This window comes from Microcaecilia unicolor, chromosome 14, assembly GCF_901765095.1.
Source record: "Microcaecilia unicolor chromosome 14, aMicUni1.1, whole genome shotgun sequence".
Taxonomy (NCBI): Eukaryota; Metazoa; Chordata; class Amphibia; order Gymnophiona; family Siphonopidae; genus Microcaecilia; species Microcaecilia unicolor.
Genome location: NC_044044.1, coordinates 22049831 through 22168124, shown reverse-complemented (window position 1 = coordinate 22168124; position 118294 = coordinate 22049831). Strand labels below are relative to the sequence as shown.

The following is a 118294-nucleotide window of genomic DNA, read 5'->3' as shown; positions in this document are numbered from 1 at the left end:
AAAGCTCAACTCCCATAGTCAGTCACTCCACAGAGAGCACCACTCAAAGCTCAACTCCCACAGTCAGTCACACTACAGAGAGCACCAGTCACAGCTCTACTCCCTCAGTCAGTCACACTACAGAGAGCACCAGTCACAGCTCTACTCCCCTAGTCAGTCACGCTACAGCGAGCACCAGTCAAAGCTCAACTCCCATAGTCAGTCACTCCACAGAGAGCACCACTCAAAGCTCAACTCCCACAGTCAGTCACACTACAGAGAGCACCAGTCACAGCTCTACTCCCTCAGTCAGTCACACTAGAGAGAGCACCAGTCACAGCTCCACTCCCTTAGTCAGTCACAATACTGAGACCACCAGTAACAGCTCCATTCCCCTAATCAGTCACAGTACAGAGAGCACGAGTCACAGCTCTACTCCCATAGTCAGTCACTCCACAGAGAGCACCAATCAAAGCTCAACTCCCTTAGTCAGTCACACTACAGAGAGCACCAGTCACAGCTCCACTCCCCTAATCAGTCACACTACAGCGAGCACTAGTCAAAGCTCAACACCCATAGTCAGTCACTCCACAGAGAGCACCAATCAAAGCTCAACTCCCTTAGTCAGTCACACTACAGAGAGCACCAGTCACAGCTCCACTCCCCTAATCAGTCACACTACAGCGAGCACTAGTCAAAGCTCAACTCCCATAGTCAGTCACTCCACAGAGAGCACCACTCAAAGCTCAACTCCCACAGTCAGTCACACTACAGAGAGCACCAGTCACAGCTCCACTCCCTTAGTCAGTCACACTACAGAGAGCACCAGTCACAGCTCCATTTCCCTAATCAGTCACAGTACAGAGAGCACCAGTCACAGCTCTACTCCCATAGTCAGTCACTCCACAGAGATCACCACTCAAAGCTCAACTCCAATAGTCAGTCACACTACAGAGAGCACCAGTCACAGCTCCACTCCCCTAATCAGTCACAGTACAGAGAGCACGAGTCACAGCTCTACTCCCATAGTCAGTCACTCCACAGAGAGCACCAATCAAAGCTCAACTCCCTTAGTCAGTCACACTACAGAGAGCACCAGTCACAGCTCCACTCCCTTAGTCAGTCACACTACAGCGAGCACCAGTCAAAGCTCAACTCCCTTAGTCAGTCACACTACAGAGAGCACCAGTCACAGCTCCACTCCCTTAGTCAGTCACAGTACGGAGAGCACCAGTAACAGCTCCACTCCCCTAATCAGTCACACTGCAGCGAGCACTAGTCACAGCTCAACTCCCATAGTCAGTCACTCCACAGAGAGCACCACTCAAAGCTCAACTCCCCACAGTCAGTCACACTACAGAGAGCACCAGTCACAGCTCTACTCCCTCAGTCAATCACACTACAGAGAGCACCAGTCACAGCTCCACTCCCTCATTCAGTCACACTACAGAGAGCACCAGTCACAGCTCCACTCCCTTAGTCAGTCACAATACTGAGACCACCAGTCACAGCTCCATTCCCCTAATCAGTCACAATACAGAGAGCACGAGTCACAGCTCTACTCCCATAGTCAGTCACTCCACAGAGAGCACCAATCAAAGCTCAACTCCCTTAGTCAGTCACACTACAGAGAGCACCAGTCACAGCTCCACTCCCCTAATCAGTCACACTACAGCGAGCACTAGTCAAAGCTCAACTCTCATAGTCAGTCACTCCACAGAGAGCACCAATCAAAGCTCAACTCCCTTAGTCAGTCACACTACAGAGAGCACCAGTCACAGCTCCACTCCCCTAATCAGTCACACTACAGCGAGCACTAGTCAAAGCTCAACTCCCGTAGTCAGTCACTCCACAGAGAGCACCACTCAAAGCTCAACTCCCACAGTCAGTCACACTACAGAGAGCACCAGTCACAGCTCCACTCCCTTAGTCAGTCACACTACAGAGAGCACCAGTCACAGCTCCATTTCCCTAATCAGTCACAGTACAGAGAGCACCAGTCACAGCTCTACTCCCATAGTCAGTCACTCCACAGAGAGCACCACTCAAAGCTCAACTCCAATAGTCAGTCACACTACAGAGAGCACCAGTCACAGCTCCACTCCCCTAATCTGTCACAGTACAGAGAGCACCAGTCACAGCTCCACTCCCCTAATCAGTCACAGTACAGAGAGCACGAGTCACAGCTCTACTCCCATAGTCAGTCACTCCACAGAGAGCACCAATCAAAGCTCAACTCCCTTAGTCAGTCACACTACAGAGAGCACCAGTCACAGCTCCACTCCCTTAGTCAGTCACACTACAGCGAGCACCAGTCAAAGCTCAACTCCCATAGTCAGTCACTCCACAGAGAGCACCAGTCAAAGCTCAACTCCCACAGTCAGTCACACTACAGAGAGCACCAGTCACAGCTCTACTCCCTCAGTCAGTCACACTACAGAGAGCACCAGTCACAGCTCCACTCCCTTAGTCAGTCACACTACAGAGAGCACCAGTCACAGCTCTACTCCCCTAGTCAGTCACGCTACAGCGAGCACCAGTCAAAGCTCAACTCCCATAGTCAGTCACTCCACAGAGAGCACCACTCAAAGCTCAACTCCCACAGTCAGTCACACTACAGAGAGCACCAGTCACAGCTCTACTCCCTCAGTCAGGCACACTAGAGAGAGCACCAGTCACAGCTCCACTCCCTTAGTCAGTCACACTACAGAGACCACAAGTCACAGCTCCATTCCCCTAATCAGTCACAGTACAGAGAGCACGAGTCACAGCTCTACTCCCATAGTCAGTCACTCCACAGAGAGCACCAATCAAAGCTCAACTCCCTTAGTCAGTCACACTACAGAGAGCACCAGTCACAGCTCCACTCCCCTAATTAGTCACACTACAGCGAGCACTAGTCAAAGCTCAACTCCCATAGTCAGTCACTCCACAGAGAGCACCACTCAAAGCTCAACTCCCACAGTCAGTCACACTACAGAGAGCACCAGTCACAGCTCTACTCCCTCAGTCAATCACACTACAGAGAGCACCAGTCACAGCTCCACTCCCTTATTCAGTCACACTACAGAGAGCACCAGTCACAGCTCCATTCCCCTAATCAGTCACAGTACAGAGAGCACCAGTCACAGCTCTACTCCCATAGTCAGTCACTCCACAGAGAGCACCAATCAAAGCTCAACTCCCTTAGTCAGTCACACTACAGAGAGCACCAGTCACAGCTCCACTCCCCTAATCAGTCACACTACAGAGAGCGCCAGTCAAAGCTCAACTCCCATAGTCAGTCACACTACAGAGAGTACCAGTCAAAGCTCAACTCCCTTAATCAGTCACAGTACTGAGAACACCAGTAATAGCTCCACTCCCTTCGTCAGTCTCAGTACAGAGAGCACCAGTCACAGCTCTACTCCCCTAGTCAGTCACAGTACAAAGAGCACCAGTCACAGCTCTACTCCCATAGTCAGTCACTCTACAGAGAGCACCACTCAAAGCTCAACTCCCATAGTCAGTCACACTACAGAGAGCACCAGTCAGAGCTCCGCTCCCTTAGTGAGACACACTACAGAGAGCACCAGTCACAGCTCCACTCCCTTAGTGAGTCACACTACAGAGAGCACCAGTCACAGCTCCACTCCCCTAATCAGTCACAGTACAAAGAGCACCAGTCACAGCTCTACTCCCATAGTCAGTCACTCCACAGAGAGCACCACTCAAAGCTCAACTCCCATAGTCAGTCACACTACAGAGAGCACCAGTCACAGCTCCACTCCCTTAGTCAGTCACACTACAGCGAGCACCAGTCAAAGCTCAACTCCCATAGTCAATCACTCCACAGAGAGCACCACTCAAAGCTCAACTCCCACAGTCAGTCACACTACAGAGAGCACCAGTCACAGCTCTACTCCCTCAGTCAGTCACACTACAGAGAGCACCAGTCACAGCTCCATTCCCCTAATCAGTCACAGTACAGAGAGCACCAGTCACAGCTCTACTCCCATAGTCAGTCACTCCACAGAGAGCACCACTCAAAGCTCAACTCCCATAGTCAGTCACTCCACAGAGAGCACCACTCAAAGCTCAACTCCCATAGTAAGTCACACTACAGAGAGCACCAGTCACAGCTCCACTCCCCTAATCAGTCACAGTACAGAGAGCACGAGTCACAGCTCTACTCCCATAGTCAGTCACTCCACAGAGAGCACCAATCAAAGCTCAACTCCCTTAGTCAGTCACACTACAGAGAGCACCAGTCACAGCTCCACTCCCTTAGTCAGTCACAGTACGGAGAGCACCAGTCACAGCTCAACTCCCTTAGTGAGTCACACTACAGAGAGCACCAGTAACAGCTCCACTCCCCTAATCAGTCACACTACAGCGAGCACTAGTCACAGCTCAACTCCCATAGTCAGTCACTCCACAGAGAGCACCACTCAAAGCTCAACTCCCACAGTCAGTCACACTACAGAGAGCACCAGTCATAGCTCCACTCCCTTAGTCAGTCACACTACAGAGAGCACCAGTCACAGCTCCATTTCCCTAATCAGTCACAGTACAGAGAGCACCAGTCACAGCTCTACTCCCATAGTCAGTCACTCCACAGAGAGCACCACTCAAAGCTCAACTCCAATAGTCAGTCACACTACAGAGAGCACCAGTCACAGCTCCACTCCCCTAATCAGTCACAGTACAGAGAGCACCAGTCACAGCTCCACTCCCCTAATCAGTCACAGTACAGAGAGCACCAGTCACAGCTCCACTCCCATAGTCAGTCACTCCACAGAGAGCACCAATCAAAGCTCAACTCCCTTAGTCAGTCACACTACAGAGAGCACCAGTCACAGCTCCACTCCCCTAATCAGTCACACTACAGAGAGCGCCAGTCAAAGCTCAACTCCCATAGTCAGTCACACTACAGAGAGTACCAGTCAAAGCTCAACTCCCTTAATCAGTCACAGTACTGAGAACACCAGTAATAGCTCCACTCCCTTCGTTAGTCTCAGTACAGAGAGCACCAGTCACAGCTCCACTCCCCTAATCAGTCACAGTACAAAGAGCACAAGTCACAGCTCTACTCCCATAGTCAGTCACTCCACAGAGAGCACCACTCAAAGCTCAACTCCCATAGTCAGTCACACTACAGAGAGCACCAGTCACAGCTCCACTCCCTTAGTCAGTCACACTACAGCGAGCACCAGTCAAAGCTCAACTCCCATAGTCAGTCACTCCACAGAGAGCACCACTCAAAGCTCAACTCCCACAGTCAGTCACACTACAGAGAGCACCAGTCACAGCTATACTCCCTCAGTCAGTCACACTACAGAGAGCACCAGTCACAGCTCCACTCCCTTAGTCAGTCACAGTACGGAGAGCACCAGTCACAGCTCAACTCCCTTAGTGAGTCACACTACAGAGAGCACCAGTCACAGCTCCACTCCCTAATCAGTCACACTACAGAGAGCACCAGTCACAGCTCTACTCCCCTAGTCAGTCACACTACAGCGAGCACCAGTCAAAGCTCAACTCCCATAGTCAGTCACTCCACAGAGAGCACCACTCAAAGCTCAACTCCCACAGTCAGTCACACTACAGAGAGCACCAGTCACAGCTCTACTCCCTCAGTCAGTCACACTACAGAGAGCACCAGTCACAGCTCCACTCCCTTAGTCAGTCACACTACAGAGAGCACCAGTCACAGCTCTACTCCCCTAGTCAGTCACAGTACAGCGAGCACCAGTCAAAGCTCAACTCCCATAGTCAGTCACTCCACAGAGAGCACCACTCAAAGCTCAACTCCCACAGTCAGTCACACTACAGAGAGCACCAGTCACAGCTCTACTCCCTCAGTCAGTCACACTAGAGAGAGCACCAGTCACAGCTCCACTCCCTTAGTCAGTCACACTACAGAGAGCACCAGTCACAGCTCCATTCCCCTAATCAGTCACAGTACAGAGAGCACGAGTCACAGCTCTACTCCCATAGTCAGTCACTCCACAGAGAGCACCAATCAAAGCTCAACTCCCTTAGTCAGTCACACTACAGAGAGCACCAGTCACAGCTCCACTCCCCTAATCAGTCACACTACAGCGAGCACTAGTCAAAGCTCAACTCCCATAGTCAGTCACTCCACAGAGAGCACCACTCAAAGCTCAACTCCCACAGTCAGTCACACTACAGAGAGCACCAGTCACAGCTCTACTCCCTCAGTCAATCACACTACAGAGAGCACCAGTCACAGCTCCACTCCCTTATTCAGTCACACTACAGAGAGCACCAGTCACAGCTCCATTCCCCTAATCAGTCACAGTACAGAGAGCACCAGTCACAGCTCTACTCCCATAGTCAGTCACTCCACAGAGAGCACCAATCAAAGCTCAACTCCCTTAGTCAGTCACACTACAGAGAGCACCAGTCACAGCTCCACTCCCCTAATCAGTCACACTACAGAGAGCGCCAGTCAAAGCTCAACTCCTATAGTCAGTCACACTACAGAGAGTACCAGTCAAAGCTCAACTCCCTTAATCAGTCACAGTACTGAGAACACCAGTAATAGCTCCACTCCCTTCGTCAGTCTCAGTACAGAGAGCACCAGTCACAGCTCTACTCCCATAGTCAGTCACTCCACAGAGAGCACCACTCAAAGCTCAACTCCCTTAGTCAGTCACACTACAGAGAGCACCAGTCACAGCTCCACTCCCCTAATCAGTCACACTACAGAGAGCGCCAGTCAAAGCTCAACTCCCATAGTCAGTCACACTACAGAGAGTACCAGTCAAAGCTCAACTCCCTTAATCAGTCACAGTACTGAGAACACCAGTAATAGCTCCACTCCCTTCGTCAGTCTCAGTACAGAGAGCACCAGTCACAGCTCCACTCCCCTAATCAGTCACAGTACAAAGAGCACCAGTCACAGCTCTACTCCCATAGTCAGTCACTCCACAGAGAGCACCACTCAAAGCTCAACTCCCATAGTCAGTCACACTACAGAGAGCACCAGTCACAGCTCCACTCCCTTAGTCAGTCACAGTACAGAGAGCACCAGTCACAGCTCTACTCCCCTAGTCAGTCACACTACAGAGAGCACCAGTCACAGCTCCACTCCCTTAATCAGTCACAGTACAGAGAGCACCAGTCACAGCTCTACTCCCTTAGTCAGTCACACTGCAAAGAGCACCACTCAAAGCTCAACTCCCATAGTCAGTCACACTACAGAGAGCACCAGTCAAAGCTCAACTCCCATAGTCATTCACTCTACTGAGACCACCAGTCACAGCTCAACTCCCTTAATCGGCCACAGTACTGAGAACATCAGTCATAGCTCCACTCCCTTAGTCAGTCACACTACAGAGAGCACTAGTCACAGCTCCACTCCCTAATCAGTCACAGTACAGAGAGCACCAGTCACAGCTCTACTCCTATAGTCAATCACACCACAGAGAGCACCACTCAAAGCTCAACCCCCATAATCAGTTACACTATTAAGAGCACCAGTCACAGCTCTACTCCCTCAGTCAGTCACTCCACAGAGAGCACCACTCACAGCTCAACTCCCTTAGTCAGTCACACTACAGAGAGCACCAGTCACAGCTCCACTCCCCTAATCAGTCACACTACAGAGAGCGCCAGTCAAAGCTCAACTCCCATAGTCAGTCACACTACAGAGAGTACCAGTCAAAGCTCAACTCCCTTAATCAGTCACAGTACTGAGAACACCAGTCATAGCTCCACTCCCTTAGTCAGTCAGACTACAGAGAGCACCACTCAAAGCTCAACTCCCATAGTCAGTCACACTACAGAGAGCACCAGTCACAGCTCCACTCCCTTAGTCAATCACAGTACGGAGAGCACCAGTCACAGCTCTACTCCCCTAGTCAGTCACACTACAGAGAGTACCAGTCACAGCTCAACTCCCTTAATCAGTCACAGTACTGAGAACACCAGTCATAGCTTCACTCCCTTAGTCAGTCACACTACAGAGAGCACCAGTCACAGCTCCACTCCCTTAGTGAGTCACACTACAGAGAGCACCAGTCACAGCTCCACTCCCCTAATCAGTCACAGTACAGAGAGCACCAGTCACAGCTCTACTCCCCTAGTCAGTCACACTACAGAGAGCACCAGTCAAAGCTCAACTCCCATAGTCAGTCACTCCACAGAGAGCACCACTCAAAGCTCAACTCCCACAGTCAGTCACACTACAGAGAGCACCAGTCACAGCTCTACTCCCTCAGTCAGTCACACTACAGAGAGCACCAGGCACAGCTCCACTCACTTAGTCAGTCACACTACAGAGAGCACCAGTCACAGCTCCATTCCCTTAATCAGTCACAGTACAGAGAGCACCAGTCACAGCTCTACTCCCATAGTCAGTCACTCCACAGAGAGCACCACTCAAAGCTCAACTCCCATAGTCAGTCACACTACAGAGAGCACCAGTCACAGCTCCACTCCCTTAGTCAGTCACAGTACGGAGAGCACCAGTCACAGCTCTACTCCCCTAGTCAGTCACACTACAGAGAGCACCAGTCACAGCTCAACTCCCTTAGTGAGTCACACTACAGAGAGCACCAGTCACAGCTCCACTCCCTTAGTCAGTCACACTACAGAGAGCACCAGTCACAGCTCCATTCCCCTAATCAGTCACAGTACAGAGAGCACCAGTCACAGCTCTACTCCCATAGTCAGTCACTCCACAGAGAGCACCACTCAAAGCTCAACTCCCATAGTCAGTCACACTACAGAGAGCACCAGTCACAGCTCCACTCCCCTAATCAGTCACAGTACAGAGGGCACGAGTTACAGCTCTACTCCCATTGTCAGTCACTCCACAGAGAGCACCAATCAAAGCTCAACTCCCTTAGTCAGTCACACTACAGAGAGCACCAGTCACAGCTCCACTCCCCTAATCAGTCACACTACAGAGAGCACCACTCAAAGCTCAACTCCCATAGTCAGTCACACTACTAAGAGCACCAGTCACAGCTCTATTCCCTCAGTCAGTCACACTACAGAGAGTACCAGTCAAAGCTCAACTCCCTTAATCAGTCACAGTACTGAGAATACCAGTAATAGCTCCACTCCCTTCGTCAGTCAGACTACAGAGAGCACCAATCACAGCTCAACTCCCATAGTCAGTCACACTACAGAGAGCACCAGTCACAGCTCCACTCCCTTAGTCAGTCACAGTACAGAGAGCACCAGTCACAGCTCTACTCCCCTAGTCAGGCACTCCACAGAGAGCACCACTCAAAGCTCAACTCCCTTAATCAGTCACAGCTCCACTCCCTTAGTCAGTCACACTACAGAGAGCACCAGTCAGAGCTCAACTCCCTTAATCAGTCACAGTACTGAGAACACCAGTCATAGCTCCACTCCCTTAGTCAGTCACACTACTGAGACCACCAGTCACAGCTCCACTCCCATAGTCAGTCACACTACAGAGAGCACCAGTCACAGTTCAACTCCAATTGTCAGCCACACAACACAGATGAACAGTCATGGTCCTGTTCCCCCTCTTACTCCAAGTAGAGAAACTAAGCCTCCTCGTTCCACTGTTGCTGTCACAGAACTATTGAAGACGTCTTCTCTAACATCATCAGGTAATGCTTTTTATGTATCATTTTCATTGTTTGGTACTTTCTTGATGTTGTTGTTTGATGGATATTTTGTAGCACTGATTTTGTTGAAGTGTTTCAGGTTGATGACTTCTTGTCTTCTTTGTTTTGGCATATTTTTGTGTTTTGTTGCTTGATAAGTTTTACTTGGTTTGCCTCTTCTTGCAGCTGTCTTAGCATCAGGTGCCAATTATGATGTCATCTTCCTTATCTTCTTTGTCCCTATATGGTAACAACTTGAGCTCACAGAATTATGGGGTCTCTGATCAAGCCCAGCCCCTTGCTTGCCTTTGTCCTGAAGAGAATCAATAGAAATCAAACACATAAAACATGGAAAAGAAACATAGTAACATAGTAGATGACGGCAGAAAAAGACATGCACGGTCCATCCAGTCTGCCCAACAAGACAACTCATGTGTGCTACTTTTGTGTATATAAGTCTGCCCAGCACTAGCCCCGCCTCCCAACCACCGGCTCTGGCATAGACCGTATGAGTCTGCCCAGCACTATCCCCGCCTCCCACCACCGGCTCTGGCACAGACCGTATAAGTCTGCCCCGCACTATCCCCGCCGATACCTTTTTTATTGGACATAACTTAATACATTTCTTGATTAGCTTTCGAAGGTTGCCCTTCTTCGTCAGATCGGAAATAAGCAAATGTGCTAGCTGACAGTGTATATAAGTGAAAACATTCAAGCATTATTATGACAGTCTGACAGGGTGGGAGGATGGGGGTGGGAACGAGGTATGCATGGGGACATCAAAGCATATCATCGATATTCTAACAGGATGGGTGTGGATAATTGAGGGGTGGGGTGATCCACAGAGAAATACAGCTTTATGGTTTATAATGGGCTAGGAACCCCAGATCCTTGTTAAGTCCTTTCTGTTGGGTGTTAAAATATTCAATCATTCTGACTTCAAAGGTCTTACGTTCTTGTATGGTTTTAAAGTTACCTTTCAGGATTCTCACTGTGAAGTCACTGGTACAGTGTCCTGGTTCTGTAAAATGTTGACCAACAGGCGTGGGAACCCTACTGGCACCAGTATTGTTCATATGATGTCTATGTAAATTGAATCTTGTCTTAAGCATCTGGCCTGTTTCTGCAATATAGCATCCTTCGTTACATTTTTTACACTGAATGATATATACCACATTGGAAGATGAGCAAGTGAAAGATCCCTTTATGTTGAATATCTTTCCTTTGTGGATGACTTTAGGGTCCTGTGAAATATTTTGGCATAGTTTGCAACTGGATAAATTACAGGGAAGTGTGCCCTTCTGTTCCTTTTCAGTCTGTGATGGAAGTTTACTTCTGATTAGCTTGTGTTTTAAGTTGGGTGGCTGTCGGAAGGCCAGTACAGGTGGGGATGGGAATATCTCTTTCAGTAATTCATCCTCCTGGAGATATTCTTTCACTTGCTCATCTTCCAATGTGGTATATATCATTCAGTGTAAAAAATGTAACGAAGGATGCTATATTGGAGAAACAGGCCAGATGCTTAAGACAAGATTCAATTTACATAGACATCACATGAACAATACTGGTGCCAGTAGGGTTCCCACGCCTGTTGGTCAACATTTTACAGGAGCAGGACACTGTACCAGTGACTTCACAGTGAGAATCCTGAAAGGTAACTTTAAAAACATAGAAGAACGTAAGACCTCTGAAGTCAGAATGATTGAATATTTTAACACCCAACAGAAAGGACTTAACAAGGATCTGGGGTTCCTAGCCCATTATAAACCATAAAGCTGTATTTCTCTGTTGATCACCCCACCCCTCAATTATCCACACCCATCCTGTTAGAATATCAATGATATGCTTTGATGTCCCCATGCATACCTCGTTCCCACCCCCATCCTCCCACCCTGTCAGACTGTCATAGTAATGCTTGAATGTTTTCACTTATATACACTGTCAGCTAGCACATTTGCTTATTTCCGATCTGACGAAGAAGGGCAACCTTCGAAAGCTAATCAAGAAATGTATTAAGTTATGTCCAATAAAAAAGGTATCATCTTATTTTCTTTTCCATGTTTTATTTTGTTTGATTTCTATTGATAACCTTAAGAGTGGACTAACATGGCTACCACACTCCTCTCCTGAAGAGAAAGAATCTGTGATGATTTTTCCTGAAGTTGTTAGGATTCCTCTCTGGATAGGGCAAGGCATGCTCAGATTATCTCAAGATGTGAAGAGGGCTCTTAGAATAAAAAAAAGGAGAGGATGATGTCTCTTCGGGACTCCCACTCATAGCTCAGTCTGACGATTTTAAGAGTTTTGGAGACGAGAAAGATCCTCTCTAGGCACCTAACTTTTAAATCTGGTGCTACTCATTAGTGCAATTGAAAATCAGAGGTGTGCAAACAAGATGTGCAGGATTGATGCAAGGGTATGAAATGCCATCTGAGGTAGTGGGTTTGAATGTTGACCTGAAAGGTTTTCTGCTTCTAGAAGCCTAAAACTGTAAATCTCACCTTCCTTTTATTGGTATAAGTTACTGTTTTTATTTTATTTCATTGTACAGTTGTTATGTGTTGTTTGTCACTGTTGCTTATCTGGGTAATGCACACCACTATACCATCAGTCTATTTCTTTTTGGAAACTGTCCTTATTATTTGTAGGTGTGTTTAATATTTAAAAGCATGATATCTCGGGGAGGGGAGGGGATTGCAGATTAGGGGCCTGAAAGTTAATTGAAGGGGGCGTAAGGCTAAAGTTTCATCTAGAGTAGCCAATACTCTTGCAGCGGCCATGACACCTCTGAATGAAGATGTAAAAACTGTTGGATTATACTGCTCTGTACAAAATCTGAATATTGTGAAAACTCAGCTGTTTCTTGTGGAAAAGAAACCTATTCGATTAACTTCTCTGGTAAATAAAGACTGACTAGTTTGGGATTCTGGAATGTTACTACTCTTTGACATTCTGAATGGAATCTTGCTATTTATTACGATTTCGGAATCTTGTTACTCTTTGTGGTTTCTGGAATGTTGCTACTCTTTGACATTCTGCATGGAATCTTGCTATTTATTACGATTCCGGAATCTTGTTACTCTTTGTGGTTTCTGGAATGCTGCTACTCTGACATTCTGCATGGAATCTTGCTATTTATTACGATTCCGGAATCTTGTTACTCTGAGGTTTCTGGAATGTTGCTACTCTTTGACATTCTGCGTGGAACCTTGCTATTTAATACGATTCTGGAATCTTATTACTCTTTGTGGTTTCTGGAATGTCGCTACTCTTTGGGATTCTTGCTGCTCTAGAGTTTCTGCCAGGTACTTGTGACCTGGATTGGCTACTGCTTGACGCAGGATACTGGGTTAGATGAACCATTGGTCTGACCCAGTATGGCTACTCTTATGGTCTTATGTGCTCATTCCAGCCTAGTACGTCAGTAACTGCTGGAACATACTGGATCTGACCAAAGCTCTATCACACTGTTTCCAACAGTGGCCGAGCCGGGTCACAAGTAGCTGGCATATATGATCAAATAAGTTCATATGGATTTCAGGAACAAAATATGTGAGGTAGGCACAGAAAGAATTCCTTCCTTTAGGTTAAGGACATTCTGTCCACTACACCATGTGGTAGACCTGCTGAAGAAGGAACCCTAAAGCCAATCAGGACAACCTGTGCTGAGTGACCGACCCCCTACATTTCAATACTAATTTTGTACTGTTTCTAGGGATAGGCAGTCCAAAAAGTTTGGTTTAGTTTTCTTTCCTGTGTCACTTGCAGCATTATTCACTTTGTTTTGTTTGGTCCTGATTTTTGTTGTGGGGGCAATATTGTTTAAATGTGCACTCTCGAAATAGCGTGCCATCTTTGCAAAGAGGGTGCACTCTTTCAGAAAGCGCAGCGCACGCTCGACAGTTCACGCATGCATGCGCTATCAGGAAAGAGAGAACACAGTCTGCAAAGCGTATGCACTATGATCGCCAAATGAAAAAAACCCCACAAAATGTCACGGGTTATTTTCTGCTTGTTTTCATTTGTTAACAACATGGGAAATTGTCAGTGATATTTCCCATTACACACGTCAGCCCACCCCTACCTATTTCACGGGTTTCATTTGTAGCTCTGAGATTGCTTTCTTTCATTATATGAAGTCAGTAACAACAACATTACTATTTAGAATCATCCAAGAGTGTGCTCAGAGCAGTAGAAAGTGCGTCACAATGTCAGTTTTCCAAATATATCATGATGTGTCTTTGGTTAAGTGACTTTCTGATGGTCCTGTGTAGAGGGGGGGGGGGGGGGCAAGGCCACATTGATGGCCATCTAAGCAAGAGAGGCAGCATTGTGTCTGACTCTTTCTTTTTTCTGCAGTGACTACTACCCAGATGACTGTTACCTGTCAGAACGGAGGCAAACCCAGTGGTGGGGTGTGTATATGTCCTTCTAATTTCTATGGGACCTTCTGTCAGTTCGTGAACAACGAAATTGTTATTGGTAAGTTACAGCTTCTCCCTTCCTACTTTTTCCCCTTTGTACAATTTTAATGGCACCCGATCGTTGAAACTGTGAAAGAGAGAGATATATATAGTAACATAGTAAGTGACGGCAGATAAAGACCTGTACGGTCCATCCAGTCTGCCCAACACTCTTCTTGTACTAAAAGGTCTGAAGTTAATGTCGAAGCCCCTTAAAATTTATACTCAAGCCCATCCCTATCTATTAAGTCATGATCACAGGTTTTGCTTCCCAATTACCGGCGTCGCCACCCAATCTCCGCTAAGATTCTGTGGATCCATTCCACATATCTACCACCTTCTCTGTGAAAAAATACTTCCTGACATTACTCCTGAGTCTGCCCCCTTTCCCGTCTCCAGAAAAGGTTTGTTTGCGGATTAATACCTTCCAAATATTTGGACGTCTGCATCATGTCACCCCTGTTTCTCCTTTCCTCCAAAGTATACATGTTCAGGTCGGCAAGTCTCTCCTCGTACGGTTTGTAATGTAAATCCCATACCATTTTTGCAGTGGTATGGACTGTAATACCTGTTTAGTCTGTACAATTTCGTTCCTGGAGCATAGCCTCAGACACTACCTCTGGCTTCTTTGCCGGTACAGATCTTTTGCGCTTATCCTAGGCTTTCTCAATTTCCAATATAAGACATATCTTCACCACCTTAGGGCCTGTTTAAAATGTTGGTGCCCATAGGCAAGACCAGACAGGAGATCCCAGACAGCATGGGTATGGGAAAAGGAAAGTCTGCCAGAGATCCCAAAGTTTAGAGAGCCTGAAGAGAAATGAAGGAAAGCCATGATGCTACAGTAGCACCCCTTTGAAGCCATACATGCACATAACTCTAAATTAAACAGGGGAAATCTCCTCTTTGGTTTATATATTTGGTACCTTCAAAATTTAGCACCCTATGATGTTGCCTATTTTTCTATACCTAAATCCAGATATAAGTACATAAGTACATAAGTAATGCCACACTGGGAAAAGACCAAGGGTCCATCGAGCCCAGCATCCTGTCAATGACAGCGATCAATCCAGGCCAAGAGCACCTGGCAAGCTTCCCAAACGCACAAACATTCTATACATGCTATTCCTAGAATTGTGGATTTTTCCCAAGTCCATTTAGTAGTGGTTTATGGACTTGTCCTTTGGGAAACTGTCTAACCCCTTTTTAAACTCTGCTAAGCTAACCGCCTTCACCACATTCTTCGGTAACGAATTCCAGAGTTTAATTATGTGTTGGGTGAAGAAACATTTTCTCTGATTTGTTTTAAATTTACTACACTGTAATTTCATCGCATGCCATATTGGGACAGACCAAAGGTCCATCAAGCCCAGCATCCTTTTTCTGCCAGGTTACAAGTACCTGGCAAGATCCCAAAACATTTTATGCCTCTTATCCTAGAAATAAGCAGTTGATTTAACCCAATTCCATTTTAATAATGGCTTATGGACTTTTCTTTTAGGAAGTTTTCCAAACATTATTTAAACCCCACTAAGCGAACTGTTTTTACTAACTTTAATTTACACGTTGATTGAAGAAATATTTTCTCAGATTCGTTTTAAATTTACTACTTTGTAGCTTCATTGTTTGCCCCCTAGTCCTAGTATTTTTGGAAAGAGTAAACAAGTGATTCATGTCTACCCATTCCACTCCACTCATTATTTAATAGACCTCTATCGTATCTCCCCTTAGCCGCCTTTCTCCAAGCTTAAGAACCCTAGCTGCTTTAGCCTTTCCTCATAGGGAAGTCATCCCATCTCCTTTATCATTTTCATCACCCTTCTCTGTACCTTTTCTAATTCCACTATATCTTTTTTGAGATGTGGTGACCAGACTTGAACACAATATTTGAGGTGCCGTCATACCATGGATCAATACAAAGGCAATATAATGTCCTCATGTTTGTTTTCCATTCCTTTCCTAATAATACCTAACATTCTATTTGCTTTCTTAGCTGCCGCCACACACTGACCAGAGGGTTTCAACCTATCATCAATGATGACACCTAGATCCTTTTCCTGATTGGTGACTCCTAATGTGGGACCTTCCATTATATAGCTATAGTTTGGGTTCCTTTTTCCCACATGCATCACTTTGCACTTGCTCACATTAAACATCATCTGCCATTTGGATGCCCAGTCTCCCAGTCTCGTAAGATCCTCTTGTAATGTTTCACAATTCTCTTGCGATTTAACAACTATGAACAACTTTGTGTCGTCAGCAAATTTAATTACCTCACTATTTACTCCCATCTGTAGATCATTTATAAATATTTTAAAAAGCAGACCTGTACCCACCGCCGATGGTAGGCTCCATGCATCCACTTTCTGTTTCTGCAATGTTACTCCTTAGAGTTCAGAGCCTCATCTCGTTCTACTGCTATTGCTATGGAGATATTCTGTAGTTGTAACATATCTGTGACATGTTTCTGGCTCTAAAAATTTTATCCTTTCAGACCCTGTCAATTCCATTTATTCCCACTCCTAGGGATCCTTTGAGAAAATGAATGTGTGTGTGTATGTGTGTGTGTGGAGGACGGGATACCCTTTACTTCTGCCAGGTCCGAGGTAAGCTAAGCCAACTTCATCCTCAATTCAGAGAGCTGGCCAAAGATTGAGCAAGACTGATGCCTCCAGAGGATCTCCCGAAAGACTTAAGCCCCACAGTTATAACACTACACAATTTCCATGATAATTGAGATTGTTCTTATTGATAAGGCATTTAAAATTTGTCTTTACCAACTGCCCCTTGTTACCCTTTTATAAATCTGTTTAACATTTGTTAGAACAGGCAGCCTATTGCTGTGGGTAACAGTGACTGTATGATGGTTGAAATGAGATTATATTTTGTCTGTCTATATGGTATTTACAGTTCGTTATTGTATAATGTTTTTGTTTTTATATGCTTTTATTATTATGTATGGTTGTTTGTACTCCACACAGAACAAGAGTGGGATATAAATTATAATAAATTAAACAAAAATGAAAATAAATGTCATAATGGAACTCAGGGGCCACTTTATTTACTTAACCTATAAGCTAAAGTAGGACTTGCTTCTGTTGCTTAGAGTCTATACACGAAAGTTTGAAACTTGGGGAGACACAACATTGGAAAAGCGAAGCACCTGAGATAGTGTGAATATATTGATACATTAATGCTTCTTGCTATAGCTTCCTTTTCACCCCCTCTAATATTCCAAGTCTAGACTCCACCCCCACCCCACCCCAGCTTAAATAGCTATTCAGGGAAAAGTAAAAACTAAATCAACCTCTAATCCTACAATGTTCTTCATTTTTAAAATTAAATCAAACAAAAATTGCTTAACACAATCCCCTTCAATCCAGGCAAATCCAGTCAGGAAAAGGATCAGGTCTGTTTCCTCAGTAGCACAGGTTAATAATAAAAACCCCAAATGCACCTTCCCCAAGTCCACTAATGAACTTCCAGAAGGTGAATCCTGCTGAAAATGTGACCTCAAGAGCTGGTGAAGGCTTTCCTTCCCCAAGTCCACTGGTCTTAACCATCAGCTCCAACTAATCTCTGTGGTTTATTTTGTCTCTCACAGAACAGATTAAAGTCACCACACAGGTCACTGTGGAGGTGATGAATGAAATATTCAATGATAACCTGAAGAATCCTTTTTCCAGAGATTATCACATTTTTTCATTGAGATTTCAGGAACAGGTAAGAGGAGAAAGGGGTAAAGGGTAAAACCACAGTGATTTACATATATTATATACAGGCTGTTTCCCTGTTTAACTGGAATATTGTCATGTTTTGGCCTCTTTTTAAATGGGCTCCAAGTACAGGATTTTAACTTTGAGGATGACTCTTTCTTGGCCTGTTGATGAGACTAAGAACTTGTACAATACACGGGTGGGGGAAGGGCCCTCTGGTCCTTTAGAGGATGCTATGATTTAATCACTATTGCCACAGCGAAGAGAGTTATACATGATACAAAACAGTCTAGGTTGCTGGATTGGTTTTGTTTGGAGAAATGAGCAGTGTTAGATTGTTTGTTGAACTCTTCTGCTATAATTCATGTGTAGGGTCTGAGTTGGTATCAAACTAGTAAGGCACCATCTTCAGTTTATAACTCAGAAACTACACAGGACAAAAGTTGTCAGGAATGGGGGTATTAACTCCTACCACCCAACCGTCTCTGGAGACAAAAGTAAATCTGTCATTGCTGTCAAAGACAAAAAGATAAATTTGCTAAAAGGAAAATAATGCACTGCTCTAGATCGCTACTGTAGGAGGGGACTGGGAAAGCTGGGCCTGATTATGGGGACCTGGTTGGGACAGAGACCCTTAAATGTTGTGATATGTCATATTTATAATGATAGAATGACTTCCGTAAACAAGTTTAACCTAAATCAGTTTACAATAAGGAAAAGAAGATTATGAGTAAGAAAGACATTCATGAGCTGCAGAGACAGTGAGCATTGGCATGCTGACCCACTTTGTCCCTGCTCTGCTCCTGTCCCTGGACCACAGAGTGGAACCAAGTATTAAGGGCTCTTCTGGAGCTGACATTGTCTGAAGACATCACAAGGCTTTCCTTCACTAATTGTGAGTCTGTTCTCTTCCAGATGAAGATGGTATATGAGACCACTCCTGGGTACCAAGGCGTGGAGATTATTTCATTGAGGTGAGAAGGTTATATTTGATATAACTGTACTACAAGATAGGGAAAGCAAATATTTTTGTGTGATTCTTCAGAGAACGCATCATGAGCCACTTGCTAACCTTCCCTCCTCAGCTCCCAACCTCTATCACCAACAGAACCTGCTGTAGAAAACCCTTATATCAGCTATACCAAATGCGTGGGCAGATAGGCAGTTTGAGAGATATCATAGCAAGTTCGTTTCTTGAGTGGAATATTTCTCTTCATTTCTCATGTGCCAACTCCTGCTTATCCTCCACTGCTAGAGTTAACCCAGCGGGTACCAGAGATGAGTGTGTGTTTTGCAGAGGAGGGGCTGGTCCCCATCACCACCCCATCCCCAGTTAAATTCATTTCCATCCCCATTGTATTGCTACTCCAGGCGCTGGCACCAGCCGGGCTCGGGGCAGGCCCAGACCACCACATCCCTTCACCTGGTCACTGCCGCCACTGCCCTCTTACCTTCCTGTTTCAGTGACTGCTGTTGTCCTCTCCTGTTCTTGTGTGTCGGGAGTCAAGACCTGGATGACTGCATTAATGCAATATCACATTAACACAACAGCACATAGCAGGAGCAGGAGAGACAGACCCAGAAGGAGGCAGGTATGAAGAAGGAGTCTTCCAACTGCATTGCTGCCAGTGGGAGGGGGGGGGGGTGCTTCCAGGTTCCCTGGAGTCCTGTAAAGCTTACCTATCCCTTACTATTCAAAATGTGATAGCGAAAAGCACCCCCCACTGGCAGGACTATAGGTAGAGGGAACAGTGCCTACTTGCCGGGGTAGTTATCTGGGCAATGGCACTAAATATCATCAGTGGCTGAATAGCTCTGAGATCTACCTTAGCTCCATAGCATTTGGAGAAATTGCCCCACCATGGCACTGACTGGAGAGTGCTACAGGGGTCACAGCAAATATTCAGCAGCACTCTCCAGTTAAATGGTGTTGAAAATCTGCTCTAGGGTTGGTAAGTGGGATTTACCTTGAGGTAGACACTGACCACTTTATTCTCTCTTCTTTTCAGCCAAGGCAGCATCATCGTGGACTACAAGGTCATCATCCAAATGGCATTATCGAACTATACCAATCGTGATTATTTAAGCGCTATTAATAATCATCTCAATCAAAGTATTCACCACAGAAACTGCACCAGCAACAGCACAGGTATGTCTGCCTTGACAGAAGTCCACTATGAGCTTTGGAGTTAACGAATGCCAGATCTCCCTCTGTAAAGAACCTGTGTTTGGGAGCATCACCTGGATGTTATCCTAAGTCACTAGTGACTCTATATAGCTCGGTGAAGACTCGGGTTCTGTCCTCTTCTATTCTGTCCATTTTGTACTCTGTTCCAGCATGTTTCAAATCTTCTTGGATATCTGGCAGGTTTATGAGCAGCTGTCAGTCACCCAGTTCTTGTTAAGTAATTCATCTTCTATTATATGCATGATATGCGTTACCTTTAATGTATTGCTCATTTCTAATGGAGCAGAAGAGTTGCCCAGTGGTTAGAGCAGTGGACTGATAATCAGGGAAGCCTGGATCAAATCCTACTGTTGCTTCTAGTGATCTTGGGCAAGTCCCTTAACCCTCCATTGCCTCAGGCACAAATTTAGAAATGCCTTGTGTGCCTCAATGTAACCCATTCAGCTACTACTTACTGAAAAAGTGGAGCTAAATCCAAATAGACTCAATAATTTAGTTTGAAAGTGAGTTCAGCTAGTGGAACATCAGCCTTCTGATTGGTCCTCTGGAATACATTCTGGCAACCATGAGAGACAAATTCCTTGTGCACATATATATGCTTTGGTGCAAGTGAATGGTTTCCAGATTTTTTCTGTTTAGTTTATTCTTAAGGTATTTGAGCAGACAGATGGAGCAGTGCACTGGTCTTGAGGAGCCTCTTCCACTGGATGAAGATAAATAATCCCCTCTTTGGTGCAAAAAGTCTTTAATGTTCCAAAGACTCTAGAAAATATGAATCCACTCCCAAGACATCATTTCGGAAACACAGCTGCTAGTTTCAATAGCATCTGTATATTCAGGGAAGAACCTACTCAATCCACATCCATAATGAAGGTGGTATATTTAGTGGCTTAGTGCACAGTCATGTAAGATGCTGTCCTCTGCCTTCTCCGCTCCAGTAAGCCCTCAGCACCATCTCTGCAAAACGTTTCATCCTTTACAGAGATCCTGTCACAATGCGAACAGTAGGGACAGATCAGACAAAAACCAAGAGGAAGGGAACTCCTATAACAAAATCCCTCCAAAAGTGTAATAAAGCGCTAATGTGTTTTTATTCTAGATATGTTGTGCTTCAACCAGGCTTTCACAAAAGTCAGCGATGGGATGATTCCGGACTCAGCAGGTAAGGCTAAGAACTTGTGTAGGCACATATGTGTTTGTGGTAATCTAGGGGAGATAAAAATCATTGCAAAGCTTCCAACACCTCTACTGATTGAGTACCAGCCCTTGAGATCCCTCCCCCCCACCTCAGTAAACCAGATTCTTTATAATCCTGAAGACCCAATCACACCAGTAACGTCCAGCATAGAAGCCAACTTTTCAGAAAGATCAAACGTGCTAAACTCATCAAAAATTACCCCTCCTCCACCTTAGACAAAGAGAAGATATTTGCTTGATGGAGGAAGGGAGTGCTCGAGCACCCACAGAGCTGGCATTTATGATCTCCAGTACCTGATCTAGCTCAGTTCTGACATGGCAGCAGGCATCTCCTTCTGCATTTGATGAGGTGGACTGAGTACGATGGGGGATGACGATATAGTTGGCAATAGTTGATTTTGCCTGAGTTCTGGTCTTTGCTCTCCCTTTTGGTAGAATTTTATTTTTGATTGTTATCCAGTCTTCATGATTTATGTGCTATATTTATTAAATGGCTCAGTAATTTTTATACCTTTGTAACCCTTTTGCTGTAAACTGCACTGTTGCCCCATGTGAAGGGTGTTATATCAAGAAACCGAATAAACAAACTTATGGCTGCAGTATCTTCTGAATGTTCCTTCACATACCTTAAATAGGATTCAAGTTGTGCCTTCTTGAGTAATGGCTTCCTCTTGTCCGATTGGTGGAATTCCTGACATATGGTCATCATATCTGCACTTTAACCAGTCTTAGCCATGGGAGCCTGCAGCTCTTCCACAGTTGCCATTCCATCTTATTCAGTTCTGGAATTGTTAAATAGGCAGAACCTTAGCCAACTGTACACATTTTTATTGAATTTTCCAAGATTATAAGTGGATTTTAACCATTTACATCCAAGACTCATTATATTCAAATTCTCCTCAACAAAATCTCGATCATTCCAACGTCAACCCTCCCACAACTATTTATAATTTTATTTACTGGGATTCATCAACCACCTCTATGAAGAGATTCACCCAAGGCGGTTTGCATGTACGTATGTGCATCTCTCTTTGCTGGTAAAACTATGTTCTAGTGGCTGTTTGAGTTTGGGTGGCTGTCAGGATCTCTTGTTTTGCTTTGATTGCTGTTGTTCTTTGCTGGCCCTCACAAACTTCTGTCCTGCACAATTGCCTAGGCTTATCTAACTGTTGGGCCAGCCCTGCATTCAAACCTGTACTGAACTTGTGACTCCCTTTTATTGTTAGCAGAGGAGGAAGGTAGAGTTAGTCTACAGTCTTGCTCTGGCCATATGCATTGGTAACACGGTTCTCTTTGTATTTGTTTAGAGACCTGTTCAGGTGCAGTTCCCAATGGATACAGTCAATATTACACCCTTATGAATGTGTCCGACGTCTTGACCTGTGTCTCCAACTGCAGCAACACTAGCAAGCATCATTACGACTGCCACCGAGGAGAGTGCTTTGTTGTATCCCAAGGACCAACGTGCTTGTAAGTCAAACAATGATGTGCTGCTATTGGTGATCAGAGGAAGCCTGAGGGGTATGCATATGAAGGCAGCACCTCATTTGTATAAGTAGTTCTATAATTAAGGTTCAATTTACTGTTTTCAAGTTTACCTCATTTATTGGTATTTATGTTTATTGTCGGTTATTTGACTATTGTGATGCTGTTAACAAAATTGTAAGTTTTATGTTAAACTGTATCTTGGGTGAATCTCTTCATAAAGGTGGTTAATAAATCTAAATAAATAAATAAGTCAGAAGGGGTTGAAAAGGGGGATCATGTACAAAAAATGCACTCAATGATACTGCCGGCCCTGATAGTCAGGGAGCTAACTTTATAAACCTTTTTCACATGTAAAAAACTGATTTATGCATGTGAAAGGCCTTTTAAAATTAGGTTACACCTCTGGAGCGCAAGTAGGAGGCTATTTGTACAGTAGGCATGCTCAGGGGTGGAGTTTGAATGGAGTATGGGCGGAGTCAATTTATACTCATATTTCCCAAACTGTGCGTGCTTTATATGCTTAAATATCTGTCTGAACCTTCAAAGTAGGCGTGGTTTCTGCAGAATTTGTGCTAGTATTGTATACAGACACAGAGGTGCTTATGGACCATACAGGTCTTTATTTGCCATTATCATCTACTACGATTGTGATTTGTGAGGGGAACCATTCCTATGAATGATAACATTAGTTCAAAAAGAACACATCAAAGATGACAAAAGTATATGGTCTTTAGATGATGTTTGAAAAGTCCAAATTTATTGTGTAGCTCATAAGAACATAAGAGTAGTCATACTGGGTCAGACCAGTGGTCCATCTAGCCCAGTATCCTGTTTTCCAAACAGTGACCAAGCCAGGTCACAAGTACCTAGCAGAATCTTAAAAGCAGAAAGATTCCAGAAACCCAAACCGAAGCACAATCCAGAACCTCAAACAGTAACAAGATTCCGGAATCATAATAAATAGCAAGATTCCGTGCAGAATGTCAAAGGGCAGCAACATTCTGGAACCCCTACGAACATAAGAGTAGCCATACTGGGTCAGACCAGTGGTCCATCTAGCCCAGTATCCTGTTTTCCAACCAGTGGCCAAGCCAGGTCACAAGTACCTGGCAGAATCTCAAAAGCAGCAAGATTCCAGAACCCCAAGCCGAAGCACAATCCAGAACCTCAAACAGTAACAAGATTCCGTGCAGAATGTCAAAGAGCAGCAACATTCTGGAACCCCTATGAACATAAGAGTAGCCATACTGGGTCAGACCAATGGTCCATCTAGTCCAGTATCTTGTTTTCCAATCAGTGGCCAAGCCAGGTCACAAGTACCTGGCAGAAACCCAAATCGTGGAAACACTCCATACTACAAATCCATACTACACCGCCGTGTCAAGTCTTTTGAGCTACATAATTGATCTGGACTCTTCGAGTCTTATGAGCTACACAATAAATATGGACTTCTCAAACATCGTCTAAAGACCATATACTTTTGTCATCTTCGCTGTGTTCTTTGTGATTTTGAGTGTGCGAAGACTGGTGTTCTATATTTACATTGATAACATTAGTTAACGCAGGCATCATTGTTTGCTTCATTCCCTCGATATTTCCCCCTCCCTCTTCCCTCAGCTGCGAGTACTCAGACCTTTACTGGTACACTGGAGATCGATGTCAGGTGGTGATTAACAAGAGGGGCGTGTACGGTGGAGTCGCAGTAGGTTTGGCTGTGCTGTTGATCATCATTATCACCCTCGCCATTTTCGTGTATAGATATAAGAACAAGATCCACAGTCACCAGTAAGTGATGGAATATCGATCTTGTGGTATCTTCTTTACAAGCTGCCTGATAATTTATAGAAATAAGTGATAATTAGTGCTGTATAATGAAGGGGTTGTTTTGATGGTATCTATTAAATTGTTGACATCGCCCTGCAATGGGAAGGATTTGAGCTCTTTGGACAGCTGCCAAGCTAACAGGCTAGTTCCGGTTTACAGTGCTAAAAGACAGTGTTACTTCTAGGCAATAAATTGTCAGGATTTACAGAGGGAACTTTCCCAAGCACTGATGGCCACATTTCCTTGTATGCCAGGACGCTTGGGCATGCCACAACATCAAAGAGTCATTGCTAACATTGAGATCCTCCTTATTGGCTGCAAAAGGCTTGAAGCAGTGCCATTCTTTATCTGCCTGTCTCCAACCATTAGCCATACTTTCACAAGTATATCTTCCATGCAATTTTTATGGCATCATGACAACTCCTAACTCATTGGACACGGTGTCGATGCATACGTTGAAACCCTCTTCTCAGTGTGCAGCAGTGGCTAAGAAAGGAACTAGAATGTTAGTAATTATTACGAAAGGAATGGAGAACAAAAATGAGAATGTTACATTGCTTTTATATCGCTCCATGGTGCAACTGCACCTTGAATATTGTGTACAATTCTGGTCACCGCATTTCAACAAAAGTATGGTGGAATTAGAAAAGGTACAGAAAAGGGTGAGAGAAATGATAAAGAGGATGGGCCAACCTCCCTATGAGGAAAGGCTAAAGAGACTAGGGCTCTTCAGCTTGGAAAAGAGATGGCTAAGGCAGAAGTCTAGCCAAGTTTTGATGTCAGGGGCAGCAGAACTTTTGAAAAATATGCACCAGTGCGAGGCTGAAGGGCTGAGCCTCATAGATGCCATTTTCTTCCAAAATCCATTTTGGGGGAGCAGCTATTCCTCATGCACCTCACCTAGTTATGCCTCTGGGGGAGAGATGATAGAGGTCTATAAAATCCTGAGTGGAGTGGAATGGGTAGACGTGAATCGCTTATTTACTTTTTCCAAAAATACAAGGGGGGCACACAATGAATCTACTAAATAGTACATTTTAAAAAATTGGAGAAAATAACATGTAATTCAACTCTGGAATTTGTTGATAAAGAATGTGGTAAAAGCAGTTAGCTTAGCAAGGGTTAAAAAAGGTTTGGATAATTTCCTAAAGGAAAACTCTTAAAATCATTCTGCTGATGTTTGTGTTTTTCAGGGTTGCGGACCTAGAGGAAAAGTGGTATCAGGAGGGGTGGGAATCAAATGTACCCCAAGGCTTCACAGTACGAAACCCACAAGCAGTCACCTCGGGAGGTAAGGCCTTCTCTACACCTTAGACCTTTGACTCTTGGCTACGCATCAAGCGACAGAAAAGCAAAATCTCCTGAGCACGAAAGACATTACCAGTATTCTAAATGTTTTATGGACATTGTAGCCAATGTATTGCTAATTATGGCATGAACCATTATCCAATGACCTCCAATGTGCAACAAAGCTGGTTAGTGTTCTAAGAAATATCAAGTGTGGAAAGCATCTAAGCACAGAAACTACCTCTGAATTAAGACGTATGAGGGAATTCAGTTGCAGTGTTCGGACTCGAGCAGTGGGTATAACAAGGACTCAGTCTCATGTTGGCCAGGACAACAAGAACGAACCCAAGGACACACCACAAGTTAGAGATGTGAGCTGCAAGTTGAATGGCAGGATAAAACTGATGTGTAGGTAGAGCTATGCATTCATGTAACAGACTTTCAGGTAGCATGTTATGACCAGATAACTGAAGAGAATTCATGAAGCTAGTATTTATATTACATCCCTGAACTGTTTGAGGCTTGTTCATGGGCTCATAAAAGTATTCAGAAAAAAATATTTCCTGTAAGACAGTCATAAAACCATTCCACTTTAATATCACCTGCCATAAGGACACGCTGAAATGAATGGTGAATGGGCCTATTGCCTCTTGTGGTTTGCATTAACTCTGTAGCTATGGCAACACATGCTGCAGCCATCTTGTTTTTGATGACAAGACACACAATGGAGACACTGGTTGCTTCATACATTTAACACTGCAGCTAGAGTGGTGTTGAGACAGGGTAGGAGAATAATGCTGGTCTCCTCCTGGAAAGGCTTAATTGATTACTAAAGCTAGTTATAAGTTAAAAAGTTTTTCATTAATCTTGTAGGTATTGAGGGGAAGGGACGCTGATTACCTGTGGAAGAAGTTGAGCTGGGGCGGGAGTGGATAATTAGTATGGATGGGCTGTTGTTTGAAACAAATATCGTTTTCCAGTAATAGTGCCCCCTCTTCTTAAAGAGTGTGCCCTGTGTGCAAAGAGGGACAGATTGTATAAATGACACACAAAAGGGGCACTGGAAAAGATCGATGCTAAGCGTGATTCTATAAAGGGTGCATGTCCTTTTTATTTATTTATTAGGATTTATTACCGCCTTTTTGAAGGAATTTACTCAAGGCAGTGTACAGTAAGAATAGATCAAACATGAGCAATAGGCAGTTACAGCAGTTAAAATATTCAAATAACAATACAAAGTATAGCATAGTATACTACTTATAAAGTCAACACAATACGAAATAGAACATTATAATTGATAGTAAAGGGTAAAACAAAGATGTAACATATAGGTGGGTAAGAAAGTAGGAAGAGTTAGAAAGTAAGGTGACTGATTAAAAGAAAGCTGCACACGAGGTCAGAGAGATGGTTAAACATTATCTCAGTCCTGTTGCCGTATGTGCAGAGAGAGAGAGAGAGTGTGTGTGTAAACCTGGTGTAAATGTTAGTGCCCTAGCTGTGCGTTCTGACCCATTACTCAGTAACAACGTGTGCAACTTTTTGGATCGTCCCTGACAAGCCCAAGCCCCTTCCATAGCCATGCCCCTTTTGAATTGCGCGCTATAGATTTTCGAAGTTACAATCATGCTTTGCAGTGTGGGAGGACTTCTGTAGATGGTGTGGTTGTTCAAGAGTTTATGGAGAGACGGATTTGGCTGGGAAATGTTTTTTTTAATAGTTTTTGGAGTTATTTATTCATTTATTTTTGAAGGTTGTTTTGAAGAGAGAAGGTGAGATGTTCTTTGTAGTTAGCTGCAGGGGCGTAGCCAGACTTCTGTGGGAGGGGGGTCCAGGGCCCGAGGTGAGGGGGCACATTTTAGCCCCCCACTCGGTGCCATTGCCGCCCCCCCCCCCCGCCGCCACCACCACCACCACCAAATTTGACACCCCCTCTGCTGATGACCCTCTCGACCCCCCTCCCGCTGCCAACCCTCTCTCACCGCCGCCTACCTTTGCTGGCGGGGGACCCCAACCCCCTCCAGCCGAGGTCCTCTTCTTCCCGCGCTTGGCTTAGTTCAGTTTCTGACGTCCTGCACGTACAACGTGCAGGACGTCAGAAACTGAACGAAGCCAAGTGCGAGAAGAGGACCTCAGCTGGCGGGGGTTGGGGTCCCCCGCCAGCAAAGGTAGACAGCAGGTTGATGGCGGGTTGGCGGCGGGAGGGGGGTCGAGAGGGTCGTCGTCAGGGGGGTCCAGGGCCAAATCTACAGGGCCCAGGCCCCCATGGCCCCACATACAGTAGCTACGCCCCTGGTTAGCTGTAGAATTTTTGGAAGAGATATGTTCTCATTTCTCTCCTGAATTGGAGGAGATTCGGGATACTTCTTATTGCTTTTGATTTTGAGTTCCACCATTTGGAACCCAGGTAGCTAAATCCTGCTGTGTAGATAGTTATGTAGATGGTGTTTTTGCAGTTGGGTAGATGTAGGAGTAGGTAGTTTCTGTTTTCTGGGCTGGCATTTCTTGAGGATAGTTCAATCACGTTAAGCATATATTCGGGTGCCATTATCAGTTCATTACTATGTTAAGTTATGTGCACAACTGACTGTATTTTGTAACTTGCATGAGCAACTTTGCATGCTAAGTGTAAAGATTGGCACACAAGTTTATGGAATTTGGGACTTTGTGTGTGGCCCCATTTCAGGCACCTAGTCTTAGGTGCTGAGTGTCCCGTTTGAAAACTGAGCCCTATGTACATGAGGCCAGTTAAAATCCGGGGAAGCGGTTATTACATTTTTAAATACATTTCTCTGTTGGGGATTTTGCAGGGTCAGAGAGTGGCGGATCCTCTTCCAGTAGAGAATACTTCAGGCCAGCCCTGGAAAAGGTGGACAGTTCTGCAAAGGTATGCAAAACATTTCTCAAAACAGAAATAAAAAACGTTTGCCATAAACTGTATGACTCCATTAGGTAAAAGACTTCCCTGCCCTTATCTGAGGTCATGTGGGGAGGACAGTTTCTTCCCTGGAGCAGTGACCTGAAGTTTGCAATTCTTAGATCTGGAGGAATGAGGTTTTTTTTCTCCCACCTTATTTTTGAGCTTGAGAAAAGTGGCTCAGATGTTTCACTAACCTACGATTCCTCAGTACCACTTGTTAGTAAATCCTGTGGTGATTTTTTTTTTTTTTGCATTGCTGTAGCATGGAACACTACGGGCTTCTGGTCACTACAATGCAAAGTTTATCAGGCCCGTGATCTTTTAAAGAAGTTGGTAATTTGGGAGCAATAGAACCCCTTTTCCTCGATCCCCCAGTCTTTTTTCAAATAGAAGCTCTTGGACCCAAACAAGGAGATGCTCTTGGGGGGGAGGAAGGCTGTTGTTTGAAAATGGGACTAGGAATCGGGTGGAGGGTGTGACTGAGGGGGATGTTAATTCATAAAGGCAAGGGGACAGGGGAGCAGGGTTTTTGTTTCTTTAACTTACTCCCTTTAGAAAGTTAACACCACTTCTGGAGCTGTAATTAACTTGCCATGAATAATGCAGTAGAATCATTTAACAATGAGCTGCTTTGCATTGACACTGGTCATTGGCATTTAATTTGCAGTCCATAAAGCTGTATTATTTGCAGGGTCAGAGAGCCCAATGTTTGTATCTGAGCCAGTGGAGAGTATAATGATTTACCCAAGGTCACAAGAAGCATCAGTGGGATTCCAAGTCTGGCTTCTGTTTCTCAGCCAACTGCTGTAACCACTAAGCTACTTCCCCAGTAGAGGGCGCTCTACAGTGGTGGAAATAAGTATTTGATCCCTTGCTGATTTTGTAAGTTTGCCCACTGACAAAGACATGAGCAGCCCATAATTGAAGGGTAGGTTATTGGTAACAGTGAGAGATAGCACATCACAAATTAAATCCGTAAAATCACATTGTGGAAAGTATATGAATTTATTTGCATTCTGCAGAGGGAAATAAGTATTTGATCCCCCACCAACCAGTAAGAGATCTGGCCCCTACAGACCAGGTAGATGCTCCAAATCAACTCGTTACCTGCATGACAGACAGCTGTCGGCAATGGTCACCTGTATGAAAGACACCTGTCCACAGACTCAGTGAATCAGTCAGACTCTAACCTCTACAAAATGGCCAAGAGCAAGGAGCTGTCTAAGGATGTCAGGGACAAGATCATACACCTGCACAAGGCTGGTATGGGCTACAAAACCATCAGTAAGACGCTGGGCGAGAAGGAGACAACTGTTGGTGCCATAGTAAGAAAATGGAAGAAGTACAAAATGACTGTCAATCGACAAAGATCTGGGGCTCCACGCAAAATCTCACCTCGTGGGGTATCCTTGATCATGAGGAAGGTTAGAAATCAGCCTACAACTACAAGGGGGGAACTTGTCAATGATCTCAAGGCAGCTGGGACCACTGTCACCACGAAAACCATTGGTAACACATTACGACATAACGGATTGCAATCCTGCAGTGCCCGCAAGGTCCCCCTGCTCCGGAAGGCACATGTGACGGCCCGTCTGAAGTTTGCCAGTGAACACCTGGATGATGCCGAGAGTGATTGGGAGAAGGTGCTGTGGTCAGATGAGACAAAAATTGAGCTCTTTGGCATGAACTCAACTCGCCGTGTTTTGAGGAAGAGAAATGCTGCCTATGACCCAAAGAACACCGTCCCCACTGTCAAGCATGGAGGTGGAAATGTTATGTTTTGGGGGTGTTTCTCTGCTAAGGGCACAGGACTACTTCACCGCATCAATGGGAGAATGGATGGGGCCATGTACCGTACAATTCTGAGTGACAACCTCCTTCCCTCCGCCAGGGCCTTAAAAATGGGTCGTGGCTGGGTCTTCCAGCACGACAATGACCCAAAACATACAGCCAAGGCAACAAAGGAGTGGCTCAGGAAGAAGCACATTAGGGTCATGGAGTGGCCTAGCCAGTCACCAGACCTTAATCCCATTGAAAACTTATGGAGGGAGCTGAAGCTGCGAGTTGCCAAGCGACAGCCCAGAACTCTTAATGATTTAGAGATGATCTGCAAAGAGGAGTGGACCAAAATTCCTCCTGACATGTGTGCAAACCTCATCATCAACTACAGAAGACGTCTGACCGCTGTGCTTGCCAACAAGGGTTTTGCCACCAAGTATTAGGTCTTGTTTGCCAGAGGGATTAAATACTTATTTCCCTCTGCAGAATGCAAATAAATTTATATACTTTCCACAATGTGATTTTCCGGATTTAATTTGTGATGTGCTATCTCTCACTGTTACCAATAACCTACCCTTCAATTATGGGCTGCTCATGTCTTTGTCAGTGGGCAAACTTACAAAATCAGCAAGGGATCAAATACTTATTTCCACCACTGTATATCCCAAGATGTCAGGACATGTAATCATCAGTTAGTTCATGGGGGGCAACCTTTATGCACAGAGGGCCACATGAATATCAGTACTATCTCTAATGGGCCACAATATTATTTAATGCCAAAACCAGAAAAGCACAGAGCTCTATAGACCTTCTGTTATAAATACATAGAGAAATACAAATTTAGCTAAAAACTATGCGCTCCTTTTACAAAGCTGTGCTAGAGAATCCGGCATGTCAAATGCGATGAAGCCCATAGGAATTGAACAAACTTCGTCACATTTGTTGTGCCAGAATTGCTAGTGCGGCTTTGTGAAAGAAGAACATAAAAACATAAGAACGTAAGTATTGCCATACTGGGACAGCCTGAAGGTCTATCAAGCCTAGCATCCTGTTTCCAACAGTGGCCAATCCAGGTTACAAATACCTGGCAGAAAAACAAAGAATAGCAACATTCCATGTAGAACCCCAAAGAGTGGTAAGATTCTAGAATTCTAAAGAATAACAAGATTCCATGCAGAATTTCAAAGTGTAGCAACATTCCATGTAGAATCCCAAAGAGTAGCAAGATTCCATTCAGAATCCCAAGTACATAAGTACATAAGTATTGCCATACTGGGACAGACCGAAGGTCCATCAAGCCCAGCATCCTGATTCTAACAGTGGCCAAGCCAGGTCACAAGTACCTGGCAGAAACCCAAAGAGTAGCAACATGCCATGTAGAACTGTAAACAATAGCAAGATTCTGGAATCCTAAAGAGTAACAAGATTCCATGTAGAACCCCAAAGAGTAGTAACGTTCCATTCAGAATCCCAAGTACATAAGTACAAACGTATTGCCAGACTGGGACAGACTGAAGGTCCATCAAGCCCACCATCCTATTTCCAACAGAGACCAATCCAGGTCACAAGTACCTGGCAAGATCCCAAAACATATATAATGCCACTCCACCATCCTTTTTTTCCTATCCCGTCCCTCCTGAATAGATTATAGCCAGGTATTACTGTTTTCCAGTCATGGTACAGACAACACGCCTTTGAGAGACTCTCTGGGTCTGGCTATTGTTCCAACACACATATTCTTTTTATGTTTCTTGTTTATAGCTTAAATTTGGAAGGTCCCAAGTGACAAATCCGTGAAGGCTGCAGAGGAGGATAAATCCAGCTCCTAAGTGATTCGTGCAGAGATTTTGCTGTGGCTGCTTGAAATTAATTGCCAGTGATGGTGGAAGGGAGCTGCTGGCTATGGATGCGTCTATGATGGAGTTTTCAGGTGTTGCCCAGGAGCCCCTCATGGATTAAGAGAGCAGAGGAAACCAGAACCCATGGGCTCGGCTATGGACTGACGGATGTCTCTAGTCCTCGATGGAGCATCTGGATGATGTCAGGGGACTGGCCCTGAAAGATCTCTCTAGCAATGACTCTCTGCAGAGGGAGGAGAGTGAAAAGGAAGAGACAGAAGAATAAAGCAGAAGAGCTAAAGAAGAAAAATATTAGTGCATGGACTTTCTGAACATGCTAAACGCTACAGTCTCACAGCTGGGCACTCTAACCAGCTTCACATATGATCTTTTTAAATGTATCAATAGCTCTTGAGACCCTCAGTGGCTCTGCAGCACTCATTCTGTAATGATTAATAGTATTCTCTTGTTTAATGGGCAATTTTGAAACGATTTTATATGGCTCAATACATAAAGACAAGCTTTGATAATTGCTCCTCGTTATAGTATTAAATATATGCAGAGTATAACAGTGTACATGCTTCTACCCACTTTGGAAAGGTTCAGGGCCAGAGACACAGACAGTGAAGCACCTGTGGAGGTTTTGCACCCTCAAAGAGTGTTGGTAGCAATGTATCTGCTTCCCCTTTCCCTCCCCATCCCCTGAATTTTCAAAGGGAACCTCCATGGGGAACTTCTCTTTGACAATTTACTCCGAGGACCGTAGGTACGAAGCTCGAGGTGATTTTGAAAATTACCCTTTTAAAGAGGTATGGTGCAGCTGAGTAATCCCTCATCGGCTGGGTTAGAGAAGAGGGATCTCTTTTTTGGCATTCCATGACTTTATGACTATGGATTTCTGGGCTCAATGGATCTGAACCAGAGCCCTAGAAACCCTGTGTCATTACAGTGGAATAAGAGCATAAGAAAAGCTATGAGGAGTCACATCAAGGCCCTTCGAGCCCAGCATTCTGCCTCTGAAAGTGGTCGCTCCATGCCAGTCACCCAACAGATCCCAGACAGCGGATCAGATTTCTCATAGCTCATTCCGGGATGAACAACGACTGTCCCAAGTCTACCTGTCTAAAAACCTTTTATGGACTTTTCCTCCAGGAACTTTCCAGTCTTCTTTTGAATTCTGCTGTGTTGGTGACTTTGACCAGGTTCTCCAGCATCCGATTCCACAGCTTAATTATGCGCTGCTTGAAAATTTTTTTTTTAACAATTTGTTTTCAATCTGCTCGTCAATAGTTTCAATGACTGTCTTCTTGTTTTTGTGTTGTTTGAAAGGTTTTATAAGCTTCTATCGTATCCCCTGTCACTCATATTTTCTTCCAAGCTGAACAGTCCTAACCTGTGTAGCCTTTCTTCAGAAGGGAGGAGTTAATTTTTAATCGCCTTTCTCTAAACCTTTTCTTATTACAATATATTGCTTTTTGATTAACCCAACATTGCAGCGGCATTGAAAGAAATGAACTGTAGAGTAAGACAGAGAATGGAAGAGATAGCAGATTGGGGAGGGGGGGGGGGGGAGAGAGTCTCCTCTTTTCTGATATGTAATAAGAGTGGGTCTCCCAGGGCCACAGAGAGGGGGGACGGGGGGGCCCAGTTCAGTCTCTCAGCGGCCCTGGGGTCGTCTCCTTGAACCCTCACCTCATGTAAACATAAGGGTCATTTCTGCCCACGCATGGTGCCTTTTAAGTTTAGGAGATCTTCTTTCCATCTCATGCAAGATCAGGGGTCTCTTACACTCTGTGTGAGGGTTCTACTGTTCCAGGCAACTTGAGTTTGAGGTTTACAAATTCTGTTCGCCCGTGCCTTGGCCATCTCACTCAGTCTGCAGGACAGGGCGGTGTCTGCCTGATTCCCCATCTTATCTAGGGTTGGGGGGGGGGGGGGTGGTTCAGCAATCCTGTACTCTCAACTTTTAGCCCTTCCCATTGCACTGTTTATCAAGGTAAGGTGACGCTGCTCTCCCTCCCTACAGAAGGCTCAGGGTGTAGGCACTCCTGTCCACTCCATACTGCGGGGCAGAGTGAAGTGTAGCTGCTGGAATTTTTGCTAATTATCTTATTGCTGTTTCTAGCAAGAGTTTAATCTAACAATTACAAAGGGGAAAATATTCCTTCTTTATTCAAAACAATTATTTAAGAATCTATATATTCTACTATATGTATATAAAATATTATTTTTTTAAGACTAATAAATTCATTTTATTATTTTCTGTATTTTGGTGGCTGCAATCATCATGGGGCCAAGGCCCCCGTTTACTAAGACTCATTAACATTTTTAACACGCCTACAATTAGCGCACATGCTAACCATGCAGGCGCCTATAGGGATACTGTAGGTGCTACCGCTCGTACATGGCTAATGTGTGTTAACGACGCTAACACGCCTATAATGCAGCTCAGTAAACAGGGCCCTTGGGATTGAAAGGGATTTTTCTGGTTCATTTTAGGTAAATTCATACCTTTCAAAGGGGTCCCTTTAATAAGTCGCGGTAAGCGCTAGCACAAACTTAATGCAACAAAAAATGGTGTACCGAGCGACGTGCTCAGATGCCCTGCGGTAATTTTCAAACCTGAGAGTGCTAATAGCACGCTAAACAATATTTTAACATTTTTGGGGGGAGGGGGGTGGAGACTGGGCATAACTGTGCTAATCGATTAACACATCTACATTACCACATGCTGAATGATTATCGCAGCCATTTTACTGCTGCGGCCTTACTAAGCTACAGTAAAAGGGGGCCCAGCGACCATTTTTGCTGCATGCCAGGGCCCCTTTTACTGCATTGGGTAAAAGGGTCGGGAAAAAAATGGCCATGCTTTAACTTTGCGTAGCCATTTCAGGGGGGGGGAGCACTTACCAGCACCCATTGAGGTGGCAGCAAGGGATCCCACGCTAACCTGGTTGTAAGTGGGCAGCGAACAACGCTGCCTGATTTCCGCTGGGTAAACCCCCTGCAGAAATATATTTTAAAATATTTCCACTAGCGCCGGATATGGCACATGCTGAGGGTGGAACTACCGCTGGCATCCGCTTTGGGCCGCTGGTAGTTCCAGGTGCCACATGGCAAGCCCGTTACTAAAAGGGGAAAAGGGACTTGATATACCACCTTTCTGAGGTTTTTGCAACTACATTCAAAGCGGTTTACATATATTCAGGTACTTATTTTGTACCAGGGGCAATGGAGGGTTAAGTGACTTGCCCAGAGTCACAAGGAGCTGCAGTGGGAATTGAACTCAGTTCCCCAGGATCAAAGTCCACTGCACTAACCCACTAGGCTACTCCTCCACTCATTCCACCAATAAGAGCCAACCTCATCAGTGATGTCACAATGGCTTGATTGCCTGATACTTGGCTCACTTCTGATATTGTGATGTCATAAGGGAAAGGGAAATGGGACTTGATATACCACCTCTGTGAGGTTTTTGCAACTACATTCAAAGCAGTTTACATTTATTCAGGTACTTATTTTGTACCAGGAGCAATGGAGGGCTAAGTGACTTGTACAGAGTCACAAGGAACTGCAGTGGGAATTGAACCCAGTTCCCCAGGATCAAAGTCTGCTGCACTAACCACTAGGCTACGCCTCCACTAGCAACAGGAATCTCAAAAGACTCTGAAATAGTAGCAACATTCCAGAATCTCAAATAGGGAAAGGGAAATGGGACTTGATGTACAGCCTTTCTGTGGTTTTTGAGAGTGGTTTACATATAATATACAGGTACTTATTTGTACCTGGGGCAATGGAGGGCTAAGTGACTTGCCCAGAATCACAAGGAGCTGTAGTGGGAACCGAACCCAGTTCCCCAAGATCAGAGTCCGCTGCACTAACCACTAGGTCACACTAAAAGCCAATTTGTACCTCAGCTTGGTAAAAGAACCCCCAAATTTGGAGCTACTACTACTGCTACCTATCACTTCTATAGCGCTACAAGGCATACGCAGTGCTGTACACCATACATGAAAAGACAGTCCCTGCTCAAAGAGCTTACAATCTAAATAAGACAGGTAAACAGACAGAACAATTAAGAGGTAAGGGAATTAAAGAGGTAGGGTACAGGGCAAGTGAGTAGAGGCTGCTGAATGGATATTTATTGGGGGGGGGGGGGGGTCTATATTTTAACAAGACAGCACCAATATTTTTAACTATTCGGTTAGATTCATCTATATAAATGGCTGTCCAAAACTTAACCATATAAGGTTAATTGGTTAATTTAATTCAAAACAAAGCAAAAACTGCAGCAGCAATATGAAAACAGAAAAGGATCGGAGATGGTCAAGCAGGGCGGACTGACAATGATCTGGGCTCCTGGGCAGACGGGGTCATTGGATCTCCCCGAGCTTCCACCACTGCTGCTCCCACCTTTGTTTCCATCACACCCTTCACACTACAGCCCTCCCAGGCCTACCTTGAAGAGCCCTGGTGGTCTAGTGGATCTTGGGGGTAGGAAAGAACCCCACTCTATTCTGCTTGTTGCCACTGACCTACACAGTGCTGCCGCTGCTCTACCCGGCACTGCTGCTTCTTCTTGGTGGCTGCCAAGACTTACTGTGGCAGTCTTGCGGGTCTCGGCAGTCTTGGCAGCCATTTTGAAGATGCAGAGGTGCCAGCGGCAGTGGGCAGGAAAGAGTGGGGTTCTTCCTGCCCTCAAGAGGCTACTAGACCACCAGAGCCCTTCAAAGTAGAGTGGGGAGGGGCCCAATGAGACTCAGGGTAGGAGGCTGTAGTGTGCAGGGGGGGGGGGGAAGGCACTGCCCCCCCCCAAAGCCTCTGGGCCCTCAGGCACTGCCTGTATGGTCAGTCCCCCCTGTGGTCAAGAGAGGAAGCCAGAACATAAACCAACAGTTCACTGAGGGTTAAACAACTTTTATTGGTCAAAGTCATTTAGTAGGTTACAATGACCTAACATGGCCTGTGTCTCAAGAATCTATTAATAAACATAAATATGTAACGTAAATATATATATATAAATAACTTAGGTCATTTAGTCCTTGGTGGACTCTTGGTTTACGTTTTGGCTTCCTCCCTTGGCTCTCTCTACTCCTTTCTGTCTTCTAATTGAATTTGAAAACATTTATATTCTGACCTTTCCCCCCCTCTCAGACTACAAGGGGGATTACATGCGTCAAGAAAATATAAAAGCAAGAGAAACCCGAAAAAAATAATGAACACATGGAAAAAAAGGAACAATCTGCACTTGTTCAATCCCAGACGTCTTCTAAACGCAAATAATTAGTTTCCATGCTTGAATGGGGTAAAGTGTTTCCAGAGAGTGGGCACTGTGCTGTCAAAAGAAGGTTGTACAAAAGTTAGGGACCCTGTTACTACGGTGCGTTAAGCATGCTGAAAAAAAGCTCACCACGGGATGCTCTAAAGCGTCTTGCAGTAATTTCCGTGTTTGCATGAGCGCTATTTATTTTTTTCCAATTATGTTTTGGGAGGGGGTCGTGGCATGGGCGGGAAAGCACTAACACATTAGCGTGTCCAACTGGCCAATGTGGGGCTAACACGGGAATATGTAGTGCCTTCTAAATAGGAGGTAATAAGTGCCCCCACACCTCTATGGTGACCACGAGGCCTACAAAAAGAAAAAATACCTCTTTGAGACGCAGTAAACAATGATCTTAGGGCTGGATTTTATAAAAGGAACCCAAATTTGGGAGCTGGAAAAAATCGGCCCGACGCTAATCTAGAAAGGACGCTCCAGAATAGCGCACTGTATTGAATAGCTTTGGGTGCCGAATTCTGTGCCAAACTTTGGAAATGAGGACTTATACCAGCTGAAACCTGGTGTAAATCTTGGCACACAAGTTGGGCGTGCATCCACGGTATTTTCGGACCACCTCTGACCCACCTATGCCCTCTCATGACCACATTTCCTTTGTAGTTATTTGCGGAAACACTTACGTGCTATCCTATAACCTGGCGTGTAAGTATATTCGCATGCTGATCTGCCATTTCAGGCCCTTTTCGTCACCTTGTATCCATTAGAATGCATGTCCGCAACGAACGGTGGATGTTGAATTAGCGCTTAACTTTAGGTGCCATTTATAGAATTTCCCAGTTAATCGCATTTTAGGACATGTTAGCCCATTTCTTTCTGCATCTTAGTAAAAGGACCCCTTATCAAATGAAAGTCTTTTAGACCAGGTAGTACCAAATTATCATGATCCTGGGAATGCAACAAATGCTGGCCAATTTATCAGCTGGATATTCAGGACTCATTCCAATACGAGCCCAAAAAGTCAAACAGCAGTTGAAATGTAACTCAACTGGTAGCTAGTGAAGAGTTGACTTTTTTTTAAAGCAAATATCTTTATTATGTTTTGCACCCTACCGACCCAACTTAAATGCCTGTACCCTGCAACACAACGAAACCAAAGCTCGTAATGGACATATAATTCTTCCTTTCTACGATTCCCTAATGTGTCTATACACACGAACCTTATTCTACCACAACATTACTGTATTTGTTCATACCGGAATTGGCGAACGCCTTTACGGTACTATGTAAGCCACATTGAGCCTGCAAATAGGTAGGAAAATATGGGATACAAATGTAACAAATAAATAAATACAAATTACAACAAAAGAGGTGCAACGCTCCCCAACAATCATAGAGTTAGCGGAATATCTTTCAGCGTAACCGTGGCTCGCCTGTTTTCATGTGAGTGATACTGTAGTGATGAAGACTGGAAAGTGGTCTTGGACTGGACACCTTTCAATACTCAGAAACCAGCGACAGGTAGAGCTTGCCAAGTGACTTCAACATGAGGTTACTGAAAGTCAACTGCAGCTTTTCAAGGAGGATGCAAGACCTTCTAAAGCTCATTCCTGGTACACAAAGCCACTCCTTAACAGGAAAGGAAGTGTTCACATTTAATTACAAGACATTTGAGGTCTGTTTGTCCTCAGGTATCACTAGTCAACCGTGAGAACTTGGCTTCCAGCCATTCAAGCCAACGGTGACCAAAACCCCTGACATCTGAAAGTTTATGCCAGCTCTCCCAAGAATACCAGTTACCTCCAGGTCATCAAGGACCGGCTGAGACATTAGAAACAAAACCAGGACTGCCTCAGCCTGTGCCCTGATGACCTGGGGCCATCTGTTAACCCCCAAGTTCCCTTTGTAGTTGACAGACATTTACATTGCCTTACTAACCAAGCTGCTTCTGCAGGTGGTCTGTTCAGGATGATAGACTCAAGAGGAAGTCAACTCTTGCCTCTGCTTCCACTGTTCTCTACGACCTCCAAGCTACAAAAGCTGGAGATGGGCAACATATAATAGATGGAAGTTGAATATCTTCCTACTAGACCAGTGGTTCTCAACCCAGTCCTCAAGACATACGTAGTCAGTCCGGTTTTCAGGATATCCACAATGAATATGCATGGAATGGATTTGCATGCATTACCTTCATTCTATGCAAATCTATTTCATGTGCATTCATTGCGGAGTGTGTTCCGAGGAATGGGCTGACAAACCCTGTACTAGACCTGAGGTTCTCAACCCAGTTCTTGGGAAAGACCTAGCCAGCCAGGTTTTCAGGATATCTACAATGCATATGCATGAGATAAATTTGCATGCTCTACCTCCATTGTATGCAAACCTCTCACATGCATATTCATTGTGCACATCCTGAAAACCTGATTGGCTGGGTGTGTCCCAAGGACTGAGTGTCCCTTGTACTAAACTAGTGCTTCAGTTTATGGAGGTGCCAATCTGATACTTTACATTTTCCAGATTAAAAAGGCATTATGACACCTAAATCTATTTATTATGAGTAATAACCTGTGGTATAAAACACCATAAACATGAAGGAGTCATTAAGATTTATAGTGTCTCATCAGAGATATAAGAGATAAACTGTACCTGTGAGGGAATGAAGGAAGGAGAGCTCTTCAGAAATACGTCTTAAGAAAATCCACGCAGAGATTTTATTGTACTTGAATTGACATCAATGCAAGAGACAGCGCAGTGGTTACCCCCCTAGTGTGTGTGTAATCCACAAAGCAGCGTAGAAAATGATTTTTTTTTGGGGGGGGGGGGAATTGAAGAGAGTTTCCTACCCAACAGCTGAATTGAAGCCCCAGGAAAAGGTGCTGCAGCGCTTTGCCCACCAGTCTCTGCCCGACAGCTTTCTTGGTGGCATTTTTCGGCGAAACCTCCACTATTTCTGAAATGTCAACAGTGTAGAAGGCGTTTTGTCCCTGGGTTTGTGTGACAAGTGCCAGATTTTGAAATCACTGCTAGATTTCAAATAAGAGGTGAAGTTTACAGATGCCATAGCAGGTCACTTGCCTAGGGGTGGCAGCGATGCCAAGTTACCCAGTTCCAGCTAGAGATTTGGGCAGTCCTGGTTTTCACCTTACTTCTCAAAACAGTGTGGATTTCTAGTGCCTGATCCTGTCCATTGAATTCAGTGCTGAGAGTCCCAAAATGCACTAGGATGGGGTGATCAGGATCTAGGACTGTCCCAAAATCTCCAGCCTGGAACTGGGTAACTTGCATCTCCTGGGGGGGGGGGGGGGTTGCTCTGCCTTTATAAATATTTCCCAGCAGTTGCATTGCCTAGGGATGGCCGATTGTGTCATCACGGGGGCACCCACCCTAGGCTGACCACACCTTTGGAAGAAGACTCCCCCTGGCTGAACTTCAGAGGGCCACCAGCAGTCTAAATGGGGAGGGGGGGCTGAATCCGCCGCTGGCTAGGACACTGACACTCAGCCAATATCAGAATCCCTTCCCATGTAGTAAAGAGACTGCAGATCAAAGTTCTCTCCTTATGTTTCAGGGCTCCTCCAGCACAGACTGCCAGCAACCAAATTCCTATTTACACTATGTAAGCCATAAATACTCAAGCAAATTATTTCTCAGAGATATAAAACCCATACAACCCCACCCATAACTAACAGAACAGGATAGGCCACTGGGGCCACGGCCTTACCATATGTTAAAAAGAAAGCACAGGGCAGGCGGTTTGCAGACACCAAAGGAGCAGGAGAAAAATGCAAACCAAAGTATGTAGACGTCCAAACAAACAAATCACCCGATGTGGCCACATTTTGTCCACTAACAGGGCTGCATCAGCAGCATTTAAAATCAGAAAGGTGTGTTTCAATGGTTTCACCCACGGCCGCCGAGAGACTGGTCCGGGCTCATGGCAAGGCCGCCCCTGGGGCCCTGACCCTGCCGCCCTTGCCGCCGCCCCCCCCCCCGAGGTCACCACTGCTCCCTCCCCCGAGATCGCCGCAGCCACCGCTCCCCCTCCACCCCCCCCCCCCCGAGGTCACCGTCGCCGCCGCTCCCCCCTCTGTCCGCCACCGGGCCGGGCCCATTGCATTGAAATCGCAGTCTCACCTCCGTGAAAGCAGCGCTGCAGGCAGCAGAACGCCTCCCTTTGGCCCTCCTTGTGTCCCGCCCTTGCGGAAGTTACGTCAGACGAGGGCGGGACACAGGGAGGAAGGAGGGCTGAAAGGAGGCATTCTGCTGCCTGCAGCGCTGCTTTCACAGAAGTGAGACTGTGATTTCAATGCAAGGTGCAGACGGTCGACGACGGAGGGCGGGTGGGACTGCGGTGCTGGGCCCCCCTTGGAGGCCTGGGCCCGGGGAATTTTGTCCCCCCTACCCCCCCCCCCCCCCCTCTTGGCGGCTATTGTTTCACCAAACTAGAAACATAGAAATATAGAAGCATGACTGCAGATAAGGACAAAAATGGCCCATCCAGTTTGGCCTTCCTCAGTAACCACTAATTCCTCCTTTTCCTAAGGGATCCCACGTGCCTGTCCCATGCTTTCTTAAATTCCAACACCGTCTTTGTCTCCACGACCTCCACCGGGAAGCCATTCCACGCATCCAGCACCCTTTCCGTGAAATAGTATTGTCTTAGATTCCTCCTAAGCCTATTCTTCTTAATTAATCCTTAGTGCCCCTTCATTCTAGAGTTTTCCTTCATTTGAAAAAGGCTCACTCATGTACATTAACGCCACTGAGGTATTTAAACATCTCTATATATCCCCCTCTCTCCTGCCTCTTTCCAGTAATACATGTTGAGATTTAAAAGCCTGTCCCTAGTCGTTTATGGCAGAGAACCTCTTACCAATTCTGTAGCCGCCCTCTGGACCAACCTCCATCCTGTTTATATCTTTCCGTAGGTCCCAGTCTCCAGAATTTCACACAGTACTCTAAATGGAGCCTCACCAGAGACTTATACAAGGGCACTATCACCAGTTTTTTTTTCCTGCTGGTCATCCCTCTCTTACAACACCCGAGCATCCTTCTGGCTTTGACCGTCACCTTTTCCTACCTGTTTGGCACCTTAAGGTCATCAGACACAATCACCACCCAGGAAACTTCCCCCTCTTACAGAGGTGTTTTTAATGGACTTAATCTGCATACTTCAGTTGCTTATTTCTTCTACTAAATGTTTGCCCCACATTGCATCATCAACCAGGGAGATGATGGGCAGAGACTGTTTGGTTTGCTTGGCAGCAGTATCACGGCTATGTGCATTTTCTAGGCCTTTTTTCTGTCCGCGTTTGATAGCATGTAAAAGTTTGCAACCCGCACCTCAAATATTATGTTCAATTCTGGTCACTGCATCTTAAAAAAATATAGTGGAATTAGAAAAGGTACAGAGAAGGGTGACGAAAATGATAAGGGGATGGGACGGCTTCCCTATGAGGAAAGGCTAAAGTGGCTAGGGCTCTTCAGTTTGGAGAAAAGGCAGCTCAGGGGAGATATGATAGAGATCTATAAAATAATGAGTGGAGTTGACTGGGTAGATGTGAAGCGTCTGTTTACGCTTTCCAAAACAGTAGGAATAGGGGGGCATGCAATGAAGCTACAAAGTAGTAAATTTAAACAAGTCGGACAAAATATTTCTTCATTCAACGTGAAATTAAACTCTGGAATTTATTGCCAGAGAATGTAGTAAAAGCGGATAGCTTAGCGGGGTTTAAGTAAGGTTTGTTTGCCATCCTAAAGGAAAAGTCCATAGACCATTATTAAATTGGACTTGGGAAAATCCACTATTTCTGGGATAAGCAGCATAAAATGTATTGTACTGTTTTGGGACCTTGCCAGGTATTTGTGACCTGGATTGGCCACTGGTTGGAAACAGGATGCTGGGCAATACTTATGTACTTATGGTGAGGGTAGCTGCAATATGCCACCCTGTGTATACATCACCCAGGGAATCCCAGGGTTAACCCATGGAAACAGATCTGGGCAAACTGGAGTGGTGCCTGGTCATGTGCTCACCAGAGCAGCGACCAGTTCTCTAGCTCTCGTTCTCATTTGATGATGTGAGTAGGGTGAGTGTTGTGCCTGCTGTGTGCTGGAACCTGTGGAGCAGAGTTCAAAGACGAGTGACAGCAGTAAAACCACAACTCACATCATATAGAGTCATAATGACGCTCTAAAATTACTTTATCACCATGATGAAGCCTGCAGTCCCCCTGTCTCGCTCCTTGTCCTTTGGCTCTGTGCTCCATAAGGAAAATGATGAAAAATGCATCGTCCTGACAGTAATTCTACAGCCTATGGAGAGCCTATGAAAATATTCTTTAACAGATATGGGGACTGAGGGAAGGAGCTGATGCGGGAGATAAGTGGTTATAGTGGGCCATAAAAGCTATTTTTATCCTGAACCAGGAAATATTTTGACCTAGGTTTCTTTTCCTTCCTTTACAGTTCTACCTTCCCACCCCCTCCTGCATAGAGGACACCTTTAAGTCATTTTCTAAAAGGGACAGAGGCTTGTGAGATCACCAGGTGTGTGTTTTATTACTGATCAATACCAGATTTTCTGATGCCGAAACATGGTGCCGTTGTGAGTCCTACTTTAGTATTGATTAAAGACTTTTACTTCATTCATACGTCCCTGGGATTTTTGGAAGAGTCTTGTTGATCACGCTACTCCCTTCCATTGTATTTTGCTCTGTTTGTAGCAGATCCTGTTTCTCCACCTTTGAAGGAGAAAGGGGGTGATATGATACAGGCGTTCAATATTTGAAAGGTATTAATCCGCAAACGATCCTTTTCCGGAGAGGGGGAAAGCGGTAGAATGAGAGGACATGAAATGAGATTGAAGGGGGACAAACTCAAGAAAATGTCAGGAAGTATTTTTTCATGGAGAAAGTGGTTGATGCTTGGAATACCCTCCCGTGGGAGGTGGTGGAGAGGAAAACGGTAACGGAATTCAAACATGTGTGGGATAAACATAAAGGAATCCTGCTCAGAAGGAAGGGATCCCCAGAAGCTTAGCCGGTGGTGGGAGGCAGGGCTGGTGGTTGGGAGGCGGGGATAGTGCTGGGCAGACTTATACGGTCTGTGCCAGAGCCGGTGGTGGGAGGCGGGGCTGGTGGTTGGGAGGCGGGGATAGTGCTGGGCAGACTTATACGGTCTGTGCCCTGAAAAAGACAGGTACAAATCAAGATAAGGTATACAAAACAAATGGCACATGTGAGTTTATCTTGTTGGGCAGACTGGGTGGACCATGCAGGTCTTTTTCTGCCGTCAATCTACTATGTTACTATGTTTGTGTTTCACTTACACACGGCCATTTCATTTTCCCCAAAATGGACAGCACAGGTCCCCTGTTACCACAGCTTAGTAAAAGAAACCCTTGGGTGCAAGGATTTACACCAACTGAAAACTGGTGTAAATCCTGTCACATAAGTTAGGTGTGGATCCCCGGTATTCAGTAACACTGAACGCATTTTTAGTGAATACCGCTGACCCCTCCATGTTCCTCCCATGGCCACGCCTCCTTTTGAGATGTACTCTGTAAGACTTGCGCCTGGATCTTTATAGAATAGCATACAGCAAGATGCTTGCGCAAATCCAAATTGTTGCCAATTAACAACGATATGGTTAGCGCCCAATTATTGGTGCTAATTGTCTTGTTAGCCAATTTAATGGCATGTGTGTCTCAGGATAGTGCGTAAATTTGCACAGCATTTATAATATCAAGGGTTTTCTGACCAACAGAACATATCAAGTGAAGACAAATTCAAACATATCACCACAGTGGAAAGCAGACTGCGAGTAGTACCTCAAGGTCACCACTATCACCGATCCTCTTCAACCTAATGATGACCCCTCTAGCCAGTCCTTATCCAACCAAGGCCTCAACCCTTTCATCGATGCTGACGATGTCATTATATACATTCCCTACAAACGTGAATTGACAGAAATCACTAACAAAATCAAGCTCAGCTTGAACATCATGGATTCATGGGCAAATGCATTCCAACTAAAACTCAACACAGAAAAAACACACTGTCTCATCCTTTCATCTCAAAACAATGCGGAAAACCCCACAAGTATAAGCATACCAGATTATACCCTCCCCATTTCAGACAGCCTGAAAATCCTCGGAGTCACATTGGACCGTAACCTCACAATGGAGAGCCAAGTGAAATTCACAACCAAGAAAATGTTCCACTCAATGTGGAAACTCAAACGTGTGAAACCATTCTTCCCGAGGGAAATATTTCGCAACTTGATACAATCAATGGTGCTAAGCCACGTAGATTACTGCAACGGAATTTATGCGGGATGCAAGAACAAATCTTAAAGAAACTTCAGACCTCTCAAAACACGGCAGCCAGACTCATATTTGGAAAAACGCGATTTGAAAGCGCAAAACCCCTACGTGAAAAACTGCACTGGCTACCAATCAAAGAACGTATTACTTTCAAAATCTGTACCATGGTTCACAAAATTATCTACGACGAAGCCCCGGGATACATGACAGACCTCATTGACCTACCAACTAGAAACACATCTAGTTCAAAACGAACATACCTAAATCTCCATTTCCCAAGCTGCAAATCAACTTATGCATCCAGCTTTTCCTACTTGAGCACACAACTGTGGAACGCATTACCAAAATCCGTGAAAACAACGTATGACCACCTAAACTTCCGGAAATCACTAAAAACTAACCTGTTCAAAAAGGCATATCCCACCGAACCAACATAAATGCCTGAACAATGCAACACAACACAACCAAAACACGTAATGGCTTTACATAACTTTAACGTTCAACGACCCCCCTATGTGTCTGTTACTACTACTACTACTATTTAGCATTTCTATAGCGCTACAAGGCGTACGCAGCGCTGCACAAACATAGAAGAAAGACACAATATCATATTGTATTTGTTCATACCGAAGTCGGCATACGCCTCTCCGGTAGTATGTAAGCCACATTGAACCTGCAAATAGGTGGGAAAATGTGGGATACAAATGTAACAAATAAATAAATAAATAAATGTGTAAAAAACACAGCTAACTCGCTGTTTATCGTGTGCTTAACAGGCAACATATCTCAAAATACTTTAATGTGTTTTGCATTAAGGCTTTTTCTTGTGTGCTAACCCCCAGATTCTGTATGGATCCCAGATCCGCGCATAAATTAATCAGTTAGGCATTAACGATCAATAATTAGTGTCAACAGGCACTTAAATGCAGTAATTAGGAGTTATGTGCGGATCTGACATATGTCCTATTCTATAACATATGCGCCTAAGGGTGGCCTGAGACAATGTGCTGCCTGAGGTGCGGAATGAGCTGCCGTCCCGGCTCCTCTTCTACCATTCTCAGCAATGATCTGGCATCTCCCCCTTCCTTCCCCACCCCCTTCCCTGAATTTACCTTTTATTTTCTTGTGTTTCAAGGTGGAAGCGGCGGCAGTAGCGATCCCCATAGGCTGCCCTGCCACCAGTCTCAGTCCCTTCTTTCTACTGCCGTGGCCTGCCTCTAAGGAAACAGGAAGTTACATCAGAGAGGCGGGTTGCAGTAGAGAGAAGTGGCTGGGACTGGTGGCAGGGCAGCCTATGGGGATCGCTACTGCTGCTGTCACCACCGCCTTTTAAAAAAACAAGAAAAGAAAAGGTAAGTTCAAGGAAGAGGCTGCCACTGTGCGCACCTAAATTTCAAAATGTCACAGAATGCAACTCAAAAGGGGGCGTGGCCATGGGAGGGGCATTGGTGGGTCAGGGGCATGATGTTATAGAATACCTGGATTTGCTGCCTAACTGCCATCAGTTGGGTGCGAGTGTTTACATCGGCTTTTGGCAGATGCGGGGCTTTTTTTGAAGGGGTACTCGGGGGTACTGAGTACCGGCACCTTTTCCATTGTCTGCTAAAATGGACCCATGGTCCCCAAGTTTTAATGAAAGAGCTCAGGCTCTACACACCAGTTCTGTCTTGTCATAAATTCTGTGACTGGTTGCAGGGGGAATGGATAATGTGGGATGGGTCCCTCAGTGATCACCCCACACCTGAAGGGTGGCCTAGCATTTGAGTACCGGCACCTTTTTCGCAAGAAAAGCACACTGGGCAGCTGTAAGAGCTCGTGCTCAAAGTTAGGCATGAGAAGCGCGCCAAGCTGGTATTCTATAAAGAGAGCACTGCGCAGAGCATGAATCGTAACAGTGCCTAACTCTGAGCGCCATTTACTGAATCTGGCCCTGAGTGAGTATTAGGGGTTAACCCCCTTTATTTATTTATTATTTATTTTATTGCATTTGTATCCCACATTTTCCCACCTATTTGCGGGCTCAGTGTGGCTTACAATACATTGTGAATGATGGAAATACAATGTGTTACAGTACGATTATGGGTTACATTATGAGGAGTTATGGGAAGACAAAGTCAAGTAAAAACATCATTTGGAGCGTAGAAACAATGGAATCTTACAATGGGGAAAAGATAGGGCGATAGAACAATGGCACGAAAACCTTAGAGTATAACAATTTTATATGTGGGTGGAGTATTAATTGTGGAGAAAATACGGGGTAAGTAAAAGTAAAAGGTTCTATAGTAATGTAGTAAATGATGGCAGATAAAGACCTGAATGGTCCATCCAGTTTGCCCAATAAGGCAGCCAGTGAGAGCCTATCCTATAAAAGCATCTGGGTGCCCAGATTCCATTATAGAATACCTAACTTCCATTTGAGCACCTAAAATTAGGACTTCTGGTGCACTATATGGAGTCTGGGGGTATGCCACTTTGATGTGTCCATATACAATAGTGCTTTGGTGTTTTGCTGTCATTCATATGCACAAGTGTTCACCTACCTGTGAAAGTACTGATATTCTACTACTACAAATCATTTCTATAGCGCTACAAGTTGTACGCAGCACATTTTCATGTACTTGTTCACTTACCCGTGAAAGTGCTGGCATTCTGTACATTTGTGCGCACAAGTGTTCACTTGCCTGTGAAAGTGCTGGCATTCTGTACATTTGTGCGCACAAGTGTTCACTTACCTGTGAAAGTTCTGGCATTCTGTACATTTGTGTGCACAAGTGTTCACTTGCCTGTGAAAGTGCTGGCATTCTGTACATTTGTGCGCACAAGTGTTCACTTACCTGTGAAAGTGCTGGCATTCTGTACATTTGTGCGCACAAGTGTTCACTTACCTGTGAAAGTGCTGGTATTCTGTAAATTTGTGTGCACAAGTGTTCACTTGCCTGTGAAAGTGCTGGTATTCTGTACATTTGCGTGCACAAGTGCTCACTTCCCCATGAAACTGCTGGTGTTCTGTACATTTATGTGCACAAGTGGTGCGTAGGTGTGGGAGCCCACTTATAGAATTGCATTATTGCGTCTTCCCAGCGTGTTAAAGTCAAACATGTTGCACTGCAGATGGAAAGAAGCAGCCAACAGGAGGGAAGAGGTACTGCAGCCCTAGCCAGCCAAGACTTTTAAAACTTATCATCACTGCCCTTTGTCCTACGGCAATAAATTGTGCTATAAATTCTGAAGTTAGTCTGCTTCCATCATTGCAGCTTCCACACTTCTACTCTGGCAGCAATAAGACGTGGCACGGGATCTGAATTTATCACTCGCACGTCTTTCCCAAGCTGCATTATCTGAGATAGCACCTCGCATCCATTACGAGTGCTACTGGCACATATGGGCAACTCTTTATCACCATGGGAAAAATAATGAGCACCTTCCCTGCCTTCCTCTGCCTGCTCTTCCTACTGTCAGTGCTTGGTGAGTACCTCCTAGCCATGGCTACTGATGGAAGTCGCTTTGTTGTTTAAGAGCTAGGGACAGGCTTATGAACCTCAACATGTATACGCTGGAAGAGAGGAGACATGATAGAAACGTTTAAATGTCTCAAGGGCATTTATGTACAGGAAGAGAGCCTTTTTCAAATGAAGGAGAGCTCTGGAATGAGGGGGGGGGGGGTGCTTAGGAGTAACCTAAGGAAGTATTATTTCACAGAAAGGGTGGTGGAGGCACGGAATGGCCTCCCGGTGGAGGTGGTGGAGTCGAGGACTGTTCCAGAATTTAAAAAGGCATGGGATAAGCATGTGGGATCGCTTAGGAAAAGGAAGAGTTAGGGGTTACAGAGGATGGGCATACTGGATGGGTCATGTGGCCTTTATCTGCCGTCATGTTTCTATGTTTCTAAGTTATTCTCAGGGATGGTCATCAAATGATGTCATTCTCATTTGCTACCTATTAACTGCTCTCTGCCCCCCCAGCTTTCTAATCTACATGCAAAACTCAGTTGTAATAATCGGGAGGAAGATAATTCTTATGGTAGAATTGAGGTTGGGGGGAGGACAGACTCAGGAGTAACGTCAGGAAGTATTTTTTCACAGAGAGGGTGGTGGATACCTGGAATGTCCTCCCATGGGAGGTGGTGGAGATGAAAATGGTAATGGAATTCAAACATACGTGGGATAAATACAAAGGAATCCTGTTTAGAAGGAATGGATCTACGGAATCTTAGCGGAAATTGGGTGGCGACGCTGGTAACTGGGAAGCGAAACCAGTGTTGGGCAGACTTCTGCGGTCTACGCTCTGATCGTAACTGAATAGATATGAAAAGTTCAAGAACAGTGCTGGGTAGACTTCTAAGGTCTGTGCCCTGAGAATGGCAAGGACAAATTTAACTTGGGTATACGTATAAAGTATCGCATACCATGTAAAATGAGTTTATCTTGTTGGGCAGACTGGATGGATCATACCATCATTTACTACGTTACTATGTAGAAAAGTCTACCTAAAATCCTTTCTGGCATACTGTTTGTGACTTTGGCCATAACTGGGACTGAAAGGTACAGGGAAGTTTCTCTACTGAATACAAATCGAAGGGTAATTTTTAACTCCAAGCCAAAGAACTGCTGGATTTGGACTATTACTCACCTTTTCCAAATCCAAGCCCAAGTTGAGTTATATTCAAGGATGTGAGTTATTAGGGGTGGCGCTGGCATCCTCACCCCATTTAGGGCCTGCCATTGAAACCATCACTCAAGTGGTGGCCCCATGAGCTGTTCATGGCTTGCTGCATGTGGGCAGCAGACACAAGAGAGAGAAAGATGTGAATGATTTCCTTGTCTCTGGCTGGCTCACAGTCTACATTGTACCTGAGGCAATGAAGGATGAAGTAACTTGCTCAAGGTCAAAAAGTGTCAGGGTGATTTGCTACTGCTGGGCTGATTACGGGGGGTTGGTTCGCCCTGCCCATATTACGCCTGCTTTGAAAAGTCTACACTGGTTGCCAGTCATGTTCAGGGTACATTTTAAGATTCTTTCGTTAGTCTTTAAGTGTTTCTATGCAGGAGTACCTAGGTACTTCACTGAGATTTGAAACTGTACACGCCAAGGCGTGCATTGCGTTCTGAATCTGCCAGGTGTGGTCCATCTGTTACGGTGTATCATTACAGAGAGACTCGGAACTGTGCTTTTCCCGTGGCTGCTCCAATGAGCTCCCAGTTACCTGCGATGTTGTGAAAGTGTACAACAGTTTGCAAAAGTATTGAAAACTCATTGCTGTGTTAAGACTTTTATTTTAGAGGAAAAAGTGTTGTGTATTGTTTTACTGTGCAGTAAAGAGGTGTGGTAGCCGTGTTAGTCCACTCTTAAAGGTTATCAATAGAAATCAAACAAAATAAAACATGGAAAAGAAAATAAGATGATACCTTTTTTTATTGGACATAACTTAATACATTTCTTGATTAGCTTTCGAAGGTTGCCCTTCTTTGTCAGATCGGGTTCTACATGGAACGTTGCTACTCTTTGAGATTCTGATGTGGAATCTTGTCACTCTTTAGCATTCCGGAATCTTGCTATTCTTTGGGGTTCTACATGTAGAGAGGTGTGGTAGCCGTGTTAGTCCACTCTTAAAGGTTATCAATAGAAATCAAACAAAATAAAACATGGAAAAGAAAATAAAATGATACCTTTTTTATTGGACATAACTTAATACATTTCTTGATTAGCTTTCGAAGGTTGCCCTTCTTTGTCAGATCGGGTTCTACATGGAACGTTGCTACTCTTTGAGATTCTGATGTGGAATCTTGTCACTCTTTAGCATTCCGGAATCTTGCTATTCTTTGGGGTTCTACATGTAGAGAGGTGTGGTAGCCGTGTTAGTCCACTCTTAAGGTTATCAATAGAAATCAAACAAAATAAAACATGGAAAAGAAAATAAGATGATACCTTTTTTATTGGACAATGCTGACGAAGAAGGGCAACCTTCGAAAGCTAATCAAGAAATGTATTAAGTTATGTCCAATAAAAAAGGTATCATTTTATTTTCTTTTCCATGTTTTATTTTGTTTGATTTCTATTGATAACTGTGCAGTAAAGAAAGAAGCAGACCAGAAAGACCTATACCCCACCTTATTAAAGGAGGGCTATAAATTTTAAAATAAATAAATAAATAAAACAGTAGGAGAAGCTGGATTTGAATCCTGAATTTCCCGGGTTTACAGCCTGTTTCTCTAACCACTAAACTAGTCCTTGGTCCAGTCCCTGAAGGTTCCCTATTGAATCAGGAAGCTAGAGCGATTCATCCTTCCTCTGTTGCTTACCATATTGGGTGCGGCCGGTATTGCACTTTTCAATGTTTCTGTCACACACAGGGAAAAAGCAATCAAGCTTGTTTTAAGGCACAACCAGACCCTGTAGGGGCTCTATGAGATTCTCCGCAGCTTTTCTTCTCTTTGTCACTCCCCTTGTATTTCTCCCAGAGGATAAAATAGTGTGTAGCCATGTTAGTCCACTAAGATAAAAAAAAAATAGAAATAAAACAGAACAACAGAAAGGGACATAAGCAGGGGCGTAGCCAGACACCCAAGTTTGGGTGGGCCTGGACCCAAGGTGGGTGGGCAGAACTCCGCCTTGTCCTACAAGTGATTTGGTTTCTCCTTCTCTCGCCTGCATGCCACATGTTCTTTCAAACATCCCCTCTCCCCCGTATACCTTTTAAATAGAAGATTTTCACCGGCAGCAAACAGTTGTTGGGAGTTTTTGGCTGGTGGGGCTTGGGGTCCCTGCCAGCCACATTACAGGTGTGCTGCTACTTGGTGGGCCTGAACCTAAAGTGGGTGGGCCTGGGCCCACCCCAGCCCACCCTTGGCTACGCCACTGGACATAAGTGTTATGTTTTTAAAAATTTCAAAGGAAGAACCCTTAAGTGGAACTTGTTATTGGAATGCTTTTCATGTTTCACTCATGTTATAATGTTCTATTACATATTGGGTTGACTTTGTAAGTAGTATACCATGCCATATTTGTATTGTTATTTGAATATTTTTACTGCTGTAATTGCCTATTGGTCATGTTTGATCAATTCTTACCGTACACCGCCTTGAGTGAATTCCTTCAAAAAGGCGGTAAATAAATCCTAATAAATAAATATTTTGATAATCTAACCTTTTGCTAATATCTGACCTGAAAAAGAAGGTTATGTCTTTGAAAGCTTGTCCGAAAATATATTGTTAGTTCAATAAAAAGGTATCGCCTTATTTTCCTTTGTTTGGCTTTATTTCAATTTATTTCCTTAGAATAGATGAGTTGGGATTCCATCTTGGCTTTCTCCGCTGAGAGAATTTGCTTTATGTGCTCTGTGGAGTTATATGTTTGTCTGTAGGATGCAAACGGGGCAGTGAAAACTGTGATAATATGCTATTGACGGTGCAGAAAATATTGTAATTCTGCTGAGCTCCAACGTACAATCTCCAGCTTCAGGCGTCATCTCTGGATAAGAAACTTGTTAGTGCAAGATGTCAGGTGTTCTTCCTGCGACTAGGGTTACCATATGGCTCCCGAAAAAGGAGGAAACATTGATCCAGTCCGGGTTTTGCTTCCATTGAAAGCAATGGAAGTAAAGCCCAGACTGGCTCGATCTGTCCTCCTTTTTCTGGAGCCATATGGTAACCCTACGCTGTGACTAGGCAAGAAAGGGGAAGAAAAATTTAAACCTGCGTTTTACAAAATAACATTCCGAATTCTATCAGCATAATTACTAAAACAAAAATAAAATCATTACAAATAAAAATCAACAACCATCAAAAGCCTGTTGGAAAAAAAAAGCTCTTTAGTTGTTTCCTGAAAGAAAGTACTACAGTACAGTCTCGATTATCTGACCTTCGCTATCCGACCATCTAGCATATCTGACAGACTCCCCGGTGATGTCATCGCGTTGCCGTTAAGAAGTACGCAGGCTCTCTTTCTGTTCTCCATATTTTTTAGATTGTGTCAGTTAAGGACAATAAGATCATTCTGGCCAATATACAGCTGGTGACGGTCAGTGTTTTTATGTCTGCTGTTGGCTGAATTCCCAGATAATCAATGTCGGGCTCGGAATATTCACGGTTAGCCCCAGGCAAGCAACGTAAATGGTCAGGAGCCTCTCCAGGCTGTTTAAATCACTTTGAATGTTGGGCAGATTATTTTTACAAAGAGCATTACATTACAACATATCTTACATTCTGCTGTTAACCTTCTGGTTCTACAAAGATTACAGTAAATAGAAACCGAACGTTATCCAGGAAGTTACAGTAGATAAATTACAATCAGTAAGCCTAGGCTATCTAAGCCCTTTAAATAATGTGAATCTGCAAAATAATAATCATTGCTCTCTTGCAGTCCAGGCTTTAGTTTTGTTGCACCTGGATTATTGGAGTTTCCCAGCATCTGAAACAAACTACAGACGCTACAGAATACATCCACCGAGATGATAGTTTGCTCACACAGGAATGGTAGAGCTTCACCTTTGCTGATTTGTTTGCGCTAGGGATGGGCAGACAGAAATTGTTTTTATTTTGTATTGCTTCCTTTGCTGTTTCTGGAGATGTTCATTTTATTCGTTTTCGTTTGGCCATTTTTTTTCATCAAGGGCGAAAAGTTGAGTGTGCATTATTGTAGGCAAATAATAAACTGCAAAGTTTTGGTTTTTTTTTCTGCTTATTTTCATTTGATAATGACATGCAACTACACGGGATACGTTATTTGACATATCTCATATCACTGTGAAGATCAGCACGAACGTACCTAAATCTCCACTACCCAAGCAGCAAAGGACTCAAATACAAATCAACATACGCATCCAGCTTTTCCTATTGAAGCGCACAACTATGGAACGCTCTGCCAAAAATAGTAAAAACAACGTACGGCCACCTAAGTTTCCGGAAAGAACTAAAAACAAACCTGTTCAGAAAGGCATATCCCACCGACCCAACATAAAAACCTGAGTTCCTGCAACACAACAAAACCAAAGACCGTAATGGACATACCCCAACTCTCCTTCTTCCTCTCTAAGTTCCCCCAATGTATCTACCATACATGAACCTTATTCTACCACAATAACACCTTGTATTTGTTCATAACGGAACTGGCAAACGCCATTACGGTACTATGTAAGCCACATTGAGCTTGCAAATAGGTGGGATACAAATGTAACAAACAAATAAATAAAATGAATGACCATGCCTAGTTTGCACTGGTTGCCAATGCAAGCACTGATCTTTCTTTTTAAAGCTAGCCTGTTTAATTTATAAAAGGCTCCTTTTACCAAGTGGTGGTAAAAGGGGCCCTGAGGTGGCTTCAGCATGCAGGTTTGCCGCACGCCGAGGCCCCCCTATTACTGCCACCTAATAAAAGGAAAATTCCGTCTGGTACAGGAAATGGCCATGCGGTATTTAGGAGGCAATAGGGGATCTGATGGTAGCCTGGCGATAACCAGGCATGGCACTGCCTGATTACCCCACTGCTCATGCTAAAAAATATTTATGGGAAGGAAATAGCATGTGCTGAGGGCCAGAACTACCGCTAGGCTCCCCTGAGAGACCAGACGTAGAGCTGGATTGCCACACACCACGAGGAAAGGCTGAAGTGTCTAGGGCTCTTCAGCTTGGAGAACCGACAGCTGAGGGGAGATATCATAGAGGTCTATAAAATAATGAGTGGTGTGGAATAGGTAGATGTGAATCGCTTGTTTACTCATTCCAAAAATACTAGGAATAGGGGGCACGCAATGAAGCTACTAAGTAGTAAATTTTAAACAAATCAGAAAAAATATTTCTTCACTCAGCCTGTAATTAAACTCAGGAATTCGCTGCCAGAGAATATAGTAAAAGCCGTTAGCTTAGCGGGGTTTAAAAAAATGTTCAAGCGTTCTGGCCCAAATCAAATCGTTCATTTATTTTCCTTCCCAACTTCCGAATTTTGAGAGCTAAGAACAACTTAACTCTATATTTTCCTTCCATTTCTGGAGTACATTTTAAAAGGATGCCTAATGCTCTTTTAGTTGTCAGGCAGTATTAGCCTGGAACATGAGACTTCAAAGCTCTTACTTGTCCTTCTGTCAATTCTTAATGCCTTTTTTTTAAATTAAAGATTACGTTCTTGATTTTTGTTTTTTTTAAACATTGGATTTATATTTTACAATGCATACTTCTAATTTGTTGCTCCTAGTAATTGTTACAGCTGTTTATTTGCAATCCCATTTGGATCCACATTGAGAGTTAGTGGAATACAAGCAAATCGTTTAGAATAGATAGACCTTGACGACTATGGTTTGTGGGGTGGAAATGGTCAGCTCTGAGGCAGCAGCAGAGAGGGACCAGAAGACTGGAGAATTATGGGATTGTGGGGGAGTATATGAGGCAGAGAGGACTGACAAAGGGAGGCTTTCAGCACTGCGCTGAGAGCTCTCAGGGAATCCCAGATTTATAAACTAAGTGGGATTGTCCCAGCAAACCCGATAGCAAGAATACTTAATAATTATTATCAATTTTATTGCACTTCTAGTTTAATACAGTGCAGTACAATGATGGTAAGCATTCAGGTATGATAAGTACCTTCATAAAAGAGCTTACCTAAGAGAGTTTACAATGTAGGTGAGTCTCTGAGGTAATACGACTTACGTAAAATGACTCACCCAAGGTTACAGTAAGTGTTTGTAGCAGAGATGGAATTTGAATAATGGCTTTTCTAGAGTTCAGCCCATTACTTTAACCATTAGGTCACTTTCTCCTCCAATAGCAGGAAGCTGCTTCAGGACTTAATTCGTGTATGGGGCTTTTAATCTTGTAACAGCTCGAGATAGTAAGTGAGCGAAAAAAAACAAACAAACAAACAGTGAGAACATGAAATTAACGGAAGTCTGTAAACAAAGTTGTGCCATCTGGTGGTCTTACAATAGATTGCAACTTTAATATAGTATGCTGTGTGTCTGCTCTAGATCTTACTACCTGGGAACTCTGTCATAGAATTATTGAATTAGCCTAAAGAGTATCTCACCAACTGAGGCAGAGGTGCTGAGAGTAACTTGATAAAAAAAAAAAAGTCTACACTTCACTGGCACTGAATTTGATTTACCAGAGCTTTCTCCCCGTGCTCCATGGTGAGAGAAATCCTTCGCTAAACTAGGCCCACAGTCTCTAGGAATAGATGACACATGTCAGATGATAGGGAGAGGTCAAGTTCTCCTTGGTTATGGTCCATCTCTGAGCTACTCCTTGCACAAGGGTATCATCAATAGTACGCCTGTCCTTCAGTGACCCTTCCCTCTTTCCTGGATTTTCAAACATCACAGAACACTCACTTTAAGAATATTTGAAATTGCAAGTAGAAAGCAAAGAATACATTAGATCATTGCTAAACTCTTCCTTTTAACAATCTCTGAGCTTCCTGAAAGACAAAGCTGTCAGGTTACCCAATTCCAGGAGAGAGGGATTTTGGCTAGTCCCGTTTATTAAGTTACATCCCAAAGCAGTGTGGATGTTTGTAGTTCCTGATTTTACCCATCGAAAACAGTGCTGTAGGCCCCAAAATGCATCAGTGTGGGGGTTGTCAGTGCCTAAAATCTCGTCCCTGGAACTTGGTAACTTGGCAGCTCTGGGCAGCCAGAATCAACTAGTTGCTGAGAAAATATCCCTGGGTAGCTATGAATGAAGGCTTATGGCATCAGAGCCTAGCACTGGTTCAGAATGAGCTGGAAGCTCAAGTGAGCAGGAGGGAAACACCTTGGTCAAATAAAACTAAGGGCAATGAAAGCAGGGTAGGATTAAGGCATAGGCAAACTAGGTGCATGCATAGAGCTAGTTATTTTTAGAGGGGCCCTCTCAGATGTGCTAATTCTGGAAGAAAGAACAGCATGGGTGGATGGAGGGAACCAGAGGCATGGCTGTCCACAGAGGTCTCTCAGTTGTCCCTATCCCATGTACATTTGTCTTCCAGTAGGCAGAGGGCGCCAGTGAGCAGTGCTTCCTACCTGCTGCTTTCTCTTCTGCCAGTTTTTCTCTGCAGTGGGAATCATTTGTAACTCTGTGGGAGTTTTAAAATACATTTACCTTATGATGTGGGGCCCAACGTGCTTGTTTGCCAAGGGTCCATCAAAGGGTTAATCCTGAACACAAATATGTATCAGAGCACAGGAAACGAATATACATGAAGGCTAAGAAAAGCATGAGCAAACAGAAAATTAAAAGAACAATGATAGGCTAACAGAGGCTTTCAAACAGTGGAGAGAAAGGGTAGGGCATGTGTTCAAAACCAACTGCAGTTCCACAATGTGCAGCAGGTGGCCAGCAGAGGGCGAACTAGCGTCAGGTTTACAGTTCCAGGGCAGTAGGAAGCTTGCAGTGTTTGGATATATGGAAATAAATCGACTTGTTTGACATTACATCTGTGGAGCAGAACTGTTAAAAGGCAGCCACAAATGTATTAGCTTAGACTGATGAAAAAGCCCCACTACAGCTTGTCTGTTGGCTTGTATTACAGTCCGGGATGTCAACAAAGCTTGATTCAGCACAGTTCCTGAGAAAAGAAAATTCAGCTCCAAGTGGAGAGATTCCCCTCAGGACACCTTCAACTTGAATTCCTAAACGTGGAAATCTTTTACCTGAAATGTGAGAGGGGAACAGGACAAAATCAAGCAAGGTTTTTAGTCCAAGACCATATGAATCTCCTCCTCTCCTCCCCCAAGTGTTTAGGCATGTTTCATAAGTGGAGCAATCCTACTGCTGCCACCATATCTGTCTGCTCACATGCAAGCATCAAGATGGCTCTGTTTGACATTTGGTAGGACAGTCTCTAACTGAGGCTCCAGGTGCCCAATTAAATTTCATTTAACTCTATTCACAGAGAGCACAGGGCACATTTTCCAGTTCCACAGAATTTACCTGCCCTTGGCAAATGAAACTGTGATATTACTGCACTGTCCTTAATGGTAGGACTCCCACACATTAGACGCATAGCCACGGCAGTGGCGTAGCTGCAGGTGGGCCTGGGTGGGCCGGGGCCCACCCACTTAGGGCTCAGGCCCACCCAACAGTAGCACACGTTTAGCGGTAGCTGGTGGGGATCCCGAGCTCGGCCAGCTAAAGACTTCCCCCTGATGGTAATGAAAACACTGCTCTCCACGATACCGGCACCTGCGCATGCTCTGTTTTCAGCGCATGCCTGCTGCAGACTGCCAAGGTGGAAAGAAGCATTTCCCCGCCAGCTGATGTATTTTTTTTTGGTGGTGGTTGGGATGGGGGAGAACACTTGGTGCCCACCCACTTCTTGCCTAGGCCCACCCAAAATCTGTTGTCTGGCTACGCCCCTGAGCCATGGGTGGTCCTAGGTGAGCAATGGCCCCTCCAATTTGGTGTCAGGCCCACCCAGTCCTGGTTACACCACTGCCACACATCTCATGGGGGGGGGGGGGGGGAGGAGTTGGTGAGGACAAGCCTGAACTTGCTCATTGTCACATCTGTCTCCATGGAAAGATCGGACTAGCATTTGCCCAGGCATTTTGGAACTTCAGCAAGAGACTCTCTTCCCAAGCGTCAGAGCTGCCGAGGTAGGGTTACCATATTTGCGGAGACAAAAAAGGAGGACAGAAAAAATAAAAATGGTTGCTACCTTTGCTAAAGAAATATTTAACTGTAATTAATGAACACACATCAAACAGTGACTTACTTACATTACAGCAGTAGACATTCTACTTTTCAAGAATGTCTGGACTTGTGTTCGACTGAGTCTGACACTAAGCGTACTTATCATAAGAGCGTTTTCTGAGATACGTGCTGCAAGAACAAAATTCCTTTGACAGATTCAACCAGCAGGGGAGCAGAGAGGGGATCAGCAATGCCTTTCTCTCTCTTTAGAGCCCCCATGTGTCCAGACCGAGATGGTTTCTCTCATTATGTGGGTAGGTGTGTTGGTCATAGGCACATTAAAGAAAAAGAGGACATTTCCCTAAAAATTAAAAATCCTGTAGGACATATCTGAAGATGTCCAAAAAGAGAACATGTCCTCTTAAAAGAGGACATATGGTAACCCTATGCTGAGGGGGAAAGATCCAGATACATGCATATGGATGGAGAAACAGAGACACAGCAGAAGCAGTGGGCAACAGTCTTTCACCATCTGCACCCCTAGTATTGGGGAGATGGGGCATAAAGGTTTCTGAGGAAAGGGGAGTAGGAGGAGTAGGCTGTTGAACAACACTAGTAGGCGACGTAGGTTAAGAACAATCACTTGACTCAACACAGCCATGTTTCGGCGCTATAGACGCCTTCTTCAGGAGTCTTGTGATATATAGATATACGAATATTAAGCTCAAAAAGAATGAAAGCAAGGCTTCTGCTACAACTGTAATCCACTGCGGATGCAGGAAAAACAGCTTAGCGTATTCAATTACACTTCCGTTAAGTCAAAAAACTTTTCAACAGCTCATTTATATATCAAGCTAGTAAGTGATGGAACTCCATTCCTGAGCATATACGGACTCTTTCAGGATACCCTTTCTTCCGAAAAGAATTAAAAAATTATGTTTTTGGAAAAGGGGGGGGGGGGGGGCATTCGTTAATCTCTCCAGTAGTCATTTGGTCATTTAAGGCACTTTTGGAGAATTAGTTCTGATAAAAACAGGTCTAGCCCAAAATGTCTAAACTGTAGCCAGGACATTTTTATTTTGTACCATTATGACAGAAAAATGGCCAAGTGTTAGGAATGCCCAAATCCCACTCCCAAAACACTCCCTTGTGACTCGTATGTATTGGTGACAAACTGTATATTAAAATGTTTAAAAAACGGGTTTTGAAAAAAGCGATCTTGAAGTTTGGGCAAGCAAAACATCCAAATGCCACTATGTATCATGTTTTTACTGTTTTTTTATTTCGAAAATGAGACCCTAATTAATCTATGTTTGAATTTCTCATAATTCCACTCCACATTGAGATGTTGATTTAAAGCTGAATAGCAATCCAAACATAAACTAAGCTAACCTAACTTAGATGGGCCTTATGTACTACTAACTTGTGTTTCCATTTCATCTTCAGGTACTAGCCCCACTGACAGCAGCACTACGTCCTCAAGTACCAATATAAGCAGCCCTACTTCTAATCCCACTGACAGCAGTGCCACATCCTCAAGTACCACTATAAGTAGCCCTACTTCTAGTCCCACTGACAGCAGTGCTACGTCCTCAAGTACCAATATAAGCAGCCCTACTTCTAGCCCAAACATTAGCAGTGCTACATCTTCAAGTACCACTACAAACAGCCCTACATCTAGCCCCACCATTAGCAGTGCTACACCCTCAAGTACCACTACAAACAGCCCTACATCTAGCCCAAACATTAGCAGTGCTACATCTTCAAGTACCACTACAAACAGCCCTACATCTAGCCCCACCATTAGCAGTGCTACACCCTCAAGTACCACTACAAACAGCCCTACATCTAGCCCCATCATTAGCAGTGCTACACCCTCAAGTACCACTACAAACAGCCCTACATCTAGCCCCACCATTAGAAGTGCTACACCCTCAAGTACCACTACAAACAGCCCTACATCTAGCCCCACCATTAGCAGTGCTACACCCTCAAGTACCACTACAAACAGCCCTACATCTAGCCCCACCATTAGCAGTGCTACACCCTCAAGTACCACTACAAACAGCCCTACATCTAGCCCCACCATTAGCAGTGCTACACCCTCAAGTACCACTACAAACAGCCCTACATCTAGCCCCACCATTAGCAGTGCTAAACCCTCAAGTACCACTACAAACAGCCCTACATCTAGCCCAAACATTAGCAGTGCTACATCCTCAAGTACCACTACAAGCAGCCCTACTTCTAATCCCACTGACAGCAGTGCCACATCCTCAAGTACCACTATAAGTAGCCCTACTTCTAGTCCCACTGACAGCAGTGCTACATCCTCAAGTACCACTATAAGCAGCCCTACTTCTAGTCCCACTGACAGCAGTGCTACATCCTCAAGTACCACTATAAGCAGCCCTACTTCTAGCCCAAGCATTAGCAGTGCTACATCTTCAAGTACCACTACAAACAGCCCTACATCTAGCCCCACCATTAGCAGTGCTACACCCTCAAGTACCACTACAAACAGCCCTACATCTAGCCCCACCATTAGCAGTGCTACACCCTCAAGTACCACTACAAACAGCCCTACATCTAGCCCCACCATTAGCAGTGCTACACCCTCAAGTACCACTACAAACAGCCCTACATCTAGCCCCACCATTAGCAGTGCTACACCCTCAAGTACCACTACAAACAGCCCTACATCTAGCCCCACCATTAGCAGTGCTACACCCTCAAGTACCACTACAAACAGCCCTACATCTAGCCCCATTAGCAGTGCTACACCCTCAAGTACCACTACAAACAGCCCTACATCTAGCCCCACCATTAGCAGTGCTACACCCTCAAGTACCACTACAAACAGCCCTACTTCTAATCCCACTGACAGCAGTGCCACATCCTCAAGTACCACTATAAGTAGCCCTACTTCTAGTCCCACTGACAGCAGTGCTACATCCTCAAGTACCACTATAAGCAGCCCTACTTCTAATCCCACTGACAGCAGTGCCACATTCTCAAGTACCACTATAAGTAGCCATACTTCTAGTCCCACTGACAGCAGTGCTACATCCTCAAGTACCACTATAAGCAGCGCTACTTCTAATCCCACTGACAGCAGTGCCACATCCTCAAGTACCACTATAAGTAGCCCTACTTCTAGTCCCACTGACAGCAGTGCTACATCCTCAAGTACCACTATAAGCAGCCCTACTTCTAATCCCACTGACAGCAGTGCCACATCCTCAAGTACCACTATAAGTAGCCCTACTTCTAGTCCCACTGACAGCAGTGCTACATCCTCAAGTACCACTATAAGCAGCCCTACTTCTAATCCCACTGACAGCAGTGCCACATCCTCAAGTACCACTATAAGTAGCCCTACTTCTAGTCCCACTGACAGCAGTGCTACATCCTCAAGTACCACTATAAGCAGCCCTACTTCTAGCCCAAACATTAGCAGTGCTACATCTTCAAGTACCACTACAAACAGCCCTACATCTAGCCCAAACATTAGCAGTGCTACACCCTCAAGTACCACTACAAACAGCCCTACATCTAGCCCCACCATTAGCAGTGCTACACCCTCAAGTACCACTACAAACAGCCCTACATCTAGCCCAAACATTAGCAGTGCTACATCTTCAAGTACCACTACAAACAGCCCTACATCTAGCCCCACCATTAGCAGTGCTACACCCTCAAGTACCACTACAAACATCCCTACATCTAGCCCCACCATTAGCAGTGCTACACCCTCAAGTACCACTACAAACAGCCCTACATCTAGCCCCACCATTAGCAGTGCTACACCCTCAAGTACCACTACAAACAGCCCTACATCTAGCCCCACCATTAGCAGTGCTACACCCTCAAGTACCACTACAAACAGCCCTACATCTAGCCCCACCATTAGCAGTGCTACACCCTCAAGTACCACTACAAACAGCCCTACATCTAGCCCAAACATTAGCAGTGCTACACCCTCAAGTACCACTACAAGCAGCCCTACTTCTAATCCCACTGACAGCAGTGCCACATCCTCAAGTACCACTATAAGCAGCCCTACTTCTAATCCCACTGACAGCAGTGCCACATTCTCAAGTACCACTATAAGTAGCCCTACTTCTAGTCCCACTGACAGCAGTGCTACATCCTCAAGTACCACTATAAGCAGCCCTACTTCTAATCCCACTGACAGCAGTGCCACATTCTCAAGTACCACTATAAGTAGCCCTACTTCTAGTCCCACTGACAGCAGTGCTACATCCTCAAGTACCACTATAAGCAGCGCTACTTCTAATCCCACTGACAGCAGTGCCACATCCTCAAGTACCACTATAAGTAGCCCTACTTCTAGTCCCACTGACAGCAGTGCTACATCCTCAAGTACCACTATAAGCAGCCCTACTTCTAATCCCACTGACAGCAGTGCCACATCCTCAAGTACCACTATAAGCAGCCCTACTTCTAGTCCCACTGACAGCAGTGCTACGTCCTCAAGTACCAATATAAGCAGCCCTACTTCTAGCCCAAACATTAGCAGTGCTACATCTTCAAGTACCACTACAAACAGCCCTACATCTAGCCCCACCATTAGCAGTGCTACACCCTCAAGTACCACTACAAACAGCCCTACATCTAGCCCAAACATTAGCAGTGCTACACCCTCAAGTACCACTACAAACAGCCCTATACCTAGCCCCACCATTAGCAGTGCTACACCCTCAAGTACCACTACAAACAGCCCTACATCTAGCCCCACCATTAGCAGTGCTACACCCTCAAGTACCACTACAAACAGCCCTACATCTAGCCCAAACATTAGCAGTGCTACACCCTCAAGTACCACAACAAGCAGCCCTACTTCTAATCCCACTGACAGCAGTGCTACATCCTCAAGTACCACTATAAGTAGCCCTACTTCTAGTCCCACTGACAGCAGTGCTACATCCTCAAGTACCACTATAAGCAGCCCTACTTCTAGTCCCACTGACAGCAGTGCTACATCCTCAAGTGCCACTATAAGTAGCCCTACTTCTAGTCCCACTGACAGCAGTGCCACATCCTCAAGTACCACTATAAGTAGCCCTACTTCTAATCCCACTGACAGCAGTGCTACATCCTCAAGTACCACTATAAGTAGCCCTACTTCTAGTCCCACTGACAGCAGTGCCACATCCTCAAGTGCCACTATAAGTAGCCCTACTTCTAGTCCCACTGACAGCAGTGCTACATCCTCAAGGGCCACTATAAGTAGCCCTACTTCTAGCCCCACTGACAGCAGTGCTACATCCTCAAGTACCACTATAAGCAGCCCTACTTCTAGCCCCACTGACAGCAGTGCTACATCCTCAAGTACCACTATAAGCAGCCCTACATCTAGCCCCACTGACAGTAGTGCTACATCCTCAAGTACCACTATAAGCAGCCCTACATCTAGCCCCACTGACAGCAGTGCTACATCCTCAAGTACCACTATAAGCAGCCCTACATCTAGCCCCACTGACAGCAGTGCTACATCCTCAAGTACCACTATAAGCAGCCCTACTTCTAGCCCCACTGACAGCAGTGCTACATCCTCAAGTGCCACTATAAGTAGCCCTACTTCTAGCCCCACTGACAGCAGTGCTACATCCTCAAGTGCCACTATAAGTAGCCCTACTTCTAGCCCCACTGACAGCAGTGCTACATCCTCAAGTGCCACTATAAGTAGCCCTACTTCTAGCCCCACTGACAGCAGTGCTACATCCTCAAATGCCACTATAAGCAGCCCTACTTCTAATCCCACTGACAGCAGTGCTACATCCTCAAGTACCACTATAAGCAGCCCTACTTCTAGCCCCACTGACAGTAGTGCTACATCCTCAAGTACCACTATAAGCAGCCCTACATCTAGCCCCACTGACAGTAGTGCTACATCCTCAAGTACCACTATAAGCAGCCCTACATCTAGCCCCACTGACAGTAGTGCTACATCCTCAAGTACCATTATAAGCAGCCCTACTTCTAGTCCCACTGACAGTAGTGCTACATCCTCAAGTACCACTATAAGCAGCCCTACTTCTAGCCCCACTGACAGTAGTGGTACATCCTCAAGTACCACTATAAGCAGCCCTACTTCTAATCCCACTGACAGCAGTGCCACGTCCTCAAGTACCACTATAAGCAGCCCTACTTCTAGTCCCACTGACAGCAGTGTCACATCCTCAAGTACCACTATAAGCAGCCCTACTTCTAATCCCACTGACAGCAGTGCTACATCCTCAAATATCACTATAAGCAGCCCTACTTCTAGCCCCACTGACAGCAGTGCTACATCCTCAAGTACCACTATCAGCAGCCCTACATCTAGCCCCACTGACAGTAGTGCTACATCCTCAAGTACCATTATAAGCAGCCCTACTTCTAATCCCACTGACAGCAGTGCTACATCCTCAAATATCACTATAAGCAGCCCTACTTCTAGTCCCACTGACAGCAGTGCCACATCCTCAAGTACAACTATAAGTAGCCCTACTTCTAGTCCCACTGACAGCAGTGCTACATCCTCAAATATCACTATAAGCAGCCCTACTTCTAGTCTCACTGACAGCAGTGCCACATCCTCAAGTACCACTATCAGCAGCCTTACTTCTAATCCCACTGACAGCAGTGCTACATCCTCAAGTACCACTATCAGCAGCCCTACTTCTAGCCCCACTGACAGCAGTGCTACATCCTCAAGTACCACTATCAGCAGCCCTACATCTAGCCCCACTGACAGTAGTGCTACATCCTCAAGTACCATTATAAGCAGCCCTACTTCTAATCCCACTGACAGCAGTGCTACATCCTCAAATATCACTATAAGCAGCCCTACTTCTAGTCCCACTGACAGCAGTGCCACATCCTCAAGTACAACTATAAGTAGCCCTACTTCTAGTCCCACTGACAGCAGTGCTACATCCTCAAATATCACTATAAGCAGCCCTACTTCTAGTCTCACTGACAGCAGTGCCACATCCTCAAGTACCACTATCAGCAGCCTTACTTCTAATCCCACTGACAGCAGTGCTACATCCTCAAATATCACTATAAGCAGCCCTACTTCTAGTCCCACTGACAGCAGTGCCACATCCTCAAGTACCACTATAAGCAGCCCTACTTCTAGTCCCACTGACAGCAGTGCCACATCCTCAATCACCACTATAAGCATCCCTACTTCTAGTCCCACTGACAGCAGTTCTACATCCTCAAGTGCCACTATAAGTAGCCCTACTTCTAGCCCCACTGACAGCAGTGCTACATCCTCAAGTACCACTATAAGCAGCCCTACTTCTAGTCCCACTGACAGCAGTGCTACATCCTCAAGTACCACTATAAGTAGCCCTACTTCTAGCCCCACTGACAGCAGTGCTACATCCTCAAGTACCACTATAAGCAGCCCTACTTCTAGTCCCACTGACAGCAGTGCCACATCCTCAAGTACCACTATAAGCAGCCCTACTTCTAGTCCCACTGACAGCAGTGCTACATCTTCAAGTACCACTATAAGCATCCCTACTTCTAGTCCCACTGACAGCAGTTCTACATCCTCAAGTGCCACTATAAGTAGCCCTACTTCTAGCCCCACTGACAGCAGTGCTACATCCTCAAGTACCACTATAAGCAGCCCTACGTCTAGTCCCACTGACAGCAGTGCTACATCCTCAAGTACCACTATAAGCAGCCCTACTTCTAATCCCACTGACAGCAGTGCCACATCCTTAAGTACCACTATAAGCAGCCCTACTTCTAGTCCCACTGACAGCAGTGCTACATCCTCAAGTGCCACTATAAGTAGCCCTACTTCTATCGCCACTGACAGCAGTGCTACATCCTCAAGTACCACTATAAGCAGCCCTACTTCTAGTCCCACTGACAGCAGTGCCACATCCTCAAGTACCACTATAAGCAGCCCTACTTCTAGTCCCACTGATAGCAGTGCTACATCTTCAAGTACCACTATAAGCATCCCTACTTCTAGTCCCACTGACAGCAGTTCTACATCCTCAAGTGCCACTATAAGTAGCCCTACTTCTAGCCCCACTGACAGCAGTGCTACATCCTCAAGTACCACTATAAGCAGCCCTACGTCTAGTCCCACTGACAGCAGTGCTACATCCTCAAGTACCACTATAAGCAGCCCTACTTCTAGTCCCACTGACAGCAGTGCCACATCCTCAAGTACCACTATAAGCAGCCCTACTTCTAGTCCCACTGACAGCAGTGCTACGTCCTCAAGTACCACTATAAGCAGCCCTACTTCTAATCCCACTGACAGCAGTGCTACATCCTCAAGTACCACTATAAGCAGCCCTACTTCTAGTCCCACTGACAGCAGTGCCACATCCTCAAGTACCACTATAAGCAGCCCTACTTCTAATCCCACTGACAGCAGTGCTACATCCTCAAGTACCACTATAAGCAGCCCTACTTCTAGTCCCACTGACAACAGTGCTACATCCTCAAGTACCATTATAAGCAGCCCTACTTCTAGTCCCACTGACAGCAGTGCCACATCCTCAAGTACCACTATAAGCAGCCCTACTTCTAATCCCACTGACAGCAGTGCCACATCCTCAAGTACCACTATAAGCAGCCCTACGTCTAGCCCAACTGACAGCAGTGCTACATCCTCAAGTACCACTATAAGCAGCCCTACTTCTAATCCCACTGACAGCAGTGTCACATCCTCAAGTACCACTATAAGCAGCCCTACTTCTAGTCCCACTGACAGCAGTGCTACATCCTCAAGTACCACTATAAGCAGCCCTACCTCTGGTACTTCCACAACTATTCCTAAAACAGAAGGTGTGGGAAATAGCAGTACTGTTGCAAGCTCTGCCAGCACCAAGAGGAGCACAGTGATGTCAAGCACTAAATGGACAACTGTCTCCAATTCCTCTGTTTCTACCACAAAAAGTAGGTGGATTATTGTAGTTTGCATATTGATATATAGCGAATGCTACATACCTGTAGAAGGTATTCTCCGAGGACAGCAGGCTGATTGTTCTCACTGATGGGTGACGTCCACGGCAGCCCCTCCAATCGGAAACTTCACTAGCAAAGTCCTTTGCTAGCCCTCGCGCGCCCGCGCGCACCGCGCATGCGCGGCCGTCTTCCCGCCCGAAACCGGCTCGAGCCGGCCAGTCCAGTATGTAGCAAGACAATACACTTCAAGGGAAGACACAACTCCAAAGGGGAGGCGGGCGGGTTTGTGAGAACAATCAGCCTGCTGTCCTCGGAGAATACCTTCTACAGGTATGTAGCATTCGCTTTCTCCGAGGACAAGCAGGCTGCTTGTTCTCACTGATGGGGTATCCCTAGCCCCCAGGCTCACTCAAAACAACAACATTGGTCAATTGGGCCTCGCAACGGCGAGGACATAACTGAGATTGACCTAAAAAATTTACCAACTAACTGAGAGTGTAGCCTGGAACAGAACAAACAGGGCCCTCGGGGGGTGGAGTTGGATCCTAAAGCCCAAACAGGTTCTGAAGAACTGACTGCCCGAACCGACTGTCACGTCGGGTATCCTGCTGCAGGCAGTAATGAGATGTGAATGTGTGGACAGATGACCACGTCGCAGCTTTGCAAATTTCCTCCATGGTGGCTGACTTCAAGTGGGCTACCGACGCTGCCATGGCTCTAACATTATGAGCCGTGACATGACCCTCAAGAGCCAGCCCAGCCTGGGCGTAAGTGAAGGAAATGCAATCTGCTAGCCAATTGGATATGGTGCGTTTCCCTACAGCCACTCCCCTCTTGTTGGGATCAAAAGAAACAAACAATTGGGCGGACTGTCTGTGGGGCTGTGTCCGCTCCAGATAGAAGGCCAATGCTCTCTTGCAGTCCAATGTGTGCAGCTGACGTTCAGCAGGGCAGGAATGAGGACGGGGAAAGAATGTTGGCAAGACAATTGACTGGTTCAGATGGAACTCCGACACAACCTTTGGCAGAAACTTAGGGTGAGTGCGGAGGACTACTCTGTTGTGATGAAATTTGGTGTAAGGGGCCTGGGCTACCAGGGCCTGAAGCTCACTGACTCTACGAGCCGAGGTAACTGCCACCAAGAAAATGACCTTCCAGGTCAAGTACTTCGGATGGCAGGAATTCAGTGGCTCGAAAGGAGGTTTCATCAGCTGGGTGAGAACGACATTGAGATCCCATGACACTGTAGGAGGCTTGACAGGGGGCTTTGACAAAAGCAAACCTCTCATGAAGCGAACAACTAAAGGCTGTCCTGAGATCGGCTTACCTTCCACTCGGTAATGGTATGCACTGATTGCACTAAGGTGAACCCTTACGGAGTTGGTCTTCAGACCAGACTCAGACAAGTGGAGAAGGTATTCAAGCAGGGTCTGTGTAGGACAAGAGCGAGGATCTAGGGCCTTGCTGTCACACCAGACGGCAAACCTCCTCCAATGAAAGAAGTAACTTCTCTTAGTGGAGTCTTTCCTGGAAGCAAGCAAGATGCGGGAGACACCCTCTGGCAGACCCAAAGAGGCAAAGTCTACGCCCTCAACATCCAGGCCGTGAGAGCCAGGGACTGGAGGTTGGGATGCAGCAGAGCCCCTTCGTCCTGCGTGATGAGGGTCGGAAAACACTCCAATCTCCACGGTTCTTCGGAGGATAACTCCAGAAGAAGAGGGAACCAGATCTGACGCGGCCAAAAGGGAGCAATCAGAATCATGGTGCCTCGGTCTTGCTTGAGTTTCAACAAAGTCTTCCCCACCAGAGGAATGGGAGGATAAGCATACAGCAGACCTTCCCCCCAATCCAGGAGGAAGGCATCCGACGCCAGTCTGCCGTGGGCCTGAAGCCTGGAACAGAACTGAGGGACCTTGTGGTTCGCTTGAGATGCGAAGAGATCCACCAGGGGGGTGCCCCACGCCTGGAAGATCTGTCGCACCACACGGGAATTGAGCGACCACTCGTGAGGTTGCATAATCCTGCTCAACCTGTCGGCCAGACTGTTGTTTACGCCTGCCAGATATGTGGCTTGGAGCACCATGCCTTGACGGCGAGCCCAGAGCCACATGCTGACGGCTTCCTGACACAGGGGGCGAGATCCGGTGCCCCCCTGCTTGTTGACATAGTACATGGCAACCTGATTGTCTGTCTGAATTTGGATAATTTGGTGGGACAGCCGATCTCTGAAAGCCTTCAGAGCGTTCCAGATCGCTCGCAACTCCAGAAGATTGATCTGTAGATCGCTTTCTTGGAGGGACCACCTTCCTTGGGTGTGAAGCCCATCGACATGAGCTCCCCATCCCAGGAGAGACGCATCCGTGGTCAGCACTTTTTGAGGCTGAGGAATTTGGAAGGGACGTCCCAGAGTCAAATTGGAGCAAATCGTCCACCAATACAGGGATTCGAGAAAACTCGTGGACAGGTGGATCACGTCCTCTAGACCCCCGGCGGCCTGATACCACTGGGAGGCTAGGGTCCATTGAGCAGATCTCATGTGAAGGCGGGCCATGGGAGTCACATGAACTGTGGAAGCCATGTGGCCCAGCAATCTCAACATCTGCCGAGCTGTGATCTGCTGGGACGCTCGCACCCGCGAGACGAGGGACAACAAGTTGTTGGCCCTCGCCTCTGGGAGATAGGCGCGAGCCGTCCGAGAATCCAGCAGGGCTCCGATGAATTCGAGTTTCTGCACTGGGAGAAGATGGGACTTTGGGTAATTTATCACAAACCCCAGTAGCTCCAGGAGGCGAATAGTCATCTGCATGGACTGCAGGGCTCCTGCCTCGGATGTGTTCTTCACCAGCCAATCGTCGAGATATGGGAACACGTGCACCCCCAGCCTGCGAAGCGCCGCTGCTACCACAGCTAGGCACTTTGTGAACACCCTGGGCGCAGAGGCGAGCCCAAAGGGTAGCACACAGTACTGGAAGTGGCGTGCGCCCAGCTGAAATCGCAGATACTGTCTGTGAGCTGGCAGTATCGGGATGTGTGTGTAGGCATCCTTCAAGTCCAGAGAGCATAGCCAATCGTTTTGTTGAATCATGGGGAGAAGGGTGCCCAGGGAAAGCATCCTGAACTTTTCTTTTACGAGATATTTGTTCAGGGCCCTTAGGTCTAGGATGGGACGCATCCCCCCTGTTTTCTTTTCCACAAGGAAGTACCTGGAATAGAACCCCAGCCCTTCTTGCCCGGATGGCACGGGCTCGACCGCATTGGCGCTGAGAAGGGCGGAGAGTTCCTCTGCAAGTACCTGCTTGTGCTGGAAGCTGTAGGACTGAGCTCCCGGTGGACAATTTGGAGGTTGAGAGGCCAAATTGAGGGTGTATCCTTGCTGGACTATTTGGAGAACCCACTGATCGGAGGTTATAAGAGGCCACCTTTGGTGAAAAGCTTTCAACCTCCCTCCGACAGGCAGGTCGCCCGGCACTGACACTTGGATGTCGGCTATGCTCTGCTGGAGCCAGTCAAAAGCTCGCCCCTTGCTTTTGCTGGGGAGCCGCGGGGCCTTGCTGATTCGCACGCTGCTGACGAGAGCGAGCGCGCTGGGGCTTAGCCTGGGCCGCAGGCTGTCGGGAAGGAGGATTGTACCTACGCTTGCCAGAAGTATAGGGAACAGTCTTCCTTCCCCCGAAAAATCGTCTACCTGTAGAGGTAGAAGCTGAAGGCTGCCGGCGGGCGAACTTGTCGAATGCGGTGTCCCGCTGGTGGAGAGACTCTACCACCTGCTCGACTTTTTCGCCAAAAATGTTATCCGCACGGCAAGGCAAGTCCGTAATCCGCTGCTGGACTCTATTCTCCAGGTCGGCGGCACGCAGCCATGAGAGCCTGCGCATCACCACACCTTGAGCAGCGGCCCTGGACGCAACATCAAAAGTGTCATAAACTCCTCTGGCCAGGAATTTTCTGCACGCCTTCAGCTGCCTGACCACCTCCTGAAAAGGCTTGGCTTGCTCAGGGGGAAGAGCATCAACCAAGCCCGCCAACTGCCGCACATTATTCCGCATGTGTATGCTCGTGTAGAGCTGGTAAGACTGGATCTTGGACACGAGCATAGAGGAATGGTAGGCCTTCCTCCCAAAGGAGTCTAAGGTTCTAGCGTCCTTGCCCGGGGGCGCCGAAGCATGTTCCCTAGAACTCTTAGCCTTCTTTAGGGCCAAATCCACAACTCCAGAGTCATGAGGCAACTGAGTGCGCATCAGCTCTGGGTCCCCATGGATCCGGTACTGGGACTCGATCTTCTTGGGAATGTGGGGGTTAGTTAATGGTTTGGTCCAGTTCGCAAGCAATGTCTTCTTCAGGACATGGTGCAAGGGAACAGTGGACGCTTCCTTAGGTGGAGAAGGATAGTCCAGGAGCTCAAACATTTCAGCCCTGGGCTCGTCCTCCACAACCACCGGGAAGGGGATGGCCATAGACATCTCCCGGACAAAGGAGGCAAAAGACAGACTCTCGGGAGGAGAAAGCTGTCTCTCAGGAGAGGGAGTGGGATCAGACGGAAGACCCCCAGACTCCTCGTCAGAGAAATATCTGGGATCTTCCTCTTCCTCCCACGAGGCCTCACCCTCGGTGTCAGACACAAGTTCACGGACCTGTGTCTGCAACCTCGCCCTGCTCGACTCCGTGGAACCCCGTCCACGATGGGGGCGTCGAGAGGTAGACTCCCTCGCCCGCATCGGCGAAGCTCCCTCCGCCGACGTAGTCGGGGAGCCTTCCTGGGAGGTGGCCGCGGTCGGTACCGCACGCGGTACCGACGTCGGGGACCTCAACCTGGGCGATGGGCCAGCCGGCGCCACGCTCGACGGTACCGGTGGCGCAAGCACCGCCGGTACCGGAGGGGTAGGGCGCAACAGCTCTCCCAGAATCTCTGGGAGAACGGCCCGGAGGCTCTCGTTTAGAGCGGCTGCAGAGAAAGGCTGAGAGGTCGATGCAGGCGTCGACGTCAGTACCTGTTCCGGGCGTGGAGGCTGTTCCGGGCTGTCCAGAGCGGAGCGCATCGACACCTCCTGAACAGAGGGTGAGCGGTCCTCTCGGTGCCGATGCCTGCTGGGTGCCGAATCCCTCGGCGACCCAGAGCTCTCGGTGCCGACACGGGGAGGAGACCGGTGTCGATGCTTCTTCGATTTCTTCCGAAGCATGTCACCGGAGCTCCCCGGCACCGACGAGGAGGACGTCGAATCCACCCGTCGCTTCCTCGGGGCCGAGACTGAAGAAGGTCGATCTCGGGGGGGCTGTACCGCAGGAGCCCTCAGGGTAGGCGGAGACCCACCCGAGGGCTCACCGCCACCAGCAGGGGAATGGACAGCCCTCACCTGCACTCCACCCGATGCACCACCGTCCGACGACATCAGCAGACGAGGTCCTGGTACCACCGACGTCGATGCAGCTATCCGATGTCTCGGCGCCGATGCAGAGGCCCGATGCCTCGATGCACTCGATGCAGGGGCGGCCGAGAAAGATGGTCTGGACGCTGACGACGTCGATGCACTCGAAGATCCCGGTGCCGATGCCGACGAAGAGCCCGAGAACAACACGTTCCACTGGGCTAGTCTCGCTACCTGAGTCCGCCTTTGAAGCAGGGAACACAGACTGCAGTTCTGAGGGCGGTGCTCGGCCCCCAGACACTGAAGACACGACGAGTGTCGATCAGTGAGCGAGATAACCCGGGCGCACTGGGTGCACTTCTTGAAGCCGCTGGAGGGCTTCGATGTCATGGGCGGAAAAATCACGCCGGCGAAATCAAAAGCCGAAATGGCGAAATTTGAAGCACCAAATTTAGAGGGAGAAAAAATCTCGACCGAGGCCGAAAAAAGGCCTACCCCGACGACGAAAGAAAACTTACCGGGGCAAAAAAGCTGGAAGTACGGGGAGGATTTACACGAAACCCGGCGGGGGGTTTCCGGAGCACTTCCCGACTAGGACAAAGCTTTCCCGAAGGAAAAAAACACGTTCAAACAAATTGGACGCGCGAGGTCGACTTTCCGGGGCTCGACACGGCGAAAACACGACCGTACCGAGTGCGGACAAAAGAAGACTGGCCGGCTCGAGCCGGTGTCGGGCGGGAAGACGGCCGCGCATGCGCGGTGCGCGCGGGCGCGCGAGGGCTAGCAAAGGACTTTGCTAGTGAAGTTTCCGATTGGAGGGGCTGCCGTGGACGTCACCCATCAGTGAGAACAAGCAGCCTGCTTGTCCTCGGAGAATTGCTGTTACCTAATTTCTTGATGATGTCTGTGCTTTTGCCACTCATGTGTTCCTATTCTCTGCTCCATGCTTACACTTTTATTCTCTATTGAAATTGTCTTGTATATGAGACATAGTTGCCACTGGCAAACACAGCTCAGAGCCACTGTATTGCCGAATGCTGTGGTCAGAAGGACAGGAGTGATTATTCATTCCACTGCTCCTGAAGACCTCAACTTACCTTGGGTAAGGGGAGTTTTGTGGGCTCAAAGGGTCTGGGTATTTAGGAGACTGAAGCTGTTTTAAAGTTGTTTTTTTTAATAGTTTGTAGTTTAATGAAACTTGTGTTACCACCCAAGCTGACTTGCAGATCTGGGTGATTTATAAAATGATTTACGTAATCAGAAGTACAAAAAGGAAAGTACAAAATTCTGATAGGAAAGAGTCACAATAGTCATAGCCATTCAATCAAACTAAGGGTAGAGGAAGGAATAAGGGGGAAGGAAAAAGGGGCGGGGCAGAATAAAGCATTAGCAGATAATAGACAGTAAGGGAGGGAGGGCCAGAGGATCTGATACAAAGCCCTCGCTATCATACCAAAGGGTTAAATGCTCGTTGAAATAACCAGGACTTTAGTGCTTTCTTGAAGATTTTGAAAGATGATTCTGACCGAATAAGCAGGGGGAAGAGAGTTTCAATAGAAAATGCTGGCGAAGAAAACGGCACGGTAATGAGTAAATTCGAGCTGGGCACTTTTTGGATTGGGACGATCTAGCTGGTGATTGTTGATGGAACAGAGGAGACGGACGGGGGAATAAGGGATTGTGAGAGACGCTAGATACTGGTGGAGATAAAGTCTAAGGGCTTTAAAAGTGAGGACAAGAAGCTCTCACTTATGCCATTTATTATTTGTTTATTTAAAACATTTATACAACTGCCTACATCCCAAGTGGTTTCCAAATCGACACACACAAGTTGAAACCATAAAACTACAAACAACATAAATACCTTACAATTTGCAAATATATCAGTGCTACTCCTTCTGTCCCAGCCTAAACAGTGTATAATTTGTTAATTTAAAAAAACCTTTTTTCATGTGAATAAATACATATTTTTTGGTATCCTCATCCATTCTCCTCACTTTTTGTTTTGTATCTCACGCTTTTCGTGAGGGTTTTTACCTCCTTTTTTGTTTTTGCCAGCCTAAACAGTACCATCATTACAAAAAATAAGAAAAAAAATATGATCACGTGATACCATTGCTTAGGGAGCTTTATTGGTTGCCGGTTAATTTTAGGACTGATTTCAAGTTGGCCTGCTTGGTTCATAAACTCTTTTATGGTTGCTGTCCCATTGGCCATATTTCCTTGATTTGTTGTCCATTTAAATTTAAGTGCTGGGCAGATAGCCCCCCCCCCCCCCCCCCCAATTCCTTTTTGCACAAGTTTTTCCCTGCACAATGATGTCTGTGTAAAAATGTAATGGGCAATTAAATCACTGAGCAAAAGAAAGGGGTTTTTTTTTTTTTTGCATTGTGAAATGTAATGTACTGCTTTTTTCACACTACCATATTTATCACCCTGATTTTGCTTGAGTCCTTACATGTGGCTCATAAATTTGGCTTTTGGAATTTAATTTGTTTCTGCATGCTTTTTCTCCCCTCATCTTACCAAATGGATACCTGTACGTTCATGACTCAAGAGTAGGAAAACATGAGTTTCATAGGAACCTTCTGAGCAGTGTTATAATTATATCATATTCATTAATATATTCATATTATTAAAAGAGAGAGCAAGATGGCAGGTAGCTGGGATTATATCTTTGAAAGTGTGGGATGAGAATAACTGGGCAGATTATATGGGCCAGGTGGTCTTTTTCTGCAGTGATCTACCATGTTGTTATTATGAGGTGATCTTACTTGGCAGAATTTCTGTAGCTCTGCCTAGCAGACAGCCTCCAGCTCAGATGGATTCTGTGTTACCACTGCTGTACTATTTTTGTGATCCTTCAGCAGTATAATAACCTCTATTCTTACAATGACTTTTCTATAAAGGGACAACCACGGTACCACCAATAAGCTGCCAGAATGGAGGTACTTATGATGGCATCAAGTGTATCTGCCCCACAATTTTCTATGGTCCCCAATGTGAATACATCGATGATATTGTCATTGTTGGTAAGGTTCAAGTTCTCATTTGTCCTCACACTACTCTTGGGAGAGGGGGGTGGGATTTGATATACCGCCTTTCTGTGGTTACAAAGTGGTTTACATAGTATATAAAGGTATTTATTTGTACCTGGGGCAATGGAGGGTTGTGACTTGCTCAGAGTCACAGGAAGCTGCAGTGGGAATTGAACCCAGTTCCCTTGGTTCTCAGGCTAGTGCACTGACCATTAGAAACAAATACATATGGATACAGTGTTTTGCCATGTGGAACTTTGCTAAGTGCTTTTCATTCACTGAAACAAGGGGGATAAAATGACGTAAGGTGAGTCAGCAAATAAGGGGAGGTGAGGGAAGGATGAGGGTAAATGGGGAGTAATTGGAGATGAGGGGAAGGATAAGGGTAAATGGGGAATGATGGGAGGTGAGGAGAAGGATAAGGAAGGATGAAGGTAAATTGGGAATGATGGGAGGTCAGTAGAAGGATAAGAAAGGATGAGAGTAAATGGGCAATGCTGGGAAAGTGAGGGGGAGGATGATGATAAGGGGAAAATGTTGGGGGGGGGGGGGGGGGGGAGATGAAAAGACAGGATCAAGGTAATGACAAAATACAGGGCAAGTGAGGAGAAGGTTCAGAGTGGTAAGTCAGTGCTGGGGAGGGAGAATGAGAACCATTTCTGCTCACTTTAGAATAATCTCTGCTGATAATGTTTCTCTTATGTTGCAGAAAATATAAATGTGACGCTAAACATCACAGTGAAGGTTACAAATGAAAACTTTACTGAGAGTCTGACCAATACAGCCTCTGAAGAATATAAAAAATTTTCCCTACGTTTTAGCGAACAGGTAAGAGAAATATCATAGTTATCCACAGAGGGCGTTATTCAGCACCCTGGACAGAAGAAGGGGTAGCTTTGTGGTTCTTTGGATACTCAAGGCCAATCAGACATCTGTTAAATGTCTTTGAGGCTCATTTTCAAAGCACATAGACTTACAAAGTCACAGTTACTATGTAACTTTGTAGTCTATGTGCTTTGAAAATGAGCACCTTTGTCTCCTTGAATTATGACCCCTTTTGGATTCAGCCTGTCTCATCCTGCAGTCTCTGTGTCTCTCTGTGAGGAGAAAATTCCTCTAAGGTCAGGAAAGTGGGAGCACAAGAGGTGAATGTGCCACTCCCAGACAGTAATATTTATTTTATTTATTTGTTACATTTGTATCCCACATTTTCCCACCTATTTGTAGGCTCAATGTGGCTTACATAGTACCGGAGAGGCGTTTGCAGACTCCGGTGTAAACAAATACAAACTGATATTGTGGTAAGATAAAGTTGATGTGGCACAGCCACACTAGGGAATCGTAGAACGGAAGAGTTGTGTTATGTCCATTACGTGCTTTAGTTTTGTTGTGTTGCACAGATCAGGCATTTATGATGGATTGGTAGGGTCTGCCTTTTTAAACAGGTTAGTTTTTATTTTTTTCCAGAAGTTTAGGTGGTCGTACGTAGTTTTCAAGGCTTATGGTAATGCGTTCCACAGTTGTGTGCTTATGTAGGAGAAACTGGATGCGTAAGTTGATTTGTATTTGAGTCCTTTGCATCTTGGGTAGTGCAGATTTAGGTACGTTCGTATTGATTCAGATGTGTTTCTAGTTGGTAGGTCTATCAGGTTTGTCATGTATCCCGGGGTTTCAGCGTATATAATTTTGTGTACCAGAGTGCAGATTTTGAAAGCAATGCGTTCTTTGATTGGGAGCCAGTGTAGTTTTTTGTGGAGGGGTTTTGCGCTTTCAAATCGCGTTTTTCAAAAGATAAGTCTAGCTGCCGTGTTTTGAGCGGTCTGAAGTTTCTTTAATGTTTGTTCTTTGCATCCCGCATAAATTCTATTACAGTAGTCTAAATGGCTTAGTACCATTGATTGTATTAGGTTGCAAATTGTTTCCCTTGGGAAGAATTGTTTCATGCGTTTGAGTTTCCACATTGAGGGGAACATTTTCTTTGTTGTGGATGTCACTTGGCTCTCTTAGGTTTCAGTCCAATGTAACGTCAAGGATTTTCAGGCTGTCTGAGATAGGGAAGGTGTAATCTGAGGTGTTGATAATTGTGGGGTTGTCTGCGCTGTGTTGGGATGAGAGGATGAGACAGTGTGTTATTTCTTTGTTGAGTTTTAGTTGAAATGCATTTGCCCAAGAGTCCATGATGTTCAAGCTGATCTTGATTTCGTTAGTGATTTCTGTCAGTTTAGATTTGTAAGGAATGTATATTGTGACATCATCTGCATAGATGAAGGGGTTAAGGCCTTGGTTGGATAAGGACTTGGTTAGTGGGGTCATCATTAGGTTGAAGAGGATTGTTGATAGCGGTGATCCTTGTGGTACTCCGCAGTCTGCTTTCCACGGTGATGATATGTTTGAGTTTGATTTTACTTGATATGTTCTTGTGGTTAGGAAACCCTTGATCCAGCTAAGTATGTTTCCACCAATCCCGAACTTATCTAGTACTCTTATTAATATATTGTGGTTTACCATGTTGAATGCACTAGACATGTCGAATTGGAGGAGGAGGATATTTTTGCCTATTGCTATTTCCTGCTTGAATTTGGCTAGGAGAGTGAGTAGTACTGTTTCTGTGCTGTGGAGGGGGCGAATATCTGACTGTGATTCGTGTAATATTGAGAATTTGTTTATATATTCTGCAAGTTGTTCGGCAACCATGCTTTCCATCAGTTTGACTGACAATGGGATGGATGCTACTGGACGGTAGTTAGTGATTTGCACATAAACAGTGCAGCGAAGCTTCCTCTGACCAACCTAATAACTTCTCTGTATTTTCTGTGTTACAGTTTCTACTTTGTATTGGTAATAGGTTATTTCTGTTCTCTCCTAGATGAGACTGATATATAATGAGGTTCCTGGGTATCAAGGTGTGGAGATCATTTCCTTGAGGTAAAAAGTTTTTCTAAATGAAATTAATGAATCAATTAACTCATTGTAGGAGCTACATTCTAAGTGTGTATTTCCCACTTAGCCTTTTGGGGTAATTCTTAACACCGGTATCACATCCTGCAGTACCACACAGGAAAAGAGAGTGTGTGTAGTGATGTTACCCAACACCTGTATCACCTCAGACTGAGGTCCTGCAGCACCATGCAGGGAAATCAGTGTGCAGTGTTGTTATAACACTGTATCACATCATGCTGAGATCTTGCAGAATCACCCAGGAGAAGCAATGTGTGAAGTGATGTCATATCACATCATACTGAGGTCCTTGCAAACTACTACTACTACTACTTAACATTTCTAGAGCGCTACTAGGGTTACGCAAACCTGTACAAATTAACAAAGAAGGACGGTCCCTGCTCAAAGGAGCTTACAATCTAAAGAACGAAATGTCAAGTTGGGGCAGTCCTGAGTAGAGGTGTAGTGGTTAGGTGCCGAAGGCGACATTGAAGAGGTGGGCTTTGAGCAGTGATTTGAAGATGGGCAGGGAGGGGGCCTGGCGTATGGGCTCAGGGAGTTTGTTCCACGCATGGGGTGAGGCGAGGCAGAAAGGGCGGAGCAAGGGCAAAGAGAGAATGGTATGAGTAGTGACAACAGTCAGTTGACTTCTTGAGCAATGCTTTGCCAGTGGGTATTCCCTCAACTGTGCCTTGTGGGCTCTTGTTCTTGAGGCAGAAGGCGACTCATTTCCTTCCTCTTTCTTCCAGAAAAGGCAGTATCGTTGTGGATCATATGGTCATTGTGGAAGCGCCATTCTCAAAGTACAACGATGTTGAACAAGAGTTCAAAGACAGTTTTAAGGGCAGGAATTGTACAAGCAGCAATCAAACCGGTACATACATACGATAAGAGTACTAAATGTGATTTGAAATTACATCATATGACATCTGCCCCCCCCCCCCTTCTCCACACTGAACACACTGCCAGTACTGTGGTGGGTGATTTGATGTTAGACGGTAAGGTTCTCTCTCCTAGTTCAGTGCTTGGCATTAATGGTTGCCTCCCGGTTCAGTATTGGGTGCTAAAGACCCTCTCCCAGCTCTCCCAGTTACATGTCCTGGAAATCAGTTCTTATTCCTGTTAAATCTCTAAACAAAGAGCATATGCCCAGTTAATTTTCATGCCATTGTCATAAGAACCATATGATTTGGGTGCAAGGTTTTTTGAAACTCCTGACCAAATGGCAGAAATCTGAAATTACACTGTACTATATCGAAGAAGACTATATTGTTATAAGCTCATGATACTGAAACTATAACTTCATCTGCTCCTAGTTCAAATATGCTTCAATGAGAGTTTCACCACGATCAACATACAGGAGCCAAGAATACAAGGTATGGAGATGTAGAGTATTTCATGTGGTCAAAGGGTACAGAACTTTCTGTCCCTGGCTGGGACATGTTTAACTGAGAACAGAAGATTTTCCCTTTCCTCTCGCACACTTCTTAGCTCCCAACAGGACTTACATTCTGTGACCATTGCTAGCTACTGGTCACCTGCTCTGATGTTACACAGCAAGAGATCCTGTTGCAGCCAAGTCTTAGCCCAAAGGACTCAACATCAGAGTGGGATGCGCTGCTACTTTCCTCATAATTTAGAGCTTGGAGGAAATCTGTTTCCTCCCAAACTCTGCTGTATCCCAACAGATTTGGTTCTGAAACTGGGCAAGTGCCGAGCAGTACTGTAGGTGCTGAAGGAATCCCAAGGAGGAACCATCCCAATATCTGAGTGCAGGACAACTATACAGTGACTGCTGTGTAGAGTCCCTGCACGTGTCATTCATTCGTTAAATTTCTATTCCACACAATCTAAAATTCTTGGTGGATTACAAATAAAGCAATCAATTAAAACAACAGCACCAAATACGAACCAGACATTGACAACTTTCAGAACATTGAATTTCTTCCAAAATATGAGTCTAAATTTAATGTGGAGTCATTGCTTGATGTGGATAGTTCACAAGACAGTTTTCTGGTGAAAAACAGACAGAGCATGCATTGGACCTTGTCTGATGCCACCATCTTCTTGTCCTCCTTTGGCTGCACCCACAGTTCCATTGATTGTCTCCCCAAAATACAACCTACAATTATCTCCTATACCGTGTCCTTCCAAGGGGATGAGGGATGTGCCTAAGTAAATAGATCTGTGGGTCTATGTATAATGATCACTTTTAGCTTGCAAAACTTACAATACAAAGAACACTTTCACTATCCAAATGTGATAATTAACTGTGGAACCTCAATTACCACATATGGATAGTGAAATGGTCTATGTATAATGCACATATGAATAAGTTTGTATGTCTCTGTTTGCAATGCACATTTATAGGTCTGTATGTGTGCACTAGTTACAATGTGCTTATGCATTTATCCTGTGTTGTATCCTTCTCAAGTTTCTCACTAATATGCCTTTGTTTATTTCTCTCTAGACTACTGTTTAGATAAAGTCCATGCTGAGTTCCAGCACTATTTTTATGCTGTGAACGTTTCTAACACTCTGAAGTGTGTCTCCAACTGCTCTACTGAGAATACATACTACTACAACTGCAGGAATGGACGCTGTTCAGTGCAACAGCAGGGGCCCTCGTGCTTGTAAGTCACACACTAATTTCCTAACTAAGATGGTCTGCGCAAAGTTCCTCCTTTCTCTTTGGGCTGAAGAGTAATTGGTAATGGAATTCAAAAACGCGTGGGATAAACACCAAGGAATCCTGTTTAGAAGGAATGTATCCGCAGAATCTTAGCGGAGATTGGGTTGCAACGCCGGTAATTGGGAAGCAAAACCTGTGATCGCGACTTAATAGATAGGGATGGGCTTGAGTATAAATTTTAAGGGGCTTCGACATCAACTTCAGAACTTTTAGTACAAGAAGAGTGTTGGGCAGACTTCTACGGTCTGTGCCCTGAGAACGGCAAGGACAAATCAAACTCGGGTATACATATGAAGTATCACATACCTTGTAAAATGAGTTTATCTTGTTGGGCAGACTGGATGGACCGTACAGGTCTTTATCTGCTGTCGCTTACTATGTTACTATATATCTCTCTCTGTTTCACAATTTCAATGATCGGGTGCCATTAAATTGTTACAGTCATAGTTGACTTCTCTTTCTTAGAGCAGTAGAGTAACTGTTATAGGCCTGGTTGGGTTTATATCTCTTCTCTGGAACCATAACCAGGGCCTCAACTGTTCCGTAATTCCACAATTGTAACAGCAGCCACAAAATCCAGCCGTTGCCATGGAATCACAGAGATTGTGGTACCCCCATGCAGTTCAGTGTCAGTTGAACCTAAGGCAGCAGAGGAGAACATCACCCAAGGTATTACCGTTGTCCTTTCTTTTCTGTCAGCCCAATAATTAAGGGAAATTGGGGCAGACTATAGAATGCATGAGGAGGTCAGGAAAGAGAAGAGCATCGACACAATGTCCTGATCAACGACCTGGAGTGGGATAATGTGTGGATGCTCTTTTCTTTCATGACCTCCTCATGCATTCTATAATCCTTCCCCATTCTCTTTAACAATTGAGTTGACACAATGGGAAGGAGGATGGTGATGCCTTGGGCCATGTCCTTCTCTGCTGTCTGAGGTCCATCTGATACTTTGAACTGTATGATGGTACCGTATCCTCTGTGGTTCTGAGTATCAGAGAGGTTCCACATGGCAGAGGATCTGGCCTGATACATCACCTTCTCCTACTGAAGATTTGAGCAGCATGGAAAGAAAGATCCGTAGAAGAAGGCATTATTGGAAGAATGAGCTAGAGTCTGAGGAGGGACTGAAGAGTGCACACAGATTAGATGATTAGTTAGGGGGCAGCTAGAGGAGAATCATAGAAACTGGGGAACTAAAAGGAGATTGACTTGGGAGGGGGGAGATCAGCTGGGAGGTGAAGAGAGGCTGGGGGGTGAGAGGAGTTTAGGGGAGTGAAGAGAGGCAGGAAGACTCAAGCAGAATTATCTTGGGCAGTTATGATGGGCTGGAGGCACTTAAGAAGAGCTGTGATTTGCTGGGGGGGGGGGAGAAAGGGGCTCTGCTTGGCGAGTAGGACGGTTGACTGGAAGGGCTGAGAGAAAGGATTGGCTGTGTCATGTGTTCATGTATGAATGTGTGTATATGAGAAAGAGAGAGAGAGGAAGGAAACATGCATGCCCTGGAGGAAAGGAGAAACAGGGGGTGATATGATATAGACATTCAACTATTTGAAAAGTATTAATCCGCAAACGAACCTTTTCTGGAGATGGGAAGGCGGTAGAACTAGAGGATATGAAATGAGATTGAAGGGGGGCAGACTCAAGAAAAATGTCAGGAAGTATTTTTTCACGGAGAGAGTGGTGGATGATTGGAATGCCCTCCCGCGGGAGGTGGTGGAGATGAAAACGGTAACGGAATTCAAAAATGTGTGGGATAAACATAAAGGAATCCTGTTCAGAAGGAATGGATCCTCAGAAGCTTAGCAGACATTGGGTGGCAGAGCTGGTGGGGGGGGGGGGGCTGGTGGTTGGGAGGTGAGGCTAGTGCTGGGCAGACTTCTACGGTCTGTGCCGTGAAAATGGCAGATATTAATCAAGGCCAGGTATACACAAAAAGTAGCACATATGAGTTATCTTGTTGGGCAGACTGGATGGACTGTGCAGGTCTTTCTCTGCCGTCATCTACTATGTTACTATATGTAAGTGTATATATGTATGTGTGGGTGTGTGTCAAGGAGGGAGAGAAGGCTTTTTTTTCTTTCAGGGAAGAGGAGTGATAAAAGAAGTTAGACAGGAGGGTGGGATGTAAACAGAAGCACCCAAATTCAGATTTCTTATAACTTGTTCCCAGGTTATCTCTCCTAGATCCCAGAACTTTCTCATCTACCTTTCCAGATCCTCACATTCTAGATCCCTGGTCCGCTCTTCTTCTCCTCCTCCATCCCGTCCCCTATCCTCTTCTTTTTCTCTCCTCAGTCCTTATACTCCATCCCTTTTCTCCACATCCCCGAGATGCACCTCCCCCTTGCAGTCATAGCAGAAAATGATATCCTTTGCCCCACAAGCAAGGTTGGAATACTACTTTATTTTAAATAATATCTATCTATCTATATATGCTACAGAGAGATGACAAACCAGCTGATCACATAAACCATCATTTATGCTGAGTCATGCAGTGCTATTGATATAGGACTGCATAGCTGGCAGGGAGACCAGCCTCAACCAGCAGAAATGCCCTCAAATCAGAGCAACAGCACAGCTGGCAGGGAAGGGAAGGGAAGGGAAGGAGAAATGGGACTTTATATACCGCCTTTCTGAGGTTTTTGCAACTACATTCAAAGCGGTTTACCTATATTCAGGTACTTATTTTGTACCAGGGACAATGGAGGGTTAAGTGACTTGCCCAGAGTCACAAGGAACTGCAGTGGGAATCAAACTCAGTTCCCCAGGATCAAAGTCCACTGCATTAACCACTAGGCTACTCCTCCACTCATTCCACCAATAAGAGCCAACCTCATCAGTGATGTCACAATGGCTTGATTGCCCGATACTCAGCTCACTTCTGATATTGTGATGTCATAAGGGAAAGGGGGAAAGGGAAATGGGACTTGATGTACCACCTTTCTGTGGTATTTTGCAACTACATTCAAAGTGGTTTACATATATTCAGGTACTTATTTTGTACCAGGGGCAATGGAGGGCTAAGTGACTTGCCCAGAGTCACAAGGAGCTGCAGTGGGCATCAAACTCAGTTCCCCAGGATCAAAGTCCACTGCACTAACTACTAGGCCACTCCTCCACCCCAGGGAGGGTAGGCTTCCCCTTACTCAGTGTGAGTTTTTCAAGACCGAGAACTAAAGGTTACTCTATTCAATACACAAAATGAAACAAACTCATACGTCATGCAGTAGAATTGCCACAGACTTTTCTGACTCTTGCTACGGACTCTGCCCCCTGGAAATTAGCTGATAAAGATGCCACAGTGTCCTTTATTCTCATGATGTTTCCCCCCTCTCTTTTCCTCAGCTGCGAGTATTCGGACATGTACTGGTACACTGGAGACCGATGTCAGGTGGTGGTTAACAAGCCGGGTGTTTATGCTGGAGTAGCAGTGGGTTTGGCTGTACTGCTGATTATCACTGTCACCCTCACTATTTTCATATATAAGCGCACGACCAAAGCTGAACAGAAATGGTAAGTGATCAGCTGATACGAAAAGGACAAAAAGAATGAGGGGAGACCAATCGATTTCCAACACAAGGGTAAACGTTTATTAAAGTGTGCGAAAATTTGTGTTCACTTGGTTAATCATTTCTTTATGGATGCTAACGATTCACATCGTATCAGTGTATATATATTTGCAACATTTTTAAGGGTCTTTTTACTCTACTCATTTCTTAGTTAAATGAACATATTTTTTAATTGTTTCTTTGCACATTTTGGTAGATAGTGGTATATTGACAATCGCTTTAGTGGATTGCTGGATTTTTGTTGATTTTTGAATTGTTCATCAAAGTGGTAGGTTATTTTTGCTTTTGCTTCTGTAAGATTGCTTATTCCTTCATAGGCAAATAATTCTCATTTATTTGAGTGTTAGTATTTGCATGATTGCATTATTTATTATTGTATATCATTTCCACTGATCATAATCTTTTTTGTATATCTCTGATCTGTTGTATGTTTATGTATTTTTATTATATATTTTTCTTTACGTTTTTTTACAATGTTTGAGTCCATACAGTTTTTGCACACTTTTAATAAATGTTTACTTTTGTGTTGGAAATCAACTGGTCTTTTCCCGTTCATTTTGTCCATTTATTTTTTGTCTGCTCGTGTGGGGGCTCTTCTTTCTCTCTGTTTTTGCATTTCTGTTCGTTGAAGCCTCACTGGACTGATGAAATATATGGTAGAGAAGCAGGTTAACAGCTGGCTACAGGGGTCCTTTTACAAAGCCACGGTAAAAAGTGGCCTGCAGTAGTGTAGGCGCGTCTTCTGGGCACTCGCTGGGCCAGTTTTTATTGAGGCTGGGAAAACGGCCATTTTTTAATGGGCTGGGAAACGGGCATGCGCAAGGATTAAAACTACCATGCGCCTATTTATGGCCTGAGCCCTTACCGCCAGCCATTGACTTAGCGGTAAGAGCTCACGTGCTACCCGCACGGTAACCATGGAGTGCACACCAATATGGCCATGCTGCCGATTACCGCTGGAAACACCCCCGCAGTAGAAAATAGAAAAATATTTTCTACCGCAGTATTCGGCACACGCCAAACTCAGAATTACCTCCAGGTGCATGTGCTAATTTGGCACATGCTACCCATACATTAGACCTCCTGTGGCTTTGTAAAAGGTCCCCTATATGAACAGTGACTCTTGCATACTGAATAAGGAATAATGGATTTGGCTCACCCCTTTGGCGATAGTAGTTCAAGGCAAGGTAGTTTCCTGTCCCTGGAGGGCTTAATAGTCTTAATCTTGTACCTGAAGCAGAGGAGAAAGAAATGATAAGAACGTGCATTTGAAATGACATTACATCCCATTTTCTAATAGAAATGACAGGAGAAATGATGAATTTTCCTGGGTATTCTTGGTATGTTGTTAATGGCGGACATTCTTTTGGAAACATTGCACCATGCTCTTTGCATTTCGCACCGGATTCTATATATGGCGTCCAAACTTCGGTGCTGATAATATATATATATATATATATATATATATATATATATATATATATATATATAAGATATGCGCCCAACTAAATTGGCAAACAAGGCAATTAGCACTAATAATTGGGTACTAATTGGCACTAATTTGGATTTGCATGCAATGCGCTATTCAGTAACAATGTACGCCCAAATCCCGTAGCGCAATCCAAAAGAAGATTTGGCCATGGGAGGTGTATTGGGCAGGCCAAGGGTGTTCCCAAAATTTGTGCGTAGTGTTATATAATGCCAGGGATGTGCCCCCACATTGAGCACCAGGGATTACATGTTGTTTCAGCTGGCGTAAGTCCTGGCACTCAAATTCGGGTACCAAAATCAACACTCAATGGTTCCATAGTGCTGAGCGCTGATTTTTTTCGATGCTGATTTTTGAGTGCCATTTATAGAATTCCCCCCCCCCCTTTCCCCCTGGATTTTATAAACAACAACTAAAGTTATGCGCACAAATCAGCACATGTAGCCAATTTGCACACACAACCTAATTGCTTAACAAGCTAATCAGCACCGATAATTGTCCACTAACAAGCAATTACTAGCACTAATTGGCACTAATTAGAATTTCCTTGGGCAACTCTCTAAGGGATTGTCTCTTACGTAGGTGCGCTAGTGCTTTTAGCATGCTTTAAAAATAGGTGCCCACTAAATGTTAAAGACATTCATAGGAATACATTGGCGTCTTTAACGTTTAGCACACACTTATTTTTAACGCATGCTAAAAACAGCAACACACCTACGTAAGAGACCCCCTAGGTGTATTCTGTAAAGTGTTGAGTGTAAATTCTAATCTATAGATCTGAAAAGAGAGAGTCGTCATGGGCAGATCATGGACGTTCCTAAAAATTATGCGCACTGTTAGACAAGATGGCCAAACTGCGCCTAAATTTACACCAGGTTTTAGTTGGTGTAAATGACTCCGCCTAAATTTTAGTCACGGGGATAGCCGTTACGCTTTTTCTATAAACTGCGCATATCTTTAAGCAAGGTTTATAGAATACTCTAAGCGCAGTTTTTTTCAGCTTTGACTTTTTTGGGGGCCATATATAGAATTCACCCCCTTAGCGCATACTCTTCAACAGCAATGTGCTCTTTTCTTGCGCTCTTGATCACGTTCCTCCCACGATGAAAAAATGCTCCAGGAAAAAAAAAACCCAACCAAAATGAACATTGCCTGAAACAACTCAACAGAAAATTTTTTAAGCTGAACATCCCTATACAATGACTTGCCCGTGATCACAAGTAGCAGCAGTGGGATTTGAATCTGGTTTCCCTTCACTGTTTTAGCCATTAATCTTTTCCTCCACTAAAAAATACAGGCTGTGCATCTATCAGAGTAAAGACAGGACCCACATTACTCCAGCCCAGTCTCACTAATGCATTGACGCAGCTGACTTTGGTTCTCTGGAAGCAGATTACTTTGGTGGAGGTATTACAGGTGTTCTTTTTTTCTCATGTTTTCTTTACAGGGAGATAAGCCCTGAGCAGAAATGGTATGAGGAACCCTGGGACGCAAACACGTCAGAAGGATTTACAATCAGGAATCTTGGGGCTGTTAACTGGGGAGGTAAGGTCCGCTCTACATCTCAGGGGCCCTTTTACTAAGCCTTGTAAGCGTCTATGCACGTCCAACATGCGCCAAAATGTAGCTACTGCCCGGCTACCGTGTGGCGCTTGCGGTAATTTAATTTTTGGCGCACGTCCGAAAAATAATATTTATTTTCGGACACGCGTATCAGACGTACGCCAAGTGGCATTTGACACGCGTAGGTCGTTACCGTCCGGTTACTGCATGAGACTTTACTGCTAGGTCAATGGCTGGCGGTAAGGGCTCAGACCCAAAATGGACGCGCGCCAATTTTGATTTTGATGAGCGTCCATTTTCGGCAAAAAGTTTTAAAAGGCCTTTTTTTACAGGCCTACTGAAAAATGGATTAGCACGTGCCCAAGACCTGCACCTACACTAACTCAAGTCATTTTTCAGCGCACCTTACTAAAAGGACCCCTCAGTTACTTAACCCCTGCTCTGTACAGGGCTGACATTCAGTTAAATAATAGAAAAATCAAATTCATCTGATCTAAGCCATGTTGGAGAGAATTCTAGATGTCCTCATGGTTTTCATAAAACATGCTGCTTCAAATCAGTCATAAGTACATAAGTATTGCCATACTGGGACAGACCAAAGGTCCATCAAGCCCAGCATCCTGTTTCCAACAGTGGCCAATCCAGGTCACAGATACCTGGCAAGATCCCAAAAATGTACAAAACATTTTATACTGCTTATCCCAGAAATAGTGACTGGATTTCAGCTTTTCATTTTTTATCTGCTAAGAGTTTGTATCCATCTAGCACTGACTGGACCTCTAGTGTCTCCAGGACACTCATGGACACAAGTCATGATGTTTGTGCTTGTTTCACCAGTTGTTCTCAAGCCAGTCTGGTTTTCAGGAGATCCGGACTGAAATATGCAGGAAATGGATTTGTGAATCTATCTCATGAATATTCATCTTGGATAGTCTGAAATCCAGCTGGCAAGAGGTGTACTTCAGGACCGGCTTGGGAGACACTGCTTTACAGGATATTCAGCTGAATGGTTAACTGTTGCCTGGTGTGTCTCTCTCTCCCCCCCCCCCCCCCCCCCGGTGCATTCTGTAGGGGCTGAGAGCGGAGGCTCCACCTCCAGTAAGGAGTATTTCCAGCCGTCGTTGGATAAAGTGGACACCAGCGTAGAGGTAAGAAAATAAGATAACTTCCAGAAAAAAAAAATAGAAAACTTAGGTGCCAGAGGCCTGTGACAAGAACAGAGAAGGAGAAATCACTATGCCAGTTCTTCACTTCCAGTCCTTGAGGGGGGCCACCAATGGGTCAAGTTCTTAGGATATCTCTAATGAATATGCATTTAAACCGTACCACTAAATGAGAATCCTCTATTTCACTCTAGTTACTGATATCTCATACATCAATAGAGTGGACTTAAAAAATAGAAAAATTAATAAGGGAGAACGTAATTTGTAGTTAATAAGAATGTAGCCAGATATTTTTGCAATCATAAGAAATGTTATATTGCTAAGTTATCTCTGTATCTCTTCAAGGGAAAGAGTGATGGTGTATTGTATATTGTGTGTAATACGAATGTAGAAGAGGTTATGAGAGAATGTGTGTGAGATTTATGAAAGATTAGAAGAACCTGGCAAATTCCTATTATTGGTTTTATGAAGACGTTTTGATACTAATAAAGAATTTTTATCAGCAATAAATGTAGTTACTCTATATAGGGATTAATGACTATGCATGAGAGATTTACATGCTTACTATCTGCATTGTACACAAATCTTTCTCGTGCATATTCATGTGGGATATCTGGAAACCTGACCCATTGGCAGTCCTCGAGGACTAGGGAGTGAAGACCGCTGGCACAGAAATTTAACTTAGACAGTCAGGTTTTCAGGATTATCCTGCCCCCCTATCCCTTCCTCTTCTCATTCTCTATACAACTTGTTATCTCTGTAAAATGATGTATCCATACATTGTGTTATCTCTGTTACACATCGTTCCATTGATTGTAAGCCGCACTGAACCTGCTATCGAGCGGGAAAGAGCCGGGGTATAAATGCTACAAATAAATAAATAAATTAGCACGATGAGTATGCTTGAGATAAATTTGCACACAACAGAGACCCATTTTATGCAAATCTTTTTCACAAACATTTGTTGTGGTGTTCCTGGTCCACCTGATGTTGTGGAGCTCACCAGGACAGGTGTGAGAAGCCCCGAGCCAGATCTCAGGTCTCCTTTCAGAGAATGAGTAGATATTTACACTGGGGAGACTATTTGGCCAGTCCTGGCTTTGAACTTGCATCTCAAAGCAGTGTGGGATTTGTTGTCTTTTCTACCTATTGAAATCAGTACTGTACTATAATGCAACGGGGGATGGGATTATCAGAAATCCAGAACTGGCTTAACTTGACAGCTTTGCAGAGTTGCAGTTATTCACGCAACAGCTAAATTGCATCTCTATATGCAACAATGAGAAAAAAAAGTTCACGAAAGAAGAAATGAGATTTAATTAACTGGTGATGGATGGTGAGAAAAGAGAAGTGAAGGAATTCCATTGCTATAACCCTGAATGTAATGTTACACTGTTAGTCATGTAGACACTAAGAGAGAGAGAGAGAGAGAGAGAGAGAGAGAGAGATATGAGTGAGTTCTATATGGGATGCTTCAGCTCAGGAACAAAGGTCTCCTAATCTAGATTCATCTGGTGGCTGAGCCATTTTTGTCCTGAGCTGGATTTCTCTATAAACAGACCAGTGCAATAAAGTGATTTAAAACCAGTGAAAGACATGGCTTCATTCAGTTTCATCTCTCTTCTTTGCCAGATTTGCCTAGTTTATAGCTACAAAAAAATTAGTTTCAAATCTCAGTTACTGCACAGCCAACCTACCTGCTGAAAAGGTAGCTGTGCTCTTTCTCCTTCATAGAGGAAAGCTTCTGAAGAAGCTGTAAAACCAACACAGCTCAGCTTTCCTCAGCTAGTTTAGCTGTGCAGTAGCAAGATGAAGAGAGGTGTGCTTCAACGGTGACACAAAAGCCACACATGGAAAGTAAATCTGATCTGTCTTTGATTCTTGCAATGTATGGTAGCAGCACCGCATCTAAGCCACTGCTCTCTCTATTCATAGCTAAAAATCTCCAGGCCACAAGTGACATCCCTGTGACAGAAAAGCCCAGCTCCTGACTGATTTGGGAAGGAGTTTTGCTGCTGCGACCTGACCTAACTCGGATAGTGATCATGCAATAGTGACTGTGATGGGGAAGTGGAAGGTAATGGACCTGTCTGTGGCAGAACCTCTTGGAACAGTCCATGATCTGCTCCGATGATGAGAGAGCAGAAGAGGCTGGTACCCACACATCTGTACCCCTACTGGAGTATTTGAGTATGGACCTCAGAGCAGTAACGCATTATAAATGATGGCACTTCAAGAGCCTGACTGCATCAAAGACTTTCCACAGACCCCCGATATATTTCTACATATTTATTTTTTTATGTAAATTATTCTGTTGTTGTTCATGATTATTATTTAAGATGACCCTCTTCAACGTAACATAGTAGATGATGGCAGAAAAAGACCTGCATGGTCCATCCAGTCTGCCCAACAAGATAAACTCATATGTGCTACTTTATATGTATACCTGACCTTGATTTGTACCTGCCTTTTTCAGGGCACAGACTGTACAAGTCTCCCCAGCAGTATTTCCCGCCTCCCAACCACCAGCCCCGCCTCCCACCACCGGCTCTGGCACAGACCGTATAAGTCTGCCCAGCAGTATTTCCCGCCTCCCAACCACCAGTCCCGCCTCCCATCACCGGCTCTGGCACGGACCGTATAAGTCTGCCCTCCACTATCCTCGCCTCCCAACCACCAACCTCTCTTCCCCCACCTGCTCCGCCACCCAATTTCGGCTAAGGAGGGGGGTTTCTACCTCTTGGCATTTCCTGACTTGAAGCCTGTGGATCTCTAAGGTTAGTGGGCACAACCAGTGACCTCTGAGCCGAGGGTGGGATAAACTCCACATTCGGCTGGGGGGAAAGGGAGTCGATGGGACCAGAGTATAGCAGGCAAGAGGTGTTCTTCCTATACTGTGAGAGGTTTCCTCTCTCACTTCAAACAAGCTGAATGGGGGGAAGGGGAGGTGTTCTTGGTTTATGTTATTCAAAGCGTGGTTGTCTCTCACATTATCCCACAGATTCTATAAACGTGGACTAAAGTTGCTTGTGCAAATCTGCCGTCATTTACTATGTTTTTTTAGTTGGCATAACTGGCTGCACCTAAATTTTAGTTGCAGGAACGGCTGCTACGCATATTCTATAAAACACACCTAACTTTAGGTGAGGTTTATAGAATATCACTTTTGTCGGCGCTGATTTTTTATTCTATTTTATATCGAATGAGGCCCTATGTGTGTGTATGAGGGGGGGGGGGGGGAGAAGAGGCGGGGATGTTCCTGCTCCATGTTACTGAAGGTGTGGTAGTCTGTCATATGTGTGTGCATTAGAGTGTGAGGATGTGTGTGAAATCCGTAGTGTTAACTGTGATTCATGGGTAAAGTCAGCCATTTTGTACGATAAAGTCAGCCATTTTGTACTACATACTACACCAGGTTTTACCCTGATAAGTTTGGTGGATAATCCAACTACACTAGATTTATTTCAATAACTTAATTCAGCAACATCTGGTGCCCTCGGTGAATCTTCAGTCTTGTGCTCCCTCAATTAACTTCCCCGCTCCCCCCCCCCCCACCCTGAGGTTTTGAAAAATTCAACCATTGTAATCATCTCAATGCCACACCTCCCAGAATAATCCTGTAAAATGCATCACTGGATATCATACATTCAAATATTAAACTTTATATATTTTTTTTTAGTATATATCTAATGAAAGCAATTTCTAAAAGTCATTTACCTAGTTAAATGGGACATTTAAAAATCCCTACTCTTCCTGTGTGTAAAAGTACAAGCTGATGCTTCTTTGGAGTGGACTATTGCTTTGCTTTTAATGCAGCTGCTCTTTGCTGCCCTAGGCAACTGCCTAGTCTTGCCTAATGGATGGACTAGCACAGAGCAACCTGGAGCCAGAGCTTCAAGCATGAATTACAATATGTGGCTCCGAGCTCCAAACCCCAAGTCTTGTGTCTCTCAGGAACACAAAGGCTGGGTGTCTCTGCAATAAAGGGACAGTCTCAGATCACATGGGTTGAGTGTTTTTTTGCTTTAAGCTGAGAGTCCATCATGAGTCTTCCTTCTCAGCTCTTATGAGGGAGTATAAGAGGACAGGATGGGGTTGTTTGAACTTTATTTTTTTAACATGTTACAGGAGTTTATGTACGTCATCTAGATAACATATTAACTTTATTTTTTATCGCTGCATAATAAAATTAAGATTGGTGAGACTTTATCTTCAGTGAGTGTACTTAACAATGGAAAAGGGTTCTTTCTACACCTTTATCTAAACTTTTATATACAGACATTGCTTGGTCAGAGTTGTTTACAACATAACAACCATAACATTAATTCAAACACACATAAACATAAAAACCATAAAACAAGCACATAAAAGTTGAAAAGTGCAAAGTTATATATCGACACAATAGTGTGTTTTCCTTGTCTTCCTCTCTCTCAGAAATCCTTTGTGAGCAAGTATAAGGGGTTTCTGTCCTTTGATTCATGGTGTATGTGGACTTCTATTGATGATAAGGTGTGTGCATGTGTACTTGTGTGACTGTGGAGAAGCCTTGTGGATTGTGTGGGAGGTTGTGAATATTGGTGAGTGGGTGGAGGGATAGATGTGGGCTGGGGGGGTATGTGTATGAGAATGTTTTGTGGGGTACAGAGTATAGAGCTGTCACTTTTGGGGGGGAATGGGGGTGTGGAATGTTTGTGAGGGAGATGTTTAATGGTGTTTTCACTCCTCTTCCCCTTCCCATGATTTTTCACCCTTTCTTTCCCCCTCACATTCTTCTCTGCTCAACCGTTCCTCTCTTTCCCCCTCCCAATCTTCTTTCTCCCTATCCCCTCCCCTTGCATTCATTCCCCTTTCTTCCACTCACTACCCTTCTCCTTCACTGCTCCCCCTTCCTCTCCCTTTTTCTCTTGCACTCACCCATCTCCCCCACCCCTTCCCCTCCCTTTTCCTTGTATCCACTCATTCAGCACTCACTCTCCGTCCCTCTTCCTTCTAGTCAACCTTGTCCTTACATTTTTCACCACAGCTGTGGAATCTGTACTTCCCTTTTCTGCTGCAGGGCTTGGGGTTCAGTGTTGGCACTGGCCTGTTTCTGGCCAGAAAGACAGATGGACCAACCCTCCTCAATAAGCACAACTGCTCAGTGAAACATACCTAAAAACAATTAAAACTGATTACTGCACTCAGCTCTGCAGCCTACTGCTCCATGAGGACACTAAGGAGTTTTCATGAGTAGGGGGAGGGGACATGCTGCTTAAATTACTGCTCATTAGTATATATACAAAGTAAATCAAGCCACATACAACATCGTGACAAAGAGGAGTGGGAGGAAGATGCATAATCTAGCAAAAGGAGATTACACAGAGTGTCTGCCACTACGACACTGTGAATATGTGTCTGTGGGAAAGTTGTGAAGGGTTTTAGGATTTTTGTTTTTTCAAATGTGGTTGATCAGTTTGTGCAGTGAACAGCGAATAAAAGGTACTCAGAGTTAAGATTTCTATTAGAGGGTTTTCAGGGCATTGGGAAAGCCCTGGATTTGATTTTATTCAAGTTTCCCCAATATTTTCCCCTGGAGAGGCACAAAACGTTGAAGGTCAGCAGCCTTTTCTTGGCTTTGCTGGAGACTAAGATCCTTTCCTCTACTGTATGCCAGTGGCGTAGCCAAGGGTGGGCCTGGGTGGGCCCAGACCCACCCACTTTGGGCTCAGGCCCACCCAGTAGCAGCACACCTATGGTGTGGCTGGTAGGGATTCCCAAGCCCCCGTCAGCTGAAAACTCCCAACAACTGTCCCTTCTGCATACCTTGTAAATAGCAGATGGCATGCAGGTGAGACAATGAGAGACCAAATCACCTGTGGGACAGGGAGGGGTTCTTCTGCCCACCCATCTTGGGTCCAGGCCCACTCAAAGTCAGGTGTCTTGCTACACCCCTGCTGGATACAAATATCTCTCATACATATTCATTAAGGCTAACCTGGCCCATTGGTGGCCCTGTGGGATTGAAGACACAGCCTTAGGGCAGGGGTTCTCAACTCAGTCATCGGGGCACGCCTAGCCAATCAGGTGTCCAGGATGCCCCCCAATGAATATGCATGAGATAGATTTGCACAGAATGGAGGGAGTACATGTACATTTATCTCATGTATATTCATAGTTGATATCCTGAAAACCTGACTGGCTTGGAGCATCCCAAGGACTGGGTTGAGAATCCCTACCTTAGTGCCTCTTTAACAAAAGCCGCGCTACCGATTCTCAGTGCGGCAAATGAGAGGAAGCCCATTCAATTCCTATTGGTTTCCTCTCGTTTGCCGTGTGGGAATCGCCAGCGTGCCTTTGTAAAAGAAGCCCTTAGGGGTTTCTCTCTCCAGAACTGCTAAGTTACCCAACTCTAGCAGGGAGAGACTTTTTGACCAGTTCTGGTTTTCAACTTACACTTCAAAGCAGTCCCTGATTGCACCCATTAAAATCAGTACTGCAGCCCCCATAATGCATTGGACTGGTCTGCCAGAAATCCAGGACTGGCCTGAAATCTCCCTCCTGGAATTGGCAGCTCTCTCTCCCATGGGGATTTAAAAAAATAGGAATCAGAACTCCAATTCCCTGAAAGGAGGATTTTCTTTCATATTCAGTGTTCCACTATCCTTTCTTATGGATGGGGAATTCATGTTGTTCAGGAGCACAGGCATTTTCTCTCCAGTCCTGCCTCCTGCAAATTCTCCCTCTCAGATCCACTCACCGCAGTTGTACAAACAGCATAATTCTAAAAAGCTTTTCTGTTGATGACGTAGTGCTTTGCACTCAGAAATGCTGATGTGTTGGTAACAGTGACCACCTAAGCTCTGTATGCAGCGATGCCGAGCCACCCAGTTCCAGGCTGGAGATTTTGGACCGGTCCTGGATTTCCGAGCAGCCCATCCACGGTGCATTATGGGACTTGTAGCTCTGCTTTCCAGTGGGTAGAATCAGGGAATACAAATCCCACGCTGCTTTGAGATGTAAGTTGAAAACCAGGACAGGTCAAAATGTCTCCAGCCTGCACCTGGGTAGATTGGCATCTCTGCAGTAGTTGGACTGGGAAAACAGGTTGGGAGGGGGGGGGGGGAGATAATCCATGGCTCCTTTGCACATGTAGTAGCAACCTGAGTCTGACCACTAGGTGTTATTGTTATGCAATGGTTAGGACACCCAATCCCTCAGAGGCTGTTAACATTACCTCACAGCATCCCTGGTTTCCCTAAGGGACAGAGGCTGTCTTGGAACTGAACCTGGGTCCTTGGCATACTACTACTACTACTTAACATTTCTAGAGCGCTACTAGGGTTACGCAGCGCTGTACAAATTAACAAATAAGGACAGTCCCTGCTCAGAAGAGCTTACAATCTAAAGGACGAAATGTCAAGTTGGGGTAGTTTAGATTTCCTGAGAAAAGGTGTAGTGATTAGGTGCCGAAGGCGACATTGAAGAGGTGGGCTTTGAGCAATGATTTGAAGATGGGTAGGGAGGGGGCCCGGCGTATGGGCTCAGGGAGTTTGTTCCAAGCATGGGGTGAAGCCAACATCCAACAGTATCATTGAGCCACCGGGCCAGCTCCATGGAAATTAATTTTTAAACCATATATAGATACATATCTGTCTTTGACCTGAGAAAAAGTCGTACCTTTCAGCTTTTATTGGAGAGGAAGCAATTATCTCAAGTTTCTGTTGGTTATTGACCATTTCACGAACCCTATAAAACCTTAAAATGGTATGATGGCAGCAGAGCCTGTCTTTGCTGCCTCCACTCCCCGCCCTTTCCTCTCTACTGACAAGGGTTCAAAGAGCTACCAAAGGACTGGCATGCACTTATTACAGCATCTAGCTGTGATATAACCTGCAAATAAAGGATGTGCCAGACAAAGGTCAGGCAGCTCAGGGAGCTGATTATTCTGAACCAAGAACATGAAAGTTTGTTTCACTGTCCGAGAGAGGTTTCTAACCGGGAAACCTGCGCAGATCAGGTAAAGAAGACAGGCAACTTAGTTCCGAAGCTGTGTCAATTTTTAGATCCTGGGGAACTGAGTTCGATTCCCACTGCAGCTCCTTGTGACTCTGAGCAAGTCACTTAACCCTCCATTGCCCCTGGTACAAAATAAGTACCTGAATATATGTAAACCGCTTTGACTGTAGTTGCAAAAACCTCAGAAAGGCGGTATATCAAGTCCCATTTCCCCTTTCCCTTTATCATAAATCCCCCCTTTGTCACTAAGACCCCCTTTTACAGAGCTGCGCTAGCGACTGTCCGTGTGTTAATGCCGACACAACCCATTCACTTTGAATGGGTTTTGTTGGCATTGCCACGCGACTTTGCAAAAGCGGGGGCCTATGAAAACAAAATCACAGCCCCCCCCCCCCCCCCCCCCCCGGAGCAGCTCCTAGACTGAAGGCTCCTCCCCGTGGGCACAAGCTGGGAAATTCTATAAATGGCATCTAAGGTTAGGCGCTAATTCTGTGCCCGTTTGACGCAGAAATACATTCTAACGGCTGCAATGCACCAAAGTGGCAGACAGGCGCGGAAATACACTTACTCGCCCAGTTATAGGATAGCGCCTGTGTCATCTGCAACTGCAAAGGGGGTGTTCCCATGGGAGGGTTATGGATGGGTCAGGGGCACACTGGAATTGAGCACAGTATTATAGAATACCGCAGATGTGTGGAATTCGTCACCCAACGCTATTCTGTCAACAGCGCTTATCCCAGAACACCCTGGATAGAATGGCGTGATTTACTGAATCTGACCTGAAATGGTGGATCTTCCTTCACTGGTCTGGTTCTTTGTGAACTTGCCGAACAAATGATTAGTTTGCTTGTTGGAGATTCCACCTGCTGCTATTTTAGGACAAAATCTGAAACTGATGAGAAAGTACAGCTCTCTGCCTGCATCTGAGCTGGGCTGGGCTGGGCTGGGCTGGGAATAGCTTTATAACCTCATATTAGGAAAAAACATTTCAAAGATAAAGTGACCCGATTGAACATTGCTTTCCTTCGCCCACCTGAAGGGAGGCAGGGTTTCTATAGTCCATACACACTAGTGATGGACATCCAGAAAATTTTAGTTTCATGTCGTTTGGGGAAATTTTGTTCAGGGGTTTCCACCGCCCCCTTGCGTCATCATGGGAGGCAACACAAAATGAAAGTTTTTGGCCTCCCCCCACAGTCTCCCTCCCCCTATGTGAATTCCCCCTCCTCAGGTCTACCTCTATCCCTGCTGGTCCAGTGGGAGATTACCAAATGGGAATCACTCCTGCCTCATTGATCCTCCACTGGATCACCAGGGATGGAGGTAGGGCTGAGAGTGATTGGGGTATCAGGGAGAGGCATTGGAAGTGGCAACTGTGGGGAGTGAGGGTCTGATGGGAGGCTTCACTTGAAGTAAGCTCCACATGAAGCAAACAACTAAAGGTTGTACAGAGAGATCAGTTGATCTGTAGTTGATCTGTGATATGCACTGAGATGAACCCTAACACTGCTGTTATTTTAAAATAGATGGTAATAGATGTAGAAGCTCTGTGGGGGGGGGGGGGGGGGGGGGGGGGAGGGGTAACACCTTCTCTAAATCACGGGTAGTGGAGTCTCGCCTACAAAACAGAAGGATAAGAGACCTGATATTCAATGAACTTAATGCTGTCTTTGCAATATCCAGGTTGCAAGGACCAAAGACGTGATACGGAGGTGAAATAGAGTTCCTTGAGTCTGCATGGTCCAACTGGTTCAGCTCCCTGCTGTGCATTTCGTACAAGAGCAGGAACCAAATCTGTCTCAGCCCAGATGGAATTATGAGTATTATAGTTTCTTTGTCCCTTCTGGGTTTGAGTAGAGTCTTTTCCCCTAGAGGACTTGGAAGATATGCTAAGGGAGTCCTCGAAGAAGAAGACATCGGAGGCTAACTTGCTGGTGGACCTTATCCTTAAATAGAACTGAGGAGTCTTTCTTTGTACAGGAAATACAAACAGATTTGCCAGGTGAGACAGTCCAGTTCCACATCCCCTACTCAAGAGAGATAAACTTCTTGCTCTCTGCTTGTTCTCATAGAACATAAGAACCTGATTGTCTGGATTTGGATAATTTTGTTGGACCATCAATCTCTGAAAGACTTTAGGGAGTTTTAGATTTTCCATATCTTGGTATAAGTTTTCCTAGCAGACCAGAGGCCTAAGGTGTGAAGCCCATCTACCCAACCTCCCTAGCCCTAATGGCACACATTTGTGGTCAGACCTATTTAAGGTGAAGGGATGTGGGCAGATTCAGTCTCTGATTTGCTGGGTGCCTGACACCACAGATTGCACAGGTCCCATTGGGCTCATAATTCGAAATGCAGAAGCTCTGAACTGGGAAGGTAAGGAATAGACCAGTGAGATTCCACACCTGCCCAAACCCTTTGCAGCAACAGGGACTGCTCAGTAATTGATTTTTGGTTTCAAGAATCATATGAAAAATGAAGGGTTGGAGCTAGAGTGCTAACACTTGCAAACTTTGCTTTTTGTTATGACTATAAGTTCTGTCTGCACTTTTGCACAATCCCAATTAACGTCACCAGCTCTAAAAGTGTTTTGTTGCCATGACAAAGATATCACAATTCCACCAGTAATCTGCAGGTGCATGCTTTGTCTGCAAAAAGACCAAGCTACGCCATGCTCTACACTGATATCCCCGAAGCATAGGTCAAGGGTTTCTATTTCTGCAAGAGATATAGAAATAAAACTCACCAAACACATCGTTGAAGATACCTTTTTATTGAACTAACAATACATTTACGATTACCATTCCAGAGCTACATCAGGTCAAAGCTAAGTAGCCTAGTAGGAGTGAAAGAGTAGCCTAGTGGTTAGTGCAGTGGACTTTGATCCTGGGGAACTGAGTTCAATTCCCACTGCAGCTCCCTGTGACTCTGGGCAAGTCACTTAACCCTCCATTGCCCCTGGTACAAAATAAGTACCTGAATATATGTAAACCGCTTTGAATGTAGTTGCAAAAACCTCAGAAAGACAGTATATCAAGTCCCATTTCCCTTTCCCTATTTGAGATTCTACATGGAATGTTAATGTTGCTATTCTACTAGCAACATTCCATGTAGAAGCCTGCCCTTGCAGATCAGCAACGCAGCTGCGCAGGCTTCTGTTTCTGTGAGTCTGACGTTCTGCACATACGTGCAGGACGTCAGACTCACAGAAACAGAAGCCTGCATGGCCGCATTGCTGATCTGCAAGGGCAGGCTTCTACATGGAACGTTGCTAGTGGAGGAGTAGCCTAGTGGTTAGTGCAGTAGACCTTGATCCTGCAGCTCCCTGTGACTCTGGGCAAATCACTTAACCTTCCATTGCCCCTGGTACAAAATAAGCACCTGAATATATGTAAACTGCTTTGAATGTAGTTGCAAAAACCTCAGAAAGGTGGTATATCAAGTCCCAATTCCCCCCCCCCCACCTCTTTTTTTACTAAGCTGTGGTAAAAGGGGTCCTGTGCTAGTGTTGGCGGCTGATTTTGCTGCATGCCAGGGCTCCCTTTTCAACAAATCCGCAGTCAAGCGGAGAACGCCCCACGGGAGAACGCAGGTATAGAAGAAAGTGGGATTATTTGACCACGGCAAAACAAAACCTGGAGAGATGGATCTTAAAAGTACTTGCTTATTGATGAAAAAAAGGACTCGACACAACCGTTGTGTTTCGGCCGTTAGGCCTGCAACAGGAGTCTACAAAACACACATATATACAAATAAAAATTGAATGAAAATTAAAATTAAATAGAGATTAAATAAAAGCAAACCTTATATAAATAAAGATGCAAATACCAGAGTATTAAAAGCAAATGGTAATACGATAATTAAAAACATGTATAAATAGACAGTTAAAGCATAAATAAACATGTATATACATCAGTTGCTAAATACAAGCCATACGGACAAAGATAAGTGTATGAACATAAACTACTACTACTACTACTATTTAGCATTTCTATAGCGCTACAAGGCGTACGCAGTGCTGCACAAACATAGAAGAAAGACAGTCCCTGCTCAAAGAGCTTACAATCTAATAGACAAAAAATAAATAAAGTAAGCAAATCAAATTAATTAATGTGTACGGGAAAGGAAGAGAGGAGGGTAGGTGGAGGCGAGTGGTTACGAATCTTGCATGGAATCTTGTCACTCTTTACGATTCCAGAATCTTGCTGTTCTTTGGGGTTCTACATGGAATGTTGCTACTCTTTGAGATTCTGCATGGAATCTTGTCACTCTTTAGGATTTCAGAATCTTGCTATTCTTTGGAGTTCTACATGGAATGTTGATACTCCTTGAGATTACTACTACGCATTTTTATAGCGCTACAAGGCGTACGCAGCGCTGCACAAACATAGAAGAAAGACAGTCCCTGCTCAAAGAGCTTACAATCTAATAGACAAAAAAAAATAAAGTAAGCAAATCAAATCAATTAATGTGTACAGGAAGGAGGAGAGGAGGGTAGATGACGGCAGAAAAAGACCTGCATGGTCCATCCAGTCTGCCCAACAAGATAAACTCATATGTGCTACTTTTTGTGTATACCTTACCTTGATTTGTATCTGTCATTTTCAGGGCACAGACCGTACAAGTCTGCCCAGCAATATCCTCGCCTCCCACCCACCAGCCCCGCCTCCCACCACCGGGCTCTGCCACCCAATCTCCGCTAAGCTTCTGAGGATCCACTCCCTCGGAACAGGATTCCTTTATGTTTATCCCACGCATGTTTGAATTCCGTTACTATTTTCCTCTCCACCACCTCCCATGGGAGAGCATTCCAAGCATCCACCGCTCTCTCCGTGAAAAAATACTTCCTGACATTTTTCTTGAGTCTGCCCCCCTTCAATCTCATATCGTGCCCTCTAGTTCTACCGCCTTCCCATCTCCGGAAATGGTTCATTTGCGGATTAATACCTTTCAGATATTTGAACATCTGTATCATATCACCACTGTTTCTCCTTTCCTCCAGGGTATACATGTTCAGGTCAGCAAGTCTCTCCTCATACGTCTTGTAACCAAAATCCCGTACCATTCTTGTAGCTTTTCATTGCACCGCTTCAATTCTTTTTACATCCTTAGCAAGATACAGCCTCCAGAACTGAACACAATACTCCAGGTGGGGCCTCACCAACGTCTTATACAGGGGCATTAAAACCTCTTTTCTTCTGCTGGTCACTCCCCTCTCTATACAGCCTAGCAACCTTCTACTTACGGCCACCGCCTTGTCACACTGTTTCGTCGCCTTCAGATCCTCAGATACTATCACCCCAAGATCCCTTTCCCCGTCCGTACATATCAGACTCTCCCTGCCTAACACATACGTCTCCCGTGGATTTCTACTCCCTAAGTGCATCACTTTGCATTTCTTCGCATTGAATTTTAATTGCCAAACCTTACACCATTCTTCTAGCTTCCGCAGATCCTTTTTCATGTTTTCCACTCCCTCCCGGGTGTCCACTCTGTTACAAACCTTAGTATCATCCGCAAAAAGGCAAACTTTACCTTCTAACCCTTCAGCAATGTCACTCACAAATATATTGAACAGAATCGGTCCCAGCACCGATCCCTGAGGCACTCCACTACTCACCTTTCCCTCCTCCGAGCGAATTCCATTTACCACCACCCTCTGGCGTCTGTCCGTCAACCAGTTCCTAATCCAGTTCACCACTTCAGGTCCTATCTTCAGCCCGTCCAGTTTGTTCAAGAGCCTCCTGTGGGGAACCGTCTCAAAAGCCTTGCTGAAATCTAGGTAGATTACGTCTATATCACATTCCTGATTTAATTCTCCAGTCACCCAGTCAAAGAATTCAATGAGATTCATTTGGCACGATTTCCCTTTGGTAAAACCATGTTGTCTCGGATCTTGCAACTTATTGGCTTCCAGAAAATTCACTATCCTTTCCTTCAGCATCACTTCCATTACTTTTCCAATAATCGAAGTGAGGCTTACCGGCCTGTAGTTCCCAGCTTTATTCCCTATCACCACTTTTGTGAAGAGGAACCACATCTGCCGTACTCCAATCCCACGGAACCTCTCCCATTTCCAATGATTTATTAAACAAATCTTTAAGAGGACCCACCAGAACCTCTCTGAGCTCCTTTAATATCCTGGGGTGGATCCCGTCCGTTCCCACGGCTTTGTCCACCTTTAGCTTTTCAAGTTGTTTATACACACTCTCTTCCGTGAACGGTGCTATATCTACTCCATTTTCATTTGCACTTTTGCCAATCCATCGCGGTCCTTCTCCAGGATTTTCTTCTGTGAATACAGAACAAAAGTATCTATTTAGCAAATTTGCTTTTTCTTCATCATTATCTACATAGCGGTTCGCAGCTTCTTTCAGTCTCACAATTCCCTTGTCTTCCTCCTTTCACTAATATACCTGAAGAAATTTTTGTCACCCCTCCTTACATTTCTAGCCATTTTTTCTTCCGCTTTCGCCAGACGTATCTCTCTCTTGGCTTCTTTCAGTTTCCTCCAGTATTCCTCTCTGTGTTCGGCTTCTTGAGTTTTGTTGTATTTCAGGAACGCCAACTCTTTAGCCTTTATTTTCTCGGCCACTTGCTTGGAGAACCATATCGGTTTCCTTTTTCTCTTGCTTTTATTTACTCTCCTTACATAAATGCCTGTGGCTCTATTTATAGCTTCTTTCAGCCTGGACCACTGTCCTTCCACTTCTTGTTCGTTCTCCCAGCCCATCAGCTCCTTCCTCAGGTATTCCCCCATTTTACTAAAATCAGCACGCTTGAAATCTAAGACTTTGAGTTTTGAGTGGCCGCCCTCCACTTCAGCTGTCATATCGAACCAAACAGTTTGATGGTCACTGCCACCCAGGTGGGCACCCACTCGGACATTTGATACACTATCCCCATTTGTGAGCACCAGATCCAGCGTCGCTAGTAACAAGAAGTACCCTTCTCTTTCCAAAGGGAGATCCAAGTAACCTTCTCAAAAATTACAGACTAATAACTTGTTCACCTACAATCTCCGGCATCCAGTGCCCCTGTGTCGGGGGGGTGGAGGGGGGGGGGGGTGGGAGGGGTCAGGAGGACTGGGGCCCAAAGCAGAACTGGACTGCTCCTGCACCTTTCTGTCTCTGAGTCACTTCTGCACTGCTCCCTCGCTCTGTCCTCTCCTGCTCCAGTGCTCCTGTGTGCCGGGAGTTGGGATTCGGAGATTGAATTAACGCAATGTCGCATTAATATAATCACCCTGGTCCTGGGCAGCATGCAGGAGCAGGAGAGGACAGACCAAGAATCAGGCAGTGCCAGCCCTGAGTCTGGCCCCCTCTTGGAGGCTGGGCCTGGGGAATTTTGCCCCTCTGCCCATCCTCTCAGTGGCCCTGGGTCACGGCTCCTGCAAGGGGGGACACAGGTTCTGGTCCTGTTGGCAGGGGGGGTGGGGGAGCCTGCTAGTATGCAAATGCATGCTGGACAGGGCTCCCCATTCCTCCCCAATGTTCCGCTAACCCTAATGCCAGCTCTGGACTGGCGTAGGTTTTGCTGCAGGACCAGTGCCAGCATTTGGTGCACAGCCCACTGAGAATTGGGGAGGAATAGGTAATGCCCTGTTTAGCATGCATTTGGACGCTCATTGCATTCAGCGCCGGCGAGAATGTTGTTGCAGGACTTCAGGCCAGGGCCTTTGGTTTGGCTGGCTGGGGTCTTCCCCAGGCCCAAACAGCAGAAGATATCTTCCTCCAGCACTGCTCTTCACTCTGCCGCATTGGATGCTAAGCGTTTGCTTTTCCCCTCAGGCCGCATATGCTCCGGTTTGAAACCGAGCATGTGCGACGTGAGAAAAAAGCAGCCGCAGGGGCAGGCCATGCAGCAGAGTGAAGAGCAGCACTGAAGGAAGACCCCTTCTGCTGGCGGACCCTCGGGATCCCTGTCAGACAAGGCATTTGCAGTTGCGGAGGGGGGGGTGGCAATCCTTGGAGGGCAGCAGTGGCAGTGGCGATCCTGGGGGGGGGGGGGGCAGCCCTGCCCTGAGTCCGGCTCAGTCTCTCGGCGGCCCTGGTGGTTAACAGTAATATATGTAGCTGTCAGTAGCAAGTGGTGGATATGTGATTTAGGAATGGGGTGCAAAGGTTTCACTGATCAAAGGGCTGCGGGAGCCAAAAAGGTTAAGAGCCCCTGGTTTAATGAACCAGACCCTAATTTAGGAAAGTGGTTGAGTGCTTAAGGTAAATGTGTGACATTTCAAAACTGTACATATATGTTCTCCTGACAGGTCTAGGAACTCTCTCTAAGGGTGACCAATTAAATCTCTTTTGCTCACACCTTTTTCAGTAGTAGCTCAAGGTGAGTTACGTTCAGGAACTCTGGATATTTCTCTGTCCCAGGAGGGCTCATAATCTAAGTTTGTACCTGAGGCAATGGAGGGTTAAGTGACTTGCCCAAGATCAGGAGGAGCAGCAATGGGATTTGAACTGGCCACCTCTGGATTGCAAGACTGGTGCTCTAACCACTAGGCCACTCCTCCACTCCTGTTCTTTGTTCTTTGGACATCAAACCTGAAATAGCAACTCGGGTTAATGAATTTTCAATATTCCTCCTTCCAGTGTTATCAGGGGATTAAAGATCAGTCTGTGAATATTTAGATTCACGTTTCCTTATTTTTATCTTTCACTCTGAGGACAGCTATCCTCACTGTAGCCATTATTTGCTTGATACTAATGGATAATACCTGGTAACAACATGGGGAGAATACGGAGACCTCTGACATCTGTCCTTCTGTTGTGTCTTCTTGTCCTCACAGTTCAAGGTGAGTGTCTCAAAATCCAGAAAGGATGCTATCATGTTTAATCTTAATCAAAATGGGAAAGAGATTGAGAGGAACAGGAACGGATGACTTAGCTATTGCATTTGAGGCCAAAACTCTAAAAGGATACAAAGAGGCTCATGGCAGTCCAGAGAAGGACTACCAAAATGATGGAGAGTCTGTATCAAAATGAGAAAAAGTTTTAAGGATATGAATATGTATACTCTGGAGGTGAAGAGAGACAGGGTGAAGAGGGACATATCAATGAGATCTTCTAATACCTGAAAAGTACAAATAATGCTCGAAAGGTAACATTGTAGATGATGGCACATAAAGACCAAAATGGCCCATCCAGTCCGCCAGTAAGGTGGTTAGAACTGCTGCTCTGTGCAGATCACCCCCCACCCCAGTGCCTTCTTTAAGAACGCAAATGTCACGTCAGTGCTGTTCTGAATTGAGGCACTCAATGCTTGGTTTCCATCCTTGTGCCTTTTAGGGATCCTCTGTGTATATCCACCACCTCTTTGAATTGCATCACCTTCTCCGGGAGGGCATACCAGGCATCCACTACCCTTTCTGTGAAAAAATGTTTCCCCAACTTTGTTCCTGAGTCCCTCAATTTCCTGTCATATCCTCTAGTGATACAGTTTCCTTTCCTTTGCAAAATGTTTGCTTCTTCTGCATTACTACCATTCAGATACTAAAATGTCGTCAATATTCAGCCTGCATTTGCATAATGCTGACTACTGCTGCTTAAATTATACTTGGATATTTAGTACTGAATATCTGGTCTTTGCCGGTGCCCAGAAGTTATGTGGGTACAGTGTCGTACCTGCATAGCTAACTGGGCAGTTAGGACTGCTATTCATTTGGTCCCTACTTGTCCAGTTTGCTATATAGGTGCCAGGACTGAATATCGCTTGTGTCTCTATAATTTCCTATGATTATTGTAATTATTTTTCCATAATCTCTCCTAATATTTATTGTTTAGTTATTGTGAACTGCTATAACGGAACTAACCCATTAGTGGTATATCAAGAATAAAGTAACTTGAAACTTGACAGTCTAGGCCTGCATAAGGGACCCCACAAAGTCCTCCTGTTCCTGTCCATCTCGCACGCCTCCTGGGCTATAACCTCTGCTGGAGCTGCATCACTACCCTTCCCCCAGTGTCTAGCTGAAGTAGGAGTGATATCCACTCACTCCTGCTCTTATATCCCTGAGTTTCTTCAAAATGGCCGCTCTGACCCCTAGTAGGCTGCTAAGAATCACAGCAGCCATTTTGGAACTCAGGGCCATAACAGCAGGAGTGAGTGGACATCGCTCCTCCTTCCTCTAAGACATCAGAGCCTTCCTGTATGCCCAGGGATGGGATCAGGAGGTGGGAGGGGATTTGTTGTTACTAGGGAGCATGGGGGGGGGGTCTTCTTTATGGGGGATCAAATGTGTTGGACAGGGTTTGGGGAATCAGTTGTGTTGGGTTGTAGGAACATCAGAGACCGTCAGCTATGATCAGGAGGGATTGATGCCAGTGAAGGGGATTGAGGTAACACAGAGTGCAGGAGCAGCAGTATCATTAGGCTGTTCCCACTCACATGTGGAGGGATGTTGCACGTTTTCCCCGTGTGCAACTTTTTGAAAATGCTGTTCCTGCTGGACATGGGGAGTCATCAATGTGTAGCCCCATAACTATTTTACAAGAGGACCTACATTAGGCTGAGCTTCTTTTAAAGTACCGTGGGAATTCTCCACATGTCAACCTGGACATCTGAATTCTCCTCCTCATTCTTTCTAAAATAGGGCTCCATGGTGTTATTGTGTTTCTTGTTTGTTTTTTTATGAAGTGGTTTTAATCCTTGATTTGAGTGTAACCACATTGATGCAGAGAACAGAAAGTGGATATCAAATGGGAATAATAAAGTAAACGTTAAATGTAAAACATAGTGACTAATGGTGACAGAAAAGGAGGCTGAAAGATAGGGACTAAGACAGACTGTTGGGCACAGGAAAGGGGGACTAAAAAACTGAGAGACGGCTGAGGGGAGACATGATAGAGGTATATAAAATAATGAGTGGAGTGGAACAGGTGGATGTGAAGCGTCTGTTCACGCTGTCCAAAAATACTAGGACTAGGGGGCATGCGATTAAACTACAGTGTAGTAAATTTAAAACAAATCGGAGAAAATTTTTCTTCACCCAACGTGTAATTAAACTCTGGAATTCATTGCCGGAAAATGTGGAGAAGGCGGTTAGCTTAGCAGAGTTTAAAAAGGGGTTGGACGGTTTCCTAAAGGACAAGTCCATAAACCGCTACTAAACGGACTTGGAAAAATCCAAAATCCCAGGAATAACATGTATAGAATGTTTGTACGTTTGGGAAACTTGCCAGGTGCCCTTGGCCTGGATTGGCCACTGTCGTGGACAAGATGCTGGGCTCGATGGACCCTTGGTCTTTTCCTAGTATGGCATTACTTATGTACTTATGTACTTATGGTAGAAACAAGGAGGAAGAATTGAGAAGAGTGTATGGTGGGGCAAGAAGGAAGACTGAGAGAGATAGAGAGAGTGTGTGAGTGGTAGGGGCAGGAAAGAGGAACTGTAGTGTAAATAAATACCAATATTAGGGTGGCTGTTGAACAAACATTCAACTTCCTAGGTCCCCTATGAGCATTCTGTCTCCAAAAGTTATAGTAGATGCTAGCTGCCTCTCCTCTTATGTTCTCAAGTCACGTGGCATGTTCAGATATTGGGTGGGCTGTATATTTAACTACATTTTCATAATAACATAGTAACAGCAGACAGTGGCGTACCAAGGGCAGGGCAGTGGGGGCGGTCCGCCCCGGGTGCACACTGCTGGAGCGGTGCAGAAAGCAGCTACGCACCTGTCGGCTCTGCTGGTTCCCTGTTCCCTCTGCCCCGGAACAGGTTAGGGGAACAGGAGGTGGAGGAGTAGCCTAGTCGTTAGTGCAGTGGACTTTGATCCTGGGGAACTGAGTTCAATTCCCACTACAGCTCCCTGTGATTCTGGGCAAGTCACTTAACCCTCAATTGCCCCAGGTACAAATAAGTACTTCTATATACTATGTAAACCGCTTTGAATGTAGTTGCAAAAACCACAGAAAGGTGGTATATCAAGTCCCATTTCCGTTTCTCTATTTGAGATTCTACATGGACTGTTGCTAGTGGAGGAGTAGCCTAGTGGTTAGTGCAGTGGACTTTGATCCTGGGGAACTGAGTTCAATTCTCACTGCAGCTCCCTGTGACTCTGGGCAAGCCACTCAGCCCTCCATTGCCCCTGGTACAAAATAAGTACCTGCATATACAATTAAACCACTTTGAATGTAGTTGCAAAACACCACAAGGCAGTATATCAAGTCCCATTTCCCACTTTTACATGGTGATGAAAGGAAACTAGTATCTTTATAAATGATTTATTGCTTGATCAAAGAGTCTATCATTCCTTTTGCATGTGTAAAGCCCACAAGTCCTTTCCCACAGAATACGATGCAGGCATTTCCAGCAGTGGGAGTAGCTTGATGTATGCTTTTGCTACTAATGCAACATGGCTTGAGAAGAGAAAGGAGAGGTCATGGTACTGCGGCTCTCTTTGTTCCAGGAAAGGAAGGGGCACGTCGCCTTTTTCTCTTTAGTGAGAGAGCAGTGGTTGGCTCTCATTTGTGGAATACAGAGCTTAAAGTTGGTTACAGGAGAGAACCTGCTGCACTCTTTGCTATGGACGGTTGTATTCCCAGGAATAGAGAAGCTTATTTCACTGTTTCCTTATGATGATCAGGTGGATGGTAGTATAACCCCACTGCTATGTTACATTCCTGTAGGATTTTTTATCCTATTTGACCCTATGCAATCCTTAATGAATGGTATAACCCTTCCACCAATTTAATTTGCCCCATCATTTCAGTATAATTTATACTCTAGTATTACAATGTCCTATTTGGTTATCTACCTTCTACCAGGTCTCTAAGATGGTTTTTATATCTATATTTTCATTTAGAGCCATCCATTCCAGCTCTGGCGTTTACGTACATACAACTGAAAGTCCGTTTTTAATTTGTATTCACATCCTGTTTAGTAGTGAGCAGATAGAGTTGTAATAAGTAGTTTGGCTGTTGTTTGTCAATGTTATTATTATGCCTCTGACTCAATAAAGATATTTTTTGGGGAAAAAAAAAATCATTTAAATCTGTCAGTTATTTATTTATTTATTTTATACTAACAAACAGAAAAGCAGAGAGGGTTAAGAAATTTATTGGAACAATACCTGACGTGGCCACATTTCGCCCTCAGGCTGCGTCAGGGGTAAAACTATAAAAACAAAACAAAATATAAACCCATATATAACCATACATATGCATAATTACAAATCACATATATAACATAATTAATATCCAAAATGCTTAAAATCACTTATATAATTCATAATAATCAGTTTTAAATCAACATGTATAAAAACCAAATCAAATCAATAATATTGACATATTGCAAAGACTAAAATATGATAAAACATATATATTTTCAAAACATATGGAGGGGGGGGGGAGACATAAATTGTACAATGACACCATCTAAGGCATTAGATGGTGTCATTGTACAATTTATAGCTCTGGTTTTTTTTGTCTTTTAGAACTGTTTTTAGGAACAATTAAGGAGTGAATAGGTTTTTAGATTCACTCCTACTAGGTATGTACAATGGGACTTTTTATGTCTTCCCCCCCCCCCCCCCCCTCCACATGTTTTGAATATATATATGTATATGTTTTATCATATTTTAGTCTTTGCAATATGTCAATATTATTGATTTGATTTGGTTTTTATACATGTTGATTTAAAACTGATTATTATGAATTATATAAGTGATTTTAAGCATTTTGGATATTAATTATGTTATATATGTGATTTGTAATTATGCATATGTATGGTTATATATGGGTTTATATTTTGTTTTGTTTTTATAGTTTTACCCCTGACGCAGCCTGAGGGCGAAACGTGGCCACGTCGGGTATAGTTCCAATAAATTTCTTAACCCTCTCTGCTTTTCTGTTTGTTAGTATTATTCAGTAAGCAGTTTTTGTGCCTTTTTGTTTTTTTTTATTAAAATGCAGCAGGGAAACTTCAGCATTTAAGGAACCCTCTCCATTTGGATAGTCTAACTTCTGAAAATTAAACTGTACAAAAACTTCTCGTGAATATGTGTGGAAAGGTCTCCTTCTATTAATTCACTTTCAACATCAATTAAATAATGGTCGAGAAAGAGACTTCAAAGCTGTTACCATTACCCAACAAAGGTCATGCCCCCTATACGAATCGGCCACTGTTGGAAGCAGGATACCAGGCTAGATGGACCATTGGTCTGACCCAGTACGACTATTCTTATGCTAAAGACATTTAAAGGCCTAAATATATAAAGGACAGAAGGGAGGGAGGGGTGACAGACATTTAACTACCTTAGGGATCCTTCTACTAACCTGCAGTAAAAACAGGCCTTAGCTTGCCCTTATGCGGGTGTGCCTGTATGCCAAGGTCATTTTCACTGTGGCTATAAAAATGGCTTTTTTTCTATTTTTTTTTTTTTTGTGATATCAGCCATGAACTAATGTTGCCATTAGTGCATGACCATTTTCAAAAATTACCACATGACCACTTACCACCATTCATTTTGTAGGACAGAACAAACAGGCAGATGAAAAAAATGTTTACAGAAATTAGGAAAACTGGCAAATTGGAAACATTATAATAATGAATGATTTCAGTCACCCTAATATTGACTAGACAAATGATACATCAGGGAGTGCTAGGGAGGTAAAATTCCTAGCTGTAATAAATGACTGCTTCTTGGAGCAAATGGTCCAGGAACATGACAAGATGGGGAGCTATTTTAGACCTAGTCCTTAGTGGAATCCAGGCCATGATCAAAGTTGAACTGATATCTGGAGTAAAGTCACTGAGGAAATCTACTGTAGCAACATTTAATTTTTGAAAGGGTGACTATGACAAAATGAAGGAAATGGTTAAAAAGAAGCTAAAAGAGTTGGCCACAAAGGTTTAAGCCATTAAATCAGGCATTGATGTTGTTTAAAAATATCATTGTGGAAGCCCAGACCAGATGTATTCCACATATTAACAAAGGTGGAAAGAAGAGCAAACGACAGCCAGCATGGTTAAAAGGTGAGGTGAAAGAGGCTATTAGAACCAAAAGAACATCCCTAAAAGAATGGAAAAAGGATCCAAATGAAGAAAATAAGAAGCAACATAAGTACTGTCAAACTTGATGCAAAGCATTGATAACGAAGGCTAAAAGAGAATATGAAGAAAAACTTGCTGTTGAGACAAAAACTCATGCTAACACATTTTCCAGGTATATCAGAAGCAGAAAGCCTGCAAGGGAATCCGCAGGACCGTTAGATCATGAAGGAGCAAAAGGAGCACTCAGAGAGGATAAGGCAAAGAATGATAAATCACTTGCACTGGATGGTATACACCCCAGGGTGCTGAAAGAACTCAAACATAAGCTATTATTAAGATTGACTTGGAAAAATCCATTGTTTAATTCTAGGATAAACAGCATAAAATCTGTTTTACTGTTCTGGGATATTGCTAGCTACTTGTGACCTGGATTGGTCACTGTTGGAAACAGGATACTGGGATTGATAGACCTTCGGTCTGCCCAACTATGCAACACTTATGTTCTTATATTCTTACGTTCAACAGAAAGAACCACCACTGCTGAGATAAAAGATACCAACAGAAGTGCAGGAACAACTGAGATCCAGACTACAGACAAAACCACCACAATCACAAGTACCACTGCCATTACAACCCCAACTACAGCAACCACTGCCATTACAACCCCAATTAATACTACCAATGCCATTACAATCCCAACCACAACTACCACTGCCATTACAAATGCAAGTACAACTACCACTGCCATTACAACCCCAACCACAACTACCACTGCCATTACAACCCCAACAACAACACCCACTGCCATTACATCCCTAACTACAACTACCACTGCCATTACAATCCCAACTACAGCTACCACTGCCATTACAACCCCAATTACAACTACCACTGCCATTACAACCCCAACCACAACTACCACTGCCATTAAAACCCCAACCACAACTACCACTGCCATTACAAATGCAAGTACAACTACCACTGCCATTACAACCCAAACCACAACTACCACTGCCATTACAACCCCAACAACAACACCCACTGCCATTACATCCCTAACTACAACTACCACTGCCATTACAACCCCAACCCCAACCCCAACTATCACTGCCATTACAACCCCAACTACAACTACCACTGACATTACAATCCCAACGACAGCTACCACTGCCATTATAACCCCAACTACAGCTACCACTGCCATTACAACCCCAACCACAACTACCACTGCCATTACAAATGCAAGTACAACTACCACTGCCATTACAACCCCAACCACAACACCCACTGCCATTACAACCCCAACTACAACTACTACTGCCATTACAACCCCAACCACAACTACCACAGCCAGTAGAACCGCAACTACAACTACCACTGCCATTACAACCCCAACTACAACTGCCACTGCCATTACAACCCCAACCACTACTGCCATTACAACTCCAACCCCAACTACCACTGCCATTACAACCTCAACAACAACTACTACTGCCATTACAACCACAACCACATCTACAACAGCCAGTACAACCGCAACAATTACCACTGCCATTACAACCCCAACTACAACTGCCACTGCCATTACAACCCCAACCACAACTACCACTGACATTATAACCCCAACTACAACTACCACTGCCATTACAATCCCAACTACAACTGCCACTGCCATTACAACCCCAACCACAACTACCACTGCAATTATAACCCCAACTACAACTACCACTGCCATTACAACCCCAACCAGAACTACCACTGCCCTTTCAACCTCAACTACAACTACCAGTGCCTTTACAACCCCAACTTCCACTGCCATTACAACCCCAACCATAACTACCACTGCCATTACAACCCCAGCCCCAACTACTACTGCCATTACAACCCCAACCCCAACTACCACGGCCATTACAACCCCAGCCCCAACTACTACTGCCATTACAACCCCAACCCCAACTACCACGGCCATTACAACCCCAGCCCCAACTAATACTGCCATTAAAACCCTAACCCCAACTACCACTGCCATTACAACCCCAACTACAACTACCACTGCCATTACAACCCCAACTACAACTGCCACTGCCATTACAACCCCAACCACTACTGCCATTACAACCCCAACCACCACTGCCATTACAACCCCAATTACAACTACTACTGCCATTACAACCCCAACCACAACTACTACAGCCAGTACAACCGCAACAATTACCACTGCTATTACAACCCCAACTACAACTGCCACTGCCATTACAACCCCAACCACAACTACCACTGACATTATAACCCCAACTACAACTACCACTGCCATTACAACCCCAACCACAAGTACAACTGCCATTACCACCCCAACTACAGCTACCACTGCCATTACAACCCAAACCACAACTACCACTGCCATTACAACCCCAACTACAGCTACCACTGCCATTACAACCCCAACTACAGCTACCACTGCCATTACAACCACAACTACCACTGCCTATACAACCGCAACTACAACTACCACTGCCATTACAACCCGAACCACAACTACCACTGTCATTGCAACCGCAACCCCAACTACCACTGCCATTTCAACCCCAACTACACCTGCCATTACAACCCCAACTACAACTCCCACTGCCATTACAACCCCAACCACAACTACCACTGCCATTAAAACCCCAACTACAACTACCACAGCCAGTACAACTACAACTACCACTGCCATTACAACCCCAACTACAACTGCCACTGCCATTACAACCCCAACCACTACTGCCATTACAACCCCAACCCCAACTACCACTGCCATTACAACCCCAACTACAACTACTACTGCCATTACAACCCCAACCACAACTACCACAGCCAGTACAACCGCAACAATTACCACTGCCATTACAACCCCAACTACAACTGCCACTGCCATTACAAACCCAACCACAACTACCACTGACATTATAACCCCAACTACAACTACCACTGCCATTACAACCCCAACCACAAGTACAACTGCCATTACAACCCCAACCACAACTCCCAATGCCATTACAACCCCCACTACAACTACCACTGCCATTAGAACCCCAACCACAACTACCACTGCCATTACAACCCCAACCACAACTACGACTGCCATTACAACCCCAACCGCAACTACCACTGCCATTATAACCCCAACTTCAACTACCACTGCCATTACAACCCCAACCACAACACCCACTGCCATTACAACCCTAACCACAACTACCACTGCCATTACAACCCCAGCCCCAACTACTACTGCCATTACAACCCCAACCCCAACTACCACGGCCATTACAACCCCAGCCCCAACTAATACTGCCATTACAACCCCAACTACCACTGCCATTACAACCCCAACTACAACTACTACTGCCATTACAACCCCAACCACAACTACCACAGCCAGTTCAACTACAACTCCCACTGCCAATACAACCCCAACTACCACTGCCATTACAACCCCAAATACAACTGCCACTGCCATTACAACCCTAACCACTACTGCCATTACAACCCCAACCACCACTGCTATTACAACCCCAACTACAACTACTACTGCCATTACAACCCCAACCCCAACTACCACTGCCATTACAACCCCAACTATAACTACTACTGCCATTACAACCCCAACCACAACTACTACAGCCAGTACAACCACAACAATTACCACTGCCATTACAACCCCAACCACAACTACAACTACCATTACAACCCCAACTACAACTCCCACTGCCATTACAAGCCCAAACACAACTACCACTGCCATTATAACCCCAACTACAACTACCACTGCCATTACAACCCCAACCACTACGACTGCCATTACAACCCCAACCACAACTCCCACTGCCATTACAACCCCAACCACAACTACCACAGCCAGTACAACCGCAACTACAACTACCACTGCCATTACAACCTCAACTACAACTGTCACTGCCATTACAACCCCAACCACAACTACCACTGCCATTACAACCCCAACTACCACTGCCATTACAACCCCAACCACAACTACCACTGCCATTACAACCCCAAGAACAACTACCACTGCCATTACAACCCCATCTATAACTGCCATTACAACCCCAACCACAACTACCACAGCCAGTACAACCGCAACTACAACTGCCACTGCCATTACAACCCCAACCACAACTACCACTGCCATTACAACCCGAACCACAACTACCACTGCCATTACAACCTCAACTACAACTGTCACTGCCATTACAACCCCAACCACAACTACCACTGCCATTACAACCCCAACCACAACTACCACTGCCATTACAACCCCAACTACCACTGCCATTACAACCCCAACCACAACTACCACTGCCATTACAACCCCAAGAACAACTACCACTGCCATTACAACCCCATCTATAACTGCCATTACAACCCCAACCACAACTACCACAGCCAGTACAACCGCAACTACAACTACCACTGCCATTACAACCCCAACTACAACTGCCACTGCCATTACAACCCCAACCACAACTACCACTGCCATTACAACCCCAACCACAACTCCCACTGCCATTAAAACCCCAACCACAACTACCACTGCCATTTCAACCCCAACTACAACTACCACTGCCATTACAACCACAACTGCCATTACAACCCCAACCACAACTACCACTGCCATTACAACCCCAACTACAACTACCACTGCCATTTCAACCCCAACTACAACTGCCACTGCCATTACAACCCCAACCACAACTACCACTGCCATTACAACCCCAACTACCACTGCCATTACAACCCCAACTACAACTGCCATTACAACCCCAACTACAACTGCCACTGCCATTACAACCCCAACTACAACTGCCATTACAACCCCAACCACAACTACCACTGCCATTACAACCCCAACTACAACTGCCATTACAACCCCAACCACAACTACCACTGCCATTACAACCCCAACCACAACTGCCACTGCCATTACAACCCCAACTACAACTGCCATTACAACCCCAACCACAACTACAACTGCCATTACAACCCCAACCACAACTACCACTGCCA

At 45.1% G+C, this 118294-nt stretch overlaps 2 protein-coding genes across 2 annotated transcripts in view; both read left to right on the top strand.

The window, feature by feature from the left end:
• The window catches only part of LOC115457015 (mucin-16-like), a 139250-nt gene extending 105444 nt beyond the window's left edge, over positions 1-33806 (top strand). The window contains 11 exon segments of the mRNA XM_030186440.1: positions 9543-9575; positions 13932-14054; positions 17640-17758; positions 18667-18725; positions 19761-19900; positions 21039-21101; positions 22444-22606; positions 24242-24409; positions 25642-25739; positions 28543-28619; positions 32193-33806. Of these exon segments, the coding sequence (XP_030042300.1) occupies positions 9543-9575; positions 13932-14054; positions 17640-17758; positions 18667-18725; positions 19761-19900; positions 21039-21101; positions 22444-22606; positions 24242-24409; positions 25642-25739; positions 28543-28619; positions 32193-32228 (1079 nt within the window). The 3' untranslated portion in view covers positions 32229-33806.
• Positions 33807-49271: 15465 nt separating this feature from the next.
• Positions 49272-100187, top strand: LOC115457014 (serine-rich adhesin for platelets-like). The gene is made up of 11 exons (XM_030186439.1): positions 49272-49335; positions 60915-67125; positions 67402-68411; positions 76693-76815; positions 77531-77649; positions 79688-79746; positions 80508-80632; positions 82229-82391; positions 85799-85966; positions 88959-89056; positions 100090-100187. The coding sequence occupies exons 1-11, from the start codon at positions 49272-49274 to the stop codon at positions 100185-100187; spliced, it is 8238 nt and encodes a 2745-aa protein (XP_030042299.1).
• Positions 100188-118294: the final 18107 nt, after the last annotated feature.

Bases quoted from the DNA above. Each gene is read 5' to 3' on its own strand.
- LOC115457014 (XM_030186439.1), top strand. From the start codon at position 49,272: ATGGGAAAAATAATGAGCACCTTCCCTGCCTTCCTCTGCCTGCTCTTC. The intron at 68,412-76,692 runs GTAGGTGGATTA...TTTTCTATAAAG, and splicing joins CTCTGTTTCTACCACAAAAA to GGACAACCACGGTACCACCA. The intron at 79,747-80,507 runs GTAAAAAGTTTT...TCTTTCTTCCAG, and splicing joins GTGGAGATCATTTCCTTGAG to AAAAGGCAGTATCGTTGTGG.